The sequence below is a fragment of the Bicyclus anynana genome, chromosome 16 (assembly GCF_947172395.1).
Source record: "Bicyclus anynana chromosome 16, ilBicAnyn1.1, whole genome shotgun sequence".
NCBI classification, from domain to species: domain Eukaryota; kingdom Metazoa; phylum Arthropoda; class Insecta; order Lepidoptera; family Nymphalidae; genus Bicyclus; species Bicyclus anynana.
This window is the reverse complement of record NC_069098.1, coordinates 8778616-8922794: the sequence shown is the minus strand read 5'-3', so window position 1 is coordinate 8922794 and position 144179 is coordinate 8778616. Positions and strand designations below refer to the sequence as shown.

Sequence of the window (144179 nt, the reverse complement as noted above, 5' to 3'; positions counted from 1 at the left end):
CATGAGCTGGTTCTTGCATCGCGGCACGATCCAAACTGAACTAGTCGGGCATACTCCGACGTAATATCACGTGAGTTTTAGCCGTGTTTCATAATCAATTAAAATTGTTATGTTTGTGTAATCTTTATGTTTTTATTATGATTAAAAGTTTGGAAGATATACTGATATATTTCCTCAGGGATATATATTTAGTTCTAACTATTGTCGTACTTACTAATAAGACAATATAATTATAGCTAACAATTTTCTACCAAAAAAATCTATTTTTCTATATAAAAAAAAGTGTATGTAAGCTCCGACGCACGAATGGAGTTTACTCATCATCATCCCTTACCATCAGGTGAGATTGTAGTTAAGGGCTACCTTGTATTGAACAAAAAAAAATTGCAGCTTACACTATGCACGTCCCAATACTAACGCCTGAAAAGTGAAAAGTGCGCATAATAGGTTGAGCACAAAAAACGTAACGCTGTCATTCGTTAATCAAATTTTACTGCCCATATTTATGTCTTATCGGGGGCTAAATATGAAAAATCGATTTATTAATTTTGGGACTATGGTTACACAGAAAGACACAGATACACAAACAAATGTACACAGATATACGATAAACATAGCACACAACCCTTTATAGTCAGGGGTCAAAAACATTTCAAGCAGGTTTGATCAACCTGGACGGTGTAACTATACCCTAACTTTACGATTGGAGTATAAATCAGCCGCAGTGTTTCAACAATAATTGCAACTATAAAGTTCACGGTTGACATGTAAAAAGTAATAAAAACGCGTTGCGGCTTTAGCACCATCGTATCCCCGACTGTATAAAACCTACATTACTGCCTGTCAGGGTTACATTGTATAAATAAAACGAGAGAATGAAAAACTACGTGATATTACTGTAATTAAAACTGACATATTTAAACGTAAAAGCGCAGCAACAACAAGCAACGCGGGATCAATTTTATAAAAAAATAAAAGATAAAAGAAATATATTACTAGCAGCTTTCATAACAGTTAAACATTTAGATTAGCTCTGTACACCTAGTATTGAAGGGGACACTGTAATATTTGTAGTTCTATGGACTTAAACATAAAGTAGAGAAACCCAATCTATGAGGACCTTCACCCATCTGTATAATGGATGAAAAGTTTTTTATATCAAATTAAATATGCCAATGGCGTGCCTGAAAAATCAGTCTAGAATATGATTAATTTATTCAAATTTTTGGAGTTTACTCCTTAATATCGATTCGTAGTTCTCGTTCCGAGAATACTAGTAGGTACGACACTCACAAATAATAAGACTGTCTGTAAAAGAAATTCAAAATCAGTTCCATAGATACAGAGATTACCTCTACAATGCCACAAACTTGGATTTACAAGATGGAGGTCCTGGGTTCTATCACCGGCTGGACCGATTGAGGTTTTCTTAATTGACCCAGGTCTGGCTAGTGGGAGGCTTCGTCAGTCGCTAGTTACCACCCTACCGGCAAAGACGTACCGCCAAGCGATTTAGCGATGCCGTGTAGAAACCCAATGGAGTGTCGATTTTCATCCTCCTCCTAACATGTTAGTTGTAGTCAAGAACAAACTTTATCTCTGTATAATATTAGTGGGTATAGACTATAGATAATATAGATTATAACAGTAGTATATCTTTGAACTCAGAATACCAATTAAATCATAATGCCCACACAGCAGCCCCGAAATTGAAATTCTTTAAAAAATTTATAGCTAGCAAACATGCTACCAAAAGCGCTTCAATTTATGCCTTACGTTGCTCCATTCTATATTGCGCGATACACGCAGCCTAAATTACCGGCAGCACCAGGCCAGGAAGGAACATAACTCACACTCCAGCGTTATTAAAGCCTCCCGTTCTCTTTCAATTTACAAACATTTTTGTCTCATTTTCCAAAAGGGTTTTTGTTTCATTTACTCTATATGGAATGTAGGTCCTATCCATTGTTGACTCACCGCATTGTTATACCTAGGGTGACTGTCGACGAGCTATTTTCATTCACCATTATGCGCTTTTATTATTCTCATTGTGTGACACTTACATTTAGTCTTATTAACGCCCTAATGCATCAGAATAGCACAATAGGGGACACGTTAAAGTTGCGCTTTGAAATTGTGTGCGGTTCAAAGCCTTTGTGTACTAATAAAGTGGTTTCAGTTGTTGTCTCATCTTTATATAACTCTGTTCAATGTTGAAATTATATGCTTCAAACATCAACCTCCTTTGTTATCATTATTATAAAGAACTGGCCGTACCACGCGCTAATATGAACTAACACAAAAGACACATACACTACTTAGCCCCAAAGTAAGTGTAATACCCTGTGTTATTGCATTATTAGTTACTTGGCTGGGAGCCAACACAAGCGAAGAAGGGGAGCGTTAACATGTTGTAAAGGGGCCCCTCAACCCAACTGGAATCGGTTGCAAGTCCGAGATCCGCTGGTGGCTGACTCCTTGCCATACGCTTGTTAATCTTGGCGATGTTATATCCCATTCCTGTTAAAATATAAAATCGAGAAAGGTATTTATATTATATTTCGCTTAGATGGTTTGTGCATGTAGAGAGAATGAGTGGAAGAAGAATAACAAATGGGAAGGGAAAGGCCTTTACAAACATAATATTAATAAACAAACATAATATTGCCTTGCCATATCTAATGAACGTTTGTTTTAGACCGGTTAAAAGAACCACATACTCATAGAAATCCAAAACAAAAGAAAATATATTGAATATGTTCTCTGAAAATACGTAGCGAACCATGTCTTCCTTTCATTATTGCATTTCACGTTTTCATCGGCTGCCAAAACTGCATTCACCATTACAAGTACAACGAATGCCAAAAACTTTTCACAAATTATATCTTCCGAGCGTATTTGTACACGAACAATCGTATCGACTGATATATTTGATCATCGTTGCCAGTACTATACCATTAATAAACATAGAAAGAAAAATTTATTATTAGGTATAAATTACCTTTAGCATTATTTTACCTGAGAAAAGAAAATCTCTTGCAGCTATTCTTGCAAATTTCATCAAATAAGCAACAAAAAAGTATTGTAAAAAATTTAGCGTATCGTAATGGAGATCTTCTCAAGAGCGAACTGTAAAAAAAATTGAATTCAACCCTTTTTTTAATATGTTAACTAGTTATGTATACGAGTACTAACTGGATTATAACTACCTACCATTGTCGATTTATTATTGTAGACCTAAACAAAATGAATTTCGTAGATTGAAACCCCTATCCTATTTATTTTTTGGGATTTTATAATATAATCGCCTCCTTCACTTCAGACGTGACAATAGCCGAAGTCTCAATATAATTGTAGGGATAAGATCCCGCTTATTATTTCAAAAAGTTATTTTCCCCATCGTTAGTGGGGCGACACCCCCAGGTGCCGCAGTTCATTAATCTTATTCCCTCTCGCGGAACTCGAAGAATCTTAATTTGAAGTTTCGACGCTCTTCTTTATTAGAACTATTCGAAAAGAATCCACCAATGGGGATTCATTAAAACGGTTACGGGATCGATCTAAATTCGCAGCCATTGTTCGAATCTCGTTTGAGGGTTCCCGTTTTAATTGTTGGCCATTATTTGACGATCACGAAGTTTCTTATTAGTATGCAGAATATATTTAGGGACGGAAATGAGAATTCATAATCAGGAATGTTTGCAAATTATTTTGTTAGATCTTTTAGCTTTTTATTCAATAGTAGTGGATGCCTGTGACTTCGTTCGCGTGAAATTCAGTTTTTAACAAATCACGCGGGAACCATGACATTTTCGGAATAAAAAAGTTGCCTTTATGTAGCTCCCTATAAAACTGTTCAGGTCGTCTAGTGATTAAATGTTTTTTTAAAAGTTGGTCAGTAATTCTGTATCGTTAATTAAGCATTACATTGCAAACTGTAAGCATTTAAGAAAACACAGTTGTTTTTAAAAGCCACTTCAGTTTCATTTATATGCATTGATGACTCTATTTCCGATGTTCAAACTCTTTTTTATATTTATAAGTACTTTTTCGGCAATGTATTGTCTATTTTGATTGTATTTTCTTATAATTAGTAATATTGTTTTGTAATGACTGTTTTTGCCAAAAAAAATAAAAATAAAAAAAAAAATAAAAAAAAAAAAAATAAAAATGACTCGCTGTTAGAACTCGCACTGTGTAATGTTAATTTAATGATAGTTAATTGGACGGATTTACTAGACGGAGTTGCTGGGTTTGATCCCCGGCTGGGCTGATTGAGGTTTTCTTAATTGGTCTGGCTGGTGAAGGGCTTCGGCCGTGGCTACCTACTGTCAAAGACAAATCGCCAAGCGATTTAGCGTTCCAGTACGATGTCGTGTAAAAACCGAAAGGGGTGAGGATTTTCATCCTCCTAATAAGTTAGCCCGCTTCCATTTAAGATTACGTCATGACTTACCATCAGGTGAGATTGTAGTCAAGGGCTAACTTGTACAGAATTAAAAAAAGAATTATGCGTAAATTAATTTATTCTCCTCCTATCACAGTATACCCTGGTTTATAATAAGTATGTCTTTTTTTTATTCTTTACAAGTTAGCCCTTGACTACAATCTCACCTGATGGTAAGTGATGATGCAATCTAAGGTGAAATCGGGCTAACATTTTAGGAGGAACGCTAAATCGCTTGGCGGTACGTCTTTGTCGTTAGGGTGGTAACTAGCCACGGCCAAAGCCTCTCACCAGCCAGACCTGGACAAATTAAGAAAATCTCAATCGGTCCAGCCGGGGATCGAAACCAGAATCTCCGTCTTGTAAGTCCACTGCGCATACCACTGCGCCACGGAGGCCGTCAAATGTCTGCATATAACCAAGATATTAAACTTAGAGTATCGATCTGTATAAGGTTAAGGCTATGAAGTACCCACTTGAGCATGTTGAAAGACCCAACTTTGTCCAGTACTCGTGGTTTCTTAATGAAGTTTTGGAGTTCCCTCGTATTGTTCCACGCCAGACTCGAATGTTCTTGTACTCCCGTCCATTATGCTGCTTTGATAGGTTTAAGTGGAGTTATACCAACTAATAAGTCATGCGTATACTTGAGTGACGTGACAGTCCAGTGGATAGAACCTCTGCATTCGATTCGGAGGGCATAGGTTCGAAGCCGGTCCAGTGCATGCACCTCCAAGTTGTCAAATGTGCATTATAAGACATTAAATATCACGTGTCTCAAACGGTGAAGGAAAATCATCGTGAGGAATGCTTAACAGAGACTTTTTTTTTATTCTTTACAAGTTAGCCCTTGACTACAATCTCACCTGATGGTAAGTGATGATGCAGTCTAAGATGGAAGCGGGCTAACTTGTTAGGAGGAGGATGAAAATCTACACCCCTTTCGGTTTCTACACGGCATCGTACCGGAACGCTAAATCACTTGGCGGTACGTGTTTGTCGGTAGGGTGGTAAGTAGCCACGGCCGAAGCCTCCACCTGCCAGACCTGGACAAATTAAGAAAATCTCAATCTGCCCAGCCGGGGATCGAACCCAGGACCTTCGTTTTGTAAATCCACCGCGCATACCACTGCGCCACGGAGGTCGTCAAAAATAAGCAGCTGTTCTTAATTCTTTACGTGTATGAATTCTGTCAATAAGCATTTGGTCAGCGTGGTGAACTAAGGTCTAACCCCTCTCATTCTGAGAGGAGACTCGTGCTCAACAATGAGCCGAATACGGGTTGATAATGATGATACTTGTCTATCTTGTTGGTTCAGTCATCATCGTTTGTGTCTTCGGCTCACAACGTCCGGGTTCAAATGTGGTATTTTCTTAAAAAAAACTTTCAGTTATATTTTTCAGCAGTTAAAAAAATTTGTAGTAATACACCATGCCTCGGAGAGGACCTACGGTGAGTCGTCGATCCCGGTTATTATCATTAACATTCTGATAATGGTCATCATCATCATCATCATCATATCAGCCGATGGACGTCCACTGCAGGTCTAAGGCCTTAGGTAGGTTTTATCGAGCGAGTATAGGATTCAGCAAATCCCTGCGACCAAGTTGATGTCGTCAGTCTATCTAGTGGAGGGTCAACCAACACTGCGCTTTCTAGTGCGGGGTCACTATTCCCCCTTGGGACCCCATGGTCTATCAGCGCTATGTGGTCGATAATAAATATTTAACATCAGCCTAACCTCGCCAACCCTCATTGGAGCAGTGTGGTGGTTTTAAGCTCCCTTTACCTTCTTCAATAAGGTAGAATGGCCAGATCCTGTAATGGGACGTCATAGGCTGATAATGATGAAATAAAAAAAAAACTCGTTGGTGGTGGTTGGCTGGCTTAATATGCTGGTATAAATGGTTTAAAAAACATTAGAAAGTCAACGTACAAATATAAAAGTACCCACAATTTTATTAAGCCTGAAATAAATAACAATCATACGCCCTAAAGCCCCATTCCCGTTCCATTACCACATTATAGAGTAATGCTAAATTTTTATTGTCCCCACTTATAGTAATGCGATATTTACGGCGGAGAAAAAGGGCCCATTTTATTGTTCATGCTCGGGCGGCGACGATGAATTAAACATAGCAATTTATACTTGATATAAAACTAACCAGAACATAAAATGGCGTCGTTGAATAAGTGAGAATTACTCCAGAGCTTCACCTGCGTAAACGAGTTTTGCTCCAGGAATTACCTGTATTTACCCGCCAGATGTAGAGCTGTCCCAGTTTTAGCAAATCATCTTTTTTGTAAAACCATCCATCCATGTACCGGGTTTAGTTGTATTTTCAAATCATCCAGAGACCCACTTAAACATACACACAAAATTTTATCCAAATCGGCCCAACCGTTTTGGTGTTAGGTGACAAATACACCTATAGATTCAAAGACGACCAAATGAAATTGTCATTGTCCAAAATACGGAATTGGACCTCTTACAGTTTTATTATATTGCATCCAACTTTCCAGTTGTGTGCATTTAAGAAACTAAATATGACGTGTCTTAAACGGTAAAGGAAAACATCGTGAGGAAACCTGCATACCAGAGAATTTTCTTAATTCACTGCGTGTGTGAAGTCTGCCAATCCGCATTGGGCCAGCGTGGTGGACTATTGGCCTAACCCCTCTCATTATGAGAGGCGTCTCGAGCTCAGCAGTGAGCCAAATATGAGTTGATAACGAACGAAACAGAAATCCCATTCTATTATTAAATGCATAAAGTTAGAGCCGAAAACAGTCCCAAACAAAACAGAACACGGCGTGCCCTTGAATGTTTTAGACAACGGCTGTTTACGCGCTAGGGGCATCATTGAATTACAAAGAAAAGCAACATTTTTGCGAGCTAGGATCAGCGAAGCCCCTACGAGCTTCGTTCATATTAACTTGCTCCCTGTTTGATGAAAGCCGGAAATGAACGAGTCGCGTGAATAATTTCGCTTATTTTATATTTCATAAGCATTACAAACTGTAATGCTTCTGTAATTGTTTATATATTATTCAGATAAAACAGTGCATCATTTACTTACCTATTCATTACAGCGTACGTATTGGAAATTGAAATGAATAAAATAATTGCAAGCCGTGCAAGCAAGAGTGCCGTGATAGCTCAGTGGAAATGACATCTGCCTCCGATTCCGGAGGGTGTAGGTTCGAATCTGGTCCAGGATATGCCAAAATGCACACAAAAGATAAAGGTATCTTTAAATGCACACAAAAGATAAAGGTATCTTTTGTGTGCATTAAAAAAATAATACATATGACGTGTCTCAAACGGTGAAGGAAAAACATCGTGAGGAAACCTGCATACCAGACAATTTTCTTAATTCTCTGCGTGTGTGAAGTTTGCCAATCTGCATTGGTCCACCGTGGTGGACTATTGGCTTAACACCTCTAATTCTGAGAGGAGACTTAAGCTCAGCAGTGAGCCGAATATGGGTTGATAATGATGATGATGCGACCCATACTGAAACGTTTGCCTAAATATGTATATCCAATCATAGCTTAAAATATCCAAATTATAGGTGGCAGATAAAGCTTCAGCTTTTTCGATGATCTGTATCTTATTATCTTAAGTATCGTAAGCTGAAAAGGCACAACAGATCTTAACAGTGGGTATGTGAAATAAGGAACAAACAAAAAACAAACATTAAATCAAGGGATATTGACTACATAGCGTATAACTTATCTGTGATGCCTAATAGAACGGTGAAAAGGGAACACGATTTCCGGTTCCTGAGAATACTACCCGGAATATATCTTTAAGAACACCGACAGACTGGCAACCTTTCGGCGATTCTCCAAACTTTGTTTTGTTTCGTTGATTCAGAAATCCAAAGATAACTGTCCTGCCACAGTTTTCTCTGGCGTCTCAATGGTCCACAAAGAGATTTTTCACAGATTGTGCGCTCGCTCGGTGTTAAATTGCATGAATTCCGCATTTTTGTCCGTTACTATTACATTTGAGTTCTGAACTTGCTATATCCGAAGCTTAGTAGAAAATACGACTTGCATGTGAATACTTATGTGACGAGATAAGAAAATAATGTTGCACAGTATAAAATAGAGCTGAGAAAAACGAGTTAAAATTGTTAGAACTATAAATATTAGATACTTAAGATTTAATTTATTAAATAATACTATATAATGTTGAAAATTAAAAAAGTTACTCGTAATAACTAAAATGGCGATTTATTATATATATGAAGTTATTTATTACGTACTAGCAGACGCCCGCGACTTTGTGCGCCCTTAGATCTCTTTGATCCAGCCCTTACAGTAGTATTGTTGTAAAAATGGAGTAACTTCTCCCGTTTTCCCAATATTTCCCTTCACTGCTCTGCTCCTATTGATTGTAGCGTGATTTAAAGTATACTATAACCTGCCCAGGAGTATGAAGAATAATTGTACCAAGTTTCGTTAAAATCCGTCGAATAGTTTTTGTTTCCATAACGAACATACAGACAGACAGAAATTTTACTGATTGCATTTTTGGCATCAGTATCAGCCCTGATAGTTATTTTGGAAATAAATATTTTCATGTACAGAATTGACCTCTCTACAGATTTATTATAAGTATAGATAATAGGTACGTACATTAAAGTACAGTTATGCAATACCATATAAACAGTTTAACAAAATTAAGGTATTGCAAAACTTAAAAAAAGGCTATAAAGTAAATTATTTTTACGACGAGGAAGAATGAACTCAAAATTGTCTTATTCACGTAACATCGGTTAAGTGCCAAAAATGTATGTATGTTAGAACGATATTTATTAGTAGTTGTTCCCAAGTTGTCAGAAAAAGTTTTGTTTTTAAAATGGCACGTAATTCTAGTAGGCGAAATCGGGTCAGATATTGCTGCAGAGTGCTTTTATACTCTCCAAGTTATAAGATTTAAGCTGCTTTATATAAATTTCTATTAATTCTCGCAATATGATACAAAAAAACTAACTAAAGGGCTAACTTGTACCTAAAGAATTAAAAAAATACATATTTCGAAATAATCAGGTACCTATTTATCAAATGCATATTACTATTTTTTATAAACTGACACTGGGCCGATAAATGTGAAAATTCTGTTGCCTGAAAGAACATTTATATACTGGTACACTGGTTTACAGTCCACTACGGTCTACAGATTCGGCCTCTAAGCTGAGGTCCGAGTTCATGCCCCATCGGGTAATGCATCTGCGCTCGCCCTAAGCCCCCCCCCTAAACGCCATTCAGGGGCCTACGACACTTACACAATCAGAAATAAAAATAATGATATTCTGGGTCGGGTTTATATTTAACTTTAATTCTTCTAGAGCTCACGTTAAGTCATTATTCCCGCTAGAGAATTATACATTAGTTATAGTAGGAATTCAAAGATCGCTTAAGCTTATAAGTTAAAGCAAACGCCAATCGCAAACTGTTAAGCCAATGATACAACAGGTTGCCGCTTTCATTCTAGCTGGGGATGTGCAGCGACGGGTCTACGCGGGGCTCGTTTGATCGCAATATGCAATAATAGTATGCGTGATGTCGTAGTACTTTTAAGTCATAAATCGCTTAAGCTTATATGTTAAAGCTAACACCAACCGCAAACTATTAAGCCAATGTTACAACAGATTGCCGCTTTCATTCTAGCTGGGGATATGCAGCAACGGGTCTACGCGGGGCTCGTTTGATCGCAATATGCAATAATAGTATGCGTGATGTCGTAGTACTTTTAAGTCATAAATCGCTTAAGCTTACATGTTAAAGCAAACACCAATCGCAAACTGTTAAGCCAATGTTACAACAGATTGCCGCTTTCATTCTAGCTGGGGATGTGCAGCGACGGGTCTACGCGGGGCTCGTTTGATCGCAATATGCAATAATAGTATGCGTGTGAGAACGGCAACACCGAGCTAAGCCCCGCGGTAGAAGCAATTTTCGTACCAGGCTGCATAGAACAATCCCAGTGTTTAAGCTCTGTTTAATATTCTAACAGATTCACAGAACTGTGAAGTTTTTAAAGGGTGTTAGTTACAAGCCAACACTCTCTTTTGTAGATATTGTGCGCTTTACTATTTAATATTGAAAAGTACATATTTTATTTGCTTTAAGTGTAAAGTTTAGTAATAATTTTATGCTTTAAATTGTAAATTGAATCGCGTATCATTATCATCCTCGATATCATCCATATCAAAAATTTAACAAAAATATTCGTTTTCTCATGAATTAGTGTGCAAACATGAAATCTTTATTAGTTTTTAACTATGTTTTCTTATTTTTTTCTTTAAAGACAAATCTTAGCTTTATATTTTTTATAACATGAAAAATTAAAAGTTAAGAGCAAGTTTGTGTTAGAATGTGTTTAAGTGCTATGATGCTACAGACAGACACACATAGCGGTCAAATATATTATTCGTACATCCCTCTTTTTTTGCTTTAGGGCAGAAGTAAAAGTAATATAAGAGCAATTATAAAAATAAAACAAAATTTTAACCTACTAACGTTATACATAGCATATAACAAGTAACTTATCAATATTTACTAGTAACGTGATAAAAAATAAGATACCTAAATCTTTGTTTGACTTTAAGCATTAAAAACAAGTGACCTCAGTAACTTTAACAAGCTATCCCGGATGGTATAAGTTTAGTGCAATAAAACGCCTCTATCGTTAAGACTTTGTTAAGGAAAACAAGTACATAGTTTAGAAATGGCGGATTTACTGCCCAAGTTTATTATTCTGATGTGTCCCAAGCAACTAAAGCAGCGTATAAAATCCACACGAAAGTGAGACACAAAGGAATCGTTAAGAGGGATGAGTTCGCGACAACAAAATACAAGTTTGGTTTTCATACAAGATGGCGATTTACTGCAGCCCCCCTAGCCAAGTGGTATGTCGATTCTCTTTCTACGATCGAAAACTTGGATCTTTCTTGGATAGTTCTCTGTAGAGTCTGCATAGCCTGGGTATTATAGAGTGGTGGCCGAGGTTTGATTTACAAAATTTGTGTATAAGTAGAAGGATCGGGTACCGCGGTATACGACGGGGTAGGTATACTGAAAGTTACCTGGCCCAGCAACTCTGCATCGTCTATGGTCCCATTTAATAGTTTTATATAGCAAAGACTACGCCACAGGTAGACAATACACCCTTTTTAAAGAACAACCTACATAGCCGAAACGCTAAACTTTGCTTTCACAGCGTCACATTGTATGGAGTTAAAACGGCAAAAATGTCACGCTTCCGGACAAAGGACTAAAAGCGGGCGTCACGAAGCGTTAGTCCGTAACAGATCGTTAACTGCAGCTCCGATGCAAGAGTTACTGAAAGCCGCTGTGTGTTCATTGTACAATGTATATACAAAATAAAAATAAAATAACTATACTTAATATACTATTAAGTTATGGTCCTCGGGAACCATGGATTTTTCCGGGATAAAAAGTAGCCTATGTGTTAATCCATGCTGTAATATAATTATCTCAATACCAAATTTCAGCTAATTCGGTTAAGTAGTCGAGGCGTGAAAGAGTAACAAACATTCATATCATTAATATCATCAATTTTCGCAAATCTCGGGAAACCATGGATTTTTTCGGGATAAAAGTAGCCTATGTGTTAATCATCATCATCAGAGTAAAATCCATTTCCATTCCAAATTTTAGCCAAATCGCTTCAGTAGTAGCGGCGTTAAAGAGTAACAAACATCCAAACATCCATATGCGTTTATAATATTAATAGTAGGATAGGAAGTAAGATTTTGTATAGTGTATTTTCATTAAAGGTTTTGAAGTAAAAGTTACGCACACTTGACTTGGGGAGTAAACTTAATCCGTTACGAAAAGTGTAATCGGGTGAGACGAACGCTTCTTCAGTCGTGTGTTCTATTGTTGATGGTTGCTTATAATAAAAGAGCTAGTTTCGTAAAAAATATATAAAAATTATATAATACCAAATGATTTTTTACAACAACCCTGCCACCCTGTTAAAACTTGCGAACACCCCGCGGTATCACCCGCGCGCGTTTTCGTGGGAAAATTTATTAAATTACCATCTTCCTGTGAAAATCCCAGTCAAAATCAGTCCAGCCGTTTAATAAATTAATAGTCAGACAGACAAAAATTTTGAAAAATATAATAATTGATTTTTTGAGCAATCTTTTGTAGGGCTTTGTGACCTGAATGCCTGGGTTTCATTAGCTGTAGAAACTTTCATCATTCCAGTATAAATTAGTATCTACTACAAGTAGCACTAATTTCAAATATTTTTTTACAAATATCTAAATAGATAAGAAATAGCACTATATTTTAAGAGCACTATAATAATAATAAATTAATAAATATACTTAAACAATACACATCACTATCTAGCCCCAAAGTAAGCATACAGAGTAGCTTGTGTTATGGGTGCTATGATAGTTGTTATTATAATATTAATATACAATTAAATACTACATATAAATACTTATATAATGTATAAATATACAGACACTGGAAAACACCCATGCTCATCACACAAATATTTTCCAGTTGTGGGAATCGAACCCACGGCCGTGGATGCAGAAAGCAGGGTCACTACCCACTGCGCCACGCGGCCGTCAAAATTCTCATACACATGTTATACCCTCAGAATACAGAAAAACACCAGAAGGGGTGATAGCGCAAAGAAGTGAAGCCATTTAAACTACTCATTTTATGAGTTAGTACACGACCAAGCGATTACTCACTCTGTGTTTGTCGTGTTGTTTGACGTGCTATACAGGTGACAAATTAAATTAAATTAAGCCGTCTTGTGCTATTCCTTCGTGTAAAAATGCCGTTGGTAAAAAAAAGAAACTGGATAGGATCACATTTCACATGTAAGTAGCACAAATTAATATTCTTATGATAAATAATGAATAATTTTTACGTAAATTTCGTTGTCATAGAAACCGATGACTCCATTTTGTAAGTGTTGCCAATGTAATGGTTTTGATTTTCCCTACTTTTAATTTCTAATCAAGGATTTATTATTTAAGTAAAATATTAATCAACTAAATAGGTAGGCATAGGTTCCGGCAAGTAAGTTGAAATAAAAGTGCGGTAATCAGCGCAGATAAAGAAAGTGTAAAATAATCTTAAAGCTTTAAAATTTTACAAAGAACAATGGCTTACTATATTATAATAAGTTCGTTCGTTCTTATCTGTTTGCACATTTGTTTGTTTGTCGGTTGTCATTCAATTTTAATAAGCGATACTAAAATATCTATTTAAAAAAAATCGGTCCTATAATACCTAAATAAAATCAAAATTGCGCCCATTTTTTAAATTTGGGCAGTAACATTAAGCGGTTGTCATTCAATTTTGCAAATAAGGTATAGATAAATAAAAATTATATTAATTTTCCAAGCAAGAGTTCATTTTCTTGCTGAGTCTTAGCAATCACTAGAAAACCGGTCCCACTGTTTTTTTTTTATTTACCGTATAAGTTAACATTGAATGTGATGAACTGTACACTTATTGTTTTCCTTCTAACAGTATAAACCTTTACCACAAAAAAAATTAACAGCGCCATGTACTAGCAACATTACGCGGGTGGGAAGTGCAAAGAGTGCGGGATGTTGCTACAATTTTTGGACACACTGCGCGCTATGTAATGACATCTAAACGTGACTTCTGGTGTTTTTCTGTATTCTGAGGTTATACCGTGCGATTAGAGAATTCTTTTACAAAAAAACTGTCCCTCGATTTTTTCTACATTTATAAAGTTTTATAGATAAAAAGAGCGACCCCATTTCGTACAAATAAGTGACATTCATTCAAATCTCATATTACGAGTGCGATATTCAACTAAAGTTGCAGCCTGAATTCAGTAAAGGAAACGGGTCAAGGGTCGATTCACTTTTACGTAATTTTTTAGGGTTCCACACAGCGTTACTTACAGAAAAACGAACCTCTATATACCAACTTTGGCTTATATTACTTATCTGATTTATGCCAAAATAGTTGACGCCCGCGAATTCATCCGCGCGTGGATGCAACCATGGATTTTTTCCGGGATGAAAAGTAGCCTATGTGTTAATCGCTGTTCAAGACAATAGACAAAGAGTTTTGTAAAATTTTTAACTTTAAACGTATTAATGTTACTCAAAAATTAAAGTTTAGCGAATGGGCTACTGTAGGCATTTACAAAAGTAGAGACAGATTGTACGAGTTGTACGAGGAGAAACAGTATAATCAAACGCGAACATATTTAGAACATGTAAAAAACTATTCAAAAATTTTCAAACGTGTTTGTATTCTTGCAAAATCATTACACATCAAAGATAGAATAATAAAATCTGAAAACAAGGTACAAACAACCTGGAACTTAATTAATAAAGAATCAGGCAAAATTAGACCACGTGATATGAGTTTTGAATTAATTGTCAATGATAAAAAGATAAACACCGATAACGAGGTTGTTAATGCCTTTGAAGACTTTTTCCAGAATGTTCCTATCTTGTTAACAGATTCACTGGACTCTTCTGCTACGGAAGCCCAGAGGATATTAAAAGGCCATGTTAAAGAGTGCAACGTTCTTTTTGAATTTCATCATATAACTGTATCAGACATTAAAAAAACTTTTAAACTGTTAAAATTAAAAAGAACTGGAGACATGTGGGGCATGTCAGTGAAAGTAATATCTAACATCATTGATGTCATTGCTCCCCACTTAGCTATTATTTTTAATGAATGCGTGGATTTGGGTATCTTTCCGAACCTAATGAAACATGGCAAACTGTTACCACTTTTTAAATCAGGTGACAAAACTGATGTTAATAATTATAGACCAATTACAATACTGCCAACACTTAGTAAGGTTTTTGAAAAAATCATTTTAAATCAACTTTTAAGTCATTTTAATTTAAATAATTTATTTCACCCTGAACAGTATGGTTTTACTAAAGGTCGCAGTACAACTGATGCAGGTGCTAAACTTTTAAAACATATATATGATGCATGGGAAAATGCTAAGAATGCTATTGGTGTATTTTGTGATTTGTCCAAAGCATTCGATTGTGTTGACCATAACATTCTTTTACTTAAGTTAAGCCACTATGGCATAAAAAGTGTTGCACTCGATCTCATCGCCTCTTATCTTAGTGATAGAACACAAAAGGTATGCAAATGCAGAATTCCACAGTTTTCCTGGGAGTGACCTTGGATTCTAAACTTCAGTGGGGTGCTCATATAGAAAAACTGTCAGGTAAACTCAGCTCAGCTGCTTTTGCAGTGAGAAAAATAAGACAGTTTACTGATGTTGATACAGCTAGACTTGTTTATTTTGCGTACTTTCACAGCGTAATGTCTTACGGTATTTTGTTGTGGGGCAAGGCTGCTGATATACATTCTATATTTGTACTTCAAAAAAGAGCAATTCGAGCAATATATCAACTAAAATCACGCGAGTCCCTTCGTCAAAAGTTTAAAGAAATAGGCATTTTAACAGTAGCCTGTCAGTATATATATAACAGTATAGTTTATGTGAGACAAAATATTAATTTGTACAAACGAAAAGGAGATCTAAACCCACGTCTTACTAGACACGGGCATAAGTTAGTTATTTCTGCATATCGTCTCCAAAGAGTTAAAAAATCTTTTGTGGGTTTGGGTGTACTCTTCTATAACAAGATCCCCAAGACTGTGATGGACTTGCCAATGCACAACTTTAAGCAATGTGTTAAAAAACATTTACTTAGTCAAGGTTACTACACTATTGATGAGTTCCTTAACGACAAAGGTGCTTGGAGGCCATTGGATCAGCTTCCACCTTCACACAGGAAATAAAACTATAAGAAATTGTAATTTAATTGTTATCAAATGTAAATTGTAATACTGTATGACTTTTTCAAAAGAGCAACTGTTGAGTTTCTTGCCGGTATCTTCTCAGCAGAACCTGCCTTCCGAACCGGTGGTAGAATCTTTACAAATAGTCAACTGACGTGTCAAAAGTGCTTGTAAACTGAGCCTACTTGAAATAAATGAATTTTGAATTTTGAATTTTGAATTTAATCCAGAGTAAAATCTATTTCCATTCCGAATTGCAGCCAAATCGCTTCAGAAGCCGCAGCGTAAAAGAGGAACAAACATGCACACACACACACACACAAACTTTTGCCTTTATAGTTTTATGCTTTATGGTTTACAGTTACTGTTTATTAAAACAAGTAACTATTTTGATTGAGACTATAGAAAAACTTACCATTTTAGCCCCACTTTGGTATGGTTATCTGAATAAAAAAAAATCAGTCAAAAAAATATTTAAAAAAAAATACAAAGACTAACTCTTTGGGTAAAATAAATTGTTTTAGACTATTTTTAAGGTGAAGTCTTTAGGTGTAGTTTGTGAGAAAGTTGAAGAGGTAAATATCACTATGGTACGGAGTACGGATATCGGTCATGTGATGCGGAGAGATGAAGGCATACCTATTACAAGAAAAATTTGCATGGGAGAGCAAGACATTTGCTATCGACAGATCAAGATCTGTCATTCCCATACATCTTTCTAGTTTTCGAAGCGTTAGCGATCGTAGTAAGAGTATCGACGTGCTACTTGGCTAGGGAGGCAGGGATATAATGGTGAAGCCAAATTTACTATTTCGAAATATAATTTATCTCTGTACTAAATTTCATTCGGATCGATTTACACGTTGACCCGTAATTAATTATTATTATTGAAATACATATATCCATCACAAGTTCCACATTTATAATATTAATAAGTAGCTTATTTTAAAATTGCCTTTTTCGTGAAAATGAGGTATACCCTTGACGAAAAATGTAAATTTTAACGGTACAATAATAGAGACGCGACAGCCCAGTGGACCTCCTATGCCTTCCGAGGGCGTAGGTTCAAAGTCCAGGGCATGGACCTCCAACTTTTCAGTTGTGTTTCATTTTAAGCAATTCACTAGGTATTACGTGTCACAAATAGTGAAGGAAAACATCGTGAGGAAACCTGCGTACCTGAGAATTTTCTCAATTTTCTAGGTGTGTGAAGTCTGCCAATCCACATTGGGTCAGCGAGGTGGACTAAGGCCTAACCCCTCTCATCCTGAGAGGAGACTCGTGCTCAACAGTGAGCCGAATATGGGTTGTTAATGATGATGATGATGATAAACCACAATATTATGCTTTTCGTACAAAATATAATATTGGAATTCCTCCCAGAGACATAACTTGCAGCAATGGTATTTTTCGATATATATTGGAATGCGAATGCATAAATAAGATATTGCATTATACAGTACCCACTGATAATGCATTCCATAGGGGAGGGGTCAATAAACGATAGGGGACTGTACAGAGTAATGAACGAGTGAGTAAATAAACCGAGATCACAATTTCTTTTAAATAAACAACCTGATATACCCTTCCTTTTGACAGATCCCCGAGACGGACTGACAAATTTATTGCTTCACAGTCAAGGATCGAGTGGCTAGAGCATTAATTTGGCTAAAGTATAGACAGGTGTCTGAGATTTTATGCCTCAAGTGCTTATTACTTCAACAATGGAAAGCTACATTATCAGCGAGTAAACAACAACAACAACAACGAGCGCAGAATAATCGCTGGATGACTCTCTAAAGACTTCTACAACTCGTCCTCTGAGACTCGGGTCTCGTCGTTCTGGAACGGTATTTTGACCTACAGATATACCTGTAGGTCATGTATCTCGGTATACCATTCAAAAATGAGTCACTACAAACGTTTTTCATCATATTTTTATTCATGCAATTATCTAACATCGTATTTTCAACAAATGGCATAAGAAGGTATCTTGATTTTACGTAATGTGGCAGTAATATAAAAGTGGTAGTAGCAAGTAGTAAGGTTATTTGAACGAAAAATCGCTTTTTACGTAATTTCGTTGAAATAAGATGTCGTTAGTTTTTTGTAAAACAAAAAAATTATGCCATTTGATGTAAAATGCCGTATATAATGATTTATTTATTTTGCTATCATCCGCGAAAATTCGGCGAACCCATGCGACAACGTCACCCAGGTCCGACAAAATACTCTCTACGTACATTTCACCCCGAAACCGGAGCATCCTCAGGAGATGTTGACTCTACAACGTGCAATTGCAAAGTCTTTGCAATTGCACGTTGTAGAGTCAAGTTCGCGGATGATAGCAAAATAAATAAATCATTATATAATCATGATGAACTTCCGCAAAGTAACGCCTGCTTCTATCCAATATGTAAAATGACGTAGTCAAGATCATTTCGTTGAAATAACTATGATCACAAAATACGATGAAAAACGATGTAGTGACTTGTTATTTGAATGGTCCACCGAGTTACCCTGCTGAGTGATACATCGCACTCTGTCAATTCATTGCTCTATGACACGGTGTTTTCGAGCCCTTACCACTGTCAACGAAATAACCCCCGCGTCAACTAGGGTTAAGAAGTTATTCGCTCAGCGGCGGAAAGTAATAAACGAGTTTGCATTTACGGTTCGATTTAGGCGTGAAAGTTTGGGTTATTGATTGTCGACGCCAGTTTGGTTTGCACATAAAAAGTTGGCGAAGTGCTTCTGACGTGGCAACTTACATAGCTTTACATCGATTTACTGCTTTATTACTATTACGTTTTCGCAGATAAGCGTTATATTCTGTGTGCCTAGTGGGAGTTTTCAATATTTTTATACTGTTACTATCGCGTTGAGAGCATACGTCAATCGGGAACGGACATAGGTGCTGATGATCCTCAGCTTCAGTGGTAGGCGGGATGTTAGGACCTGGTACAGCATCGACTTGGCCGCCGCAGCCTGATACACGGTGTAATTAACCATGTGGGCCATTGTCAGGTTGGCATCAATGGTGCATCCCAGGTAGCGGACTGAGGTCTGCCATCCTATGTCCTGTCCCCGTAGTTACGTTGTAGTACGCGAGTATATATAAAATTAAAACAGTTGTGCATTAGTGCCACTAGATGGCGCTGTTCCAATTCCTTAGAAATTCGCGTTTACGTTAACGCCGTAATAACAGTATCAAACTGCGACTAGCTCCTCTGTTAATGCGGGAGTAAAGCAAAACTCTTACTCTGTAATTTACTGTTTAAATCTCTTCTATTTTTCTTTGGGTTTATGAAACCCTTAAAATATATTAGCGGACGTTTGCGACTTCATCTGCGTGGAAACTTTTTAAGTGGAACAATTGCATCATACATTATTTTTGCGTAATTTTAACAATTTACTCTCAACTCTGCAGGTAACAGAAAGCTCTGGTTAGAAAATTATGGTATTATGTTATTATAGTCTATAGAGCCTTCTTTGAATGAACTATCCAACAATAATCTGATTTTTTCAATTATAATTCGAATAAATAGTTCCTGTGATATGCACGTAAAATCAAACAACCAAACAAACACATCATATTCATACATACTACGTCTTTTTAGTAGCTACTGGTATATACTCGTGTTACGAAGATGGGCAACTACCATAGAACATAGAAAACGCTAAAGCTAGCGCTTAATTCCATGGTAAGCGTGGTTTGTTATGGATATCATGTTTATCATATCTCAAAAACTAGAGAGCAGAATGTTTTTACCAGTATATAGAAATGATTAATGAGGAAGGTTCCAAGACTTGGTCGCTAACTTTGAGCCTCATAAGAAGGCTCAGAGTCACACAGCGGGCGATGGAACGAGCTACATTAGGAGTATCTTCGCGTGATCGAATCAGAAATGAGGAGATCCGCAGAAGAACTAAAGTCACCGACATAGCTCAACGAAGTTGCGAAGCTGAAGTGGCAATGGGCGGGGCACATAGTTCGAAGGCCGATGGGCGTTGGGGTCCCAAAGTGCTGGAATGGCGACCCCGCACTAATAAGCGCATTGTTGGTCGAAACCCCCCCAGGTGGACTGCCGACATCAAGCGAGTCGGCTCAGTATCGTGGTGTTTGGAAGTCCCTACAAAAGGCCTATGTCCTGCAGGACGTCCATCGGCTGATATGATGATGATGATGAATAAGGAAGGTTATGTAGCGAAAATATATTCGATATTAATTTAGTAAACATAGATGTGTTGTACTCAAATTGCAGCCAATTTTAAGAACATTACTATTCATAATTATAATTATTAAGGCTACTCAGTTTTAAGATTTCAATTGGCGTCCAATTACGTACAATTACCGCTACGGCGGAGTGCGCCAAGGCGCGGTAGCTGGTAGCTTGTTAATTGTGGAACAGAGGCTATTGCCGCTTCATAAATCTCCGTCGACTTAACGTCGGCACTGTGAAATATTAACCGCACGCCGGTTTTGACGCCCGGCCCAACTCCATCCAGCCTAGGCGAATAAACAGTGAAATGCTACTAGAAGGACTTGCAATCCATCTTATGTACACTGCAATAAATTATATAAATTCACTAACATGTGAAGAGAAATGTCGAGAAATGTGTGGAAATGATATCTTTTCACTTTATTTAGTTGTGTGCATTTTAAGAAATTAAATATCCCGTGTCTCAAACGGTGAAGGAAAACATCGTGAGGAAACCTGCATGCCAGGGAATTATCTTAATTCTCTGCGTGTGTGAAGTCTGCTAAACCGCATTGGGCCAGCGTGGTGGACTATTTGCCTAACCCCTCTCATTCTAACTCGAGCTCAGCAGTGAGCCGAATATGGGTTGATGACGACGATATCTGAAGAGAAATAGACAAAATATCGACAAAGAGGCCAGAAGGATTATTCACTGTCTTTGACGTATGCTAGTTGACATATACGAAATTGAGATTTTAAGTACAAATGTCATCCGGTGTTTATTGGTCGATGTCATACAGTAGGTAAATGACATTTTGTCAATTGATTTGAGGTCTATTATAATAGGTTGATAGAAAGACTAAATTAGTGAATAGACCAGTTGCAGATTCATTCACTATCTTTGACGTCTCAGATGAAACTTTTTTATGAAGTATCTCGTGACATTCACCAACATCCCTATAACCCGACTAAAAAACAGGTTTTCTATACTTAAGTATCACTTCCAGCGTATTTTGACAAAGCTCTATGTTAGCAAATATGTCTACTGTGCATACTGTCTCTGCGTAGGAAGGGTGCTTTCACATCAATCAAGGAATTAGAGACCTAATCTCATTTTGTCCTATTACAACTCAGCCCCTGGCGTTAAGGCGTAAGCATGAACCATCACAATACACAATATACATCTGTGATTTCTTTGTTATTAGCTCACATAAAGCTTTACTAGTATTAATAATAATTATATAGATCAATATATATTTTCTTTCTTTTTCTTTTTCTTTTTCTTACTATTTTTATTATGCCCGCTGTAATGTTTTTGTAACTCTATGGTAAATTTATCCTAATTGACAATTTATATTATATATATCGAAAAATAACACGTTAAATTGTAATCAGTATTTTCAGTTCACAATATGACGGCAGATTATAATATCACGAGTGAGATTATAAACTAACGTATTTTACAATCTAACGGTGACATAACTAATACGTTATCCACCCATATTCGGCTCACTGCTGAGCTCGAGTCTCTTCTCAGAATGAGAGGGGTTAGGGCCTAATAGTCCACCACGCTGGCCCAATGCGGATTGGCAGATTTCACACACGCAGAGAATTAAGAAAATTCTTTGGTATGCAGGTTTCCTCACGATCCTTTCCTTCACCGTTAGAGACACGTGATATGTAATTTCTTAAAATGCACACAAATGAAAAGTTGGAGGTTCATGCTCCGGACCCGATTCGAACCCACACCCTCCGGAATCGGAGGCAGGGGTCATATCTACTGGGCTATTACGGCTCAATATAATATAAATATTATTATAATTTATATATCCGTTATTTATTAGTGATAAAAGGAAACCATGAATTATCAATAACTGATGAGGGTATATAAATAACACAAGTCAACTGTATAATTTTACTGTGAAAGCAGAAAACCTTTACTTTTTCAATTATTTTGGGTATATAACTGTTATCGCCGCGTTGCAACGACCAGTGGTACGGACGGCTTCAGTATGCTCGTGGCGTTCGAGCCGTTGACATCTCTTGTTGTGTAATTCTTTATGGGTTACTTGGTATAGGCGGGGAGAGTGACTTGAGTGGAAAAGGGGAGTGTAACAGTCAGGTACCTTTAACTCTACACACAACGTTCACAAGTGCGTGACTTCACTCAAGGTCATTCTGGCTGCATACTCGAAAAAAGATGACGTCACGTAAAATATTCTGGTCTATGAAGATTATTAAACAGTATTTAAAAACAACGAACATTTTCTTTTGAAAAATGCAACCATTCCATCAGTATTTCCTTATGACATTGTCACGTTCAACATGGTTAGTAAACAGACTTTTTAACACAAGTAGGTCCGAAACTAACTACCTACGTCCCAAAATTCGAAACGAGCCTACCTCATTGCGAATTCGCGCGTCTGCAGATATGTTTATCGCCGCCCGTACATTGCGTTTGCTAACTGAAGTAACGTCGTCTGCCAAAATCACACACTGTATAAATTAAGCAGCGCCGACTGAACCGACTCTTGACCCGTTTCGTTACTCGTGAATTCTGACTACAACCTCTGAATACGCCATTTAAATGAATGTCACATACAGTGACACAGGTTTGGTTAAAGCTCTGTGAATTTTAGTACGTACACTGCTCGCTACGATGTTTTTTTTTTAAATATGAAAGCCTGTTCTTTGTTAACGTCAAAATTCGGCCAAGTGTGTATCGTACCACGCGCAGTGTCGGGTTCTTTAGATTACAGTTAGTTTCATGTTTGGTTCGATGGTGCGGTTGACAGTTCGTTTCACTCTTGGAAGTTTGCCGCGATTTACGTATTATGAACGTCATAAAGACGAAAAGTGTTGCATCACTTTAAACCCTTATAATACAAAAACACCGATAGTGATACATACTATCACTATCACTAACTATGGGATAGATGAGAATTCATCCTCATTTTACATGTAGGGGAGATACTCTATAAAATACTTTTCAAGATTTTATTTTACGGCTTTGTCGTAATTTTTAATGTATATAAAATTTATAATTTTTAAAACACAAAAGGTACTATATCTGCTAATATATAGAAGATAGATATATGGTGTCGCGGACTTTTTTGTAGAACTTTTAAAGATACATAAAGCCTCCATACATTAATTTCAATTTTACACAATGGTTAAGGCAGCGCATGCGAATAAGTCTGCTTAAGAGGATTTTCGGTCCAACCTGTATGACAAAAACTGTGTTAACTCGGCGAATATATATCATACTAATATAAAATATAAGCAAAAAAGCCTGACCTAAAGCACTCCCCGATAATGTAGCATTCTACTGGTGAAAGAATTTTTGAAATCAGACCAGTAGTTCCGAAATTTACCCCATTTAAAAAATGTGACAAACTTACAAACTTTACCTCTTTATAATATTAGTATAGATAATTCGAATATTATGCGCCTGCTCGTTGATGATCCTGATTCCGATAACATTACTATTTCTGTCTGTAACACTACTACCACATCTGGTGAAAATTCTATTCCGACGATTCGATGACCTCCTAGACTATAAGTTACAATGCAGTTACAGTTTCTTTTATAATCATGCTAAATGACAGGTTTCTAGTGGTAATAGTCTCTGCGCTAAACCGCAGACAGACAAACAGATATACATGGCGAAACTATAAATATTCCTTGTCACTACGGAACTCTAAAAACAATGGAGTTTATTCATCAATAAGGAGCAAAACCTTACCTAGCATAATGTTAAAAAGACACAACAATAGAAAATGTAGGTCGAGAAAATATGTCGTGTTCAAAATTTGTTAATCTTTTTTCACATTATTACAATATCAGAGGGAACAAAAAAAATCAGAGGACAAAATGTCGACCAATAGCGACATAGCAGTCCCAGTCCAACTTCTTTCGTCCCAACGCAAGGAAACAATTAGCGATATTTCCGGTTACGTTGCTACGTTGCTATTTCCGGTTACGTTGCTATTGTTATGTTGTCTTCACGAGATACGTAGTTTGGTGGCATGTTACCTACTCAAACTCAAAACCTCGTGATCCGAAAACACATAAGCTAACTTAACCAATGAGCCATTAAGTGTGGCTGGACCTAATTGTAATCGCGATTTCAAAAAACAAACGCTTTGACGACATCTGTCCCGCAATTGGTATAGTGTGGTTCTCAAAATGACGAAATTGAACGAACGAACAAAATTCAAAATTCATTTATTTCAATTAGGCTTAGTTTACAAGCAGTTTTGAAATGTCATAATTTAATTTAAAAGTAGAAAATAATAATAGTCGAAAACTTAAAATTAAAGTTACGAGGGTTCCAAACGCGACTTAGTCCAAGAAGTGCCCACTACAAACTCAGCCAAGGTTTATTTTTTTTGTTTACCACCATTTTACAAACTTATTTACAACTAAGCACACAGTCGTATAATGTAGTTTAACACCTAGCTTATTTATCATTTATATATTAACACTATAATAAGACTTTCCTAAAAGCGTTTAATAAATACTTTGAACTTTTTAAGAGACATTCCAGTGGCTTCATGTGGTAGTTTATTATAACTAACGAACGACGATACGATGAAAAATGTGTGACTGATTATTTGAATGGTACATTTTACATAATAAACCCGGCAGATGAGATGGCAGTCAAGGGCTAAATTGTCACAGAATAAAAAAAAACACATACACAATGCATTGCATAACAAACTATAAACGAGCCCTAACGTCGGCCAAAGTGCCTTTAAAGTGTTTTGTTGAAACTTGGCGCTGACTTGCATTCTATGCTCGTTACAAGCCGGCAGCCTCGCTGTGTGCCAACTAACTCCGGTTTATGCGATGAAGCGTTCACAGTAACATCTTGTTGGTGTTTCCAAACGTCTACGTACTGTGCATGTCATATTGTTGTATTGTAAGACAACCCACGAGGTTACTTGTTCATCTGAATTATCAGAATTGTTTGTTGGAAAGTTTGTCCGGAGAAGTAACATCCATACCTACACCATTATGCTATAAGTTCGCTGCTAAAGTGTTTTTCAGGTAGCATGGGTACGGTGACAGTCGGCTGTATGACGTTCATAATACGTACTATTATCATAAATCGCAGCAAACTTTCAAGATTAAAACGAATAGAGGGCCTAGTGGCAGTTTGATACTATTACTATCGCGTTAACGTAAACGCGAATTTCTAAGGAATTGAAACAGCGCCATCTAGTGGCACTACTGCACAACTGTCTCTATTCCATATAAATTTGCGTAAACGTCAACGTGATAGTAACAGTATGGAAATATTGAAAACTCCCACTAGGCACACAGAGGGCAATTTGATACTGTTACTATCGCGTTAACGTAAACGCGATTGAAACAGCGCCATCTAGTGGCACTACTGCACAACTGTTTGTTCCATATAAATTCGCGTTTACGTCAACGCGATAGTAACAGTATGAAACTATTAAAAACTCCCACTAGGCACACCATCCTACACGAAATGGACTGAAATCTAAATCGCTTGGAGGTACGTCTTTGTCGGTATACGTCAAGTTTATGAGGAGGAAAAATTAAGAAAACCTCAATCGGCCCAGCCGGGGATCGAACCTAGGACCTCCGTCTTGTAAATCCGTCAATAAACTATACCAGATATTTTTAATACAATGTCTCATCTTTCGCTTACTGAAAGTTTTATTAGTCCCAACTACGGCATTAAAACATTATCTCTAGCTTTTTCTATGTTGAGTGGTCCGAACTCAAGACAAGCCAAGGTTGTAGGTGACAATGTGACAATTTGGCAATGGTGCCAAAATTGTCACATCAATTAGTATCCGCGGGACATTGGGGTCACATTGTTACGTATCCCTTGGACACGTAAGACGTTTGCTTCCTTGTTAAACTACACAAGACACCGCCAGTATAAGCAAAGCCAAGATCTGGAATGACGTTCGTAAAACAACGCCTCGTCGTCATCAACCCATATTCGGCTCACTACTGAGCTCGAGTCTCCTCTCAGAATGAGAGGGGTTAGGCCAATAGTCCACCACGCTGGCCCAATGCGGATTGGCAGACTTCACACACGCGGAGAATCAAGATAATTCTCTGGTATGCAGGTTTCCTCACGATGTTTTCCTTCACCGTTTGAGACACGTGATATTTAATTTCTTAAAATGCACACAACTGAAAAGTTGGAGGTGCATGCCCCGGACCGAATTCGAACCCACACCCTCCGGAATCGGAGGCAGAGGTCATATCCACTGGGCTATCACGGCCTTAACTGGACTATCACGTTAAAACAACGCTTATACCTAAAATGTATTTTGAGAAAGCCGGGAATCTGAAGCTGCATCATAATCGTAGCTCACCATCTAGTTTCACTTAAATAATAATTAAAAGTTATTTATTTTACAAGTTTTTAAGAAAATTTGCCATAGCAACTCGGTTGGTTTTTATTACGAATAAAATCAACTTCGACTTATAATTGAGGTTGATCATGTCGGTAACTTTATTAAAAAGTATATTTGTCATATCTTTTAAATATAACCAATATTCCCATCCCCCTTCAACTAATCGGAAAGACTCTGCTAGGTGCTAGTGGGTACGACAATATTACAACGAGCGGTGACCGAACCACCACCTCTCAGTGATGAGTCCTTGGTCTTTCTACCGTTAAGCTATTGGGGTTTTTAATTCATTAATTAAGACCTAAACAGGTACATAATAACCGAGTAAGATTGTATACATTAATGCCAATAGAACTATCCAAATGGAAAAGTAAGTACATAGGTTACCTTTTCACGATTCAGCCGCTAAACCGATTTATATGAATACAGCGATAAAATAACGTTGGAGCACCTGCCTCATCATCATCGTATTATCAGCCGATGGACGTCCACTGCAGGACATGGGCCTTTTGTAGGGACTTCCTAACATCACGATCCTGAGCCGCCTCCATATAGCAAATCCCTGCGACTCGCTTGATGTCGTCAGTCGATCTGCTGGCGTTCAACCAACACAGCGCATTCCTTAGGACTCCAACGTCCATTGGCTCTTCGAGTTTCATTGAGCTATGTCGGTGACTTTGATTCTTCTACGGATCTCCTAATTTCTGATTCGATAACGCAGAGACACTCCGAGCATAGCTCATTCCATCGCCCGCTGTGTGACTCTAAGCCTTATTATACATGCCTACCTGTGGGATTTATAAAACAAAGAATATCACGCGAACGAATGTAGAGCGTCTATAAGTATAATATAAAAAATAAAATAGTAGCATCCACAAGATTTATTCACACTTGTTCCATTTGGAAACCCGTGTTTTGATTTAGAATAAGTTTTAACGCGTGCCGCGAACCGTTTAAGGATAAATGGGGTGTCAGGTACAATGTTCATAACTTTAACTTTGCCATATACAGTTGTAGTGTTCCGGATAGGGTATAAGCCTATTAACTCGAATTCGGCCTGGTCCATAAACTTGGTGAACAAATGCACTAAGCGCGCTGGGTTTCAGAACGCGTGAACACTATTTCGACGTGCTCCTAGCCATAACTTTCGGGTAATATATGATTGTATTGTGATACGGTACACCACGCGCCGTTCGAACATAACGGGCTTGGAGATAGTAACGATTTTTGGAGCATGTAACTAACTACAGGGTGTTGAAAATTGTGGCAAGTTTCATAATTTGAAAAGATATAGAAGCATAACAACTTCTATGTTTTCGTCCTCTGTCTAGTTAAATAAAAATATTAAATATACATATGCTGACTTCGGAGAGATCACATCTCCCTGACACACTCCAGGATTGGCCCCGTAGTCTGATCCTGAATACGGACTGACATATTGGCGTTTTCGTACAAGAACTTCAGCGCTTTGATATACCTGTAGTCAATTTCGCATCTCTGCAATGACCTTAGCACAGCCTAAACCAAAGTAAGTGTATAGCTTGTGTTATGGGTGCTAAGATAGCTGATTTCACTTTATGTGTATAATAACACCTGATTCTCATAATAAAAGAGTCAACATTTCCTAGCCTCAACAACCCCCATTGATTCAGCGTGATGAGCTTAAGCTACAAATCTTCTTTTCTATATGGAGTGAGTTTCTATCGTGAGCCATGAAAACAAACACAAATGATAGTTTCTCCATCCAAAGTAGGTACATTTGAATACATTATGTTCTTCAGAAATTCTGCCTATAAAGGGTCAGGAAGTCGGCACGTTACAATCATAAAGTTAAACTGAAACAAGCTTAAAACCTTTAAAATAAAGATAATCATTAGAATTCAGGTTTAGGTTAGCAAGAGGTTTAGATAAGACAGAGATATTGGCTGACATTGTCATAAAATTTAACGTTAAAACGTTAAATTGATAACGCTTAAGGCTGAGGCCACACTACGGTTTTTTTCAGCAATAAACCGCTTATGACGCACACGTCCTTTCCGATCCTGACGATTACATAACGAACGACAATGCTTTCCAGGCAACACAAACACAAGCTACGCGGCGTTCACCGGCGAAGACGAGGTCCCCGATATCTAACGTCACCCAGACGTAGGCTTTTTAACTCACGATCTCGGGGGCGCCCGGACTGATAGACTCAGACCAAAACACCCTTCCCGAACGGACGGATGATGCAATCTAAGCCGAGATCCAAGTCTCAGAGGAGACGCCCTTAGAGAGTCGTTCCGGCCATCTACTCTGCTTCTGCCTTCGGGCCCCATCAAGCGATGCTTCTGCGCTCGCCCAAACCCCCCGGTGATGCCGCTGAGGTCGCATAGGACACCCTACGACACTTACACGATCAGAAAAAAAAATTGAGACGCACACACCACGATTAAAAATAGCGAAATGACCCGCAGTTTGAGATGGTTTTCAAGGTAGGTGTAGGTTTTTTTTTCTCTCAGCCTCCGACCGATCCGAGATATGATCCAAATATTATTTACTACGTGTTGAAACACTTCCTCCCAAAGTTTATTTTTGATATTTCTATCGCTATTTTGACGCAAAGTAGTGTCGTATAAAGCTTGTCTTTTCTGTACTTCCACGATGATTTTTTGAGATAAACTTTCATATTCTGGTATATAAAACAGACTCCGACTCGGTGGATGACATGGTTGAAATTGCTCGTCAACGCTCTGCTCTGCAAGACAGACTGCCCAATACTAACAAAAAACCGCCCGCGGTTAACGCCAGTGCATGCGCCTCAACTAAGTTCCATAGATTACAAAATTATGCCGCGGTTTTTACCCGCGAACATTTTGTAGCAAATCACGTTTTTAAAATCAGTCGCGGGAAAAAACCGCAGGTGCGGCTGCTTTACTTTCGTGGAGTGACAAATTCACGCGATTAAAAACCTCAGCGGTTTAACCTTAGTGCGGCCCAGGCCTAATATATAACTAGAATAGGCAAGGGTGACCTATATTATGAAAATCTTTTATATCACACAATTTTTAAATGGAATTTCACCCGCGAGGTTAAATGGGTAATTTCTTAGAGGGGTAACTTTAAGAAATTACAGTGGATAATGCGAAAGCACTTACATAAATAAAATGTTAGTGCTTGCTCTTACGTCTAAAGAAAGCCACGACCGCCACAGCTTTTAATTCAAAAAAAGCTCTTTACCCGATTGCCTTCTATATCCCGGCCTTGTAGTTTTATTATACAAAAGGCTAGCGTACAATGTACAAAACCTTGCTATTTTCTATCGTTTGACTGATGTACAAAAATTATTATGATCTGAATAATAGAACGCAGTTTTGAGATGACCAAACTTTTATCTATACTAATATTATAAAGCTGAAGAGTTTGTTTGTTTGATTGATTGAACGCGCTAATCTCAGGAACTACTGGTCCAATTTGAAAAATTCTTTCAGTGTTAGATAGCCCATTTATCGAGGAAGGCTGTAGGCTATATATTATCCCTGTGTTATTACGGGTACGGGAACCATGCGAGTGAAACCGCGCGGCGTCAGCTAGATAGATTAGTGGATAGGACTTTCATTCATTCGTGGTTTGGACATTGGTATGCACCTCCTACTTATTAGTTAAGTGCACTTTAAGAAGTTAAATATCACGTGCCTAAATCGGTGAAGGAAAAGCCATGGTAAATATATGAAAATAAACGACAATGCTGCGTTGTGTTTTTGGTTTATAATAGAATAATAAAATAATAGGTTCTACAAAACATAGTAGGTATACAAACGACGTAGCTACAATACAAATCGTTGAGGTAAAACCAAGATCGTATTCATTCTTTGACCTTAGATTGATAATTATCTACTGAGCAATCACCAAATAATTTACCGACGATGCCATTAACAGCTGATATTTGGTAATAAAATGTAGACAAATATTGTTATCAGGTCAATTTGTAGTAAGGCTTGGTATGCACCCACTTTAAACGTGTATTACTAATAACTCGCGGTGTGCCATCAGCCGCGTTGCATTTTATAAAAGTGCAAGGCACATTCCATACACGTGACAACGATTTAGTTAGGAGATACATCGTACTTTCCACAGGCTTAAACGTGTTTTATTGATATCCTGCGAAACCCACGAGAGCCCCGAGGGCTCATCTCAAAGTCAGTTACAGATGAAAATTTTGCTAAAATCAATTGATCTAATAGTTTCGTTTCGATCAATTGTACTAATAATTGTATACCCCTACAGTATTTTTTTTTATTATTTACAAGTTATCCCTTGATTACAATCTCACCTGATGGTAAGTGATGATGCAATCTAAGATGGAAGCGGGCTAACTTGTTAGGAGGAGGATGAAAATCCACACCCCTTTCGGTTTCTACACGACATCGAACCGGAACGCTTAATAGCTTGGCGGTACGTATTTGTCGGTAGGGCCAAAGCCCCCCACCAGCCAGACCTGGACCAATTAAGAAAACCTCAATCGGCCCAGCTGGGGATCGAACCCAGGACCTCCGACTTGTAAATCCACCGCCCACAGCAATGCGCTACGGAGGCCGTCAAAAACTATACAAAGTATACTGTTAATAACAGTAGATACATAGCGTAGCCTAATGTGAGTGTTGAAGTCACGTATGTACTCTACCGTGACACTAAAACATAGACGTGTATAAACAACAATATTCGTCAAATAAAACATAATAAGCTTATAAAACCGCTATATAATCGCGAAGGGTCCCCGCCCGAATCCCTCTGGAACCATTCTACATTGCTCGCCCCGAAAATTACTCGACCAACGTAATTTTGAGGTTTTCTTTGTTATTCTTTCAGGCCTCCGAGGATTGCGACGTTATGATCTCATTTTGAGTTATGAGAAAAATCTCTAAGGAGGTCCCCGCTGGCGGAATGATTGTCCCCAAAATTAGGTGCTTACCGAGAATTATGGTTATATCATTTGTACTCCAAAATTTTTGTGCGTTCTTCAACGAAAACTTTTGAAGCAATGTTTTTATTAAACTGCCTCTGAGTTTCTGAATAAAGAACGGAGCTTAGACCTTCGAAACTTTCACAAAAACGGAGGTTGAATACATAAATCCTTACAAAAATAATCTCAAAGTCACCGTCCGTGATCACTATTTCTTATGTTTCCTAAACCAAGTCTTAAAGCACGGAAAAATCCGCCAAGAACAAAAATCACTAGAGTTGAAAATTACATTTTTCCATTAACGTAACCTTTGAATAATTGAGTACTGAAACATGAAATCCGAAAGGTCGTCACCTGGAAAATTATCGTATTCACTCCAGCAGGGATTCACGCTTATTTGAAGGGTAGAAGGAATATTAGTTACAGTCCCTCTCGTTATAATTTGATTTAACTGTGATAATAATCGTTATCCCAAAGTGGAAAATTACTCAATCTTAGGTATGTGTGAACACGAGCTCACTTCATTTTCAGAAATAGGAGGGGTATTCTGTAACGATGTTTTGTATAGATAACTCGCAATGTGCGAGTTTCGAATTCACCTTTATCTTTCTCTTTCTGTAGTATCGTGTCAGACTGAGAGAGATTTAGGTGAATTAGAAACTCGCACTTAAGAGCTATGGATCAAGAGTCGGATACAGAAAGCTGTGATTCTTGAGACGAGGCGTATTTTGAGGAGGTTCCTCACTCTGGAGGCCTAACCACCGGTTGTTTGGGCAATTAAATGTCCCGCACCGGGAAGGTTTTTTTTTATAAATTTTTAATAGAGTTTTGTATTATATTTTTATATTAACATTGTTAAAAATTAAAAAGATAATTAAATATAGGAGTACAACCAATAGACCCGTGGTAGCCCAGTGGATATGACCTCCGCCTCCGATTCCGGAGGGTGTGGGTTCGAATTCGGTCCAGTGCATGCACCTTCAACTTTTTAGTTGTGTGCATTTTAAGAAATTAAATATCACGTGTCTCAAACGGTGAAGGAAAACATCGTGAGGAAACCTGCATACCAAAGAATTTTCATAATTCTCTGCGTGTTCGAAGTCTACCAATCCGCATTGGGCCAGCGTGGTGGACCATTGGCCTAACCCCTCTCATCCTGAGAGGAGACTTGACCTCAGTAGTGAGCCGAATATGGGCAGGTAACATACACACAAAAAAACATACTCGAATTGAGAACCTCTTCCTTTTTTGAAGTCGGTTTAAAAGTGTTCGTTTAACACACAATATCTCGGGTTTTTATACAAATATACACACACCTACAAATGTACCTACACACAGGTTGAAAATCTAACTTCTGGTTGTCGCAACGCTATTTCGATTTTCTTTCCCCAATACGATACCTTTGGGTCACATTTTCGTGTTGGTTTTATATGTCGTTCTGGCTGTTTGGGGCAGGGGCGAGTAATAAACTTTAGCACTTATTTTTAGCTATGTTCATTACTTTTAGAAAGCTGTTTAAATACCATGAAGCCGAAGAGGGTACTTTTGTAGTTACTATACTTTATTATACTTTGCACATTGTTGAGAATTATTATTCTTTACATGATAGCCCTTGACTACAATCTTACCTGATGGTAAGTGATGATGCAGTGTAAGATGGAAGCGGGATAACTTGTTTAGGAGAATGAAAATCCACACCTCTATCGGTTTCTACACGTCGTACCGGAACACTAAATCGCTAAACGGTGGTAACTAGCCACGGCCGATACTTACTATCGGACCAGATCTGAGCCAATTTAGAAAATTTATATAGATACTAACGGCCCGCCCGCGACTTCGTCCGCGTGGAATTTAGTTTTTCACAAATCCCTCGGGAACCATATATTTTTTCCGGAATAAAAAGTAGCCTATGTGTTGATTCATGCTATAATATATCTCAATACCAAATTTCAGCTAATTCGGTTAAGTAGTCGAGGCGTGAAAGAGTAACAAACATTCATATCATTAAAATCATCAGTTTTCGCAAATCTCGGGAAACCATGGATTTTTTCGGGATAAAAAGTAGCCTATGTGTTTAGCCACAGTAAAATCCATTTCCATTCCAAATTTTAGCCAAATCGCTTCAGTAGTAGCGGCGCTAAAGAGTAACATACATCCAAACAACCATACAAACTTTCACATTTATAATATTAGTAGGATAAGGGACACAATTTAGGATCTATTTACAAAAGAAAAAAGTTTTTACTCCGAAAATATTCATTTTAGAACACATGTTTCTTGGACATTTTAATTAATTTTTCTTTAAGAATATAACCCCTAGAGTTACGGAAAATACTCCCGAGCACTCTGTATTCGCCAGTATTCGAAGATTACAATTTAATTGTTCTCTAATGTGAGACTCAGTGCAACGATAGCCCAGTGGATATGGCCTCCGGCTCCGATTCCGGAGGGTGTGGGTTCGAATCCGGTCCGGGGCATGCACCTCCAACTTGTCAGTTGCGTGCATTTTAAGAAATTAAATATCACGTGTCTCAAACAGTGAAGGAAAAACATCGTGAGGAAACCTGCATACAAGAGAATGTTCTTAATTCTCTGCCTATGGGAAGTCTGGCAATCCGCATTAAGCCAGCGTGGTGGACTATTGGCCTAACTCCTCTCATTCTGAGAGGAGACGAGCTCAGCAGTGAGTCGAAAATGGGTTGATAATGATGATGAATGATGATGACATCCGCGGTTTCTCCCGCGTATTTCCCGTTCCCGTGGGAATCTATACTAATATAATAAAGCTGAAGAGTTTGTTTGTTTGTTTGTTTGTTTGATTGAACGCACTAATCTCTGGAACTACTGGTCCGATTTGAAAAATTCTTTCAGTGTTAGATAGTCCATTTATCGAGGAAGGCTATAGGCTATATATTATCCCTGTATTCCTACGGGAACGGTAACCACGCGGGTGAAACCGCGCAGCGTCAGCTAGTACGAGGATAAACCAGAACACTCACAAATAACATGCCTTTCTATTGGTAAAAGAATTTTCAAACTCGGTCCAATATATCCAGAGATTCCACTATAATACCTCAAACTTTACCTCTTTATAATATTAGTGTATATCTACACAATACAAAATGTATTCCCCAACTAATCTTAGTTTTAGATAGCTTCAGAACTAAAATGTGAAAGCAGTGGACAAAAATGCGGATATCCGCGCAATTTTACACCGAGCGAGCTCACAATCTGTGAAGAATCTCTTTGTGTGCCATTCCATGTTGAGACTTTGTGGAGGAAAGCTGCCACCGGCCCGTTATCTTCGGATTTGTCGTCCCACTACGTACATTGGCATTAAATAAATGTAAAGCGAATTCCGAATACATCCCCGCCTAGTAAGCTAATTTCTTTTATAGACATTCTTTAGTATTGGAAGACGATTTGGCTTTTTTTTAATCCTCGAAGCAAAAAAAGGGGTCCGTCTGTCAGTATGTCTGTGGCACCGAAGCTCTCGAACGGATAAAGCGATTTAAATTTGATTTTTTTTTTTGTATTAAAGGTGACTTATATGCGAGTGTTCTTAGACATGTTTGATGAATAACGGTTGAGCTGTTTAAAAGTTGTGGATAAGTGGATAAGAATAACCGAATGTCTGCAAATATACTCGAGTGGGGTCTCAAATGAAAGCGCACTGAAAGAGAATATTGATGACTTGATCGTGAGTGTAATTAATAATTTCACCACCTTCGGGAGTTTTTCAAAACATACTGTAACATTTCATACTGTTACTATCGCGTTAACGTAAACGCAAATGTATATGGAATTGAAACAGTTGTGCAGTAGTGCCACTAGTTGGCGCTGTTTCAATTCCTTAGAAATTTGCGTTTACGTTAACGCGATCGTCACGGTATCAATCTGCCACTCGGCCCTCTGATGTTAAATGACGATGTACTCTAGGATGGAAACGTTCTACCCACACCTCTGACGGTGTCTGGTTTCTATGCGGCATCGTACGGGAACGCTAAATAGCTTGGCGGAACGTCTTTACCGTTACGGTGGCAACTATAGCCACGGCCATGCCTACCAGACCAAATCCAATTTAGACATATTTAAATCCTAAACTAAGCCGAACTAAAAATCGAACCTAGGACCTCTTTATTGAGAACCACTGAACTGCTTGACTCTAGGATGGCTGTAGTTTGTCCGCCCATGCTTTTTATCAGGGATAGGCTAATAGTTCACCAAGTTCAATACGGATTGGTTGATGATGATGACGTCACACAGTTTCTCAGATATGCAGGTTATCTTATGATGTATTTTCTTCACACACACATAACAGAAAAGTTGGGGATGCATGCCCCGGAAAGGATTCGAACCTACGCCCTCGGAATCGAAGGCAAATCATATCCACTGGGCTATCACAGCACTCTGTAACGGCAGTTATTAATTTATCAGAGTCATTCATCATCATTTTATCAATACTCGACTCACTGCTGAGCCCGAGTTGCGTTTCAGAATGAGAAGGGTTAGGCCAATAGTCCCCCACGCTGGCTCAATGCAGATTGGCAGACTTCACACACGCAGAGAATTAAGAAAATTCTCTGGTATGCAGGTTTCCTCACAATTTTTTCCTTCACCGTTTGAGACAGAGGTCATATCACGGCTCACCTTTATCAGAGTACTTACCATAATATTCACGGATCGTGTCTTATAACAAATTATTCCTACGACTTCCATACTTCTTAGAACTAGGATACCCCGAGTTAATATGTATGAGTGTTGGGAGTAGGCGCCTCGCGGATCCTTGTTCGCCGAAATGTCGTCTTTATAATTCAACGACACCTACCGTGTTCAGACAGACGTCGTCTAAAACATGCAAGGGCGTCATATGTTTTATGCTTCGTATCCCGTTGATTCGTCTTGCGTTATCAACTACTAGCTGACGCCGCGTGGTTTCACCCGCGTGGTTCCCGTTCCCGTAGGAATATGGGGATAATATATAGCTTATAGCCTTCCTCGATGTATGGGTTATCTAACACTGAAAGAATTTTTCAAATCTGATCAGTAGTTCCTGAGTTTAACGCGTTCAAACAAACTCTTCAGCTTTATAATATTAGTATAGATATGTATATTTTGATTTATTTATTCAATATTATTCCTTTAAATTCTTTAATTTTCGAAGCGTTTGCTATTGTAGAAATAGAATCGACTTGTTACATGGCTACAGGTCCTGGACGTCTAGCTACGAGTATGTTACGTATCAATTACGAATATCTTTCTACGAACGAAAACTAAAAAACTTAGGTATGGAAATGACATCAACTTATCAATCGGATATGTCATTCCAATTAATTTTTTTTTAATATTAGCGTTAGCAATTTTTTTTTTTCTACAAGTTAGCCCTTGACTACAATCTCACCTACGTGATGGTACGTGATGATGCAATAAGATGGAAGCGGGTTGACTTGTTAGGAGTAGGAAGAAATCTACACTCGTTTCGGTTTCTACACGACATCGTACCAGAACACTAAATCGCTTGGCGGTACGTCTTTGTCGGTAGGGTGGTAACTAGCCACAGCCGAAACCTCCCACCAACCATTTGAAAATCGATAAAGGTAAAATAGCTAGAGGGTAGAGGCCTTGATTTCTGTCTAAGATGGTAGCGCGAATACTTGATAAAGTTTAACGTTTTAATTTACCCATATTTCTGTCGGGTTTTACGTGGCATCATAATATAACGCTATCGCTTGGCAGTACGTCTTTGCCGGTAGGGTGGTAACTAGCCACGATCGAAGCTTATCACCAGAACAAAACCTGAGCTAATTTAGAGAACCTAAAATCGTAATTTGACAGGCCTTTATTTTGAAAACCGAAATTTAATTCCTGCGGAATTTGAGAAAAACTGGTGAGTCCTCATTTAGTTAGAAATAAATACACACCCTAGCCCGATCATCATATCAATCAGATATCAGTTTTTCGAATAAAATTTCAATCGGTAAATGAAATAATTCGTATAATTTAAAGCATGTTAAAACAAAAAGTAGCTACGTGTTCCAAGATCAACGTAGCAACGTTTAGCCCTAAAGGTATCCCTACTCCCTACAGCACAGCGCTCGTGAATAAATTCAACCAATTCCGACATACTTTTACGACCTGAATGAAGTATGAAGTACGTGCGGAAAGCTCGTTTTACTACGTCGAAAATAAAACTCCTAATGAACCGAGTTTATCGGCCCTAATAAAAAGGTAAGGCTAGTTAAGAGTTCGGCCCGGACTTTGCGCCTTGAATTTCGCCAGTTTATGTCGTTAGCTTAGCATATTACACTCCAGGGAGAATCAGAAATACAGTTAGTATTAAAATTTGATTTGAAATCAATTATTATCATCATATCAGTCCACTGCAGGCCTTTTGTAGGGACTTCCAAATATCACGATCCTGAGCCACCTGCATCCAGCGAATCTATACGACTCGCTTGATGTCTTCAGTCCACCTGGTGGGGTCGACCAACACTGCGCTTTCTAGTGCGGGTTTGCCATTCCAGCACCTTGGGACCCCAACGTATCTTCGAACTATATGCCCCGCCCATGGCCACTTCAGCTTCGCGACTCGTTGACTTGTCGGTGACTTTGGTTATTTTGCGGATCTCCTCATTTCTGATTCGATCACGCAGAGATACTCTGAGCATAGCTCGTTCCATTGCTTGCTGTGTGACTCTGAGCCTTCTTATAAGGCCCATAATTAACGACCAAGTCTCAGTATCCTAGGTCATTACTGGCAACATGCACTGTTCGATGATTTTTGTGTTCAGACAGTAACTTCGTCTGAAATTCCTCAGTGAATAAAAATAGTAACTGAAAACTAATTAATGTATAATGTGAAACTGTATTTTACACTATAAATATAAGTTGATTTTAAACACCCAAGGCAAGTTCATGTAAATGACACATTATGATCTCCCCTGTTTCTTCAATATTACGTACAAATGGTTTATTGTAACTTTTGCTGCTGCTTTGCGTATTTAATTATTATTAATTTATTGATTGCCGTGCCGTGGACTAAGACCTACCGTCAATGACTTAGTAGGTCCCTACAATCTACATACGATCAATATCTCGTAATATATTGATCGTATTATAATTATTTCAGTTTTTGTTATTTACAAATTATTATCACCATTATCTAATAATATTATTATGAGTATTTAAAGTTTCGAAACTGCTTTGTTTGACTTTGACTTTATAAATTGTTTTAAATTAAATAAATCCTTTGTAAACAAACATAAATTGGTAGCAGTTTTTGAAAATATTTTTTATAGACGCCTAACAGTCACTCGCTAATAATATTGGTGCAGTGGTTAAGGCGTGAAAGCGTAAAAACAAACTCACATTCGAATTCCTAATGGTTAGGAATATCAGTTATATCAGTTTTGTGTCCACAATTCATTCTTTCCGTCCGTACAGTAGAAGCGTCGAGGGCGAGCTCGAAGACAGATCGTCGAATAAATCTCCCTCGCGTCTAATTGACGGCAGGAACTCCGGCTATCCTACCTATCCTGATTCACTAACTTCGGAAAAAGTCTATAAGTTACACTGGCTTTAGTAGTTAGACTTCCATTGTGCGTTTTGTCTTGTGGAAATGTTTATGTACTTTATTTTTAATCTATTTGTATAGATTTGATTTAATTAAACCTATTGATTAATACACTCGAGTTGAAGGTATATTTTAGTGATACAAATTGCAGTTGCATTTTGATAAAATGTTACAAGATCCTCGATGACAGGTGGTATTAACATTAATTATTTATGTTATTGTAGAGGGGAGGTATCAGTGTATAAATAAGAGAGTATATGATGACTTTAACTCAGTTGTTTGTTAGGCAGCGTAGACACCGTCACGCTGCTAGTCGCTAGAGATTTTGTACAATAATATTTTGTGTGTATAAATATAAATTGTTTAGTGTGGGCATGGAGAACATGTCAGGCAGGGAAGGTGAGTGTTTTTGCATTCTAAAAGGATCCTTTAAACCTCCAAAGGTCACAAGTCCTGGGACCTGCTCGAGGTGTTTCCTCTGCCACAAAATAATGGTACAATCACTGTCGCTCCCACCTGTCACGTCACAAAGAGTCTCTTGTGTTTAAAAGTATCGACTGAAAAGACTCCCCAAAGACCCAGAATTCCGAAATTACTAGACTACAGACCAGAAGAAAACTGACTGCTTCTAGACGCCGGTGGCGCAAAGCAAGCAAGCACCCGAATGACGGTGTTACACATTTCAGATTTAAGATAAATCATAATATCCTTAGCATCAAAACACTTGAGCAATCGAAAAGTAGCGTTAGCAATAATGATCATCAATAATACATTTACAAAAAGTGTCTGTCTTTATTTCAAAATAACTGTGGTTTGAAAGTTATGGCTATTTACAAGATATTAAAATAAAGCCAACCTTTTGTCTGTCTTTCTGTCTGGACTAACCTCTGGATTTTAATGAGTATGAATGAAATGAAATGAGTAATCACTGGCAGATAGATTGGGTTTTGGGGTAATATATCTATATGCTACTTTTTATGCTGAAAAAATACATGGTTACCGCGGTATTAGCGAATAACAGCATTTCACGCGTAAATGTATCTTGCCAATTTGCATGCGAAATTGGCAAGATAAATTTACCACCTACATCTACCGACCACCTGTATATATAATGCATGTATCTGCAAATAAATAAATTGATTTATTGATTGATTGAAGTCACAGGCGTCCACTAGTCTTTAATAATCCGGTTCAATCATTTGGTTTCGAACGATCGAACCAATACGTTAGCGGTACAATCGCACCGACGGCCCGAAGCGCGCTCACAAAGTCACATCTCAAGACTGGTACGAAGCTCGAAATAATAAGCCTTGTAATTAGGATTTATGGGCCCTTTGCGATGATTAAATGGCGACCGCCGTCATTAAAGCCGAGACGTATGGCCTCAGAAACGTCGCTATTACAGATGGGGTACGTAATCACAAATGATCTAGTCAGTAGTTCTCTTTGTTTTTATTTTATTTACGGTAGTTAGACTGATAGTCCTTGGTACTAGGAACAGTTTATTCATGACTAGCGGACACCCGCGAGTTCGTCCGCGTGGAAATCAATGTAAACTTTCAAGCCCTATTTCACCACTTTAGAGTTTAAATTTTAAAAATTTTAAAAATATTTCGTATATTTTCATGGTTTACAACTGAAACGCTAAAAATGAAGGACTTTCCATACAAACTTTCAAGCCCTTCTTATTTTATTTTCGCAATAAAAAGTATTCTATAATGTTCTCCGTATTATGGTCATAACCGTGCCAAGTTTCTTTTAAATTGATTCAGTAGTTTCAGCGTGATGCCCGAAAAACAAAAAACACGGACATAATTCATATTATAAGTATAGCTTCTAGATGGCGCTGACCGTGTCCGCGATGCCACGGTAACGTTTGGTGTTACAAATGGTATAAGTAACAATCTCAAATTGCGAATAAATGTATATAATTCGACCAGTTTAATTATAAGTATAGATATAGACACAGATCATGCTAATTGATTATGAAACACGGCTAAAACTCACGTGATATTAGGTCGGAGTATGCCCGACTAGTTTCGAACCCATACGGGGCCCTTAATCATGGTTCAGCAATAGCCGAGCATGTTCTAGCTTCGGGTACGACTCATTATATCCGTTTTGATAAGGCTTCTGTATTGTCAAGGGAAAAGTTTCTAGTACCTCGTAAGATACGTGAAGCGATAGAAATTGGTCGTCACCCGAATTTTAATCGGGATCATGGATGGTTGCTGCCCACAGCGTGGAAACCGCTTTTTCTTTCATGTCACATACATCAAACTTGGAACAAGATAGCGTTAGTTCAGTTTGCTTACAAGAAGACGAGTCTAATGAAGATGACATTAATGAACCATCGGAGAGTGTAACGGAACCTTCACTCCCCACCACTCAACCCCTCTCCCAGCGCGCAATGCGTGCAGCGGCGCGTCGCGCAGCCGCTTCGTAGTTTGGATCGTGCCGCGATGCAAGAACCAGCTCATGACTAAGGGCCCCGTATGAGTTCGATACTAGTCGGGCATACTCCGACCTAATATCACGTGACTTTTAGCCGTGTTTCATAATCAATTAATATGAATAACACTCACGATAGTTTTAATTCTAAAATAGATCATGCTACTCGTAATTTGTACATGTGAATTATGATATTCATTGGACAAAATTATGAACGACCCATGTTGGAACTTGGGGGTGTTTTCCTTCCAAGCCATCTTCCAAACTTCGGTTTAGTACAAACATGCCTCCTGAAAAGTGCACGATAAGCTTACTTACTTGCTCTAATTGATTTTAAATATCGTTCTTTATATCGTTCTGAATCTGCTCATATTTTAATCTATAAATGACCTAATGACCACGGCTCTACCGTGACCACTTTTGCTCCTATGTATTTCCCTATTTCAAACTGAAATATTTTCTTGTGTCGTTCTTTTTAAACACCTTTTTACGTAGTCGGATTTTAGTTTTTAAACTTTATTTTTTGTTTAATACTTTTCCATTTTCCGATTGGACCGAGAGGACTTTACGATCGCTGTTTAAAGATATATTTTAAATTCCGTCATATATTTGTTTTATAAAATTTATATAGCCTATGTCTCAATTTGTATTAATACAAATATTTTGACACCTCAATTAAAATCGGTTCAGTAGTTTAGGCACTACAGTGAAACATACATAAATACATACATACATAGACTGCAAAAATCATTAACCTTCCTTTTGACTTCGCAGTAATTCCATTATATATTTATGTATATACCTATAGTTTTCTAAACACACAACTTGACATTGTAGACGATATTTAGGTATTATTCGTTTAAATAAAGTTCGTTATTTAAATAAGCAACTAAATGAAATGAAGTCAATTTTCCACATTTCTCTCTCTCATTCTAGAGCCCCATCTCTAGCTTAAAATATCATTGGTCATAAATGCATAAAACTATATTAAGTGTGTACTTCACTGTTAAACAACTTGGTCGTAAATACTACATTTGTATCAACGCCAAACAAAGTTTGTTTGAGACGGCTACGCTTCCGTCCCTTCGTTTTCCTCCAGAGCTCCTCATTAGGAGTAAATGAAGTTAAAGAGTCTGGAACTACATAAATCCTAGCCGACGACATCTGGGAATAGTCTACAAAAACCCGCAAAGGCACAGATATTCCTTCCTGCGACTATCGGAAATAAATTGTCAACGATACACGATATGGTTCACGGCACGTAGGTTCCGTATAAATAAACTTGTTTTATTTCAATTTACTCCTTTTCCTCAACGTTTTTCTATAGATAACTTAACTCAAATCAAAATCAATGAACAGAAATCATCTTAATTAATGAATCCGCTCCGTCTTTTACTAGCTCGGTAGTATTACAAACAAAATCGACAATATCTATTTCACCTGACTTAACTAAGTCCTCATAAGAAGGATCGGAGTCACACAGCGGGCGATGGAACGAGCTATGCTAGGAGTATCTCTGCGTGATCGAATCAGAAATAAAGAGATCCGCAGAAAAACCAAAATCACCGACATAGCTCAACGTGTCGCGCAGCTGAAGTGGCAATGTGCGGGGCAAATAGTTCGAAGAGCCGATGGCCGTTGGGGTCCCAAGGTGCGGGAATTGCGGCCCCGCACCAGAAAGCGCAGTGTGGTCGACCCCCCACCAGGTGGACTGACGACATCAAGCGAGTCGCAGGTATTCGCTGGATGCATTCGGCTCAGTATCGTGATGTTTGGAAGTCCCTACAAAAGGCCTATGTCCTGCAGTGGACGTCCATCGGCTGATATGATGATGATGATAACTAAACTATGATTAAATAATTTCTATAAAAATATAATTATGTTTTATTTTCCATAACCAAATTAAATTCAATCAGTATCTATTAGAAATAAGGTTATCGTTCATAGTACTTTTTATACATTTTCTTCTATTTTCTCAATAACTAAGACTCGACACAGACCGGCAAATAGAGAATGAAAATCGTATATCATGAATACCACTTTAACAACCTTTTAAGTAAGTACTCGTATCACTTTCTCCAATTTATGGAGCTATAAAGGAAGGCTCACTCATTACACGCGGGAACCTTAAAAATCGGTATTCGATATTCCCGCAAGAAACCGCACTGATTGCACAAAGGCCCCCGGGGGGCCGAATTATCGTCACGTACCGGACCCCACTTCGTTAGTCCACTGATGACGTGTGCTCAACACCCCAATATTTTCATTCCGTACACATAACTTTTCCCCGCGCATGTTTATATTGTAAAACGTGCAGTAATTTACAGTCTGTAAAGTTTCAATTTATTCCGAATATTTCGAGAGCGTCAGTCACTACGACTGCGTAGCTAGGCTTTTATTCTCTGCGTGCCTCATATGTGAGTGTCATAGGTTATATTTTATCCAAAAACCCCCACAGGAAGGAGAACAAAGCGGGTGAGACTTCGGGGTGTCTGGTAGTAATCAATAAAATTATGACAATAATTAAATTTCCGAATTATTTCAAAGCGGCTAATTTTCAGCGGAAGTTTCAAGGCTGGCTCTTATTTCTTCGAAAAGGATCAGCATTACTGTTTTAAACAGAAATACAACTAGTATTCTTGACAGGAATTGGGATGATGACAGTTTTTTAAATTGTAAATAAATTAAGAGTATGCTAATAGTAAAGCAATTTTGTAAAAGGAACAGGGTATCTGCGATCATTACTTTCGGAGCTACAGGGATTTAAAGGGTCAGATTTGTGGCACTGCCGCGGATCCCTGAAAAACGCCCCATACAAAATGGCACGAACTAATGACGTCGTAGGCAATGTAATGATCGTTAGATTTGTATGGACGTTTATGTTTATAGTTCATCTATTAAAAAATGTAACATTTAATGTAAGCTAAAACTGTATGAATTTTCATCTAATTACGATAAAAGATTTTGAAATTTTTATAATCTCATTTATTTTGCAAATATCCAGACAATCTTTGCTTTTTATGTATAAATTAGTTAACATTGACCTATTTACCCGAATGTATCATACAAATCAAAATATTCAAACCTAGTCATCATCCCCATTATGGCATGATTTGTATATCTAATATGATACGTTAACTTAAATTTCATATAACAAAATTGCACCTATCGTCTAATAGGTATAAGAGAAATGTTGTCTTTCTATGCGTAACTAAAAAGTAAGTATTTTAGGACCTTTGAAGAAACCTAGTATTTTATTATATGTAGCTGATTGACTCTGCAAACTTTGTTCTGCCATATAAAACTAAAATCTTAGCAACACTGAAGTATTGAAAAGTATGGCTATCCAACGTTAGACGGGTAGCATTATAACTGAAAACTTTCCACATTTCTGACTCCGCGGCAATCGATAACGGATTGCCTTGTAGACATCGGCGTAGGTAGGTACATAAAACTATTACCTACGCATAAAAATGTAGCCAGAAACAGATACATTGTCTTTTTAAAGTCTGTGTAATGTAACTGCAATAGGCAATAACTAGACATCTCTACCTATTGACAGAACAGGCAGATATACATTGAAGGTATAACAATATCTATCCGAAGGTGTTCTTTAGTTTAGCCGATGGACGTTGGGGTTCCAAAAGTAAAAAGCAGTAGAAAGCGCAGTGTAGATCGACCCCCCACCAGGTGGACTGACGACATCAAGCGAGTCGCTGAATGCAGGCGGCTCAGGATCGTGATGTTTGGAAGTCCCTACAAAAGGGCTATGTCCTGCAGTGGACGTCCATCGGCTGATATGATGATGATGATGCTGATGATTCTTTAGTTCATAAAGCTTGTTAGAAACAGGTTACTACTACTTTTTATGAGATTTAGGCAGTAAGTTACTAATAGTAACTAACCCCTTATCGAGTGGTTGTAGCGTTGACAAAACAACTATATTTGTCTACTATCTTGCGTACAAACCTAAAACTTTTACCGATATCGATACCATAGTCACAGCACTACTTTAATTTATAGGTTAACCAAGTGTCATTGTTATATAATTGAGCGTTGTTATCGATAATGAGGTTTGGCTATTGGTTCAGTGAGCTTTAGGTACGTACCTAGTGCCTTGAAGTGCCTTGAGCGTATTTAATCTTAATGAGTTTACTCTTGAACTTTCTTTTCTTATTCCCTTTGAGATCATGTAAACAACTAAGACGCTTTTAAATTCATTTTCTGGACTGATTTTTTTACTCTCCAACTTTGATAGCAGAAAATAGTGTTGCTAGTTTTACCTAGATATCGACATTAGTAATATTTTTTTTTAATTCATTTTCTGGAATGTTTTTTTTACTCGCTAACTTTGATAGCAGAAAATAGTCTAGCTTCTTATACCTACATATCGACAATAATTAATTGTTTAAATCTTTCTTTTTCATACCTACTTTATTTCCAATAAAATCATTTTGTAAGAAGGAAGGTATTTATAATATGCCCCTATGATCCAGTGGTTAGTTTATTTGGCTTCGGATCACGAGGTCCTAAGTTCGAGTCCTGGGCCGGGCTATAAAATACTGAGCGTTTCTCTCTTCTAATACCTCGTGAAGGCTTTGGTTCTGGGCATTGCCAGTAACATCTGATAGAGGTAGGTAGCCCGCCTGCATTAGAGTAACGTGATCGGACCATAACTCCATAACCTCCTCCCCTTCCTATGAGGAGGGAGGCCTGGCCCTATAGTAGGCCGTTAAAAGTAAGTAGTCCATTGAAACCTTAGCTACTGGCTTAATGAAAAAATGTTTTTATTTATGGTTCTACGATAAAAAGTTACTAAACCAAAATTGTAGAGAATTTAATTTATTTATTATTTACTTATTTATAATTTTATTTATTTATTTACAACAAAAGATATTAACAATTTTTTTTTATCAGACAAATAGTGTAAGAGATATATCGTAAAAAACATTTTAACCTCTATTTTCAAAATGGCGGACGTGAGACAAGGGTGGCGACCCCACAAAATTGGTTTTAGCTTTCCACTGACCCCCTCTACATATCAAAAAAATAAAATTAAACCCCTAATGTACCTAATGTAGATTTTCAATGGACTACAGGCCGTTCAATAATAAGCCATATTAGTATCCACTTAAATAGGTAGATACTTAATGTAGCCAAGTCTATACAAAATCCATTAAAAGCACTCTTCATTTCTGAACAATCCCTTACATCATGTAAAGGATTTGTGAACATCCTCATATGTATTAATCAAGTTTACAGCGTGGAACGGTTTCTGTAGTACACAAAAGCGCACCTACGTTATTACACGAATAATCCATATTAAAACACGCGAATTCATATCTTGTGCCCCTACAAATACGATCTAAAATTACGTGAACCATTAATATCTTGGCGCCCTGTATACATATTAATCTTGAAATTTCTAGACACATAGACGTGCAATAACGATATAGATTGTTTGCAAGCCGACCACAAAGTACAAAGGGTGTTTGGAGACAAGCCCATTTCGATTGACGAAATTAGTGTATCTATAGGTGTTTGGCCCGTTCTATATAGAACACCGGCAAGTAAGTAGAACCAAAATGGCGGTCATCTGCGCAGGTACAATTTAAAACTAAAGTGTTAAACGCGTGCTCCGTAGTTGTCCATATTAACGAATGTAGCGTTCAGGAAACTTCGCGACATCTTTACGTCTTTTCCAAAATTACTCAGTGCCTTAGGACGAAAGCTTTCGAGCTTTCGACAGCTTTAGTGCGTGTTGCCAGTGATGACTTTCGGATCCTAAACTTGGTCGCTTTGTGGCCTTCATAAAAAGGCTCAAAGTCATTCAGCGGGCGATTGAGTCAGCTATGCTTGGAATTTCTCTGCGTGATCGAATCAGAAATGAGGAGATGCGCAGAAGAACCAAAATTTACTGACATAGCTCGGCGAGTCGCAAAGATGAAGTGGCAATGGGCACATAGTTCGAAGAGCCAATTGACGTTGGGATCCCAAAGTGCTGGAATGGCGACCCCGCACCGGAAAGCGCAGTGTTGGGCGACCCCCTAGCTGGACTGAGTATATCAAGCGGGTTGCAGGGAGCCGCTGGATGTTGGCGGTTCAAGACCGTTTTGTTTAGAAGTCCATGCAAGAGGCCTATGTCGAGCATGACGTCCATAGCAATTAATGATGATGATGATGATGATGATGATGATGATGATGATGATGATGATGTTGATGATGATGATGAAAAATGTCGATATAATGATAACTGAAAATTTTGTACGCGATTGTAACGTTGTCAAGGTGTTGCTATGGTTATTCGTCCATACATCGCTAATATCTGCGCATAGGTCTACTTATAGGCCGCGTACTATATCTATTTACCTACTTAGATGTAGGTACTTAGAGAGAAACAGATCAATCACCTGAATCTCGATAATTGAATGGCCACGGGCTATTAAGTGATTAATGAATGCCTACAATTAATTGCCAACTCTGATTTGGAAACAGAATGTAATATCATAGTATCCGGGCGACTGAGCTTTGCTCAAAGCATTCTGTTTGTGAGACTGCATTTTTTTCTTGACGATGTTAATCTCATCATCATCTTTAACAACCCATTGTCGGCTCACGGTTGAGCAAGAGTATCCTCTCAGAATGAGAGGGATTAGGCTAATAGTGTACTACGCTGGCCCAATTTATTGCAGACTTCGTACACTTAGAAGAATTAAGAAAATTCTCAGGGTAGGTTACCTTACAATGTTTTTCCTTCACTGTTTGAGACTCGTGATATTTAATTTCAATAAACTAAACTTACTAAATCTTATTCAAAATAAGTTAATCTCATAAGAGATCGTGGTGTACCTACTTCTGGACTTCACCTGGCTTAGCTTGAAAAATTGTTATATAAATAAAGAGCTTGATAGATAATATTAATAGCATTGTTTCTACTTGTCAGTTTTAAATTATTTATTTGTAACAAAACTTGAAACTATCAGTCCTGCTCCTTTATTAAAATTATGTCCATTAGCGATAAGTTATTAGCAATGATAAACATTGTACTGATTAGGTACCTAGAAATAATCTAGTCTCAAGATCTAACTGTAATTTAAATTATCTACGACTTTAATAACAGCTTTAATAACATTGTAAAAGAAAATATTTTTAATTATTTTTTATTTCAGCAATCGTAAATGTAGATAACATTTACTATGCTTGGAATTTCTCTGCGTGATCATCAGAAATGAGGAGATGGCAGAACAGAACCGTAAATGTATATAACATTTACTGTTGCTTACTTAAAATAATCCTACGTTCCAAATTTCCAAAAAGTTTTCTTAAAAATAAATACATCTCGATTACTTGCTTACCGTTTGTTTGTTTGACAACGACAAACGGTGGATTGACGACATCATTAAAACTGCCGAGAAGGAGTGGATGAGAACAGCAAAGGAAAGGGAATCATGGAAAATAATGGAGGAGGCCTTTACCCGAGAAGGGGCTCTAATCTCATAGATATTGTTAACATACTCACCAACTAACATTAATTAAGTATATATATATTTTTTTCATACTAACAATACTAACAAAAATTAAACGTGAAGAGATTTGAGAATAAATGGCTTTTTTATTTTTATTATTTATTTATTTATTATAACTTGCTTAAAGACCTTGGCCTCACTAGAACGGCAGCAAGTTCTATATTAGAAAGGGTATTCAAAGATGCTCTAGTAGGATCTTACCAAAGTTGGCTAGGCAGGGAGAACAACACGAGCGGAGAAGGGGAGTGTTAGTTAACTGTCAAGGACTTTCTTAACCCTACAACATCGGTCACAAGTCCGGGAATCTGTTCGGGGGTTTTCTCCCTGCCACACGATGGATCCGGCACCCGCACGGTGAATCTATGGAAATACTAAGATATTCCGTCTCTTTAAAAATAAATTAATAATAAACTTAAGGGTGCATATTTACAGCACTACGAATATCACAGGGAAGCGCAAAATAGCTAACTAAACGGACAAAATTATACATTTCCTCTCGGTTCAAACATATAACACTGATGGTAACTGCTGCCAAGGACACCAGTAAATCGTGGTTCGTAGTTATATATCAAATAGGCGTTTTCTTCGGCTGCATTTTCAAAAAAGTGTTGACTCTTCCGACACTCGTTGACGAAGAAATCCATGAAGTATCGGTTTGCTCGCACGGCATCGAACGAGTGTGCGTAGTTCTTTGATAATTTCCATTCAAATGAACTCTTCTCTGGGTGAAATTGAACTCCGTAGAACGGATACCTGGAACAACCAAATGTAAGGGTATTATTCTACATTTAAGATACTTATATTCTCATCGTCTTTGGAATCCTTCAGTTGTAAATTTCGTCATAAATTCATACGAATTTTAACAAGGAAAGATATCCCTTAGTACAGAAAAGTAGCATTTCAATCAACCTTTTTTTTTATAATTACCAAACAAAAAACAGATTTTGAAGTTTTAGTAATTTTAATTATTTGTAGTCCATTATAACTTTAATGTAATCATCTTATTAATTAATTAATTGTATAATAAATTAATGAGAAAAAAGTTTTTTAAACAGTATCTACCTATTTATTTCAGGTTTAAAATAATTGCTACAAGTTATTATATAATTTTATTCATTTTGAAAAATGCTACTTTTTCCGAAATCAATACAATGTTTTAGAAATATCGTCAGCACTGTGATGTTCTGTGTTCGTTATGTATTGGAAGTACTTATTACAAGACATTTAATGAACTTTTAATAAAATAAAGAATAGATCACCTTTTATTTTCAATGCTCGCAATGAATCTGACGCCATGTTCATCATAGCTGTAAGAAGTTGCGCGCCAGTCTTTAGTCAGATTATGAGACCTCAGGCTCTGAAATTATGATGAAAATCTGGTTTTGATGTGAATTGGATAATCCGACAAATTGTCCAAAATCATTCTATAAATCCGTAAAGCCGTGATAGCCCAGGCAATATGACCTCTGCCTAGTTAATAATAGTTTGGTCAGGAAATTTTTAGGCAACCTTCGCACAATATATTTTTTAACGTACGAAAGATATAAAAACACTTTTTATCCAATGAACAGATGGGTGAAGTTCGTTGAAGATGCTCTACTATAAAATCCATTTTAAATAAACGAATTTGAATTTTAACGAAACCAGATAAGTAGATTTATATAATTTCATTCTTACATTATCATCCCATATTCTCTCCTCCTCTCAGAATGAGAGGGGTTAGACCTATAGTTTATCTCCTCCTCTTTTCAGAAGGAGAGGGGCTAGGCCTATAGTTTACCACGCTGGCCCAATCCGACTTCACACAAGTAGAGATTAACAATATTCTCAGGTATGCAGGTTTCCTCACGATGTTTTTCCTTCACCGTTTGAGACACTATATAATTTCTTAAAATGCACATAACTGAAAAGTTGGAGGTGCATGCTCCGGACCGGATTCGAACCTACGCCTTCCGGAATCGAAGGTAGAGGTCATTTCCACTGGGCTATCACGACTCTCTCGTATTAGGTACTTTACAATAAATATACTTACTTCATCAACTACACAGAACTGATGAACATTTACTGTGATGTCCTTGTTCTTCAACATATCAATAATATATTGTGGTGTTTCACCAAACATTTTGCTTTCGCGAAAATCTGTGGCATAAAAGATCTGATTTCAGAAGTAAACTAATTTCAATAATACTAAAATTTCAAAATTCGGCTAGGAATTCGGCTATAAAGGTATTTAAAGAGTCTCAAAAGCCCAACAGTAAGAGCGGTCGGACTCATCACCGAGGGGTGGTGGTTCGATTCCGGCCCCATTGGGCTATTGTCGTACCCACTCCTAATACAGCCTTTACTTTACTTCTCTTATTCAAAAGATATGGCAAATATGATTTAAAAAAAAAAGCAAAAAAAACGAGGTACAGTTTGCGGTAGGTATTGTATGGATCTATTTAACCGATTTTGAAAATTGTTTTATCACTAAAGAGCTACGTAATAAATTATTTTGAAACAGTATAAATTTACACCATAATGTAGGTACTTTAAATACTATTATTAGAAATACGAGATTACCGCCACGAGTAATATTGAATCAGTTCAATTTCTGTTCCGATAGACATTTCAGTCAATATCTCATCTCTTTAACTAACATCTTAGCAGATTGGTGGTTTTTGATAACTTTAAGTTTGACATAACTTAAAATTACCAAATTAGGTTTGATTGTCCGGTATCCGTAGAACATTTTTTACAGCTGATTATTATCAAGCTTCATTAGTTTAGATTAGTTTGAGTTTAGTAATCATATGTCTGCGTTACTTCGTCATTAGCAACTCATTTTTAGCTCACTGTTAGGCATGGGTCTCCTCTAAGAATGCGAGGGGTTAGGCCAATAGTCCACCATGTTAGCAAAATGCGGATTGGCAGACTTCACACACGTAGAGAATTAAGAAAATTCTTAGATATGCAGGTTTATCTACTTACGATGTTTTTCCTTCACCGTTTGAGTCACATGATAATTAATTTCTTATAATGCACACAACTGAAAAGTTGGAGATGCATGTCCCGGACTGGATTCAAACGTACGCCCTCCAAATCGAAGGCAAATGTCATATCCACTGGGCTATCACGGCTCGAGCCTTACTTACCCTTTATAAAATTAAGCGGCAAATTTTCATACGACCGACAACTGATTCGATTCTCTTTCGGTCCTCGGCCCGATGCAAGTATGACGAGCAGTTGAAATCCTAAACATGTTCCGAAAATGGGAAAGTAATCTCCAGCGTCGTTCAGTTCTTGTGCAAGTTCGTAGATATGTTGGGCGGCGTCGGCGTAACCGTTGGACTGGTTCAAATACGTAGCACCGCCCGGGAAGAGCACTCTGAGAGGAAAGTATTATACATGGGTGTAGTTCCCAGTAAGTAAGTTGAATCACTGCACGGGAAAGCGCAGTGTTGGTCGACCCCTCGACTGATTGGTCCAGGTCTAGCTGGTGGGTTGCTTTGGCCGTGGCTAGTTACCACCCTACCGACAAAGACGTACCGCCAAGCGATTTAGCGTTCCGGTACGATGTCGTGTAGAAACCGAAAGGGGTGTAGATTTTCATCCTCCTCCTAACAAGTTAGCCCGCTTCCATCTTAGATAGCCCGCTTCCATCTTAGATAGCCTGCTTCCATCAGGTGAGATTGTAATCAAGGGCTAACTTGTAAAGAATTGAAAAAAAAAAAAAAAAGAAAGAAACCCCCGGATGCTGGCGGTTCAAGACCGTTTTCTTTGGAAGCCCATGCAAAAGGCCTATGTCCAACAGTGGACGTCCATAGGCTGGATTCCTCACGAAATAAAACTCGTGACAATGAAACTTTTACATTACATTTACAAATAAGTTACATTAATGTCTGTCTGGTCTGTAGGTAGGCATCGGCCGTGGCTAGTTAGCACACCTACCGCCAAGGGTTTTAACATACCGATATGACAGAGGTATTTGTAAATAAACTAGTTGTTCCAAGTAGAGTTGCCAGGTGTCCGGATAAACCCGGACATAGTTAGGCTTTTCTATTCCGCGTCCGGCCGAAATAAACGGTGTCCGGTTTGTCCGGCTTTTGTTACGTTTTACATTTCGCAAACGAGCGAATGATGACTGTGTTTGGGACCAAAATTTACGGTAATAATCTTGAATGCTTGATTTTACATAAAAAATTGTTGTACCTATTAATACTGATGTACACAAAATCCTCAATAATGTAGGCTACCCGGCCTTTTTACCCAACTATCAGGCCAAACTGGCTGGAGTGTCCGGCTTTTAATTTCGGCGACCTGGCAACCCTATTTCCAAGTATGTGCACTATCACCGTGGACTGCATTATCACTAATTAGCAGGTGATAATGCAGTCAAGGATAATGCAAGCAAAAAAGACAAAGGTATTTTTTAAAATAATGACAGGTTAGTCATCTGTCATTATTTAAAAAAAAACTGTATTTTAAACGAATAACTAGGTATCAAACATTTCATCGATTTCGTTAGGTACATGTAAAGTAATTTTGGTTTTACCCGTTAATCTTTCCCATGATATTTCTGTAGTAGGAGCGATCTTTGCCGATTCTGAAATAGACGAAATAATGTTTTGAATATTAATTATTCAGTAATTCTGTGTAAGCAACAAATAACGAAAAAATCTAAATTGGCTCAAATATGAACTATACAATCGCCTTTCTAGAAGCCGAATGTATTTATATATTATGATATTTTTTCTATGCTAGATATTAAATAATGTTTACATTACAAGTAAGGAAACTTAACAAAGAAGTTGTATTAAAAGTTTCCTTCAGAGTTACCGTTAGCTTTCAGCGATGTTTGTTCTGTGGTTACATCTATCATACTAATAAGAATCTGACTTTAATACTGGTGGTAAAATCACCAGACACTAACTCTGAACCTACTCTTAAATCTATGAAACACTTGATATTGTTTAAAGGGTGTTTAAATAATAAAGCGAACTTGTAAAAATATTTATTTTTAAATTGCTGACATCGCGTGGTTCCCGTACTAGTAAGAATATGGGAATAATATATAGCCTGTAACCTTCCTCGATAAATCTATCTAACACTGAAATAACTTTTCAAATCGGACCAGTTCTTAAGATTAGCGCGTTCAAGCAAAACACGAACTCTTCAGCTTTATAATATTAGTAACAGCATATTAAATTATACTTATTACTTACAGAATCGGCACAACTCTTGCACCGGATTTTTCCACATCTTTCACATATGAAGACGCTATGTAGCTCGTATAGTTTTCTTCGGGAAACTTTGTGTGTAGATACCACGATTGCTCCTGTGACAAGACACCAAGGATGGGGCGTTCGTTGAGGACATCTTTACGGATCACCACAGCAGCTTCACAGTGGAAAAAGTACGCAGCAATTAGCAGTAGTAAGCCCACCGCCATGGCTAGTTCGAAACAATATTGAGTGATATTTACCTGGTGAATAAAAATGAGATTTTTATCTAACTTATCAGCAAGGTACACTTTACACGTCCAATCGGTACGTTTTTATCGCAACAAACAACGATATTTAACAATCCATTACGTATATACCTACTGTATTCGACATCATTAAAGCGCCAAAAAGACAGAAATATTATAAAAGGTTATTTTTCACTACTCTTGCTCAAAAATACTTTCATATTACCACTCCACAGCGGGGCTAAACAAGCAAGCATTTAGCCTCTAGGGGCTAAAGTAATTTTGTTTTTTTAATTCTTGTCTATTACGAGTACTATAGTATGCGCGTTATCATCTGAGTCGTCCGGTCATAAAAGTCAAAAAAGATAGGAATGTGCAGCGCGCCTACCTGCGCACCCTAATTATCGATAAACGGCTACCTGCGCACGTGCTAATGATGAGTCAATAATGATTTGGACGATTCTGATTGGTCGATTTCTAATGTAATTGCATTGCGTATTTTTTTTGCTATAAATGTGTTTACTGCAATTAAATAAATACATTCATGTGTTACTCGTTGCGCACTATGGATACTTTATTTTCTAACGTTGATCTGAAGAAATTACATGGCGATATTAGCCCTCAAGCTCGAACACTGATTCACAACGTATTCCTGTTTCTCAATGAATTGAAAAGTGATCCGAATAAAGTGGCTTCTCTAAATTTCAACAAACCACGTGAAATGGCCGCATTTGTTTGTGGTGTGAGCAGAGCGACAGTGGACCGAATCAAGACGGAAGTATCACAATCAGGCAGTACCTGTATACCAAGAACAAATTTTAAGAAACCACAAACCGTCACTAATATTGACGATTTTGATAAAAGTGTGTTGAAGCGAACTGTAGCTTCATTTTATGAGAATGGAGAGTATCCATCCGTGGCGAAAATTTTAGAAAAATTCCGTGAACAATTACCCGATTTTAAATGCGGCAACACTTCAATGAGAATACTACTGAAGGAGGTTGGGTTCCAGTATAAGAAAAATAGCGAAGGACGTAAATATTTAATGGAAAGAACTGATATTGTTTGTGCTAGAATGGACTTTTTAAGGAAATTGGATTTACTTAGAAGAACTAACGATCAGCGACCACGTTTCTATCTAGACGAAACATGGATTAATCAAAACCATGCAAGAAAGAGGATGTGGCTTGGAAGCAACGATGAAGGAGGTTTCAAGAATCAGCCTGTGGGAAAAGGCCAAAGATTAATAGTTTGCCATGCGGGTTCTGCAAGGACTGGCTTCGTTCCAGATGCGAAGCTAATATTTAAAGCGGTGAAATCAAAGGATGCTGATTACCACACAGAAATGGATGGCGAAACATATATGGCATGGTTTTCCGAATTCCTGAATCTACTTGAAGAGCCCTCAGTTATAATTGTCGATAACGCAAGCTATCATTCGATACAGTTGGAAAAGATACCCACAAGAAACACGAGGAAAGCTGAAATTCAAGAATGGTTGACAAAGAAAAAGATTCCATATTCCAGCAACGAAATTATTGAAGAATTAATAAGAAAAGTAAAAGCCAGTAACCCGCAGAAGGTCTACGCTTTAGACCATCTGGCAAATGAACGAGGTCATGAAGTAATAAGGCTCCCTCCATATCACTGTCAATATAACCCAATAGAATTAATTTGGGCACAAGTAAAGGGAGAAGTTGCGAAGAATAATAATACCTTCAAGATAGCAGATGTCGAAAATCACCTCCACCGAGCCATAGAAAATGTCACACGAGAAGACTGGGCCAAATGTGTTAGGCATGCCGAAGAACTTCAAAACAAAGATTTACAAAAAGCTCTAATTAGAGATCACGCGCCGCTTATAATAAATTTGGCAGAAGACGAAGATTCTGATGATGAAGACTCAGATGAAGATTAATTTTATTTAGTTAATAATTATATAATTCCTCCCCCCTCTCATTCTGAGAGGAGACTCGAGCTCAGCAGTGAGCCGAATATGGGTTGACGACGTATATAATATGAAATATGTATTATATTAAATCAAATATTGTTAATTTTTTTAATTTTGTGAACAAGATACGATAATAAACTTTACTTATCGATAATATGTCTTTCATTGTTACACCCTTCACTAGACGGCTCCATAAGACCCATAAGTGCAAGCGAGATAGATATAGAGAAATGATTTATGGCCCTAAGACTCAGTTGTTAACGCGCGTACTATAGCCAAGAACTAGCCTACTATAAAACGGAGGAGGTTTTATTTGAAAATAGAATCATTATAGGTAAGGCATTGATTGTTTTGAAAAATAAATAAAAAACTTTAAATTGGAATGAAATGCAGCGTTTTTGTCTGTGGAATGCGTTTATTTTTTTATTTAATTTTTATTGAGTTGCGAATAGAGCAAGATTTGAAGACATGGGATATCCTTTACGGAGTCATACCTTTGCCTCTTTCTCATGTTGTTTTTTAAATTCACGCTCTTTAATTTTATTTTTTTCTCATGTGAAAAAAATAAAATTACAGAGCGAGAATTTAAAAAACAATTGGCGTGAATACACATATACACACATATACACACTTAATTTTTTTCAGAAATTCATTGTCAATTTGTGACCGTAACTTACATATTTTTCAACAATAATTGTTATTATTGTCTTTATCTAGTGAGAATGGTGATCCTAATTTGGAGATGGATGAAATTTTCAATCTGTTACCATCAAAGTCGAGACGCATTTACTTAAATAGGTACTTACCTACGAAAAATTTTATAAGTGGAGAAAACAACAACGAATGGATTCACTTACGAAAGGAGTTTTTTAAACTATTATCTCCCACGTTTGTCTTACATACTTATTATTCATCTTCACAGTAGTCGGAAATTATGTTACTGAGTAAAAGCATCTCCCTTAATATCCAATATTGTAGACTTTGTTTATTTAATTTTCAATTAAAATAAATCATTGAATATTGTACTAAACTATTTTATTTTCTCGCAATCGTAGTGAAAAGCAGAGTGTAACACGTGGGGCTAAACCCATTATAAACTCGGTTTCTATTTAGGCGGCCCTCGCCTTCCTAAAAATACCTCGTATATAATGGGTCTTTTTAGCCCCTTGTATAACAATCTACTATTGTTCAGTTTCAATAATTGCACTTGTAGGTGTAGCAGACACTTCTGTACTAGATATCTTTGACAACAAATATGTTATTGAAATAGGTAAACTATTCAACTCACGTGAATTTGTCGGAATATATATGCCATTAAAAACCTATCCCCCTAACTCATGACATGAGTCATCAAACACAGCCTAAGGCTCTACTATAATAATATTATAGAAAACATTCATGGTAGCTAAATTCTAAAGTAATTGAAATATATAACCTTACAGTTGAATAACGTCAATATCTCCATTCTCCATGGTAAAAGTTCAAAAGAAGCTTGACTCAGCAACCAGAGGTCATGGCTTCGCTTCCCATACCCACTCTTAACACAGTATTTAGAACTAATTGTAGAGAGAGGAGAGTAGGTATTGATCACACTTAAAAAAATAATTAAGGCTAAAAAATAAATGTTTTGGTAAAATGACAAACAGACGGGCATGACTTTTTAAATATAAAACTACTTGAAATAAATGAAAAGAGATCGATTATTTTATAAGGACTTGTAAACAAAAGGTACTTACAACGTACTCGCGAAGCACATATCTATTTACAATATAAAGAAAATAAGTGGACGTGTTTTAATGAATATGTATTACTACTAAGCAGTGTCTCGGTCTTTCGTTGTACGGCTGTTTTAATACGACTAAGTCTAAAATTAAAACGCGTAAACATTTGTCTAAAAATAAGATCGTAGAGTGAAACGAAAACAGCGCTATCGTTGTTCTGCAACAAATACATGTAAATCTAATAAAACCGTACAAGTGAGTGTTGCAACAATTTACAACAAACAAGTTACAACAATTTACATCATCACCATCATCATATCAGCCGATGGACGTCCACTGCAGGACATAGGCCTTTTGTAGGGACTTCCAAACATCACGATACTGAGCCACCTGCATCCAGCGAATCCCTGCGACTCGCTTGACTCGCTAATAAGAAGGCTCAGAGTCACACAGCGGGCGATGGAACGAGCTATGTTAGGAGTATCTCTGCGTGATCGAATCAAAATGAGGAGATCCGCAGAAGAACCAAAGTCACCGACATAGATTTACATACTTTGATAATATTATTATGAACATAGTTTTTACATTAATAAAGGAGAAAGTTATAATATAACCAGTAATATCGTCTTTTACTACAAGTATAGGGAAAAGTTTAAAAACTATAAGTATTTTATTTACATCAATATGTTTTCAAGAATATCTTGAAATCAGTATATCCGAACGATGCTAAACTCAATTAAAGTATCATATTTGTCATTATCTTATTTGGGTTAATTTTTGGGGTTCCGAACCTCAAAATGAAAAAAAAAACGGAAGCTATATATAAATATAGGATCACTTTGTGATCCGTCAGTCTGTCTGTCAAGACCTTTTATTTCGGGATTCCATGGTATCAAGCTGAAAATCTTACTTAGAGCTGTGAAAAAATCGAACATCTAAGTTTACGTTAAAAACGATTCGGCTGCTTATTTAGCAAAAACGCGCATTTCGACACTCTCAAAGGATTCAATACTTTGTAATTTGGCAAGTAACATCGTTATATACCACAAGTATAAGAAAAAGTTTCTGAACTATACATATGTAATTAAAACTTAAAATTCAGGGGGTCTGAAATTCGAAAAAAGCTCAGCAAAAACTGGGCAATACGATTTCTAAATCAAAACTATTTATAATGATCCTATGTACAGAGCTCTCAGTGAGTCCGATTCGCACTTGTCAGGTTTTTGTTTCGTTAAACATTTATCTACAAACAAAACGTATATATACATAATATTTTGTTTATCATGGTATATAACGACGAAATGTAATTCAAATTATCTACAAAACAAACACAATCAAAAAAATAATAATTATATATTAAATGTTGATATTGGAATATTAATTTTACTAATATAATACGGTTGCTTACTTAAAATAATCCTTAAATTGGTAAGATTTACAATGTTGATTCTATTATAATGAAATCTGGAACGTGGAATTTTACAAAATGAAAGTTTACTTAAAAATTAATTTAAAGAATAGGTACATAGACTTAGAGGTGCATATTTACAGCTTTATGAGCACAGGAAAGCGCATAAATGTGTAACTAAAAGCAACGAACAAAACTATGATTAAACATTTCCTCTCGGCTCAAACATGTAACACTGAAAATAACTGCTGCCCATGGCACCGGTAAATTTTGGTGCGTAATTGTAAATCAAATAGGCGTTTTCTTCGGCTGCATTGGCGAAAAAGTGCTGACTCTTCCGACACTCGTTGACGAAGAAATCCACGAAGTAACGGTTTGTTCTCACAGCAACGAACGAGTGTGTGTAATGCTTTGATGATTTCCAGTCGAATGAAGCCTTCTCGGGATGGAATTGAACTCCGTAGAATGGGTACCTGGAATCACATCACACTAATATTATAAAGGCGAAAGTTTGTGTAAAGTATCTAAGTATGTTTGTTCCTCCTTTACGCTGCGGTTACTGAAGCGATTTGGCTGAAAGGAGTCCAAAATTGTATGGAGCCCAGGATCAGCCATTGTACCCTAGCGGAAATAAAAGAAGATATTTTTTTTAACTAGTTTTGATTATACAAATCTACAAATTTACTTTAATTCTTTCGAAATAATATTTTTTATCTCCCAAGAAATGCAACATTATTAACACGTTCAGTGCGGCATCGGGTTGAAAATACCTGATGCATAACTCTTTTAAAGTGCGGGCGCATAAATCTATTACTTTCTCACGGGACGGGATAGATAAAACCTCGAATTTTTGCAGTGGGAAAGAGACGAATATATTCATTAGTCTTATTTCATCAAATTCTAGCCATAGAAACGATAAAAGTCTATCGGGTCGTTAAGACCTGATACGGCCTGCAAGGAAATTTTATCCTCTAGGTGCGTTTGGCAGGTGTTAAAGACCCGATGCCCGATGACCTGATATCCGCACCTGAATTGCATGTCAGTACGTTAGTGTTGTGCTTGGTTACAGCGCGTGGATAATAATTACGTTAACCTACCCTGGTGACGAAAGGGATCTATCAATTGACTAAAGGGAGTGAAATGAAGCGTTCAAGGAGAATGTTGCTAATGTGTCCCAGTGAAAGTGAACGAGCTGAAAAACCCTCTGAAGAAAAGGGTGCGAAATCACCAGAACACTGGCGGAAAATTTTAGTACGTCAGAACGTGGGTCCTTCAATTTTCGTTAGTCCATCAACTAGACATACCAACGACCAAATGTCCTCTTACTATACTACTCTAAAAAAAGGCCTCAAATGCTATAGGAAAGTGATGATGGAGATGATTTTCGGGATCGCTTTCGTAAATGCATGGATCGTTTATAATATAAACAACGAGACTAAAATTAGCAAGCTTGACTTTACAGAAAAAGTTATAGAAAAACTTATAAGTCCTGTTACAGCACATGCTAACACTCAATCAGACATGCAATCATCTCATCGCTTAGAAAAAGCAAATAAAAAGCGAAACTGCGTTGGATGCTACAACACACTGCGAAAAACACTAAGTAGCAAAGAGGCTGCGAAAAAAGTAAAAAAAGTCATGACCTCAAAAAACGTACTGCCAGGCTTGTTATAATGAAGCACATTTGATGTTTAAAAATAAAATAAATAAATAATTGATTTACTATCTATCGATGTTTTACTGACAACACTAGAATTTTATCGACATAATTATCCTTCTGTGCTGATATCGGGTGTTTACGACCCTAAACTTTGTATTGGTTTTTTAAATATGCAAGAAGATCTGAATATTAGGACTAATGTAATTTTTGATTGTAAATATTCAATCTAAACACATATCAGGCACATATTCAATGTAAAGTCCAATAATTTCAGATATTTTTTACTTTAAAGGTAAAATACTGAAAAGGTCGCTTAAACCCGATAACGCACATCAGCAAAGTTTATCATAGGGCCCATTAGACCCTATACAGCACTTTTTAGAAGTAAGAGCAGTAGTCTAACGCACTGAACGTGTTAAGGGTAATAATGGCGGATAGACGTTTTCAATGCAGTAATCGAGTTGACGTTTGCTGTCAATTGTCATGTCATAGTTGCTCTATGGGCGCCATCTTGATATAACTCAAAATTTTGGGTTTTTATTTTATTTAGTTAGATTTATTCACTTTAATAAATTTTAATGAAATCCTTGTATTTTTTAAATTTTAATGATACGGGGTACAAGAGTGGACCTGAAATGGACCATCTCCTTTGGAATGGATATAGATTTTACTCTGGATTAACATATAGGCTACTTTTCATTACGGAAAATGGTCCAAGGTTTTGGAAAACTCAATTCCACGCGGACGAAGTTGCGGGCGTCCGCCGTCTGCTAGTAATAAAATAAATTCAATCCTTCAGTTGTAAATTTCGTTTCGTTACAAATTCATATGAACTATATCAAGCAATGATATCTCATATCAGAAACGTAGACTTTCTCAACCTACGTTTTAGTATACTTAACTGATTTTGTAAAGTGTTAGGTAGTTTTAGTTATTTGATAATTTCCATTCGAATGAAGTCTTCTCTAGATGGAACTGCCCAAGTGGCAAGTCGATTCTCTTTCTACAATCGCTAACGCTTCGAAAACTAGAAAGATGTATGGTTTCGGACCCTAGCCCTCATTTGAACTTAGTCTTACGAACAGTGTTGCATTTTCAACTTTGGGCGATGAAAATAGACCTTCATTTAACTTCATATATTTGAACGCGTTTTAACTTCCGTCAAAAAAACTCTCATGCGAATGAGGGTTTATTCCATTTAGTACTCGAAATGAATATTGTTTATATAAAATTATTAATATATATAATATAGTCTATTGCCTCGTTTTTTGACTCTCTCTCTCTCATGTTACATCGCCGACCTGTCAGTAACGCAATCCCTGAGCGGCCGGACTTTAATTGTATAAGTAAAAAAATAAATTAAATAAAATATTAATAAAAAAGAACAGCTCACCTTTTATGTTCGATACTCGCAATGAATCTGACGCCATATTCATCATTGCTGTAAGAAGTTGGGCGCCAGTATTTAGTCAGATTATGATACTTCAGGCTCTGAAATGATAGTTTAATAGATTATAGTGACAAAACATCCAAAATCATTTTGTAAAATATTTTTTATTATTATTAGCTATATTTCATAATCCAACATGAAACTCGGCCTTTCCACCATTCCCTTGTTATTAAGGAATTCATCAATCGTAACCTAACCTAACCTCGAATTAATTCTACTAATATTATAAACGAGAAAGTTTGTATGTATGTATGCTTGTTTGGATGTTTGTTTATCTTTGACATCGCTACTTCTGAAGCGATTTGGCTGAAATTTGAAATGGAAATAGATTTTACTCTGGATTAACACATGGGCTATGGTTCCCGCGTGATTTGTAAAAGCTGAATCCCTCACGGACGGGCGTCCTCAAGTAAACAATATACATGTACAGACATGTATCATCTGAAAGATTTTGAGATCCATTAACATAATATAAATATATTCACATATCCATACGAATACAACATTATATCGTTTATACCATTATAATCACTAAAAGTAAATCACACTTGGTGACTAAAAAATACTTTGTGATTAAAAAATACTGTTTTGGTTATTAAAGTTTTTCGTCGTGCACTGTAAATCTTTAAGTATTCTCTAGGTTGGCGGCAAAGCCCAAAAAAGTGCTTTATTATATGACCCTACCTACTCTCTACGTACAGAGTAAAATTTTACATTCTTAATTTAACATTCTACACTACATGTAATAAAACATTTAAACAACAACAATGAATGTACCTAAATTTCTAACTTTCAAAGCAAATATTTTTCTTTTTACTTCTACTCATGTCACATCTCAGGTTGATTTAAATATTTTGATCTGAAATTTATAACGAAATATTTCAAGTATTCTGTGGCGAATGAGATGTGGTAAACTAATATTAATAACAAAACAAAATCGTGATATCGATTTACAATAAATATACTTACTTCATCAACTATACAAAACCCATGCGAATTTACTGTGACGTCCTTGTTCTTCAAAATACGAATAATATCTTTTGGTGCTTCGTGAAACATTCTGCTTTTGCGAAAATCTGCAACATTAAAACCTTGATTTTCGTTTTCTTTTAAGTTATTTAACTAATTTCAATAAAACTAACATTTCGAGAGAATTCGTGCTAAATTCGTCTAAGAGTGACAACAACTATTTTTTTTGAAAAAGTATCAAAATGAAAATGCAAAAATATTTGTAAGTCCTTGATTATTTATTAACGAGATTACCGCCATGCAGAATATTAAATCAATTCAATTTATCATTCCGATAGTCGTTTTAGTTAATAGTCCTAATAATTGTCTCATCTTCTTTTTAAATTGACGTCTGTTGGATCAGAAGATGGTTACAGAATAGGGATGATGACAGTTTTTTTAAATTGTATATAAATTAAGAGTACGCTAATAGTAAAGCAATTTTGTAAAGTAACAAGGTATCTGCGATCATTACTTTCGGAGCTACAGGGTTTTAAAGGGTCAGATTTGCGGCGCTGCCGCGGATCCGCCCCATACAAAATGGTACGAACTTATGACGTCGTAGGCAATTAATGATCGTTAGATTTGTATGGGCGATTAAACAAAATTACTAATATCTTTGTTATTTCTGCATTTATGTTTATAGTTTAAATATTAAAAAATGTCACATTTAATGTAAGGAAGCTAAAACTGTATGAATTTTCATCTAATTACGATAAAATATTTTTAGTAGATTTTGAAATTTTATAATCTTATTTATTTTTCAAATATCCAGTCAATCTTTGCTTTTTATGTATAAATTAGTTAACATTGACCTTATTTACTCGAATGTATCATAAAAACCAATATATTCAAACCTAGTCATCATCCCCATTATATAGATTTTTGATGTGGCGGGTATATCCTGGCGTACGTTGGAGAACCCGTTTTTGTTTCTAATAACTTGAAAGAAGATTTAGGTAAACTTTTAAAATTGTAATATTTTTCTTAACTTAAGTAAGCTAAGCTATGTCATAACAGTCAAGCCAGCCATTTCAAACAAACCTTTTCCTGTGGTCTGAGATAATTTTTAAAACAGCCCCTCGCCCGCGAGCGTGTCAAAAACGTTTTTAATCAACAAGTTCATATTACGTAAATATACATTCGCATATCACGAAAACGATTCTTTCTTTGAGATTTTCAGTTGGTTTACTATAAGCCCCCACTCGCACGAGCACTTTTAACTGACATTAAAAAAGCGTTTAAAAAGAACAAATGCATTCCCAAGTTATTGTTCCCACGTCAGCGTTTTAAAAACGCGACGCTTTTTATCGAGCTGTGTTGCATTTTAAATATTGGATATTGGATATAGCACTTTAACTTCATACTATGTTTGAACGCTTTTTAAACGGCTGATAAAAAACGCTCGTATTAATGGGAGCGTAATGATAAAGTTAGGCGGCCCGCCCTGTCCCACTGGTTTTTGAGACATTTTGAGTTTCACATGGCTGAGTTAAGAGATAATATATTATTGCTGCGTTACATAACTTACCCTGCGTAAAATTAAGCGGCAAGTTTTCATACGAGCGACATTTGATTCGAATCGCTTCTGGTCCTCTGCCCGATGTAAGTACGACGAGGAATTGAAATCCTAAACAAGTCCCGAAAATGGGGAAGTAATCACCAGCGTCGTTCAGTTCTTGTGCCAGTTCATAGATGTGTTTGGCGGCGTCGGCATAGCCGTTGGTATTGTTGAATTTCGAAACACCACCCGGGAAGATAACTCTATAAGGAAAATACTACAAGCATTATACATAGTAACTTAATAGTGAATTATTTTGGAACACATTTTGTGGTGATTTTGTATTGGCACGTAACGTATAAAAATAAAATTAATTTCCAGTACATAAATACAATTTAGTGGAATTACCTACTTTTAAAAAAAAAATGTATGTAGCTATTTTTATGGTATTCAATAAAAAAAACTATATTTTACTGGAAACCCCTCAGGTAAAGGCCTCCTCCAAAGATTTCCATTCTTCTCGGTCTTTAGCGATTTGTAGCCATTGTGGGCCTGCAATTTTTTTAACGTAACGTAACGTAACGTATATTTTTGTATAAAATCAGGCAGACAGGGCAAAATAAGCACGCCCGATATACCCAGGGTAACAAGACATAAAATAGTATAAATATTGTGATTCATTAGTGTTGTAAATGTTATCTAATTAGAATACTTTAAGTAAATAATAAAGTAATTATTGGTTTTACCCATTAATCTTTCGTAATATATTTCTGTAGTAGGAACGATCTCTGCCGATTCTGAAATAGACAAAATAATTGTTTAGAAGTTTTTATTATTACAGTAATCAATACACTGTGGCCTATTTATATTACTTTAAAAGTTATCTATCAAAACTTTTATTTTAATAATAAATAATGTTAAATGAACAGGAGTTCAGTCCTCCAGGAATTAGTAAATTGAGAAAAAAATTTAGAAGCCTATAATTATATATATATTTTTTTTTATTCTTTACAAGTTAGCCCTTGACTACAATCTCACCTGATGGTAAGTGATAATGCAGTCTAAGATGGAAACTTGTTAGAAGGAGGATGAAAATCCACACTCCTTTCGGTTTCTATAAATCTCTCATTATTTAAACTCTTTGTCAAACAATATCCTAATCTATGTATCTAAGATCCTATTTGTGTATCTAACATAACCTTTAATATAGAACCTATCTATATCAATATGAACAACAATTCACCAGTCTCGAAGAGTGAAATGGTAATTAAAAAAAGGCAAATTTTTCAGGAAAAGCAAAAAACCCATTTTTCATACTATTTAGTGGTCTATAGATGTCCACTATGATAATATATTCGTATATTCTATAAGGATCTTACTATAACCAAAATAAAATTAATAAAATCTTTTTAACAAAAAAATTGAACCGACTTCAAAATCACAAAAATAAACTAAAAAAAAAACTTTTATTTTTCTGTTTTAGTGTGTCCTAGCATTTAATTTTCATAAAAATCAGTTCAGTAATTTTGTGTTAAAACAACAAGTAAGTATGTAACAAAATGAAAAAAAAACACTCGTCGAATTGAGAACCTCCTCCTTTTTTTGATGTAGGTTAAAATGATCAAGTACAACGAAAGTTCACACCGACTTTCTCGCGGACAAAGTTGCGGGCGTCCGCTAGTTTAAATATAAATGACAGCCTAGTCGAAATACTTGACCAGCTGGAGGAGGATAAAGTGACGAAGTTCTACACGATAGCAGGAATGGCCACCAACAGAAGCCGGTGAGAGGTATGGACCCGCAGGAGGTTGAGATCTTACCATGATCTTCTGTAACTGCAGAGAGAGAGAGAGAGAGTCAAAATACTTACAGAATCGGGACAACTCTTGCGCCGGATTTCTCAACATCTTTCACAAACGAGGCCGATATGTAACTCGTATAGTTTTCTTTAGGAAACATTGAGTGTACACGCAACGATAGTTCTTGCGATAAGATACCAACGATCGGGCGCTCGTTGAGGACGTCTCCTTGTACTACAGCAAAAGCTTCACAGTGATAAAAGTACGCAGCAATCACCAGTAGTGACCCAATCGCCATGGTTTATATTAAAATACCTGTCAAATTAAAGATATTGTGGTACCCATTCCTAACCATTGAGTTACTATTTACTACATAGCAGTAGTGAAAACTGAAATTTTGTAATTGGTAACCCGATCATCAGTGGCGTGCAATTCATAGATGCAAAAATGCACTGCCTACCCTAAAGACTCAATACAAACCTACGCTGGACCGCAGAATTCATAGTTGGACATGAAATTTTCCAATTTTTACTTACAGTGCACACAGTTTTTAAAAACCTTATGAACGCCACTGAAGATCATGTGTTTTTTTAATCATACGCGCAGGCGTTTTTTGTAAACATTGCAGAAATGCTGTAGTAATATTTATATACCTATTTGGAGCGTATTAAATAAATTATAATTAAGGATATGTACGAGCATATAATATGGTTTTTAAAAAGGTAATCCGCAAGGAATCGGGTTGTTGAGAGTCCTCGCTGCTGCACATAGATATATACATATAGTAACTCAATGTTCCTAGCACACTATAAAACATTAGATTAGAAAAACAGTAGTTATAATTAAAAAAATGAGGCTAAAACTTAAAAAAAATATGCAAGCATATAAAATATAACAATATTTGGCGATATAGCAACGACAAACAAACAGGCTTGCCTTTTTTAAATTGCTTGTATTAATCAACATCATCATCATCATTGTCAACCCATATTCGGCTCACTGCTGAGCTCGAGTCTCTTCTCAGAATGAGAGGGGTTAGGCCAATAGTCCACCACGCTGGCCCAATGCAGATTGGCAGAATTCACACACGCAGAGAATTAAGAAAATTCTCAGGTATGCAGGATGTTTTTCCTTCACCGTTTGAGACTCGTGTTATTTAATTTCATAAAATGAACATAACTGAAAAACTTTCCATGCGTGCGTTTTCCGGATGAAAAATTCCGGATTCGGATTCGAATCTACACCGTCCGGAATTGGAGGCAGAGGTCATATCCACATAAAAGGACTGGTAAACAAAAGGTCACAAGGTACTCACGAGTTATATTCTTCAGAGATTCTACACTTTACATATGTATAATTACAATATAAAGTAAAATAAGTGCACGTGATATAAGGAAAATGTATTAAAAATGACCTATCTGTGTTTCAGTCTGTAACTGTACAGTGGTTTTAGTAAGACTAAGTCTAAAATTACTCGTAAAACACGTAATAAGTCTAAAAATAAAATTTTAGAATGAAACGGCATGATAGTGCCATCAATGTTATGCTAGAAGTAGATAAATCTAAAAAATTCTACTGAAATGTTAATCATATTATAAAATGAAAAACATTATTATATTTTTAAAAGCATTAAACTGACAGAAAATCAAGTTAGTGTGATAATTATGTTAATTCATAGTTAATTAATAATATTAGAATCAAGTGGAAGATATACGTCGTCACTAAATTATCTAAAACGAATTGAAACAAAAATATACTATAAATTCAAAAGTAGGGTGACCAAGTGTTATAATATTTCTTTCAAAATTATTTCTATCTCAAATTATTTTTTCAGTACTTAATGAGAGTTTTAAGATTTGATTTATTTTTAAGGAAGGTAGGGATTAGAATGTCATTGAATTATGATACCATTTTTTTGTTTGTATCGAAAAATTATAAATAAATATATTTTTTTTAATAATAATTATATCATTATAACGAGCGGAATAAAAACTCTTATAAAAATGTATGACATCAATGTTTCCCATACTAATTGGTATCTCCTCATCGTGAATGCCGATGATGCTGGCAAAAATATACCCAATCCGGCAGGTACTGTATGTTCGAAACAAGAAAAAAATTTAACGTGTTGTGTATAAGCCGAAATGTAAATGAATATCTGGACATTATCACATTCTGATAATAAATGAATTTGAATTTGAACTGTCTCCTTGTTTCACTGCTTACTTCGTACAGTAGTAGATTCGGATAACTTTGGCTAGTTTCCACTAGCCGAAGTTATCTTAGACTTCGGTGGTGGCTAGTTGCCACCCGGCAAAGACGTACCGCGTCCTGGCTTATTTTATTGAACTTTTATTTCGTCCGAGAAGAAATCATCAGCAATAGCAACCGATAGACAACCACGCCTGGATATACGCCTCTTGCATACTTCCAACCACAACGGTCTAGATGCACCACCGTCCAGAGGCTCCCTGCATCCCGCTTGATGTCTTCATTCGCCATAGTGGGAGGTCGACCAACACTGCGCTTTACGATGCAGGGCAGGGCAGGCAGCACCATTCCAGTACCTTGGGACCCCAACCTCAATCGGCTCTTTGAACTCTATGCCCTGCCCATTGCCGCTTCAGTTTCGCTGAGCTATGTCAATGACATTAGTTCTTCTACGGATATCCTCATTTCTGATTCGATCACGCAAAGAAACTCCAAGCATAGCTCGCTCCATCGCCCGCTGACTGACTTTGAGCCTTATTATGAGGCCTATAGTTAGCTACCCAGTCATGAATCCGTAAGTCATCGCTGGCAACGCACTGTTTGAAGACTTTGTCTTCAGGCACTGAGGAATTTTGGACGTAAAGATGTCATCAGTAATTGTTACAGAGATTCAAACATTATCTAATCTCCCTTATACAACCCGCAGTGGACTAGACTGATGAGCTTAATCTCCATATCCCTTAAGAAGGGAGGTCCCTGTCAGAGGAAAATAATAATATACTGATGAAAATTAAAATCGGTGAACGTCCGTTCAGATTAATTAAATTTCGAATTACAAACATCCATCGCGTTTAATATTAATTAAATATATAGACGAATTAATCACGCTAAAAGCTAAGAAAACGAAAATCAAGGACAATCCCAAAAATCAGCAAAAAAAATGTGTTTTTCTTCTTTTTAAATCCTTTAATTTCCACAGGTTCAGTGAAATAGGTCACTCATTTATATTCCCGAAACAGTTTTTATACCGATGCTCTTGTCCAATTAGAGGGCCGCTCCATCAATCACGACATTGACGGGGGCTGTTTAAAAAGTTAACTGGGGATTTGGGAAAACTCTAATTTATTGATACTTGCGAATGAAGGATTAACCGGCATTCCCTCTTTCACTGAAGCCATAAATCACGTTTCTATTTTTAAATTAGGCCTTCCATAACGAAATCTAAGTAGTTATAGACTCCGTGTTGGGATATTCTCTAACTTTAACATCATTATTAATAATAATAATATGTTGCCGACCGACTTTTCGGTCACGGCGGCTAATCTTATGGTGAGATTAACCAATTACGCAGGAGATATTATAGTGCACAAGTGTGTGCGCAAGCACAGGTGCACTTTCTCTTCCCTCACTCTCGAAATCCGATGGGACACGGCAGACCGACATGACCGGTGAGAGACCAGGCGCAGGACCGACAGCTTTACGTGTTTTCACGTATTCACGTATAACTTCCCCTTAATATTTGACTTTTTATATAATTTAATTTTCGAACCCTTATTATTACAGTGTACAGTGCTTCGTTGATCTTATTCTCTTTATAACGAGAAATTCTGCTATTTTACGTTACAGAGGGCACAGTACATATTTAATAGCTCTACTAAATTATGTTCAGTCAAATGTATATTTTCACTGTATATAATTACAGGCTTGGTGTAACACGGTTAGAGCGCTTGTGTACTGCATCGGATATAAATCCGATGTAATACGAATTAGCTGAACTATGAGGACTAAAATCCTAAAAAAAGTAAATACTGTAAAAATATTTTAGCAACAAAACAACAATTTCTAATTATAAATTATTAAGAGTGGGTAACATTCTCCTTAATTCTAATTAACTTGGTTTTAATAATAATATTTAGGGCCCTAATTATACAAATAATATTTACCATGTTCTGCCACAAAAGTGCAAAAATATAATTATGATTTCATGACATTTTAAGTAACAACCCGGAGTTCGGAAGTGACGTTACACTTTTGTGCCTCGGAGTGTAAGTTGTTGCCTATCATTATCATTAACTGTGATAACAAACGAAACAAGTCAAAAATTATCATATTAACTAACATACCCGCATTGCAAACTTATGTCTCAACTCCGAATAGGGTAGTTGACTCATTTAATATAAACAATATTAATTTCGCATAGTACATGGAAGGGACTGTACTATAACGGATTTGTTATAGTGATGTCAGAGTCAGACCATCATGGCGGACAGGCGTTTTGGCTCGTATTGTCAAAAATATATTTAAAATCTAAAATTTTCATGTAATTACGTCTCAAAAAATATGATTTCTTTTTATTATGATAATGAACTTATTTAAGACCATTTAAAAAAAGTGTCTACTATTCGTCTCTCCTATGGAAGCTTGTGTCCAGTTGAAAGGTCACTAAAACAAAATATGATTATTGGATAGAAGCATAGGTTACTTTGCGGAAGTTCATCATGATTATTTAATGATTTATTTATTTTGCTAGATATTGACTCTACAACGCAATTACACGTTGTAGAGTCAACATCTCCTGAGGATGCTCCGGTTTCGGGGTGAAACGTACGTAGAAAGTATTTTGTCGGACCTGGGTAACGTTGTCGCATGGGTTCGTCGGCTTTTCGCGGAGAATAGCAATATAAATAAATCATTATATAAATATGATGATGATGATGACTCAAAAATATTTAATATTTGCATGGATGCCATCTTTTGTCGGATTCGCATCGAAAGCAGAGCACAAGCACTCATAGGCGGGTTCGGAACGCCTTACATGAATATGGAGAGCCGCGGTTGTCGCTCTATGTTAATATGCATGAACTGCTAACTTACTAATTCACTACACAACTATGGCGCCATGGGAATTCACTTACAGCGCCGCCAGCCGCGCTCAGTTTACTTTACCATTTGCCTGTTGACAGTGAAACAGTCTACGAGCACAACGACGAACAATGCGCGCTTTGTCGATCGCTATGAAAGCCTCCGGATGAATGGCGCCCAGTTCGCAGCTCGTATCTATTGAAAAACTTTGTCTTTGATTCACTGATGTACTGCCTTCATGCTCTGATTTTTATAGTGTCCGCTGTAGCTTGGCAAGTTCGTTCGTAACACTCCCGATGGTCAGCGCGGGCTGTAGGGCGTGTAGCGATGAATGAAAAACCCACGCATGATTTCACACCCGCGCAGTCTTTCCCGTCAACTTTCGCTCGAGAACCAACGCCATGTTGTGCTGCTGCGAATTCTGACGTTTCTCAATGTTTCCATATAAAAAATAGTTTCCATAAAAAAACATTACAACTACGACAAATATAAATAAAACAAATTGTTGTTTGGATTCTATAGATGAAATCTATTAGAGGCTTGAGGTTTTTCTTTTCTTCTTTTGTTAGTGCTATAAAAATTAAACACACTTTTTCCTTTTATCATCCATTCTGTGAATATTGAAAATATTAACCATCATATAATATAGTAGGCATCTACGATATCAGCTTAATAATAAGGTATTAAGCCTTATAAATAAAGGATAAGACATCTCGTCTTAAAAAAATTAAAATTCTTGATGGAAAATTACATGAATTCGTAATAAAACTGTATTAAATTACATTATTGCCTTCACTAATGTTTAGCAATATTCGTTATAAACCCATATTCGGCTCACTGCTGAGCTCGAGTCTCCTCTCAGAATGAGAGGGGTTAGGCCAATTTAGTCCACAACGCTGGCTCAATGCGGATTGGCAGACTTCACACACGCAGAGAATTAAGAAAATTCTCTGGTATGCAGGTTTCCTCACGATGTTTTCCTACACTGTTTGAGACACGTGATATTTAATTTCTTAAAATGCACACAACTGAAAAGATCAAAGTGCATGCCCCGGACCAGATTTACAACCTCCGGAATCGGAGGCAGAGGTCATATCATATCGCTGTGGCATTGTGCTGAGGTGGATACCTGTTTTGTCCACGACCAGATATTTGTATGTTCTGTTTGTTTATTTTATTTTATTTTATTACTCGTGTGTGGACAAATAAAGATATATTCTATTCTATTCTATATCACGGCTCCGTTTAGAAATATTAGTTAGCTTTATTATTTATTGAACAAATTACAGTGTTCTCTCTAGCAGTAGGCTCGCTATATTTTTTCTAAGAAAACTAGAAGCCGCTGGCTGTCAGCGAGCCAACAGTGGCTGTCACAAAGTTTAAATGAAATCTGGGCTATGTCTGTGTAATTACAAACAACCCGGCGTCATAAGGTCGGAGTCGGCGCCATCAAGCGTGTAATGGACTTTTCAAGTATTCGTAACTTGAAAAGTTTCAGTTCGGCCGACTTGGAACGTCACCGACAATGTGCTTAACGATGTTTTTAACTACTCCATTCATTCGCGATTGCAGGTTTAATTAATTTATTTGCATTCCTCTCGAGTGCTAAAACTCGTTGGAAAGGTTCGCTTTGATATTATTTCATGCTGTTATAGACTGATGAAATGTTATTAGTACTAGGTACGTTTAGGTTTTAAATTAAGAGCGTTATAATCGCCGAGATGCCTAAGGATATAAATCCATACTAATATTATAAATATTTTATTTATTATAACAGCCAGTGGGCATGACCTCTGCCTTCAATTAAGAGGGCGTAGATAGTAGGTTTAGCTATGTGCATTATAAGAAATTAAATATCACGTGTCTCATACGGTGAAGGAAAACCTTCATGAGGAATCCTGCATACCTGAGAATTTTCTTAATTTCTACCAGTGTACAGTCTGCCAATCCGCATTGGGCCAACGTGTATACAAAGTAGCCTACCCTCTTATTCTGAGAGAAGACTTATGCTCAACATTGAGCCAAATGTGGGTTGTTAATGATGGTGATGAATATTATAAATGGGAAAGTAAGTCTGTCTGTTACTTGTTCACGGCTGAATCACTAACCCGATTTGGATGAAATTTGATATGAAGATAAATTGTACCTTTACTTGTACATATGTTTTCAGTGCCTTAGGTCAGGTAACTTTTGACCTGGGAACAATCGTTGATTCAGGCGGAATTTAAAAATCGAAATTTTACGAAAACGGAGCGCGAGAACGCTTCCACCAATGTATCACAAGTGGCGTCCACTCCACTTTTGACGACATCCCTGGCGCAGTGGTATGCGCGCGTCGCGAAGCTGAAGTGGCAATAGACATCGGCTGTTAATGATGATGATGGGTGAAGGGTGATGGATGATGGTGATGATAATGATGATAATGATGATGATGATAATAATAAAAAAGAGGCCTAAACCTCCAGTATACCGTTAGACATAGGCTGACAATAGACATTGAGTAAATGAGTGAAATCTATAAATAGCAATATTTAAATACCTCAACGAAAAGCTAAAATCCAAGAGGGAAGATACAGTACTCGTATTGATCGCGTCTCATTATAGAAAAAATAAAACAATAAACAAAACCAACCAACGGCGGAGCGTGTCATTTTGCGAGGCTATCAAAATTCGCTCCTCTGTTATTAAGAAGCGCTCAAAGAACACAATTGCAGCGATAACGAAATGAGAGGGATCGGGGGATCTTTGTGCAATCAGCGCGATTTGTTCCCGGCGACGTGCGACGCCCGGACATTTCTTGACCGGGTAATTGTGATGACAGAATCGTAAGCTCTTTTAATACGTGCTAAGAATAGAAAGAAAGAAAGAAAGAAAAATGCGTTTATTTCTAAATTATGCCACACATCACCAATATCTCCAGCATACCAGGACATCCAGGACAATACCCTGCGATGTGTGGCATAACCCAGAAAAAGCCCCCAGCTCAGCATAATGCTACATTACCATTTGAATTTGGCCACGTAGCGCTGATTTTTAGTTGGAACCACAGATTGGGTAACGCCACGAACACAGCCAACACAACCTTATAATCTAAACTAATACCTACACTGATATTAAACTGAATAATAAAAATTTTAATAAAATATTTTAATAAATTAATTTTAATAAATATTTAGGGTAGGGGTAGGGTAGGGGTAGGGTAGGGTAGGGTAGGGATAGGGTAGGGTAGGGTAGGGGTAGGGTAGGGGTAGGGTAGGGTAGGGTAGGGATAGGGTAGGGTAGGGTAGGGGTAGGGCAGAGGTAGGGCAGGGGTAGGGCAAGGGTAGGGCAGGGGTACGGCAGGGGTAGGGCAGGGGTAGGGCAGGGGTAGGGCAGGGGTAGGGCAAGGGTAGGGCAGGGGTAGGGCAGGGGAGGGCAGGGGTAGGGCAGGGGTAGGGCAGGGGTAGGGCAGGGGTAGGGCAGGGGTAGGGCAGGGGTAGGGCAGGGGTAGGGCAGGGGTAGGGCAGGGGTAGGGCAGGGGTAGGGCAGGGGTAGGGCAGGGGTAGGGTAGGGGTAGGGTAGGGTAGGGGTAATTGAAAGTTTACATCGAGTTTCACGCGGACGAAGTCGTGGGTGTCCGCTAGTCGTTTCTAATTTAGACATACACTTTGTTTTTTTTTCTCTGTCTCATCATCGCCATCATTACAACTCATATTCGGCTCATTGTAGAGTACGAGTCTCCTCTCAAAATAAGAGGGGTTGGGCCACTAGTCTACCAGACACCTAGACTTCACACATCTAGACTTCACACACCTAGAGAATTAAAATATACTTAGGTACCTATGTAGGTTTCCTTACGATGTTTTCCTTCACACAACAAACTTCCTTCAAAACGCACACAACTGAAAGGTTGAAGGTGCATGCCCCTGTCTTTTTCTATCTATCTTTTATCTATTTCTCTTTTAATTTTCTTTGTCTGGATAAAATGATTTTCAGGATAGATATTAACCTCGGCAAGTAAATTGAAACAATATGGCGATTATCTGCGCAGATATCCAAACGAAAGGTATTAAACCACAGTGTTAACTCGTACTCCGTGATTGCGCAGTAAATTAAATATGTCAAACAATTGACGTACGCGTCTGTGACGTAGTCAAGGTGTTACTAAGGTAACTCGTCAACAGGTATGTCACTAACACCTAAAAATGTGTGTCTGAGCATACGAGTAGGTCAACTTATAGGCCGCGTACTATACACATTTAAGGGCTCATCATCATATCTGCCAATGGACGTCCACTGCAGGCCTTTTGTAGGGAATTGCAAACATCACGATAGTGAGCCACCTGCATCCAGCGATTCCCTGCGACTCGCTTGATGTCGTGAGTCCACCTGGTGGGGGGTCGGCCAGCACTGCGCTTATTAGTGCGGGGTCGCCATTCCAGCACTTTGGGACCCCAACGTCCATCGGCTCTTCGAACTATTTGCCCCGCCCTTTGCCACTTCAGCTTCGCAACTCGTTGAGCTATGTCGGTGACTTTGGTTCTTCTGCGGATCTCCTCATTTCTGATTCGATCACGCAGAGATACTCATAACATAGCTCGTTCCATCGCCCGCTGTGTGACTCTGAGCCTTCTTATGAGGCCCATAGTTAGCGACCAACTCTCGGAACTTGTTGTCATCACTGGCAACACGCAATGTTCGAAGACTTTTGTCTTTTAAGGGCTCACGCAAACGTAAACAGTTCATCCGCTCTTTCATTCTTTGTATGTGAATGAAATGCCGCTCTATTTTTTTAAAAAATCTATCCATCGATATCCCACTTCTATGGGATGAAATAAAAAAATATGTCCACTAGTACAATAGACCTACTAAAAACAGACCGGCGAAAAAAACTATAAAGGTTCCTTGTTGATTACGGAACCCTAAAGAACTTGTACATGTCAAAACAGACGCGAAAGACGAAGGTTGACGTGATTAAATATTGTAGAGCCGTGATAGCCCAGTGGATATGACCTCTGCCTCCGATTACGGAGGGTGTGGGTTCGAATCCGGTCCGGGGCATGCACCTCCAACTTTTCAGTTGTGTGCATTTTAAGAAATTAAATATCACGTGTCTCAATCGGTGAAGGAAAACATCGTGAGGAAACCTGCATACCAGAGAATTTCTTAATTCTCTGCGTATGTGAAGTCTGCCAATCCGCATTGGGCCAGCGTGGTGGACTATTGGCCTAACCCCTCTCATTCTGAGAGGAGACTTGAGCTCAGCAGTGAGCCGTATATGGGTTGATAACGAAATTAAATTAAGGTATTTACCTCTTGTATGTATAGATTTTTAACAGAAATGTGTATACCAATTTGACGATGAATTCATTTCATTTGTATTAAGTTGATTCACCCTAAACAAAAACGATAATCGTCCCGGATATGACAAGGAAATTGCTTCATTTACGTAACTTGCTTTTTTACTTGACATCCGTGCGTTTATGATGGGGAACGAACGAAAGTAAAACAGGTTATTTTCTGGAACACAAGTTAAAAAAAAATCAAATTTGGCTAAAATTTTGTATGAACTCTGTAAATAGCTTTGACTCTGCTCTTAACCCTATTTCAACTAGGTTAAGTAAAAGTACCCACCTACCTGAAAACACGGCAGGTTTTTAACAATTTTAAAGCTTGTATGTGTTTTCGTTTAATTGAAAACCGCATAAAATGTGTGGTGTTGCTTGCTGCAGCAGCAGCGTGGTTTCTGTAATAAAAAAATATTTCTTACCGAAAGTGGAATTCTATACTATAAACGTTATTTTTTTACGTTATTATTTTGTAATGTACTCGTTTAATGCCATGGGTAGCAGCGACTGGGTTACACCATCATCTTATGGTAGAGGAAACATCTCGAGCAGGTCCCAGGACCTTGTGACCTTGGGTTTAGGTTTAAAAGGATCCTTTTATAATGCATCAATACTCACCATCTGCTGACAGACATATTCTTCATGCCCACACTAAGCAATTTATTATCAATTATACCACAAAACAACATGAAGAGCAGCGTGACGGTGTTCACGTTGCTGAACAAAAAACTGACAATTGGTACATAAAATATCAATTTCGTATTATGTCTACTAACATACATCAAAGTTAGTCAATTAACTTGTAGAACTATATAAGTATCTACCGTATTATGTATTTTATGTTGGTACGACATTATAACCAATTTGAAAAAATAGGTTTTCAATTCGGAGCCTATGTCCTGTATTTGTTATTCAAAAAGCTTACGTCAAAAACTTGTCTCTAGAAAAATTAGTCCCAATTAAAATTTTCCGCCGTGAAGTACGGTGGCAGGGCTGACTACGGTGAACCTACATTATAATTGCTAAGCCCAGAGTGAATGAATTAAAGCCAATACACACGAGCGGAACTAGACTAACGCCGGATGTATGACTGCCAAAGACGAGGCCATCGAATTCGTACGTTATCCTTATTTAACGGTGATACCAATATTCTTATGAGATCCATTGTTTTTATTCATAGTACCCCATCAGCTCCTCATCCTCATCATGATGTAATGCCACACAGTACCGTGTTGACTCTCAAGACTCTGAAAAAAAAAACCCCATCAGCCAGAATCCTTTTAAGCCGATGGCAGAGATTCTGCTCAATACTGTGGCCAGTGGTTTCCATATAGTTTTACTATATAATCCTATAGTAAAACCCGAGCATTAAAACCTAACGGGTGAGGCCTATCCGCTTGATCCGCGGCAAGCCGACCAACACATAAGAATGTCATCTCGACTGCAAACAGCTAGCATCAGCGCCTTTGCTTTGTTTATGGCAACGTACGATCGTGTGTACGAGCCCTTAGGCATTCAAATTCACATACCGGGGGTGTTTTAGCTCAAATAGTGCACCTCTCATGTTTAATTGGCTAAAAAGAGTAGCAAAAACAAGTAAAACACGTTTAAGGGGCCATAATTATTGAGTTTGTGCACGAATTTGATGAACGTGATGCAGATTTTTTGTTTTATTAATGTGCACGGTTTTCTGAAATTTTGTTTTTTTATTTTTATTGAACTTTTTAAATAGCAAAAATATGAAAGCCTTAAATAATATGTAGTTTTTAATAATACATATTTAGGGCCCAGTCCACGCCTGGTGGGTGGCGTGAAGGTAAAATTTTGGGGTTAGGTAAATATTCTTGCTGAATAGCTCTTCTCTTCTTTCTCCTCTCCTCTCTTTCCTTTCGTTTCCTTTTCTTGCCTTTCTGTCTGTTCTATCTTTTGTTTTCTTTTCTTGCCTTTTCTCTATTATCTCTTTTCTTTTCTTGCCTTTTCTTTCTTTCTGTCCACTATTTTCTTTTTTTCTGTTCTTTCTTTTCTTTTTTTAAGTTTACTTTTCTTTATCTCTGTTCTTTTTTTTTCTTTCTCTCTGTTCTCTTTTTTGAAGTTCTCTTCGCGGTTATAGGTACATTAACTATTGTTAAAACGTAAAATGTAATGATAAATAAATGGGGATGAAAGCTTACACTAATAATAACTAGCAGATAAAGTCGCGGGCGTCTACTAGTATATAATACATGCGAATGTAAGTTTGTTTCTTTGTTAAGCTATCACGCCTAAATAACTTTATTTTATTAGTGGAAAGCTATATTATCAGGGAATAATGTAGGCTATATTTTATGCCCCTGTACCCACGGGTGAAATTGCTGAAGTGTTCGCTAGTTAGGTACTTTATAAAAAAGTTTATCGGCAAATATCTAGATAATAAATTAGGGTTCTCTAAAATTCCCGGCTGACTTTTAAAACAGCAGACTTTCAATACCGTGATTGATGGAGCCGCCATCTAATTGGACAAGGACGTCTGTATAAAAACTCCTCCGGGAGTTTTAAATGGCCGACCTAATTGCTAAGCCAGTGTCATTTGTTTTTTAAAGAAAAATACAGAAGCTACTGATCAGTTTGAAGGCGGTGCTAACCCGGTGATGTATTAATGCGTTAAATATATTGTCGTGTCTACCTCTGATGACAGTAATACCTATCTAGGTGGAAGGTCTCGTCAATAGAAATTAATCAAGCTCAATAACAAGGTTGCTACTGTAAACCGTTGAGGAGTTCCATTACCTGTCATTCGTCTTCAACATCAGACCCCTTAATGATAGTCACAACCCATATAAGTGCAAAATCCACATCAATAAATTTCAAAATTCGTAATTCATTTATTTTAATTAGGCTTAATAGTTTACAAGCACTTTTGAAAGGTCAGGTATATGTCAAAATTTAATTTATCTAATGGTGGTTATAATAGACAAAAACTTAAAATTACGAGGGTTCCAAACACGCCTTGGTCCGATAAGAGAAGAATACAAGTTGAATATGCCCGATCACAGGGTAGGTACTGTAAACAATTACGGAATTCCATTAACTGACATTTTCATTTACAGACCCCCTAATGAAAGTAAAATAAAAGTTCTCATCAATAAAAAATAATCAATGTTGCTACTTTTGCAAGGTTGTTGAGGAGTTCCATTACCTGTCATTCGTCTGCATCATCAACCCCTAATGACAGTCACAACCTATCTAGGTGGAAAGTCCTTAGCTACCTTGTGATTCGTCGTTATCAACCCATATACGGCTCACTGCTGAGCTCGAGTCTCCTCTCAGAATGAGAGGGGTTAGGCCAATAGTCCACCACGCTGGCCCAATGCGGATTGGCAGACGTCACACACGCAGAGAATTAAGAAATGTTCCTCACTGGTGTGATGTTTTCCTTCACCGTTTGAGACACGTGATATTTAATTTCTTAAAATGCACACAACTGAAAAGTTGGAGGTGCATGCCCCGGACCGGATTCGAACCCACACCCTCCGGAATCGGAGGCAGAGGTCATATCCACTGGGCTATACCTTACCCATCCTTACCTTGTGATTAGAGAAACCCAATCACAAAGTAGCTACTGTAAACCGTTGAAGAGTTCCCTCGTCAATTTTACTGCTCCATCATCAGATCGACTCCAAACCTTCATTGTATTGTATTGTATTGTAAATGTAGTGCTTTAAAGTCCTTAATGAAAAACTAAAGAAACGCTGTAGTTGATCTCGATTACTCTAGGATTCCATATGGTGACAATGGGACCACCCTAGACCGATTTGACAAATAAAATTCTCAAATCGGTCTATTACTAGATTTTTTTGTTGGATTGAAAGAGTATACTCTTAGGGTGGTCCCATTGTCATTGTCATGGTGGAATCCTAGAGAAATCGAGGGCAACTATAGCGTTTCTTTAGTTTTTCATGAACTTGGCAACTCGAAAACTACTAAGTAGTAATCTAGTAACACACATACAAAAAAAATATGGATGCGAATTAAGGACTTCCTCCTTTTTTTGAAGTCGGTTAAAAAATAATGTTAAAACCCTTTCCGCGTGATATCTAAAACAGCACACTAATTAATACATATTGTGGGTGTCCTCATATTTAGGTTAACTGCACTGCCTTAACTCTCCCACTTAACTCGGAGCATCATCACATAATCTCATTAATGATAGGTTATGATACTTTATGGTCAGCCCATAAACATAATTACGCATTCAAATTACGCTCTAAACGTCCCTGCAGATTATCACCTTTGGTGTGAATAGCTTATAATGACGTGAAATTAATGCTAATTTTGATAATACAATATAGCTGTTAATCATTTCGTGATTATTTGGCACAGTTTGGAATACATTGTTTGGTAACAGAATGTTCCTAGGTTTGATACTCTTTTAGAATCTAATTGGGTTACAAACCCTAAAAAGTTCTTGTTGAAGAAGTTGTCTTGTAGAAGAAGCTGAAGTGCCAATGGGCAAGCCACATAGTTCGAAGTGCCGATGTACGTTGGGCTCCTAATGTGCTGGAATGGCGACCCCGCACCGGAAAGCGCAGTGTTGGCCGACCCCCCACTAGGTGGACCGAGGTTATCAAGGGGGTTGCAGGGAACCGCTGGATGCTGGCGGCTCGAGACCGTTGTGCTTGGAGGTCCATGCAAGAGGCCTATGTCCAGCTGTGGACGTCTATCGGCTGACATGGTAAGGTAAGGTAAGGTATATGAGTAAAACGGGATCCTATCCTAAGACTCTGCTATCCGTCCGTCCGTCTAGCCATTCAATTTACAGCGATACGACCGGTCGTATCCTTAGCTGCTTTTGTGCGTGACTATCGCGTCCCAGGCATGACGTCCGGACGTATGCTCTCTCCATCGATTTACAATATAAGGAGGAAGCCTGGAACTGGTGCCAGTGACTAAATAGTTGTGGAGTAAAATGTTAGCTTGCTTTGGACCTACGAGTACAATGCTGTCAAGGGCTTACTAGTATAGTCTGCGTCTCATGAACCGCGATAATTAGATAGTTAAAATTTTCACACATTATGTATTTGTTTTATTTGTATGTATATGTATAATGTATATTATTAAATATCACGTGTCTCAGACGGTGAAGGAAAAAATCGCGAGGAAACCTGCATACCAGAGAATTTTCACAATTCTCTGCGTGTGTAAAGTCTGCCAATCCGCATTGGGCCAGCGTGGTGGACTATGGGCCTAACCCTTCTCATTGTGAGAGGAGACTCGAGGGTTGATGATATTATTGAATGAATATTATTATTAGGTACACACCACCTACAGATTAATGTCCTGATGTTCCTAAGCCTAAGGTTGCCTGGTAGAGATCGCTACTAAGCGATAAGGCCGCCTTTTGTATTCTACTTCTTTTTACCCGACTACGTCAGAAGGAGGGTAATATTTTTATGTTTCTGTTTTATTTGTTTTCTAATTGTGGTGTACCTACAAAAAAAATAACAATAATTAATTGCAAAGTACCTAAATCCAATAGGTAGAGTAGGCACTAACCTTACTCAGCAAACGCCAGATGCATTTAAGAGCCGAAAGCAGGTGCCTAGATGTACTGTTTAAACGGCTTTGGCTACATTAAAATGATGTATGGAACCTATTGCTGCCAACAGTTTAAAATTTAAATAACATTTTGGCAATGCATAATAATTCTTATACCCATTAATCCTAAACCTACCTTTGATAACAAATCGGTGTCCACAGGCTCGTTGGCGCAGTGATTAGCTTGTCCAGCTAAAGATCATGAGGTTCAAAGTTCGAGCCTTTGGTGGGGTAAACATTTATTCGGAGAAATGTAGTAAAACATTTATTCGTTGTGAAATTGATAGCTGGAAAGTACGTGGAAGCTCAGCTAGCCCGCTATCCTTTTCGATGGGGGCTAAAAAATTCAAATATTCAGCGGCGCGTCGCGCAGTCGCTTCGTAGTTTGGATACACTGTAATCTTTGGTTTGGATGGCGCCGCGATGCAAGAACCAGCTCATGACTAAGGACACCGTATGGGTTCGTAACTTGTCGGGCATACTCCGACCTAATATCACGTGAGTTTTAGCCGTGTTTCATAATCAATTAATACTAAATTAACTCATTTGAAATGGCTATCCGTTTCCTCATGTTTGTTTCTAGTGAACCTATAGAAGGAGAGTATATTTCTATTCGTTAAAAAGATAAAAGTTTACGAGTACCTACGTGCATCAAGGCTTTTTTTCCCTTCGCAGTTTGCCCATAAAGGAGGGCTGTCAGCGGTCGCCATTGAAATCGGTCTCTTTTAATTTTAATGCCAATAAATTTCGTAATCCGCCAACGGAATTTATATCGGCTATTTAATGTCAATAAAAGCAAGACGCCATTGGTTTTTGCCTCACCGCGGATAAATGTCTCACGGCTCATTTTACATACAAAGGTAATGTGGCAATGATCGTATTATGAGAGGATGAATAGCCAAAGCCTTTGAAAGGGTATCCACTACAACATTATATCGAGAATAATCGTCAGCTAGGATTGCAAATCAGTCGGTGATATCTATAGGATTATAGTATCGATGTATATGTGCTATGAGACGTGATAGCCCAGTGGATATGACCTCTGTCTCCGATTCCGGAGGGTATGGGTTCAATCCTGTCCGGGGCATGCAACTCCAACTTTTCAGTTGTGTGCATTTTAAGAAATTAAATATCACGTGTCTCAAACGGTGAAGGAAAACATCGTGAGGAAACCTGCATACCGGAGAATTATCTTAATTCTCTGTGTGTGTGAAGTCTGCCAATCCGCATTGGGCCAGCGTGGTGGACTATTGGCCTTACCCCTCTCATTCTGAAAGGAGACTCGAGCTCAGCTCATCATGGGTTGATGACGACGATTTAAAACCCGGACGAAGCCAGGGCAGGCCGCTAGTAAAAACTGAAACACACGTATTACAAACGTATATACAAACGTATTTGAACTGAATCTACCTATAGATAGTCGAGGTTAATATCACCGGAGACACGATATGAAACTTTCAAGAATAAAAGGGTATGATCTTTTTTGAACTGAAACGCTAAATGGCATTTCTATTGAGCAAATGGGGACATCGTGCCGCTTTGTAGTCAGTTCGCTGCAGTGAAAGAGCTGGATTCGATATCGAATGAAGCAGCTAACTGCGATGAATGCGTTATGAGCAGATACTTACCTAGCCTTTTATGAAGCGAGAATATACCTATACCTACTTATTGGAGAGTTTCCAGTGTATTGCCTTTGTTTGGGCATTAAAGTTTAAAGAAATAGGTATACTAACAGTAGCCTGTCAATATATTTAAAACAGCATAATTTATGTAAGACAAAATATTAATTTGTACAAACGAAAAGGAGATTTAAACCCACGTCTTAATAGACACATAAGTTACTTATTTCTGCATATCGTCTCCAAAGAGTAAAAAAATCTTTTGTAGGTTTGGGTGTACTTTTCTATAAAAATATCCCCAAGCCCTTGATGGACCTGCCAATGCATAGCTTTAAGCAATGTATTAAAAAATATTTACTTAATCGAGGGTTACTACACCATTGATGAGTTCCTTAATGATAAAGATGCTTGGAGGCCGTTGCACCTTCACACAGGAAGTAAAACTATAAGAAATTGTAATGTTGTCATCAACAAATTGTAAAAATTAACTACTTATAGAAACTTATACAACACGTACAACATACATACCTACCCACTTTTTTTTACTCTACAAGTTAACCCCATGATTGCCAACGTGTCTGATAGTATGTGTTGTAAGATGGTAGGATTAACGTTAAATGTTTTTTACAAGCTTCCCACCAGACTAGACCGGCGTCAATTAAAAAAATATAAAATCTGTAATTGATCCAAGCTTCGAATCAAACCCAGGACTTGTCAGTTGAAAGTCCAAGCACTACCTATTAACAAGACTTAGGTACCAAAGTCTCATATCTATGAGGATCTGTAATAGTAGGACATCCGGCTTGAGAAATATATAGGTACACTTATCTGTTATTTAATTGGGATAAGAAATAAATGATAGAAAATATCCACATCGACAAATTGCGCATAGGTTGCCTAGTTAAATTGCAGCCGAACAGTACCAGTGCGGTAGTTAAATGATTTTTTTTAATCTCCTTGCCTCATTGGTTAGTTAAAAATACTTATTATACTTAATTAAACACCAGTATACAGGGGGCTCGGGAGTATTTCCCATAACTTCAAAGTATTAACGATACCACTTATAGGAACCAAACAGCATAACAAATATTTTATTGAGTACAAAAAATAAAAAAAAAGATATGTTTTCATACAAAGTAATTCAAATAATATTAACTATCCAGTGACACACAACTTAAAGTAACAAAGTGACAACGTTGCATTTTAAAATATAAATGCGTCATTGGTTTAAGTATGCGTTTAAGGGACACATTTAAAGATCTGTTTTCAAAAGAAGTATTATTTACCCCGAAGATATTCATTTTAGAATGTTCCACGTTCCTTAGACATTTTTAATTAATTTTCCGTAAAGAATATAACCCTAGAGTTATGGGAAATACTCCCGAGCACCCTGTAGAATATACTCAAAGAATTGAAAAAGTAAAGGTTGCCTGCTTTCACATTGCAACTGCGGGGTTGCCAGATACAAAACAAAAAAGTATTTACATAGGTACACTCATCAGTTATTTAGTCGTCTAATATTGCATGTGAAAGCTTATTTTATGCTTAATTTAACTGTAGGTATTAGGTTGCCTTTGATCGAGTCCATGGTTTCCTAGATTTTGTATGCAAAATGTGTTAAGCCTAAATTTAACTAGGCAACCTACTTGCAATGTGTCACTGTGAACGTTATCTATCATTTATTACATAGCACTAATGTATAACAGATGATGATTCATTCATTCATATATGTATAAGTATTTCTAATGCCGGATCATAGACCATAAGCATTATATAGTTTCCCCGCCTGCTGGACTATTGTATACAACGACATTATATTGTACCTAATTGTATAGCAACTTCGTTCGTAACACTCCCGATGTTGCGCGCGGGCCGGGGGGCGTTTAGCGATGAATGAAAAACCCACGACTGATGCACGTCACTTCCCTGTACGCACGATTTCACACCCACGCAGTCTTTTCCCTTGTCGCCCGCATATCATGGGAGTGTTATCATCGAACCTGCCAGACTCATTTATCCAAATGACCTTTGTATAAAACAATATCCAAAAAAGATCCATTTAAAAATTGTATAAAAAAAAATAATGACGGATATCAAATACACGACGTAAAAATGTCAATAGATTTAATGTAATTTCGTCTAATCTCGTAATACCTACCTAAACAAAAAATATCAAAATTCCTGTGAATATCAGAACATAAATTTATACATACCTCATACCAACGTTCGGAAAATGAAATTTCGATGTGGCGATTGCTTCAAACCGGACGTGCAGAGACTTGGCCAATTTAAACCGATAGATGACTATGGATGTTATTCTGAAAGCTACGTGAAGTGCTTTTGGGGTCTATGTGACCAACAGAAAAGCAGTCAAACATTCATTACTAAATCGAAAGACATAGGTAACGTTTTTCAGTCCTGTGTTAGTCCTGTACTGATTTTAGTCACTTTTGAATCAATGCAAACTCTGTTTGCCTTTTAAAGACTCTATATTCAGTGGCGTGCACAAGGTCTTTAAATAGGGTAAGCACTATATTAAAAATTGTACGAACCGTGAATTTCTTCTCCAATCCAGGTTTGCAATGAGCAGTCAGAGTTGGTATAGGTAGGTGCATTTTTGCATTTATGAAGTGCACACTACTGACTACAAGTATGTTATGATAATGTGTCTAACTGTCAGGTATTATTAATAATAAGTAATAAGTAATAAATTATGTATCTTCTGTATGATTTGAAACATGAAGTGACAGTGAATTTTCGTTGTAACGATCATTTAGCATGGTTATTTCAATCAAATGACATTTGGTAACGTCATTGGTTAAGTAAAACTTGGCTAAAAGGCGCTGTTGAATTTGAGAGCATTCACTTGTAATGAGCATTTGTGCGAATGTTACATCACAGAAAAACACGAGAACATTTTAACGAGCATTCTATCAAACATTCTGGCGATTTGCTTAAAATGGAAAAATCTAATAGAGCTAGATAGAGAGTTCACGAGAATTATCAAGAGGTTTGTAGCAATAATTTTCTCTATGCTTAGCTCGACTCATTGTTCAGTTTGACAAATATAAAAATGCTCAGTGTTCTGTTACAATTGAATGCTCAAGTCTATCAGCACCTTTAAACATCTTTTACAGTTCTCACCAAAAACTCATCTCTTAACATGTATAAACATAGCCGGACTATTATCTGCACAGTTCAGCATGTTGCAGCTGCAAAGACAACTATTTATTAGACGAAAACTTTGCAGAATGTAATTATATTTTTTTTACAGTGATAACAAACCAACCAATCAGACACAAGTTCATAACACCAGCAGCGATTAACAACGTGATTTTAACTGTGAAATGAAACCAATTGTACAATTCCTCATCATGTATTACTGTTACTATCAAGCAAACTTTTCTGATTCTGTTTCAACACCTGTCTAACATTAATATTTATTCTTGACTCTTCAACATAACTATTAAACTTGCTCCATTCTTTATCTTCTATATTTTTTTTCATTCCTAATATTAGCTCGGTTTCATCTACAAACTTAAAATTGACTCCTTTCTCTATAATACTTGTTGAGCCTTCATTCCACGGTTGTTTGGATGCTGGTAATATTTTTGGTACTGCATGATAGCATAGCCTAGTTTCTTTGGACATAACCAGTATGTCTCCACTGTTGAGCAGGATGGCTGATGGTTTTATTGACTTGTTGTGACCGCCTACTAGAAATATTGCAGATTGGCCAAAGCTGAAATGACAAGAGATATTTGTTTAGCCAAATTGTACTAAGATATCTTATTATTTATATTTCCTATAATTATTAAAATTTGAATATATTTTTTAAAATAAATCAGTTACAAACCGAAACCGAAACCAAAGCCCCTGGATACTCGAAACTGTTTTGTTTGGAAGTTATGTAATGTAATGTTTATAAAACGAATAAATTTCATTTTCAATTCATTTTCATTTTTCAAGTTTCAATTTCAATTCATTTTCATTTTCAAGCAAGAGCCCTATGTTCAGCAGTGGATGTCCTTGGGTGTTAATGATGATGATGATGAAACCAAAACATTTTAACTTTTATTTAAATACTTAATATGCATTTCATTGGTTGTCCTATGGCATCCTTATACTAGCTGATGCCGCACGGTCGACCAACAGTGTGCTTTCTAGTGCTAGTTAAAATACATACCTAAATGAAAACAATGGTGCCTCCAAATCACATTCTGAGTAATCTATGTGTGCCGACAGAGTGGAGCCCATATGATAATAATTAACTATGGCAGCTTCTGATCTGAAGTCTCTGTAGCCAAGACGGTTTGCTACAACATCACATAGCTCAGAGAGCTCTGAAGGAAAAGCATTTTTATTTTCTTCATTGTACACCTGTAAAATAATATTATTTACAATGTTTAGTGTAGCAAGGAAAATTGCAGTATTTGCAAAGGATTTGTTCCTTAATTTTATTACACACACATAATACATTTTTTGTAATTCCTGTGCTTACATTGTACTCAATACTACGTAGATATATTTATATATTATTCCACTTTATAATATAGATTACGATTTATTATATATTCATGAAGACAATACTTAAATAGGCTTATTATAAAAATATATTAAACTTATTTTTTGTAATATTTTATATTATTTTATGGATGTTCACAACTTTTAAGATAGCCAAAGATTTTTAAAATTTTCCTATTTCAATGAAGCTAAAACCTTATGTTGATGGAAGTTGGGGTCCCAAGGTGCTGGAATGGCAACCCCGCGCCAGAAAGCGCCGTGTTTATCAATTCCCCACCAGGTGGACCGAGGATATCAAGTGGGTTGCAGGGAGCCGCTGATGCTGGTGGCTCGAGACTGTTGTACTTGAAGGTCCATGCAAGAGGCCTATGTTATCGGCTGATGATGATGATTATGGATGATGATGAAAACTCATCGACAAACTCAACTCAATCTGTCTAATTTAGATTTTAGAATTGAATAATAAATTACTTTGACGAAAACATTGTTTTGAAACATTGACATTTTACTTTTGTATCCCAGTTGTGGTGATAGCCCAGTGTTGTCCAACGCAACTTTTTCTGCAGTTTCTTATCACACTGATTACCTTCCAAACATTCCTGCCACCAATCCTCGATATGCCTTTCTATATCGATATTAGTTTTATTGGGTTTTCTTGGATATTCTTCTAAACAATTCCTGATCCAATATTTTTGCCCTGAGCTTGTGAATGGGTCTCTTATTAATATTAATCCAGGATGTCTCTTGAACTCAAACATCTTCCATGTTTTCGTGTTCTGTAAACCCAAATTACTTGCTCTAGCATCCTCAGACGTATTTTGGTTTGGCATCATGCTAACCTCATCATTACATTCAGACTGTAAAACTTGTTCGAGAGAGGGTTGAGGTTTATTTGATTTGTAGTATTTAAATATTGTCATAAAACTGTCTTCTTCATCCTGGGGAAAGTTTCTCTTCATTGTAAAATGTAATCTGTATACAATTAAAAATGTAAAATGTAAATCACGTCAAAGTAAAATCTTAAATTCCTAAAAAAATAATGTAATTTGATTTGACAATGACAAACAGTAGTGCACAGATCACTATAGACTAGAAACGGTAGTGTCATAAGTCAGTTGTCAATGTCAGTTGTCAATGTCATTCTGTCAATGTTACTTGTTGCACAATAATTGTCACATTCAGTGTGACACACTACACAGACATAATTAACATTAAAATTACTGAAAGTAACGTGGACAGACGTGGACTCTATACTACTTATTGAAATTACCTAAAAATTAAATTTTAACAAATTAAGAATTAAAAGAATAACAAAATCTAAATTTTAAATAAATAAAGTACAAACACTAAAATACGAGATAATTCTTTTGGTACCTATCGTCATAGATGTAATAAGAAGTCCAGACACCTAAACTAAAAAGTGACGCACCCCAATTCTGCCAGTTCGCTTATACGTACCTAAACACCGAAACGCACACAGGTGCACTTATGAAGACAGACCGACCGCTAACAATTTTTCTTATCTGATACACTTCATACACATATATATGTATGCAGTGTGTTACGGTACTTCAGTTGTTTGACAAAAAGATCTTTTGTTCTGATTGTGGTGCCGTAGGCTCATTAGGACCTCAGCGGCGTCACCAGGGTTTTGTTTACGTAGTATCATAATATAAATCTGTGGTTTTGGGTAAGCGCAGAAACATTGCCTCATCGCCTACAGATGGACCCGAGCGCAGAAGTAAATGGGCAGAACGAATCTCTTAGGACATTTGCTATTAGATTCGAACATAATAAAGAGCTATTCTAGAAGGGTGTTTTGGCCTAAACCCACGTCCGGGTGACGTCAGATATCGCGGACCTCGTCTTCTCTGTGTAGTATGTGTTTGTGTAGCCTGCGAATTGTTGTCGGTCGCTATAGGTACCGTCTACCTATTTTATAAGTCTATGTTTGAAACGGCCATAGAACGGGCAGTCAATAAGTTCTTTGGTATAATCTGTGTTATGTCACAGATATCAAATCGGAAACCTACCACAGAGACATCCTTATAGACGTCCAACAGCTGATGACAGTCAGGCCCTCCCAACCGTAGAACAAAAAATGAGAATCCTCCATCCTTTACTAACAAAAGAGAGAGATATCTCCATCCTTCTCCTTGTTATGGGCTGTAGTAGGTGGTGGCCATGCCTATCTCTTTCACCTGTACACTTAAATAAACTTGCACACTGTTACAATTCTAAGTATCGAAAAACTGATGTGATTGGTCAAATTTACACAAAGAAAAATAATAGCTTTTATGAATGAAAGAGAAATGTGTTTATACCACGTGTGTAAGATTGTTTTGAATTTGTTGCCTCGTGCCTGCGCCGCCATTGTAATTTTACTGCGAAAGATTGGTTTTGACTTTTCAATAATTGAAATCATTGAAATTCGCATGAGCGCCGCTGGAATTACTAATAATAAGGATAAATCTTTCTTGTTAATTAATTATCTTCACTATTTAAATAAATTTTGATTAATAAAAAGATATACAATGTAGTTCGATTCGTGCTTGGTTATTGATAAAAGTAATTTTGTTTTAAATGTGTTATTCCCAAGTGTAAAACGCGATCAAATTACGTGCTGTACCTTTTACTGATAGTGATAACACTAGATGGGAGGCATGGTTCATCAATTGTCCAATATTACGGAAATATACTCGTAGGCAGTTAGAAAACGTTAAAATTTGTGAAAACCACTTTCTACCCAGGTATGTAATTATCATAGATTGACAAAGGATGCTATTCCTACTTTAAATTTAGAAATTACACTATCTACTCCTAATCAACCCCTTCAATGTGATCCAAATACTATTTCACCACCATCTGTAATTTCAAAATTTCTAGATTTTTTTCCATTCATTGTAATGAATTCCTGTACAAAAGTTGACCATATTCCATCTACTTTTACATTACATACAGACAGACATCTTAAAACCCATTAAATTTCAGAGAGTCAGTCTGACAGTGGTAAAGAACAGTTTTCAATATTGTCTCCGGTCAATGTTATTGAAAATTCCAATTTACAAACTGATGTTGAGTCTACTTTACAGACTTCAACTGCGAGTCAAGCTGATTCCATACCTGCTAATTGTGAGTCTGCTTTAGAAAACATACCAGTGCACGTTAGGTCATATAACAGACTCAAGTCATGTAGAAAGCTAGATTTTGTTCATAGAGTTCCGGAAGATAAGTTTGAAACTCTTCGTAAGAAAAATTCACGTCAAGCAAATCAAAGTATCCCCTGTTAAGTCATTTTGAAAAGGTATTAGTAGACTCACAATTAAGATTATCTGGTGTTAAATTCAGAGGTGCTAGATATATCTACCAATGATGAAAAAATTTTTGCACTTTCCTTATCTAGAATTAGTCCAAAATGTTATACTTTCATACAGGTGTTATTCAAGGTTTTGAGGATATAGGAGGTGGTGTCAGAACAAATAATGTTGCTGATTAAGTTTTAGTTTTTATGCAGTGTGGGATATTTTCTTCTTGGAAACTACCTTTAGCTTTTTATTTTGCCGAGATGGAATTAAAACTTTAAATTTAAAAAATATTCTTAAAGAACTTCTTGATGCCATATTTAAATCAGGATATGGAGTGAGATGTACTGTCTCAGATCAAGGGTCTGCTAATGTTGCAGCAATAAATTCATTAATATCTGAGATTTACTTATTAACCGTAATAATAGTAATGATCCTGATAATGTCTTTTATTATATATATAATAATAATAAAATATATCACATGTATGATGTACCACTGTACGTACAACGGCCAAACCTTAGTGGCCAAGTGCGGATAAGGCCCAGGAAGAAAAGAAAGAAAAAGAAAGTACCACATTTATTAAAATGTTATCGAAACAATTTTCAGAAAAAAGACCTACTTATTGGTAATCAACGTGCACAGTGGTCCATCATTGAGGAGCTCTATGCTACAGATGGTGAAGCCGGACGTGCAAGAACCACAACCCTGACGGATAAACACATTAGACCAACTTCTTATGACAAGATGAAGGCAAGTTATTTTAATCCCTTTTTAATACCTTTAAACAAGCATTCCTTGTGTATATACAAGCTGAATCTCTGAAAAAGTTCCAACAATTTAAATGAAATTTAATATGCAGGGGTTTCGGAGGTTTACTGTTAGTAGGTGCGCCAAAAAAAATTTGAACAAAGCTCACAGAGATATTCATAAAATGCACAAGTATGAGACAAATATTTTAGCATTCCATGGATTCATGGTGATCCTCTCGCACCTTCTATGGTGTACAGATACAGACTAACTACATAGCCATTTTTAGTCAATTCATTTGTTATACTACAGCCTTTCTTAATGAGTACTGTTTACCAACAAATAAATTAGAAATGAATGTAGATAACACATGTCTTTTTATAACTTATTTATTTTAAATTATGTATGGTTTGTTTATAAAATGTTATATAAAATATATTTACCATATCTGATTGTTCTATGGTAATTAATCAAATTTATTTTCATTAATTTAAGAGCAAGTTAATTATAATTATTACTAGCGGACACCCGCAACTTCGTCCGTGTGAAAATCGAAACACACTTTCAACCCTTTCGCCACTTCTATGTATATTTTCATATGTTTTATATTACACCATCACACTTCACGAAGACTTTGTGTGTAAGTGTGTAAGTATGTTGTTGTATGATGATGAAGATTAAGGACAGTTAATGGAATTCCTCAACAGTTTTAAGTAGCTACTTTGTGATTGGGTTTGATTAATTTGTATTGATGAGGAGTTTTCACCTAGATGGGTTGTGACTGTCATTAGGGGTCTGGTTAGGAATACGAAAGACACTTAACGGAACTCTTCAACGATTTACAGTAGCTACCTTTTGTTAGGAATTTAAGTTGTGTAATCATGTCATCTCTTTTTATTTTTATTTATTTATTTTATAACAATATTTATATTAGATATAATAACATCACCATTAGGTAATGACCAGGATTTCTCTCTGGGGCACGCAGGTCTGAGTCTGACACCACCAAGTGTCTCCTGCTACTAAAATTTCTCTTAACAAGTTCAGTGCCACATCACACGACGTCGCGTGAAACGGCCTTTTACGCTGAGGCCGGTAACGCGACGTCGCGTGTCAAACTTGATATTCGTGTTTCTACACCTACTAAAATTGTCAGTTCACCAGAAAACATGTAGAAGTACGTCATTTTATTTGGACGGTGTTAAGCTGTTATGAAACGGCCTTTTACGCTGAGGCCGGTAACGCGACGTCGCGTGTCAAACTTGATATTCGTGTTTCTACACCTACTAAAATTGTCAGTTTACCAGGAAACATGTTGAAGTACGTCATTTTATTTGGACGGTGTTAAGCTGTTATGTATCAAGCCACAAAATGTGTGAAATTGAACTTTGAATGCAGTTTAGTTCAAAATTTCATAAAGAGCACCACCGTATTATTATAATAATATTGTCATCTATACTTGTTCATATTTTGGTTACATTGGTACATTATTGCAATCTAATCAGATGGTTATATAATTCACAATCAAACTATTGTATTTAGCGTTTATGTGATATACTGCATTGGGTGTAAAGGAAAATAATCTATTGCGCTATTCCTATTTTTGCCTTAATGTATTATCCCTCCTTGATACCTACACATAATTTGTTTTTAAATACAACCGACTTTAAAACTTTAACGTACCCACGCAACTAAAAAGGGAAAAATAACATTATAATAATTTCTACCTATTGATCACTTTGAAGTCGGTGTCAAGCCTGTGATCTATTAATTCAAGGATTTAAAGTAAAGATTTTTGTCTCAGACATTCTTTTTGTCATTCATGTGGTTTTTTCATAAACGAAAAAAACGAACGAAGTGATTCATAGGTAGAAAATATTATAATGTTATTTTTCAGTTTCGTGGGAACGTTAAAGTTTTGAAGTCGAATCTACTCAGCATTAGAATTAAAATCTATGAGTTAAATCAAGATCAATAAATACTCTGTGAATCTTTACTTTCTAAACATACTAATATTATACAGGTAAAGTTTGTGGGATTGTAAGGGTTAATCTCTGGATCTACTTAACCGATATTCAAAATTCTTTTAACACTATAAAGCCTCGTTATTTGTGAGTGTTAAATGCTATAATTTATCTCCGTATTCTCACGGGAACGGGAATTACGCGGGTGAAACCGCGGGGCTAGTCTATACTAATATTGTAAAAAGGTAAAATTTGTGAGGTTTAAGAGGGTAGACTCTGGATCTACTGAACTGAATTTAAATATTCTGTTAATAATAGAAAACTACATTATTTATTAGTATTATAAGCTATATTTTATCCCCATACCCCGAGGAGAAAACCGCAGAGCGTCTGCTAAAAAATGTTTGAGGAATTGTAAGGGGTTATCTCTGGATCTACTAAACCGATTTTGAATATTTTTTTACCAATAAAAAGCTACGTCATTTGCGAGTGTCGTAGGCTATTCTATCCACATATTCTCTCGGAAACGGGAACTACGCGAGTAAAACCGCGGGGCGTCTTTTAAAATATTATAATGAGGTAAAGGTATTGTAGGGGTAATCTCTGGATGTACAGCACCGATTTTGAAAAATTTTTATACCACTAGAAAGCCACGTTATCTGTGAGTGCCTTAAACTATATATTCTCCTCATACTCTTAAGGAAACGGGCATTACATGACTGAAACCGCGGGGCCTCTACTAAAATACTATAAAAAGGTAAAGTTTTGGGTATTGTAGGGGGTAATCGCTTGATCTACTACACCGATTATGAAAATTATTTTAACATACTAGAAAGCTCCATTATTTGTTAGTTTTACAGGCTTCATATTCCCACGGAAAAGAGAATTACGCGGGTGAACCTGCGAGACGTCGGCTAATGATGAATATATCACCCCTATTTTCTCACCCTTAGGGTAGTAACTTTTTTTTTAAACTAATATGAGACTAATTTTGAAGTCATATCTTATAAAAGAAAAAATATTAAAATCTGACTATAATATAAAAAGTTATTTGTGGGTTTACTTTACAATAAATGGGTAGGTATACATTCAATTAAGGTTAGATTTTTTTTCGTATTTGAAATTTATATGGGACCTAATTCGAAATATATTTTTTTTCATTATATTTCCTTTCTAACAACAAAATTATCAAAACGGACTGCTCAGGATTGTGATGTTTGGAAGTCCCTACAAAAGGCCTATGTCCTACAGTGGACGTCCATCGGCTGATATGATGATGACGATAATGATAAATTTGGAAAAAAATCCAACTCTATGGTTAGGAAAACAGGGGATGATTGAGTGTATACCCATTAATTGTAAAGTAAAACTACGCAGAACTTTCTTATAGTGAAGTAGATTTTGATTTTTGATTTGGCTAGGCATTTCACCCAAGCACATAAAACGCGCTGCCTTGGCCCACGCGCCTAATTATACCCCGGCCTTCGGCCGGGGGTTTGTGGTAGGGCCTCCGACCGTGGCCGCCGCATTATACCCAAGCACATAAAAAGCGCAAAATCCAGCCGCGCACCGAATAGCTCAAAGCAAAAGCGGGACCGGAGCGGAAAAATAGCTCACAACGCGTTCTGGTCACAATAAAACATCAAATGTCGGTCTGTCTGTCTGTCTGTGTGTATGATCGTTATAGGAACAAAAACTGCTCAACGGATTTTAACGAAACTTGGTACAATTATTCTTCATACTCCTGGATATAGTATACTTTTCATCACACTACGATCAATAGGAGCAGAGTAGTGAAGGGTAAACGTATGTAGGGAAAACGGGAGAAGTTACTCCCGTTTTCGTAAGAAGAGGTTTAAGGGCGGACGAAGTCGCGGCCATCCGCTAGTCTTCTAAAATAGTAGATTGTTATACAAGGGGCTAAAAAGACCCATTATATACGAGGTATTTTTAGGGCCCGAGACGTAAGGCGAGGTCCGCCTAAGTAGAAACCGAGTTTATAATGGGTTTAGCCCCATGTGTTACACTCTGCTTTTCACTACGATTGCGAGAAAATAAAATAGTACATGTTCAATGATTTATTTTAATTGAAAATTAAATGTACAAAGTCTACAATTTTGGATATTAAGGACAATGCTTTTACCCGGTAACATAATTTCCGACTACTGTGAAGATGATTCGACTTTGATGGTAACAGATTGAAGATTTCATCCATCTCCAAATTAAGATCACCATTCTCACTAGATGAAAACAACAATAACAATTATTGTTGAAAAATATGTAAGTTACGGTCACAAATTTACAATGAATTTCTGTAAAAAATCAAGTGTGTATTATTCACGCCAATTGTTTTTTAAATTCCCGCTTTTTAATTTTATTTTTTTCACATGAGAAAAAGGCAAAGGTATTACACCGTAAAGGATGTCCCATGTCTTCAAATCTCGCTATATTCGCAACTCAATAAAAATGAAATAAAAAAATAAACGCAGTCCACAGACAAGAACGGTGCATTTTATTCCAATTTAAAGTTTTTTATTTATTTTTCAAAACAATCGGGGCCTTACCTATAATGAATATTATATTTTCGAATAAAACCTCCTCCGTTTTAAAGTAGGCTAGTACTTAGCTAGTACTCGTAACAGACAAGAATTAAAAAATCAAAATTACTTTAGCCCCTAGAGGCTAATATGCTTGTTTAGCCCCGCTGTGGAGTGGTAATATGACAGTGTTTTTGAGCAAGAGTAGTGAAAAATACTTTATTAAAGTTTATTTTTTACTAATAGTAATGTGGCAATACGTTAAAAACACGAATCACGCGTCTTCGCGTGATGAATATATATTTAAAAATGTATAACCTTATGTATTATTTTACCGAAGATTCAATATAAAAGTATTATTAGAACAAAAAAATGCAAATTAACGGCTTTTTAAGCAACTTAAAAAAAAGGAGGAGGTTCTCAATTCGACACTTGTTTTTTCTTAACCAATTTTAAAAATTCTTTTTTGTTAAAAGATTATAGTTCCAGATTGGTTCCATTAAATTTTTATGACAATCGGTTCAGTAATTTTGTGTTGAAATGAAAATAACGAATTTTCCCGTACTGTGGCGCTTTCGTTCACTATGCTAAGACACACTAAAGACAGAAAAATAAAATCTTTGTAACAAAAAACTTTAACCGACTAAAAATAAAAACGCGTTGGTATAATTAGGCGCGTGGGCCAAGGCAGCGCGTTTTATGTGCTTGGGTGAAATGCCTAGCCAAATCAAAAATCAAAATCTACTTCACTATAAGAAAGTTCTGCGTAGTTTTACTTTACAATTAATGGGTATACACTCAATCATCCCCTGTTTTCCTAACCATAGAGTTGGATTTTTTTCCAAATTTATCATCATCGTCATCATCATATCAGCCGATGGAATCAGAAACGATGCTAGTGGCAGTTTGATACCGTGACGGTCGCGTTAGCGTAAATGCGAATTTATGAGGAATTGAAACAGCGCCATCTATAGGTACTACTGCACTGTTTCAATTCCATATAAATTAGCATTTACGTTATCATTTTGAAGGCAGTACCAACACAGTAATTCAGTAACTTAAGCCGATTAAATCATATCAATCAAGTTTTAGGATTTAAAAGAAACGGCTTTGATTATTATGTCACTCACTTGCCACCGCCTTCAAAGTAATCTGAAGGTAGCACATACTATGTTATTTTTCGCTTTTAAGTTTTTTTTTGTTATTTTGAAGTCGTTTTGTTAAAAAGATTTTATTAATTTAATTAATGTTGGCCATTTAGGTAATTCCAAGATTTTGGTTTGGCAATGAGGCAGAACTTGAACCTAGTACCTCGTGATCCGCACGGGCTAAGCACTGGACCAACGAGACAATAACTATTATGTTATTCATACTATTGTACAGTGTTAAATGTTCAATTTTTAACCAAATTTCATTTTACATTACAGGTCAACCATGCAGAAGTATTCAGCAACACAGTCTACATCTCTCTATCGATGTATTTGATGACATGCGAACGATTTAGAATGGACCATAATTATAGTGTCCCACCTATTAACATTGATAATGGCTTTTTCACTGCTGAAATAATATTATTCATGAACAATTTGTTTGATAGCCTTAATGGTGGTGGTCATAAAAGTACCAGTTTACGTAATGCTTTATCTTTAGAATCAGATCACTTTCAGTTTTGGAATGAAGCAGTGAAAAAACTACAATCAATGAAATTTGATGCTAGAGGCTCAAGAAAAATGAGGCCAATTTCATTACGTAACTTTTGTCACGATATAAAAACCGTAAAGATTTTAAAAACATTTCAGGCGTTAACTTCTTGAGTCTTCAGCAATTAAACCAGGATCCCCTGGAATTTTTTTCACAAATCAGAGGTCATGGTGGCTCTAATACACACCCAGATTGTCACAATTTTATTTCGTCATTTAAGACATTGTTAATTAATGATATGACATCTGATAGTTCTATATATGCAAATTGTTCTCGCGATAAAGATAAAATGCTTGGTTCTCTCAGGAGTTTAATTAATAGACCAAAAATAGATATTCAATGTATTGATTACACATCTCAACATCAAAATTTAGATTTCATAGATACTTATATTCCTTCCGAAAACGTTTTTCAAATTCAAGGTGTGTTTTTGCAGGTGCAATTTGCAGATATTTATTTTCAAAACTAGATAGTGCAGACTGCCAAAGTTGTAAAAATGCACTATTGTCTGATGTAAATGAACCATTTCACTCTTTAATTGAATCCAGAGAATATAATGCAAGTACCAGAATTTTTTATCATCCGTCTCGTAATCTTTTGAGTCTTGTATGACAATGTATTTATTTAATTGAAGAAATATAGCCAAAAATTTGTAACGTTTACATTTACACAGATTTAATTAACGTATTTAAAAGTCGGCTCGATACTTCTTTCTTATCTTGTGACAAGCATAAATTGGATTTTTTTAACGCTTTTTGGTTGTTTGTCATTAGAATGCAAGTCAGACAATGGTGTATTAATTTTAATAGGAAGATGCACAATGTAGATACTAGAAAGAAAGGAAAGGAAATGGAAGATATGCTTAAAAATAAAGTAAGTTAAGGTGCTAGCTATAGATCTACACACCACCAAAGTCAGTAATTTTTTCATACCGTATGTTTATATTCATATTTTCTTAACTTGGAATTTAAATTAAAGATTATTTTTCATGCTATTTATCAGTCTTTCAAATTTCCATTTTGAATTCTTTCAAACTATTACTTTTGTAAGAGTAAGTTATTAGGTATTTGTATTCTATTATTATATTTATTTTTTGATAGACTATTATTATAGATTTTTGTTTGTTAAGAGTTAACTCAAAAACTTACACTACTGATTTTAGAAATCCACTCTTTACTAGAAAGCTACATCTGTAACATATACAGGTTGCTCGGGAGTATTTCCCATAACTTCAAGGTGTCGACGAGTCCACATAAAGGAACCGAACTGCATAACTAATATTTTTTTAACTAATAAATAAAATCTTTTTATATCTTCAAACATTAAAATACGTAAAACTTGGCTACGTCATAATTATAAATATGTATTAATGTACGTCATTATATAAATTTATTATTATGTATTAATTTTCGTTAAAGAGTAACCCCAGAGTTATAGGAAATACTGCCAAGCACCCATTATAATCAAAACTACTATTCCGGTAAAACCATGGTCAAGTCTGCTAGTAATATACATATAATTAAGTATAAGTCCTAACAAATCTGTGCCTCCTGTGATATCCTGTCCTTGTTGTACTTTTAATTAGAAATCTTGCCCTTTGTATTACATTCTAATGTATATTGTAAAAAAATTGCTAAATTTGTAAAAAAAATGTTTAATACTGAAACAATGTGGGATTTCACAGTATTGTACGTGCTTTGTGTTTTTATTGTTTTTAAAACTATAATTTTGCAAAACTCACAATCTTTGTTTTGTATGACAATAAATTACATAATTTTAATTAGGTTTTTAGGTAACCTTACTTACACTTACTTATTTTTATTATAATGGTCTCTGATCCGGCATTAGAAATATATACCCTCATATGTTTTTAGTGATGATAAATAATATTTACAGAGACCCATTAAAAAGAGGTTGCTATTATACTTAAGTTAAAATGATTTATAATTAATAATTTACAAGGTCAAGTAAAAAAAAAATAGTAAAGAACTAAGAATATTATGTTGATTCTGTTACACTGTTCTATCTCAAATTTATTTGTTTATTGAATCCTCATAATGTTATAGAAAAACAATATGTAATTGATTTTCCACCAGCCTAAAATTTGTATGTACACAATATTTGTAATTTTGGGGATTGTGAATGATAATTACAATTGTAAATAATGTTTTTTTTAAAGAGCAACCACTGAGTTTCTTGCCGGCTCTTCTGCCTTCCGAACCGGTGGTAGAGTCACTACACAATTAACAGACAATAACAAAATAAATAGATTTAAATATATTAAAGGCTTTTCTTTTCCTTAAAATCTAACAAGTAAATATAAATTTAGGTGCACTAGTAGTGTAAGAGAAAACCGGAAATTTCTAAAATCGGTATATTAAAAAATCTTCAACAAGTGTGTGTGTTCAGCACTAATTTCTCTAATTACGATTTTTGCACATCCCTAATTTTACTACGATTTATATGCATGTGTTGAATTAGAAAGAGATAGGACTTTCCCCCCACATTTAATTTTTTCCCAAGTGTAAAAGAGAGGTCCGAGATATTTATGAATGACATTTTTATACACACATACAAAATTTCTAACCAGCACAAAGCTTTGTTCTGAGTCAGAGGTCTGCTTCATTTGTGGTCTGTGATGACAGTTAAAACTTCAAAAAATAAATCTTTCAAAAATAAACATACTGAAATTTCAAATTCAATTAAGAATTTATAAAATTATATTTATGCTAAAACAAACCATCGTTACTTATCTATTAAATAGTTCTTTAAATTACGTTGACTAACTCTTAGCTTTGACACATATTTATTACAAAGATTGTGTGTGTGTGATTTACAAAGTTATGTGAAATTCTGTAAAAATATTTGGTATTGAAAATGCAAATTGCTTGAAAATAAAACTAATTCTAACTGGTGTATAGCATTGGTAAGTTCAAGAATATTTGTCTGAGGCTATTAGTTAGTATTGTTGCCATTTGATTTGGAGCTCAAGCTCTTCCCATACATGACACCACACTAGAGAATCTGTGTTAACTCCCATGGTCCTTCATATATCTGCTCTGATTAGCTAGTTATATTTAACTAGCTTTATGGACACTGAAGTTCAGTTGTAAATTATAATACTGTATGACTTTTTCAAAAGAGAAACTGTTGAGTTTCTTGCCGGTATCTTCTCAGCAGAACCTGCCTTCCGAACAGGTGGTAGAATCTTTACAAATAGTCAACTGACGTGTCAAAAGTGCTTGTAAACTGAGCCTACTTGAAATAAATGATTTTTGATTTGATTTGATTTTATTACTATTTATGCTATTCAAACCTTAAGTAGGTAAAGAACCCATTCATCGCCACATTATGGGCAGCTGATATAGGCTTACTCATATTTAAAGGATTCAAGATGCTTTCAATAGTTTGAATACCTAATTAAATATGAGGTGGTAGAAACTAAAAACTTAAACACTTTGTTGTTTGTTTGATATTATTCAACCCTCCAAAATATTTCTATAAACAATGAAGGTGTGTTGTACCTTGCATGTACACCTTCAAAGCTTCACAAATCATATTCAAAGTTTATTTGTGAGGAGGTTTGTTTAGGTTTAAGCATTAAAAAAGTGAATAATATGAAGACATTTTTTTTTTCGTGTTGAGTAAGTGCCGATGGCTCCATGTGGGACCACTACGTTACCGGGGGGTTTGGGTGAGCGCAGAAGCATCGCCTGATGAGACCAGAAGGCTGAAATAAAGATAGAGGACGGAACGGCTCTCTAAGGGCGTCTCCTATGAGACTCAGACCTCGGCTTAGAGAGCCATTCAGGAAGTGGTTATGAAGACAACTATAACTGTTTTATATTGAAATGTGCTTTTTATTATTAATTTTTATTGTAATGGTATTATTGCTTCAGGTCAAGACAACCATTATTAAACTACATAAACATCACTGAATAAAAAAAACATTACCTGAGAATGAGTGAATCAAGTGTAAAAGTTATAGAAGACAGTAAAGTAAGTGATCATTTACTCTACCAATTATTTATACTAAAAACTTTTGTTGTTGCAATAAAGATATTTAAATATAAAATGAAAAACAAATATGTTGCAATTAGATGAAAAGTTCAACTTATTTATAGATGAAATTATTTTGTTTTCTCTTTGTGCATCTTAATCCTATAGTCTATTGAACTTGACACAACAACAAATAACTTGGAACACAGAAAACCAATAGGTTTAAAATTTACCTTGGAAACTTGTTGGACTCAGACTCTACTCAATAGATCTATATTGGATAAGTATAAGAGGATAAAAATGTCCTGAATAACATTTAGCCATAAAGGCAAATTTATTTGTTTAACCTTACCATATTGTGATCATTATCAGCCAATGGCTCTCTACAGGGCCATACCTTCCTTTTTATAAGAGCAGGGTTATGGAGCTAAGCACACTGCTCTGCGAGGTAACAGGTTTCTTTTTTCACTTTTCAGCTTATTGAAGAACTAGACGGCAAAGCAAAGTTGAGAAAATGGCTGAATATGAATTTCAGAATAGAAATGACTGATGGCAGAGTACTTATAGGAATATTCTTGTGTACAGATCGCGATGCTAATGTTATATTAGGTATGTTCAATATCAATAATTTAGTTTACAAATTGTCCTGAATAGGCTTCAATTATCTTTAAAATACAAATATCTTAAACTACTTTAACTCAAAATGGTAGTATCATTGTGATATATCTTTTAAGATTTAGCAGTAACCTGTATATTAGCTGTAAAAAAACTGTCGAATTTGACTTTGATCTCTTAAAACAAGAGATCAATCAGGTTTATGTTAAACATATTATGTTCCTGAATTTCCACTAGCTATTTATGGTAACTTGTGCACCAACTAGGTAGCCATCAAGGCTAATTGAAAGGTTTGGTTTTGCTGTGTTATATTTTGGCTGGACAAGTTTTCTTTAATTAAACTAAGCAATAAGTAAATTAAAATGTGTAATAATAACAGAACATAAATTGAAATAATTAAATCTCTCCTATTGAAAAATGGATGCACAATCAGCGACCAAAAAACATCCCCACTCAATGAGTGCACTCGATTCACATAGTCGCATTTGCAAATTCAACCTTAAACTCAATTCTCAAGGTTGAATTTGCTCTGAATTTAGGATTTTATTGAATATCGGACTATATTAAAGGCCTTTAGGTATAATTTTCTTAACCAATAATTCTAAAACTGCTAATTAAAAAATTGCCCAGTTTTTAAGTGACATTTTCTACATGATTGTACTTTTATTGTGTCTTTTATTATAAGAGGTCAATGGAAATAATATATCAATCCATCTTCAAAAGTTCTAGCTTAATTGTGTTAATTTTATATTGACCACTTAATAAATCACCAGTTAATACAAAACCTCAACAATAATAAATTAATTCCATAGATTTTAATTAAAATTATTTTAATTTTTCAGGTGCCTGTTCTGAACATCAGAAAAGTATTGATGGAGAAACAGAGGAGCCAAGAGTATTAGGACTAGTCATGGTACCTGGACGTCATATAGTGTCCATACAATTAGATGACACTACACCACCATCCAAGTATTACTATGACGAATGACATAAATTGAAACAGTCAAAATAATAATTCAAACATAGTCATAATATATCATATTCATATAAGAAATAATATAATAAAAAATTCTTAATTTCCAAAACCATTTTATTCATTTTCATCAGTTAAACTCATCAATAATTGCTTTACTGTATTAATTTCGAGATAGATATTTTTTGAATCGTTAGCAAATGGATTCAATTTGTCAGATTTACTATTACTGAAACAATCTATAAAATCTAACAAATCTTTACAAATACTTTGAATACTTGTTATCGAGTCATTGAATTGTGCACACAAAAATTTTTTCTTTAGTATTTTATTTAAACAAACAAACGAATGTTTGGCCACATTTTGATGTGTTAGTATTTTGTAAAACATTACACTCAAGTCCCTTATGTCTTCGTCTTCATCTTGGAGAAGTATCACAGCAGATTTAACAGCATTTATTTTAATGTCATCACTACAACTGGCGAATGTATTTGCAAGCTCATTGTTCGCTATTGCAGCTGTATATCTCATATCAATATCATTATTTTCAGGGTTACACATCAGAAATATATTTTCTGAGCACAGTAATAAATTTGCATTATTCCCTTGTGCTGCAAAGGTCCTTGTAGCATAAGGAACCAAATACCTTGTATTGTATGAAACATTATAGCTTAAATGATCTTGTAAGTAGCAACTTGGTATTTGTATATTGGAATGTATTTTGAGAGATATGTAATATAGTGTTTTCCATATCACAGAAGTTTTGTTCTTTGTGTTTGAAGATAACAAAACATCACTTGCATGTACAAGGACCTTTTCTGGTACAATATCACAATTTTTTAACCTGTGTAGTATTATTTTAATGTAAATTTCAAAATCCTGAGTATTCATTAGTAATGACATAACTTCTGGTAGAATGCTCCATGGCATGTTTTGTAAACATTTTTCAATTTTTTGATTCATCCACAGAAAAGCACCAGGTTCATAACATTTAGTTGTACCTTCAGTTAAAATATTTTTAATTACATCAATGGTTATTTCTGGGATATTTTCAGAAAACAATTTTTCCAAACTCCATTGACACAAACAAGAAGGAGTTCTTTTTGATAAAATTTTACAATACTCATTTCTCACGGAATCCAGTTGATTTTTATGTAATTCCTCATTGGAGTAAAGATCATAACAATTTCCAATTACCATAAGAATTCCATGAAGATAATTTTCTGAAGCGATCGTTACCTTTTTGATATTATTCAATATTATTTCAAATGAGTATATATTTAGAATAGCTTTTGCCGTTAGCCTTCTTACTGTATATATCGGACTACCCAAAAGAGTCAAAATGTTTGGTAGCAAATTCATATCTGAATCAATTTGATCATCCAAATCATAAGAAAAGTTGTATCTTTGTGCAAAGTTTGCCAAAGTATTCAATATTGGCACTAAATTGGAGTGTGCATTAATAACATCTTTGTGTGTATCGGTTTTTAATTGTTGGATTATAAAATTCCATAGTTTTATAGAATGTGTTCTAAACTCGTCACAAGCCACAGATGATAATATTTCATCTGTCCCAGTTGGCTTTTTTTGACCAATCAGTTTTGGAATCAGAGCGCCATACAACTGCAATGCTGCGTTCCTAAAATACATTAATATTTAAATTATATGTAAATATAACATAATCAAACTTACGGCTTAACCAAGAATCATTTATTTCATGGTTTTAGCATAACAAACAGACAAAATCCCAATTTGCATTTACTTGTTTGTTTTATGATGCCTCGTTATTATACCTTCACAGCCTTCTATCATTATCTCTATCATAATTGGCTTATAATTCTAGTGTATCCGTTTTTTTTTATGACAAGTAACCGCTTGACTGCAATCTCGTCTGATGTTAAGTGACAATGTAGTCTAAGATAGAAGCAATTAAGTTTTTACGCGGCATCGTACCGGAACGCTAAATCGCTTGGCGGCATGTCCTTGCTAGTAGGCTAACCACGGCCGATCCTTACCACCAGATCTGACCTGAGCCAATTTATGACATAAAATAAACTGCCTCAAGCTCAGAATCGTACTCAAGACCTCTGTTGAGATCCACATCACTTCAACTGCGCCAGAAGTCGTTAAATTATGATGGTATAATAAGGTAAACCCACCTTATTTGCCACTGCGGATTAGTAAGATTATTAAATGCAAGTTCAACCAATTCAGCGGAGTAGTACATCATGTCCGAAGCTAAACTACTGTCCATAACAATTCTCGTTAAGAAATGTATATAAATTGCTTTTGGCAAATCTTTCTCTGCATTACTTTCTTCAATACAAGTCTCTTGTGCGTTGTTGCAAGTGATAAGTATTGTTTTCATGAAATAATGAAACAAAGGCTGGAAAACAGTAAGATATATCAGGGATTACAATATGGCTTAATCTTTTTAACATGAAAATTAAACCGACTTCAAAGACTTATTTCAGTTATTATGATTTTAATACAAGAACTTCCTCTTTTTTTGAAGTCGGTTAAAAATTAACTAACATAAGATGGCCAAATGGAGGGTAGACTTAGGAGAACCATCTCAGGTGTGCATTTATCTAAAGTGCTTGTTTAACGATCAAAATAGATCAGAATAGTTAGATCAAATAGCACTAGTGTCAGGCTATGAACGCAAAAAAAGACACAAAAGTAAAGAACACTGAATTCCTCAATAATTCATTTAACTATCATCATCATCTTCATATCAGTTGATTGACGTCCACTGCAGGACATAGGCCTTTTATAGGGACTCCCAAACATCACGATGCTGTGCCGCCTGCATCCAGCGACTCCCTGCGACTCACTTGATGTTGTCAGTCCACCTGGTGGGGGGTCTTCATTTAACTATGGGGGATAGATTTTTGATTATAAGTGACATAATTTATATTGAAAATAAAAATCAGAAAGAGATGATAAGTAGATATATAATGTATATATGAGATGAGATACTCTACCCTGTATTTAGCTATAATGATAAATAAAACAACATACTTTTCCTTTTTTAACATCATTGCTAACTATTCTGTGAATCATTATAGATAGACCCGCGCCTCGTCTAGTAACAGATGACATCTTAGTCGTTTCAAGTAGGAGTTCATCTAATTTTCTTTTTAGTAAAGACAAAGGCAATTCAGACACATTAAATTCGACTTCTGAAGCTGTTAGATATCGAATGCCTTGACCTGTTGAACAGAAAGTAAACTAAATTGAACAAAACAAACCATATAAAGGTCAAATATATGGCATTAACTAACTTACTTACGTTAACTTGCGATTTCTTATTATATTTTAATAACAAATATTATATGAACAATATCATGTGTCTCAAACGGTGAAGGAAAAACATTGTAAGGAAACCAGCAGACCAGAAAATTTTCTTGATTTTCTGTGTGTGTAACCCCTCTCATTCAAGAGAGGAGATCCAAGCTCAGGAGTGAGCTGAATATGGGTTGATAATCATGAACAAATATTAGCTAATATTATTTTTAGTTGGATGCAATCTTTATGACGTTTCCGAACGTCGTCTGCAATACAAGATTTTAGGTATCACCGGTCACGTAAGGGCGCGGCGGCATCACTCAGCGCGCCTTGAACTCATCCGAAGTCGCCTTACGTGTTTTGATTTTACCGTACTTTATGTATGACCTAAACCTAGGGACGTCATAGATTAATAGGAGATAATATTTTGGAGTATACTATATTATAATCTGAATATTCATATATTTACCAAGTGCAGTACCAGCTGCCTCTATTGCACCTTTATGTCTCGATGTTTCAAGAACATGTGCAATAATATTTAAACTTTCTTCACAAAGTTGTGCATCGTCTTTGTTATATTGAATTAAAATTGCTGCTAATTCACATGATGCCTAAAAATTGAAACATCTAAGATTAGATAAGGATCAGATTTAAAAACCAAAAACATTTTCTTTAATATTGTAGAATACCTTAACATTCAACCACAAGCAATTTAAAACAATTTGGTAAAAACCTGAAATCTTTATTTCATCGTTTGTATTTTTGCCGAAGTTAGATTTTTTAATTAAAGACAATATTTTGTCATTCATTTTGAGAAAATCTGAACTAGTATTTGTGTCTCCTTCCCAAGCAAACTCATTAGAAATACTTTTTATAATATTTAACATTATAATCATGGTATCACTCGGTATCTTCATTTTATAAGAATTTTTAATAATAACATCAAAAATTATGTACATTAGACTCAAAAATGAATGCATTTGCTTGCCACTTGCTATGGATTCAACTACATTTGTTTTGGCATTGTATTCTGTATTAATTTCATTATATGCAAACTTGAAAACATCTTCAATATTTCTAAACTCAGCTACAACAGACTTTTTCTGTATTAGAACGTTAATAATAAGTTTAAATATATTTAACCCACAACTGATTTCAAAGAAAAATTTACTTTTCATGCATTTGAAACTCTCTTCTATTAAATGGTTCATTGTATTTGTGTCACTTATATCTGGCAAATAAAAGTCTAACAACAGTTGAAGAGTACAATCATGTATATCAGAAGCAGGATCTTTTAATAAACTTATAAGTTTCATGATATAATCTGTTGAATTCAGCAACCAATGATCGTTTTCTTTCAAATAACCAATTAAACATTTGCTAGCGTCTCTAGTTTGTTTCTGCTTCTTTCTTGGAACTTCATTAAAATGTTTTAACATTAAGTGTGCGATTTTCACAGTTGTGATTTTCCGTTGATAATTACCATTCAGATTTAAAGATTCGATAATAAACATCTGCAACTTTTTGCAAAAGTTTAGTAAACCATGAAGCTCTTCTCCGTTTTTATAATAATTTATAAATGAAGTATGTAATGTTATAAAGAAGTTTGCTAAGTTATTTAATGTACTTAACCTTAGTACCGTGCAATCTGAATTTACATTATTGTGTAAAAACTTTAACACTTCCTGAAATTCAATGTCAGGTGGCAATCCTTTTTTGTGGGATACACAAACAATTTCAAAAGCTAACATCCTCACTGATGTATTAGAGTGTTCCAAACAAGAAATCACCATTTCGCCATTTTCATCTGACCATGTTCTATCAATTAATGCCAATTTATTAGCTTGTTTTGTTAGAGAAATCCAGCTATGAAGCTTAAATAAGCTTAAATCAGTGTCATTTACAATTTTTAGTTCCCCAATAAGAATGTGTGCCAATGTTGGGAATTTCTTAAAGGTTGTTAAGCACCAATAGTTAGTAAAGTTTTCAATAGCTTTAACTGATTTTCCAGTTAATATTTCCATAATATTACTTAGAAATAGTTTTATCCAACTATTTTCTGAAATTAGTTTTTTCAAAATTGAATAATACATATCAGCACCAGCCGAAACCAATCCAGGATTACCCAAACTTTTCACCAAACCATGAATCCAGTGGTTTCTTACAACTAAATCTTCAATGTTACTGTTATCATGTTCAATAATCTCAGTAAGCATAAGATATTTAGCTTTGTTCCAATAAAATCCATTAATTTCAATTAATACTTTTTCATACATATCTTTATCAAGTACTAGTAACACCATTTGAAATATAATTCGATTTAAATTTCTCACACCAGTTATGGGATTTTCCCAGTTGTGATTAACTACATTGAGCAGTTTTATTTTCCTTTCTGTGGTAAATAATATTTCTTGGAATGGAGTGTTGATTGCTTTTTTAAATGCAGTCATAATTTTAAAAACAATAAATGTGTATTGAGAATAATCATATGCCATTAACGTCATTAACTCAAATGTTGCGTTTAACAGACTTTCTACTTCCTTTAGAGGTTTATCTCTATGATGTGTAAGATATGAAGACTGAAACATACCATAGCATAATGATACTGCTATGGAAGTATTACTTTTTTCATCACTTTTTAATTGTTTCAAAAATATTTCTTGATTTATTATCTGCAACGCTTTATTCAAATACCACTCCTGTGTTTTAGAATTGCTAAGTGCTGAATAAAAACAAGTACAGCAAAGCAATTGATCATCAAATTGATCGAGTTCAGAAGTCAAATGGTGCCATAGTTTTGCTAAAATTTTTGTGCAACTTTCATCTAATTGCTCATTCATAATAGTTGCAGTTTTCTTAACAATCTGCATAACATCCTGCAAATTAAGAATGTTAACACTACAATACAAGATACTCAATTGATTTTATTCAGCATTTACATGATTTTTAGTGAGTTTTAGTGGGACTAGCAAGAAACAATAAATTTTATAAATAGTGCTATAAACTCTGCCAATTTAATAATCCTCAGGTTCAGGAATTAAATATTCATTAATGACCATACTTTCAATATTTTTCAAATTTTGGAAGTGATGGTCAACAGTGAGTGTAATGTGGCCGTACAATCATGGCTTGTTATGTCACATAGGTACACAAAGTTTGATTATCATAAAAAAATATTTTGTTCCTCGATCCAAAGACTATTGCTATTTCAATCTCCTTGTTTTTTCCTTGTATTCTATTGAAACTCGAGGCAAGCTAACAGGTTTTTTGATACAAACTAGTTAAGAATGTTTAAAATCATTAATGCAAAACTATTTGCACTTCAACTAACATGAATGTTTTGTTATTTTAATGTACTTAGAGAAAGTCATTCTGCCCCTCTCCGCCGCATGCTACTGAGGTTGCCCTATGGAGCCTGAGGCACATACACAATTAAAAAAAAGAATCTTTGTTGGCAAGGAAAGGCATATTTACCTGTAAATCTTCAGTTTTTATTTGTTTAGTGTGCACATCAAGTTTTACAATAACATTATTCCACAGGTCCATATTAAGTGATCTCTGTAAATAATCATAATTAAGTATTAAATGTACTTTCAAACACAAAATATACATTCAGGAAAAGTTGTATAATACCTTTTTACAATGAGATGTTATTACACAAGAGTGAAGTCTAAGCAACTGATGTTTTCCACAGATATTCTCTCCAGTATCCAGATATCCTCAATTGGATGTAAGCTTGAAATCATCTATCTCAGACAACAAGAATCATGTCAATTATAATTTATCATGGTAATGTAAAATAATGTTTATTTTAAAGTTACATCCTACTTTTTGAGTATTCTGAGTGAATATTAGATAAATCCAACAGGATATCTACCTTTAGAGTAATAACATCTCACTGCCTTTTTAAGTGAACTTTCAAATAATCTACACTCAGATATTTAATGAAATATGTATAAATAAAAGCCAATTTGAAAGAAAAATGATTTACTTCACTAAATAAAATAAACTATATTTACAATAACATTGAAATAGATTAATGTTCTATGAGCCACTGTCTTTTATAGGTTCAAAACCCTCTTTTTGCATTTTTTGTTTAAATAAGTCGTAATCTCTCTTCCTATCAAAATGGGTCACCCATTTAGCCGGACACGACTTTTCGAATATTCTCCTAAGCTCAGCGCACACTTTTGGCTTTAATGAACTGTCTTTTATGTTTTCATCGTCTAAGCACTCCCAGTAACGGTCTCTAGAGTCCCAACAAGTTTTTCGTTGTTGTTTATCAGGGAAAGACATCTTTGATAGCTATGCACCTAAAACGGAAATACGATTTATGTAATTGAACTTCACTTTCTTTGATTCCTGTATATTATAATTGATAATTCGGCTAATTAAAGCCTCTAATCTGCAACTATGAAAAGTGTACAACAGAACCCAATAAAATTCGTGTATCACGCTTATTCTTAATATTTTGAGATAAATATTAACAAAACTACTTACTTTTATACAAAAAACAAATTTTGATTAAGGTGGTGATTTAAATAATTGAATTAGTCTTTTTTTCTTGTAGGAGCAAATTATAACCTCGCTAAAAAAATCTGAAGGGCCGACCGCCGATAATTTTGCTTATTATGTCAATGTCATCACTGGCAACTGTCAGCTGTCAATCACAGACTAACAATTTTGCGGATACTAAGAGCAATTTAATTCACTGTCTATTCTTTATTTTCGGTCATAGAATTCGTCCGAGATAAAGTTTAATATATAAAATAATGAATTGCTGTTAATTTGTTTCGCTGAAACTTGAGAACAGCTGGGCCAATTTAGCTGATTTTGGTTTTGAAATGTTTGTCGTAGTCCCGGGAAGGTCTAAAGTCTAAACGTTGAGAAAATTTTGACAAAAGTAGTGATATGGCAGGGGTAGAGTGGTGAGGTAGTGGTAGAGTAGGGAATATGGGTAGGTTACTGATAGAGTAGAAGTATCGTAGGGGTTTAGAGATTAGAGATATGGTAGAAGTAGGATAGTGATTTTTGATTATTCTACCAATGATAATTATTTTATACTATAGATCGGTTACGTCCCTACATAATCACCGAAAAAGTGATCCAATTATCAGGCTACAAAATGTATAATATAGATTTTACACTTCCTAAACTCGACATTGTAGACGATATTTATGTATTATTTGTTTAAATATCGTCCGTTGCTGACCACAACTAACATTGAGATGTGGAAATTTTCTCTTTTGAGCGCCGCAAGGCAAGGCAAAACAACGTTTGCCGTTTCTACTCTTCTCTTCTCTTCTCGTTCTCGATAGGTACGTAATAAATCTAATGAGAAGAGTAGGTATATTAGGTACATCTATGAAAGAAAGCGATTCCTTTCTTAAAACGTAATGGATATATTTCAAATGAAAAGAAGTTTCTTTATTTTAATTTTTAATTTATTTACTTAGCAAGTTTATCAAGGTGGTTATTCTAGACATTTTATTCAAAGTAAAGAAATGAAAATGCCTTATATCAAGTCGCAGAATGATTTGGTTAACTAACCCGACGACTATTTCAATTCCTGATTGATTATTCAGATTTCTTATGATATCTTCTGTGATGTGAACTTTACACAATCTTACAAAACCTTCTAATTCAGTTTGCGTTTCAAACGGAAATACACCCGGAATCACTGGCACGTTTATGCCAGCTTCTTTACAGCCGGTAACAAATTGTATTAATTCATCGCACTCGAAAAATGCCTGAGTTAATATAAAGTCAGCCCCAGAGTCTGTTTTTTCTTTCAATTGCAAAATATTTCCTTCGCGACCAGGAAAACCAGCAACACCTATGCAAAAATAATCTCCAGTGCGTTGCCTTATGTAAGTGATCATAGCTTTGCTGCCTTCGAAGTCAGAATGGCTGGAATCAAATTTTTCTGAAATTAAAACAAAATTGTTGTCAGTTGCAAGAACCAGTTCATGACTAAGAGCCTCGTATGGGATCGAAACTAGTCGGGCATACTCCGACTATGAATCACGTGTGTTTTATAATAAAATTTCAATATGAATATTACGATACATACCTAGTTTAATTTCGAAATTACAACAAAGTTAAAGTTTAGAAAATAAACATTAGGTACACTAACCTCCTAAAATGATAAAAAGGTTACAAATTCCCATTTCTTTGAGTAGTACCAATAGTTTATCTATATAATCCTTTTTCACGTTAGCACAAGAAATGTGCAGTAGTACATTTTTCTTTTTACTTCTTAAATATTTTGCTAATTTTAAAGGTTCTATGTCGAAGTCTTTGCATCCATGCGCATACGCATGCCATGTTATAGAAAAGAAAGTTGGTTCCAAATTCAAATTTTCCAATTCTTCTTCCTTTACACCTGGCGTTATTTCTAACGAATACGTGAATTTTTCCTTTCTTCCATCGTTATTAAATATTTCAGTAATTCTATCCGACATTTTATTTATCACTTTATTAATGCTAGTAAGCGACTATTAGTTTATTTTTGTCAATACGTCAAGGTTACGAAGTATTTGATTATAACTTACTGGTTACGCATTTGATTATAACTTAGGTACTGTGTAACGAGGCCGATAAGATTAATGCATTATGGTCAACAAAACATAGATATCTTTATTACCTACAAGGTATAATTTAGAGAGTTAAAATTGAGTGTCTGTACTTTAAGTAAAATTATCAATCAAAGAAGAGTAACAATAAAACCCTAAAACCAATTAAGTAGGTAATCAAAGTCTGTAGGAACACCGTACCTAAGTCCGGTGCAAAATTCAGACTTTGGCTCAAATCAGACGTGTAAAAAAATATCTATATAAAATGCTGAATTTGATGCGCAAGGAAATCGCATCATATCAATAGTTATAAAAATTTGCAACATATAGAACCACATTATTTGCTTCATTGGGTAGATATCTAAGATAATTATTATCTACCTACTGATTGATAATCTATGGCTAATATCCATAGCTGGGCACCGTTAATCAAATAGTTAACTTCGTTAATCGTTAATCCGCTACAAAAAAAGTTAGCTTCGTTAAACGTTAAAGCGTTACATTCCGGAAGAATTAACGCAAGTTAACGTTAATCGTTAATCCGTTAATATGACTGGTAAATATTGCATTTTTATATCATTGTGAGAGATCCCCATTGGAAAAATAAGGGTGAGCACTGGGAAAAAGTGCCATAATTTGTTTTTTAGTCGATTTTATCTATAATTTTGACATAAATATAGTAATTTGTTGATTTCTTTGAAAAAAAAATCTTTCATCATTTCTTTACTTGTCTAAACCTGTTAATCGCGTCGCGCGGTAAATAGTAGGCATTGGATTAACGATTAACGGACTTCTGCATATTAACGGAAGTTAACGGGTTCGTTAACATTTTTAAAAGTTAACTTAAAAGTTAATCCGTTAATCAAAATGTTAACTTCGTTAATTAACGATTAACGGATTAACGAGTTAATGCCCAGCTATGCTAATATCTCATCATAATCATCAGCTTTTGGCAATACATCCATGCGCTAATTTAAATAAAAAACAAAAAATATACGTACCAACTGGTATAATGAAATCTTGGTACAAGTCACAATAATTCTTACTTTATTTTTGAGCGTGTCAAGCAAACTGCCTTATTAGTTGGTCAAGTAGTAAGCCCATGTGACTTTTTATCACAAGGACTTGGTTTTGCGACCCCGAGGTCCGAGTCTCAGAGGAGACGCCGTTAGAGAGTCGTTTCGTCCATCTACTCTGCTTCTGCCTTCGGACCCCATCAGGCGATGCTTCTTCGCTCACCTAAACCTTCCGGTGACGCCGCTGAGGTCCCTTGTGGAGCCTACGGCACTATTACACAATCGGGAAAAAAAATGGCGACCAGAAGGCTATGATATATTAAGCATTTTTTCATTAAAATACGGCCGCTCAGAGATTGCGTTTCTGACCGATCGTGATCGAATTTTCGATGTAATATCGAACTGGCGTACAAGGTTGTTGAACTACGCTGTTTCAAGGTTATGCCAACTGTTTGTCTTTGTAGTGATGAGACAAAAAAAACTAGGCACATTCGATCACGACCTGTCAAAAACGCAATCTCTGAGCGGCCGGACATTAACTCTTTCTGTTGTTGCTTGTAGTAGTACGTGCTGTGTAAATATTGTACCAAACGTTTACGTCAGATTTTAGTCAACCATTGTGCACTTTAGCTTAAATTTTAATTTTAATTCTAGTTTTTTCTACTACTTAGGTACTCATACGTACTAGAATTCATTTAAACTATGTATAAATTTTGACCTTCATACATTTTGCAGAGCATATCTTTTTTTGTAAGTAGGTACATATTATTAATTTTTGTTTTCCCAGAGCAGTAGCCAGTGGTTGATTTTGGGTGGGTTCGTAAAATACGGACTTACCTAATGTTGTACTGAGGTAGTCTGAGTAAAATAAAAGACAGAATTCGTGAAGTATTGTATTATTGAAATTCCTATAGTATATTTAAATTGTTACAAACATTTTAGTCGTTCACGGCAGTATCACAACCGAAACGGCGATTAACGGTAAAATCTAGTTGAAAACTAGGTTTAGGTGCAGAGATTGACTATGCTGCTTGAAAGAAGTAATTGTACCTAAATACAAAAAATATAATTAAATAATCATGACAGTCCATAAAAGTATAGTCACTTATGACTCCAGTACTAGGAAAATACCACGCTCCTCAATTGACTAAAAGTAACTCTCGACTGATCGACCGCTCCTGGGGGTTCGATAGATACTGTAATTTCCAGTATTAAAAATTACCGAATATTTTTAAGGTTCTGCACCAAACCTACTTTTAAAAACCAAAATTTTAATATTTTTGAATACGTTGTGGCGTAATACTAAACCAGCACACTCAGGCCCGCAATCTATTGTATAAATACCAACAATGTTACTTAATTCTTACTATAGAAATAGGTACTTCTAGATCTTTTAGAAGCAGAGTGTGATAAGGCCCTTATGAAGTATATATTATTATATAAAATTAGCTACAGATCTATGTATCTATAAATAAACACGATTAACATGAAGTTTAATTTTAATATTGACGGAATATCATACAGTGGCATTATTTCTATTTGTGTAAAAGCTTCCAAACACCTATACTACGTCCGCCTATATAAGTAATCATTATTTTAAACCTACTAAATTGTTACATTCTTCTTACGTATGTAAGTTATTGTTTTTGTTCGATAAAGCTTCGTACACCATTAACGGTTGTGAATTATAGCTACTGAGACTGATAAGAACTAGAATTAGCTTTAAAGAAAGACTAACTTCAAAGATACAACGTGTATTGATCTTGAATGCATGAAAAATACTTAAGAGGTAGAGCCGAACTAAGCGACTACCAGAACAGGTAATTTTAAAAAGTAATTACCTATATTATTGGATCCGAGAAACAATAATAATAATTTGGTGGGTAGGTATATAGATAGTAAATAGTTACAGAATCTCATGTTGTGTAATATGGCTATTTCACTGACATTAATATAAAAATTAAGTCTGACAAAAAACAGTCCAAACAAAGAAAATTATAATCGAATCCAATTATCAGAAATTTATTTGACTTCTAAATTGGCCTAGATTAGTTAATTATTATAATGAGCGCGTAATGTTGTAACATTTCTACATACAATGTACCTACGCTGTGATTCGAAGATAAACTTAGGTTAGGTACTTTCTACGTTAAAACTACTTATGATTTGCTGTAGGTAGGTATATAAACACACAAGGGCGTCGCCAAGGGAAGGCAGGGAGTGACAACTGCCCTCCGTAAAAATACATCTTAATGCAATGCAAACTAACGTCCTATGGCAGTTTTGTTTACATGCTTTGAAATATGTTTATACGTATGTTTATACTCTTTATTATTAGACTTTCATATTTTTTATCCTCCATAATCCACTTTCCCTCTCTAGGTTAGTCTGGCGACGCCCTTTTCAATACATTATGTCGATTATTTAACTTAACATTACCTTAACACAATAACACTTAAACAAATTTGATATGTTCATGTAATCAATTTCAAAACAAGGGATTGAAATGGCAACGTTTATGGAATACCACAGAGTACTACATGGGCACGATGCAGCTCACATCATCCTTACGTATTCCCAGAGTATGGGCAATGGGCATACGTGAGGACATTATGCACATTCGTACCTAATTAAAATAGGTAAGATCACTTGAGAATTCGCGGCGAATTCACTTAACATAAAAAAAAACCTTTGGAGTAGTATATTCAAAGATGATATATGTATAAGAAATAATTAATATGTTGATGTTTTAGTTATGCCTGAGAAAAAAATGTATTGCTTGTTGCCACTGAGCTGAATTGACACTGAATTCAGTCTTGTTTTACACAAAATATATAAATTACGAGGTAGGTTTATATACAAGGTGTGCGATAGTGACTTAAGTGATAAATTCGTATTCTATAGTTGTCACTTTATCATATCAAAGTCATATACATATACATATAAAAAAAAAACTTTTTTACCTAGGAATTATAAAATATATTGTTTGCGATAAAATTCACAACGATAAGTTTGTAAAGTAAATAATCTGATATTATATTTAGTGATAAAATATTTTTTGATCAACCGTTAAAAGTATAGATAGGAGATGACATATTAAAGTACATTTGCAGAATAAACTTTAATAAAATAAACTTTTAGAAACCAACTGAAGATATTATGTGATTCCAAACGAAGAATACTATCTTGATGTTGTTAAAACCTGATAAGTTTTTATAACAAACAGTATACTAACATCAGATTTCAATTTTAAAAGCCACTATCGCATATTCATAGTTATAATTGAGTAATATTTCGATTATGCGTAACACTTTAACCTATTTTCATATTGTCACATTGCTTATCACTATTAGATCAATCAATTTAACAATTCTTTAGGAATCTTTAATTTATTGGCGAATTTCACAATAATAAGTACCTACTAGGTACATTCGCTCTCTAAATACGGTATATTTTATAAAGTGCTTGAAATGTTTAAATGTAAGTATATAATAAAAGAACACAGCAGGACATAATTCGACGTTTGATTATTTCTTTATAATTCTAACACAACGGTAACCTCCCTGGCCTACCTGCCTCCCTCCCTGGCAACGGCCCTGAGTCTGCTATAAATAATAATAAAACAATACCTTCCTAGGTATTTTAACTTAAATAAAATGCTTATCGAAATAAAGAATAAAATAATTGTTTAGTTAAATCTAAAATCTGAAAAATACAGCAAATAATGGTGTGTTCATATTAGCTACAGTTCCTTAAAAATTTCCATTTCCATTTCCGTAAAATACAAGTGATCAGGGTGCCGTGTTTATATGCCTCGTCTACACACAAACATTAATGGATCAATTACAGATATTTACTTCATTTGAGAGAGTAGGTGAAGGGAAATATTCTAGGTAATAGTAGATTAGGAAACGGTTGAATATTAGTGAATTACGCATTAGTCAGCACGAGAGAGTTTTAATACCTTTCGGTTTTTTCCATTTAGATAATCATGCATCTATAGATTGCCACCGTTTTACTTTATTTTTTGTTCTATTATGTTATTTGTTTTCTACTCTTCTTTACTATTAATAAGTCTTGTTGCCAACTCCCTAATTGTGTATGTACGATCTTTCCATGGAAACTTAATTGGCTTAAGTGTTTCTAAAATGTGTAAATTATTGTTTTTATGTTAATGCTGTTTGTTTCCTAAATAAATGAAAAAAAAAAAAAAAAAAAAATGCCATGATGGCAAGCTTCGATTTTCTTGATTTTATATCATCCGCCTAATTATCGTCCCGCTGCTTTGTATACCTCCTCTTTCGTATGAGACGGAATGTAGAGCTTCGGACAATGCTACTTTTATACAGACTTATTAGTTTGTGTATATCCCTAAGACAGTCATCAACATTTGTAGCTGTCAGCCACTGACGATCAAATATGCCTGCAGCGTTAACGGCTTGACGAATGTGGCATCAGGCATGTGATATTACTTGATCGTCAGTGGCTTACATAACAATTTCATATAATAACGATATTTTGCGACATGAAAGCGAAACCAAACTGCGTCTTGCAATATTTAATGCATCATTTATTTACCGGATACCAATTTACTTTGGAACAATACTTATAGATAAAAATATTTGGGTAGGTAGATGCGATAGTTGGTTTGGTTTACACTATAGAGAATACTTCTTCAACATTACACATACCAACTCATGTTTTGCAGATAGGTAGGTATATATTCCAACCCATTATGGTGTGTTTAAGTTCGACCCAAAAATACCAAGGTCAGGGTTTTTCAAAATACATATAGTGCGACATTAAAGATTAGAAGTTATTAAAAATGGAACTAAAAAACTTGCTGTATGGCAACACCACATTTACTGTCATTCCATACTACAACGCCCTCCAGTGTTACCAACCCAACGACAGTGTTTTAACAGTAGATTTGCTGTTTAATAAAAAAATACTTCAGGCGTGTAACGCTAACGTTAAATACAGAATATATAAATCACAAAAAATTAAACCAAAAACTGAAAACGATAACACCTAGATACTACCAGGGTTTTTTGAGGCTGGCCGTGATTTATGAGGGTACCTTTGAAAAAAATTATATTGCGCGATTATTCAAAATGAGCCAAGGCGACTTATATGGACTCCATCTGTTCTGTCAGCTCCAGAATAGGGCTCTCGCTCAATGGCAGCATGTTGGTAGTTGGCGGCAGACTGTGACCTTGCCAGCTGGACTGAAATGGACAAAATAAACGTAATCAGATAGGTATCATTATTATATCTATTCATTAACAGTCTATTTTAAAGGCCCAAAAAAGGGCAATATGCGACTAACGAGAAAATCTCGTGAATAGAAATAGCCAAAGTCAACAAATTAGGTACGCCTCTACCAGAAACATCGCTATCTCTTTCATTGCGTTGGGAAATAAAGAGATTGGTTGAAACGCCGCCATTGGTTGAAATTTCGTCATGATTCGCACGTTAGCACCACAGGCCTCCCTTTTTATAAAGAGGAATGTGAAGCTTAGATAAACCCACCAAGCTACTTCAATGTGGGTTGGCGGGCTATTATATCATAGCATATTACCTATGTCTTTGAATATTAGGTAATTTATTAGTGTAATGAAGTTAAGTATAATTGATTGGTTTATTTTTCTTTCTGAGTATTTTATATCCGTTATCTTATTTATTTTGGTGCATACTTACCTTTTGTTTGAGTGTTTATATCAAAGAACGTATTTTAACTCTCTCGATGTTTTTTTTTTCATTTTCACGTGATCAAGTCCACACGTCTTGCCATGGACGCAAATCGCGTGTTACTTTTACAAAAAACACGTAAAATCAGTGTGGGAATACGCTGAGGGTTGCCAGATTAAAATAATTAGCTCCATATTTTTAAAAGTTTTACCCATTATTTTTTGTTAATAATTATTCTGTATGACAATTAAATACTCTTCTGTTTCATTAGTTCAATTGCCAACTAACGTTGTTCAATGTTGTTATTTGTTTAATCTCATACTGAATACTTGCATCCTCTTGTATCCTAATTCTGCAACTTTCAACAACGTTATTAAGATTTTAAAGCTCAAATCAAAGTAGTTTGTCGTACCTACTCTACAAATGTATAAATAATTCCTATTCAGATCCTCCGCCTCCGGAGTAGTAGAGAATAATAAAAACAAAGTCATTTTTGACGGCCTCCGTAGCTCAGTGGTATGCGCGGTGGATTTACAAGACGGAGGTCCTGGGTTCAATCCCCGGCTGGGCAGATTGAGATCTTCTTAATTGGTCCAGGTCTAGCTGGTGGGAGGCATAAGCCGTGGCTAGTTACCACCCTACCTATTTAAAGCGATTTAGCGTTCCAGTACGATGTCGTTGTAGAAACCGAAAGGGGTGTGGATTTTCAACCTCCTCCTAACAAGTTAGCCCACTTTCATCTTAGATTGCATCATCACTTACCATCAGGTGAGATTGTAGCCAAAGAATAACTTGTAAAAATAATAAAAAAAGCTGTGACTCGTATTTTTTTTAATTTAGGTAAAACCTATAAATCGAGCTATAACTTGTAATGTTGCTAGCACATATACATATAGTGTTTTTCAGATAGCATGAGTACAGTGACTGTTCGTTTCACTCTTGAAAGTTTGCCGCGATTCACAATAATAGTACGCATTATGAACGTCATAAGGCAACTGTCACCATACGCATGCTATCTGAAAAACACTTTAATTACGAATACATGCCGTGTCATCTACACGATCTAAAAAGCCAAAAATTATAAATAAGGTGATAAAATAAAACAATAAAACTATTATAAATTTTACATTTACTTACATTTTAAATAAAACTTGCTTCTAAGTAAAGCTATCACATCTTACATAGAATATTACATTATAACTACTTACTTAGTTAGCAATTAATTATAATAATCAACCTGTACAATACAGACTTTTACAAAGTAAACTAGTTTCAAACGATATTAGATTGCTACTTATAATAGTAATCATAAATAGTTACTTATATGAAAGCATAATATATTAATCGAAAATAATATGTATCCCTAGATACCGTTGGGCTGAATATTAAATAAATAATAATATATAGGAACATAATTCAGTGATGTAATACAAATTTAAAATGCAATTAAATTAAATCACTTATTCTTGAGTTGATTGGTTATACACAAACCCTAATACTGTATACTAAATTCATTAAAATTAAAGATTATTGGAAACTAAAGCAGTCAATTACTAAAGATTAATTTAGTTGAGTATAGGGTTTGTGTACAACGCTATCTATGGTCTAAGTCTTAGGAGCTTATATGACCTTTGTCATTTATAAAAGCTGTAAGTTTTTCAACTCATGGCATCGATCGCCTATTAAAAAGTGAATGCGCAATCAGCGACCAAAAAACGTCCCCAATGAGTGCCAAACAAAACTTCTTGGCACTCAATTCAAGTAGTCGCATTTGCAAACTCAACCTTAAACTCAATTGTTAAGGTTGAATTTGCTCTTAATTTGGGATTTTATTGCAATATATTTAAAGGCCTTTAGGTATAATTTTCTTTACCAATAACTCTAAAATTGTCAAAGCAAAATTGGCCAATTTTTAAGTGAAATTTTCTACATGGTTGTGCGTCCTTTTATTATAATAGGTCAATGACTCCTGGTAATAGTTGAAAGTGACTATTTTCACATAAACCGTACGAATTGGTTTATAACAATTATGAAAAATAATTGTCAAACATTATATCCGTATGAATAAGTAAGGTTTACGTACGAGTAGGGAAAGATTGCTTAGGACGTCAAGTTTCATTAATCTGGCACTGGGTTTTTTGATATTTCCTACTGGATAGGTATCACGAGAAATCATCAGTGAGATGACCTAGTGGATATGACCCCTGCCTTTCGGTTTTGATTCAGAGGGCGTAGGTTCCAATCCGGTCCGGGACATGTACCTCCAAATTTTCATTTAATAAAATTAAATATCACTTGTCTCAAACGGTGAAGAAAAGACATTGTGAGAAAACCTGAACACCTGAGAATTTATTTCTCTATGTGTGTGAAGTTTGCCAATCCGCATTGGGCCAGCTTGGTGGACTAAGGCCTAACACCTCTCATTCTGAGAGGAGACTCGTGCTCAATAGTGAGCTGAATATGGATTGTTAATGATGATGATAATAATCATGAGAAATCATTACCCCAACCGCCAGACACTTAGCCTAGTGGCAACCCTTCGCAAGATAGTTATAGTTTTATCTTTAACTGTTTTGAAATGTTGCCACGAGCTGGCAACTTGTGATAATATGATTTCTGATTATGCTCAGGAAAACACAAAAAATAACTTTATACTTGGACGATAGTGGGTTAAAACCTGCTGCCTCGCAAAGCAATCTCGGTTCAAAAGTAATTGCTGATCGTAGTTATCTGCGGTAAGAGCATGGGCAGAAAAACTTCCAGCTTTTATAAAATCAAGAAGGCTGTCAAAGCTCTCAATCTACATTATTATTTTATTATATTACAATATTTGGCAAGTTAATTTAAAGTATTTTTTTATCCTGGTATCCCAAACACATAATGCTTGTATAGTCTCTTATTATAGACATGAAGCGTATCATAACCACGTACACACTACACGAGCAATGTGTGTATGCATGTACGTATCAGGTTAAAAAAATAATCTATTGGAATTAGTAAAACAAAAATAGAGATACGTCAGTATAACCAACAGGAATGAACGTTGCGATATAAATTGCTAAAATCGAGTACAAATTGAACATCATCGGATAATTAAAATCATAATTATCGACCTACTGTAAATATTGTTATAAAAATTGTTATTGAAAGGCAATTTGATATAATAATTGCTGACTTAACCACGAGCTATTTGTTTTTAAAGCACTATTATTGTCATGCACTCTACAGTTCATATCATGCCTTTCAGCTTTATAACATCAGTACCATCTACGTTACAATATAAACGAATACGTAAGATTACAATGAGACCAAAGTTCCATCTAGTAGCGGCCCTATAATGCCTAGTTCGAACTACTTCAGTAGTTTAGTCTAGTACGTACGATTTTTGGGCAACAAATCCAAAAATTGTTTGTACTTGACTAAAATACTAAAATAGCCTACGGCTTTTAAGCTCGGCCTCATGACAAGTCCAATCCACGCAACAACGTTCCTAAATAGAATATAGCCTTTATAATGTGATATTATAAAATAAATATAAGAATGAAGTTACCAGCGGTGTATGTAATTGTTGACTCTGAAAAGGCACCCACCTCTAAAAATGTCAAATCGCAACTAATCAGATAAAGTTAAATTGATATCCTTAACATATTATCATGTGCCTGTTAACTGCATCAAGTTTAGGGGATATTTACGCCACTAGATGTACGCCAACGTTCGTCGTTGATTCTGCGACAGATCTTCGTAACGTCCTTTTCTGTAAGTATCAGCTGCATCAACAATTTTCACATCGTACAAGGCTAGGGAATAAAAGTCTACGTGTCGTGGAGCGGGCTACATATCGCGTGCAACAATCGCCACTACCATATCTACGACTATCCTACGTGGAGATCTACTAGTTGATCTGTTGAAATACCTGGAAGCAGGCCTGCGGCTGGAACAGCGACGTGTTCCACTGGCCCGGCCACAGCGGCGCCTCCACGGCGTGCGCGCCCTCCGTCTCCCCTTCCCGCCGGCTCATCTCGGAGATCTGACACGCGCTTTGTAGACTCGACGGCAAGTTGGACCAATTTTCGTTCCCTAATCTATCCTTGTGTATACTAATGTCCATTGACCCTTGATACGCGAATTTCGCTTCCTCGTGGCTCTCGTCGCTTTTGCTCTTTAGCCTATTTGGATCTTCAACTATCGCCTGGAATGCGAGCAAGTCCCTATTCTCGGACTCCGTTAAAGGCAAGGGCGGCAGAATTTGCTGCTGTTGTGCTATTTTGTAGCTCTGCTGCCGGAGCATTTGCCGTCTGCTTAGGCCGACTTGAAGACTATGCAGGGCTCCCATATCGTGCACTGGTAAGTTCGGGGGAGTCATTTGTTTCTGAAGCAGTTGTCGCTTTTGTTGAAACAGTCTATGTTGCATTAGCTGCTGCTGAAGGGGTGGTTTGCTGACTGAGGACAGAGACGCTCCGTGCGCTAGATCCGAAGTATCCTGAAGCGCGGCGACCATTTTGGGACTCGCCGGCATCGGTGGGGAAGTGCTCGAGTAATTAAAGTTCTCCGGGAGACTTATCCGCTTTGGAGTAGGATTTTTTGTATCTAAATAGTGTGGAGTGAAACTAGCTGCGAACTGGTTGTGCTGAATTTGTCTCTGGGTCATTTCCTCTGCAGGCAGCGAAGACTGGTATTGAGTTTTTAACTGTTGCGCTTCTTTTTGAACGAGGTGAAGTTCTAAAACGCCCTTCGCTTTACAGTTTTCGTTTAATCTTTGGCTATTAAAGGCTAGGGTATTCTTTTGAGTTTCATTCGTTTGAGCGGCTTGTTGCGCGACGAGGCCGTCGCTAGCGCGGCGTCCTTCTCTGAAATCCACGGGGCTCCGAGTGATGGATCGCTGGCAGTTCTTATTGGCGGATTGATAGTTTATCGGATTGTGCCTTGCGATAAAACCAGTACCAGGAGTTTTATTATTATACGAAGAAATATAAACACAAGGATGCATTGGACTAGTATTAACGAGTGAAGTTGTTTCATAAGCTAGCTTATCTTCATTGGTCGTGCAACTAGGTAGACTGCTAGTCAATTCGCTTGAGCAATCTGACAACTGGTAATCGATGCTTTCGAACGCGGAAAAATTGCTCTGTGACGAATCGCAACTGAGGTTCTGACTGAGGCTTTTGTTGTTAAAAAAAGTCACTACTCCACTACTGGAACTGGAACTCGCATACGAACTTAACCTGTTTTGTACTCCGCTGGGCATGTTTGCGACGTCTTCCATATCGGTCTCACAACCTTCGTCTGTTGACGACGAATACTGTTGTTGAAATTTTGCTGGCTCAGTAGTATTATTTGAAAGCATCGGAGCGTAAGATTGACCAGTGGTATATCTATTTAATGAAAATTTACTATCCGGTCTGTATAGCGTACTCGGAAATAAATCATTGGAAGTGGACGTTACGGAATAATTGGCTTCGGACGATGCGGGCGGTAGGGCAGTGTTTTGTAGATACGAATAACTCGGAAGGTGATTCATGTAATCCTTAAAAGGAGGTGTACTTGTTTGCAGTCGACTTAGATCCTGCTGCTGAGCCTGAGATACTAATCTAGTAGATTCGAGTGGCTTCGGTTGTTCTAGAACACTACTAAGTTTAGTGTCTGTGAATTGCGAAGGTATAGGGCTAGTGCTGAGATTTATTGCGCCCTTCAAAGGTAGTGGCGATTGTTGCAACGTATTCATAAGTTTGGCTGCTTCCGAACACATTGTAAACGTCGTGGAACTCGGTAATTTAATTGTTTCCACGTTAAAATTAGTCGCCGAAGCAGAATTTTGAAGAAAAGTTGCTATTGCGCTATGGTCTGTCGATGAAGCCCCTCTGCCTCCATCGATAGCACATTTTGAATCGAAACTAGACGAGGTCAACAGGCGCGTGCCATCAGTATTGGGTTTATTTGTTTCCGGACCTACAGTGGTGGATTGTTGCAATAACCGTCTGCAGTCTTCACTGGATTGTTTTAGAATGTTTTGTTGTTGTTCATACGTGGAAGTGAGAAGTCTATGAGTTGGAACTGTGGTGTCGCTCAGTTTGGAGCCTAGCCTTTGATTGGATTGGGAGACGTCGATGTTGCGCATGGACAGGAGCCTCGTGGACTCCATTTCATGGTTTCTCGCTGCGTCTAGGTTCGCGACTAGGAAACTCCGGTGTGTGTCCGAAGGGTCAGAACTTCGCTGGAGAAGCCGTTGTTCGGTCATGTTCACACCCGCAAGCGACAGCAAGCGCTGCGTCTCCGCCGACGAGGAATCGGCCGGAGCAGCTGATATCGCTGTCGCTCTGTTGTAATCCCTCGATTGATCGCCCGTGTGCAGTAATCTGGAACGTAAAATGTAATTTATCAGATTTATTACTTCGTGATAAAATATCTATATAGCAACGACGATTGTTAATCTTTTTTTATTTGAAAACAACTACTAAGTACACACAAATTTCTATTTACAACGTCTGATACAAAAGGAGAGGAAGGCCATAGACGAGATGCTTTTAGATAGTAACAGAGGATAGGATACGTGTGTAAAGGAGTAGTTCATATGTTATGTATTCACGTAGTCGCTGGCGTCGACAAGTAAATAAGTAAGGAAGTAAATTTATGTAACTTGCCTGTTATGATGTTCCCGCCTGGCGTCGTGCGCCTCCCTGGCCAGCGCCTGGTCGGCGACGGACGAGGGCCGGCGGGTCGGCCTACGGCAGTCGCTCCCAGCCGCGCGCGCCCGCAGCCGCTCCAGCAGCAACAGGTAGATCGCCGCGTGGTGGTCGTAACTGTTCGAGCGAAGACTCTGGTGGTGAAAGAAATTGTGTTGTGATACTCCAGGTATTCTGGAGTCGTGTTTCTAATGGGACCCTTGGGTGACTTGTGGGAAATGGTATAAATTATATGGATATCTATAGTCTAAAAACGCAGTGTTTGGAGAGAAGATGGTAAAAGAAATTGTGTTGTGATACACCAGGTATTCTGGAGTCGTGTTTCTAATGGGAACCTTGGATGACTTGTGGGAAATGGAATAAATTATATGGATATCTATAGTCTAAAACAGCAGTGTTTAGAGAGAAGATGTTAAAAGAAATTGTGTTGTGATACTCCAGGTATTTTGGAGTCGTGTTTCTAATGGGACCCTTGGATGACTTGTGAGAAATGAAATAAACTATATGGATATATAATTATAGTCTAAACCAAGTTTCTATATGATGTTTGTTACTGTTCGAGTGAAGACTTTAGTGGTAAAAGAAATTGTTGTGATACTCCAGGTATTTTGGAGTCGTGTTGGTGGGGCCGTTTGATAACTTGTGGGAAATGGAATAAATTATATGCATAGCTAAGTTTATTCTAAAAAAATTTTAATAAAAAAAATTCAACCGACTTCCAACTCAAAAAAATACTTTAACTAAAAAGCAAAAAATAACATCCTACCTATGTGCTACCTTCTGATCAGTTTGAAGGCGGTGCCAAGCCAGTGATGTTTTAATTAAATACGTTTAAACTACAAAATTTCTGTGGTTATTCCAGAAACAGCTTTAATTAAAACACGACACTGGCTTGGCACCGCCTTCAAACTGATCAGAAGGTAGCACATAGGTAGGATGTTATTTTTTGCTTTTTAGTTAAAGTATTTTTTTGAGTTGGAAGTCGGTTGAATTTTTTTTATTAAAATTTTTATTTTTTTATTTTTAGTATTAGCATACCTACTGCGTGTGTACAGTCACAATCTATCTAAGTGGAAAGTACTTATCAATACAAAATTATCAAGTCCAAACACAAGGTAGCTACTATGAGCCGTCGAGGAGTTCTCTTCACTGTGCTTCGTCTTCGTCACCAGACCCTTAATACAGTCACAATCCATCTAGGTGAAAAGTTCTCATCAATACAAATTTATCAAGTCCAAACACAAGGTAGCTACTGTGAACCGTCGAGGAGTTCTCTTCACTGTCCCTCGTCTTCATCATCAGACCCTTAATACAGTCACAATCCATCTAGGTGGTAAGTTCTCATCAATACAAATTGATCAAGTCCAAACACAAGGTAGCTACTGTGAACCGTCGAGGAGTTCTCTTCACTGTACCTCGTCTTCATCACCAGACCCTTAATACAGTCACAACCCATATAGGTGGAAAGTTCTCATCAATACAAATTTATCAAGTCCAAACACAAGGTAGCTACTGTGAACCGTCGAGGAGTTCTCTTCACTGTCCCTCGTCTTCATCATCAGACCCTTAATACAGTCACAATCCATCTAGGTGGTAAGTTCTCATCAATACAAATTGATCAAGTCCAAACACAAGGTAGCTACTGTGAACCGTCGAGGAGTTCTCTTCACTGTCCTCGTCTTCATCACCAGACCCTTAATACAGTCACAACCCATATAGGTGGAAAGTACTCATCAATACAAATTAATCAAGCCCAAACAAAAGGTGACTGCTGTAAATCCTTGACGAGTTCCATCGTCTGTGTTTCGGCTCCATCATCAGACAAACTCCAAACCTTCATAAAATTGTAGTGGTTTAAAATACCTTATGGAAACACTAACAAACGTACTAGCCGTCTCTACAAATTTTGAAAGTTCTCCTCAATTTCTCCAGGATACCATCATCAGATCCTGACATGAAAAAAATGGGACCACCCTGGAAGTAAACCCTTCAAAACAAAAAAAGAATTTTCAAAATCGGTCCATAATTGACAGAATTATCGCTGGACATACATAAAAAAAAAAAAAAAAAAAAAAAAAAAAAAAAAACATACATACAGCCGAACGTAGAACCTCCTCCTTTTTGGAAGTCGGTTAAAAACCAATGTTTGCTTGGTTATGACTGGTGGGACATGGAATAAGTTTTATACCTACATGTCTATATAGTTCTAAATCGCAGTTTTCATGTTACGGTTGTAACTGTTCGAGCGAAAACTCTGAACGTAAAAGACATTGTGTTGAGATACCAAAGGTATTCTGGAGTAGTGTTGCTGGAACCGTGCTTGCGGTTAGTGGAGTAAATGGCATACTTACTTAAAAGCAGATTTTAATAGGTGTGAAATTATGTGACAATAGGTTTTTACGACAAAACACTAATTGTGGTATTTACCTACTTGAATAGCTAACTACTACGTGAATATGGTACCAAATAAGACAAAAACATTAACATGGAATATTTCCACATGTGTATTGTAGATTTTTTTGGGAAGATTAGATGGCTTACCTAAAATATGCCTAATCACTCTTATTTTACAGATACCCTAGTTATAACAATCATCGAAACACAGAATTGGGAAAGGTATTCCAAACCCTAGCCGTGCGAATGAGAAAAGAATGATTTTTAAATGGTTAAGTTTCTCTCTCTCTATTGTAAATTTTCAAAATCTAAGTGTAGGTTCTGGTTCTTGTCTGGTTATAGACATAATAATATTTCGTGTAAATATGATACCTACTTTGGTATTCGTGTATAAAATTAGTGTAATTATAAATTTTTCAGCAATACTCACTTCTTTGGTTTTAACTGGATCGATGCCCAAGCTCTGCATCAACCTGAGCACTTGCTCATTGGGCTCCTGTGTGTGGTGTGTGACATGCGCGGGGCTCCGCATAGGGTCGGCGGAGAGCGGCGGCACGGTGTAGGGCTCCACCGACATCCAGCGGTGTTTCTTGATTTGGTCTATGGTGTACCGTTTCATCGGCTCCAGGACTAGCATCTTGCGGATCAGGGACTCGCAGTCTGAAAAGATTATAGACATCTAGTCACAAAGAAGTTCCAATAATAAATTACTTATTGAAAACCAACTTATTCGATATTAGCAGACTTCGTGCTCCCTTAGACCTTCTTAATCCGGCCCTCTTGCAAAATTCGTTCTTAGCGGACGTCTACTAACTACCTCTCTGCCAAATTTCATCTTTGTACGTCAACTGATTATCGATATTTCGTTATAACCATTCGCATTTAAATATTAAGACGGGGGAATAGTTTATTCGTTATATACAAAATATAATTTATCCTTCCTCTTTCTCCTCCTTCGCGTAAACAGTGTCTACGCATAAGGGAGGGGAAAGTGTCTACTAAACATTGTCTTTAGTACATATACATTAGAAAGTGAAATCTAACTATTGTATATTTTAATATTGCTTATATTATAAGTAGGTTGGATTCTAATAATAATTTATAGACTCAGAACTTTCTATTCCCAAAACTGCTTATCTCTCCCTTATAAGTCAATGGATCACTTTCACAACACCATAGACGTTTCAGAGTTATTAAAACTAATACATCATTTGTACAAGGAGTTCCCCCACGCAGTTCGTGTTGATTCAATATTTAAAGTCTAATATCGCGTTAAAACGAGCATGTCGCTGAAATGTAACACAATTTGACGTCACACAAGCGAGGCAGTGTTGGCCCCATTGAAAAGGTCAGAGGACGCTGTATGACGGAAATGGCGCTTTGGCAGAGCCATCGAACCGTAAAAATTGAGCGTTTGCAATGAAATTTTCGACTAAAACGAATAGGTTAAGTTAAATATAACCTAGTATTATAATTGCTTTTGGTGGGAAATCCCAAAGCTAAAGGCTATAAGTTCGGTTACAATTAAAACCAATTTATCATCATCAACCTATTTAATAGGCGCACTACAAGGCCAAATCTCACTCGGTATAGGAGAGGAGATATGGGCCCACAATGCTACTGCAATGCGACTTGGCGGGCTTTGGACTCTTGGCCACGACTAACGTGAGTTTCGAGTGATTTATAGAAGTCCACTGAGCTTTTCTTTCTTAGAAGAAAGTAAAACTGAGCACCTACTTCACAGCCCGACCTAGGACACGAACCCAGGACCACGTCATTCGAAGCCACATAAACTTACCACTGGAACAACGAGACCAAGAAAAACAATTGGTTGACGTTAAATAAGTAACTAAATATAAGGAAACTATGTAAAATGAGTACCTACACCTACCTAGGAACGTGAGAAGTCAACATTTACGTGTCTACGTCAGCGGGAAGCCCTTTAGGTGTAACTACGTCTGTGACGTCATCATTAAAACCAAAATGGTCCTTGCGTAGTTTGTTACGGAACTATATAGTGCTTAATGAACCATTAACCGCGTAGCGTGGTCGATACAAACCAAAACAATAGCACAAACGCATTGAAATTTTATAATTAGGTACCTACTTGTCGTGCCTAATTATTAATTAAACTAGTCACAAACAAGTCATTAATTTGATAAGCAAAATTAATTTAGCGAAACACTTGCAATTGGTACGTAGCAAATAGGTAATTGTTAGCTAGGTCATGTTCACAAACACCTGATTAAAGTAATGTATAATAAATACACATAATAACCGGAGTTCATTGCTATTGGCAAGGTAGTTATTAAAGATGATGACGACGCTTTAAACTTAAAGAATTGTAATGGCCTGATACAGTCTTTGTTGTAATAACGATCATGTCATGAGTTCAGACCTAATGTCATTGCTGAAGATTACTCAAACCTTTAGCAATGACATAAGGATGGAATTTGGTGTAGTTGAGTGTGCGATTATCAATGTAGAGCCAGGCAGGATAGTGGGCTCCGAGAATATATTTATTTCAGAAACTGTCATTCTCTGATCACTTCGTGAAGGCGAGACCTATAAATACCTTGAAATGGATGAAGCACTTAGTATCGATGCAAGGAATATGAAACAGATAGTGAAGGAACGCTTCTATGACCGTCTGAAAAAGTCCTGAAAAGAATTTGTCTATTATACAGGTCTATGTATAATAGGTAAGTAGGTATAACATGACTACTGCCGTACCCAGTCCTAACACGTCATACAAGGTTAATTAATGGAACAGGAATATTGGTAACATTCAGAAAGATGTTGGATAATATTCTTTTAAATTAAGAAAAGAAAATGGCCAATAAAAAATAAATGAACAAACTAAAAGAAAAGAAGTTTGTTTAATCAGTGAGATAATCTTTGAAACAACAAGATTTCAGTTAAGATTTCGCAACGATTTGCTCATACTTATATTTACTTGAGCCTCCACTGTAAATATTTATCAATCGTCAAGTGTCTACTTATGATTATATTGACTTTCCTACATAAATACATAATACACACAAGTATCTACATACTACCTACACGGAATATTGACAAAAACGATAAGTGATTATCAAATACATACCCAGTCAATACAATCATGTATTTATAAGACGCCTACTGCAAAAATCAGATATCTAAACATGACTAAGCCACAAATCAATAGTTCACCGGTGTATGGGTGGATGTCAAACAGAATGGTCGTAGGTTGAATTTGAAACTTCGCCCAAAATTGTTATGCTAAATGAACTTACAATGAATTTTCTTTACAATCTTTTTGTATTAGGTAGACTTTTGTGTTAACAATAGCGTAAGTTGTTGAGTGCGAAAGATTTGCATGACAATAGAGCTCCGGGGTAGAGGAGATTGACATACGAAATGCCATGCTGATGGTTGGATAAGGTTTGAGACCCAAGTAATATTTCTGCAATTTGCTTTAAGTACCTAAGTATAGCCAAAATGAAATCAAAATAGTTATACAAATGGCAAAGCACGGCTATTATAATGTCAGACTTCAGGGGCCTAACCTTAACTCTTAAATCCGTTGCGATTCCACACTGTTTCGACATTTTGTACCCTGAGCGCCTAATAGAAAGCTTATCCCAGGATTGTTTCGTCTTATGATTTTGGATATCATCGAGCATTTCATTAATTTGTACCACTTACTAAGGTAACATGATTTACGTCCTTAAAAAAGATGGACAGATATCATGATGGTTTAATAAACGGTTGTCCCCAGAGTAGAAACTTGCATGACGCGAACAATGAACGCGAAACGTTAATGGATGTCATGTCCGGAACTTTTTGGTCTTCCAAAGACAGTACCAAAACAGCGAAGTAGTTAGATTTCGTTTATTTATCAATTTTCAAAAATCTGATGTCGCTTTCAGTACAATTTTCTGCAAAAAAATATTTATGGAAACCACTGCTAATAAAAATGCGTATTCGTAACGTGAAATATCGGTGAGCCATTTTCAGACTGTCTGTTTTAAAATTTTGAAACATGGAATATATTACTTGATATGTAAATACGAGGCCAGGATCGTACAGTGATGTCATATTTTCATTGTATATTCTCGAGATGGTAGGAAAGCGAGATTTATCAGTTCTATTCTGAATACGATTGCCGATACGATAAGAATGCTATACTATAGTTTTTACATATGGTTATATAATTACGCTTATTATTATTGCAGACGTCTTCCTTTAAGTTTTTCACGTGGCTCGTACGACAACGACACTCGTATGACAACGTTCGTAGACGACGATGCATTTCAAGTTGTGCTCTAGGTTTATTTCATTTTATACATCCCAATAGGTTCTCTCTCACGCAATAGGTATACGAGTATAGGTATCTGATGGAGATGTGTGATTGCATGTCTTCATTCAGCATTTCATTTATGGGTTCATTATACCGATAGTGAAATTTAAAATGACTATGATATGCTTCTTCTATCATGGCTAAACTAGGCTAGTAGAACTATTTGTGAGTATGTGACAGATCTTGTCCGAAGAAGTACTGATTACTACATGACTATTCCTGCCACCAAACTGCAATACTGTGCCTCCGTCGGGCACTAAGCAGCGCATTGTAGGCAACGACATTCTTGGTGCTATTTCTTGTATACCCTGCAAACATTACTAAGTATACTTATTAAAAAAAAATCTTTAATAATCCACTTATTGGGGTCACAGCCCGCATCGCTGTATTTCAAAGCTTGTCAAGGTCATTTCCCTCATAATATTTATTTCACAAAAATACATTTCACAAAATACCTAAGCGTATCTTCGTAAATTGACATTCAGAAAATATTCAAATGCGTCATTCAAACTAAAATATGGGTAAATTGCTTTCACATGCTGAAAGGGAGTGACGCCCGTCGAGGCTTAAATAAATCCCATGCCCACCGAAAATAATCTTATGTAAATATATCATCCGTGGCGAGCTCTTTACTTAGCACAAACAAAACACTACGACTCGAGTGACGAATCCGATTATAAATATAATACGTTTTGTTTTAGCCCATTCGGAAATAGACCGCGCGTCCAAATCCTGCACTCTGGGCAAACAAAACACCACGCACCAGCCTGGAGTATATTCCTACTATTTACTTGCGGGTACTTCTAAAATAAAACAGATGACTAGTCAAGTTTTCGCCAGGCGGTGCTATTAATAAATCGCTCAGACGCAAATATCGCGTGCTCTGCCTGAGCATTGACGCAATCGTTTGAAAAATGTGCGGGTGTTATTTAATAAAACTTTGGAAATCCAGTGGGCGCCGGCAGCCATGTTGTGCCATGAACTTGGTGCAGTTTACGAGCCGCCGCCGCCGCGCGACCTTCCGTCACCGACCGCCGATGCTTGCCAGCAACTAATCGTTACCCATAAAATACATGTAAACACGTCATTTATGACGCACATGTCGTATAAACAAATTTATGGCGCGACATAAATTTGGTGAAAGTTACATTAACTAATAGATTCTTCCGTTCATCATATTTGGCGGTCCTTTGGCGTTTATCGGACTTCTGTACTCTTTCAATGCATCTTATCTTTTATCACCAAAAGAGTCACGAATGTTAGATACATAAGAGTTAATCTCCGACGTAAATATTATTTATTTATTTCAGTACAAATCACTGAGCTTATCTGAGCGAACCAACACAAACGCAATACCTAATAATGCCAATATTAATGACAATAAGTAGCTACTTACTATACAGGGTTAGGTTTTTCCTAAGTAAAACCTCATATTGCCGGTGTACCATAAAGGCCATGATATACGTCTATTGGCCTTACCCATATAAGCGCGTATGCGGAGACACTTTTCTACAATTAACGCCTAACAACGGGCTTAAAACAAAATGAATTATTGAAATACTAGTAGACGCCGCGCGGTTTCAGCCGCGTGGTTCCCGTTCTCGTGGGAATACGAGGATATAATATAGCCTATAGCCTCCCTCGATAAATGGGCTATCTAACACTAAAAGAGCTTTTCAAATCGGACCAGTAGTTCCTGAGATTATCGCGTTTAAACAAACAAACTCTTCAGCTTTATAATATTTATATAGAATATAGATATAACCCCCCACCAGAGGATTTATAGATATCTAGAGATAGAGATGTTACCAAAATGTTAGTCTGTTTTCTTTATTCAGTCGTCGAATTATATAAAGATCCATAACAAAGGAATTTGAAAACTGCATGACGCAAGTGGGACGCCACCCCAACTTGAAATAAAAAAAATAAACCCAACGACCTCCTTTTTTGCAGCGTGACAAGAATCCGTGCATAAATCTTGCACAATTTTCCATTAAAAAAAATAACTTGTTCGTCTTTCAGTTCTTGCCGCGCCTTTTGATTTACATTTCGTGACATGATTTGCAAATTGCCATCCTTACAGGGTTCTTCCGTATACCTACTGTAGACTAGGAACATTCATGGTTTCTACCTGTTATCTGTGTGACAATATTTCATATCCATTATATTCCAATTCTTACCGACGCCCCGCGATTTCACACGTGTAGATCCCGTTTCCTTGGGAATACTGGGAGAAAATATAGCCTATAGCACTCGAAAAAAACGGGCTTTCTGTCTGTAACCTTTTCACGACTAAACGGCTGAACCGATCAAGATGAATTTTGGTATAAAAGTAAATGAGACCCTGGAGCAAAACATAGGGTACTTTTTGAACCTAAAATAAAAATAAAAGAGGGTAAATTGGGGTTGAAAGTTTACATTGATTTTCACGCGGGCGTTTGCTAGTCACAAATAAGACGATGATTTTTATATATACACATTTTTGAGTCATTTATACTGCTAGCTAGAATATCTATATTTCATATTGTCATGATACAGTGTTTTTCAGATAGCATGGGTACGGTGACAATTCATTTCACTCTTGAAAATTTTGCCGCGATTCACGATAGTAGTACGTATTATGAACGTCATAAGGCAACTGTCACCGTACCCATTTTTATTTATTTATTTTTCTTTAATACTCTTTATTTGTACACCACAAAAAATAAAAGAAAACAAGCAAAACAGAAACATAAGAAAAGGTAGAATACAAAAGGCGGCCTTATCGCTTAGTAGCGATCTCTTCCAGGCAACCCATGCTGTCTGCAAAACACTTTTTCTAGTTTAGTAGAGTAAGGCAATAGTTTCGTCACAGTTGTAAAAAACGGCTAACATTACGCTTAATTGGAACCAGCAATGGAACAAAACTAAGTCATTAGGCACTTTTGTAGTCGACTGGTTATCCAGAGCATCGCGTGTTAATAGCTGGCATAACACACGACAACAGTTTTCTCATTCCAATGTTAGGCTATATTTTCTTTTTGTAAAGATAATTAATATCAAATCATGTGTTTAAATTGTCAACTATTTTCTTACATGATTTCTTTATTTAAAACCTTCTCGTTTACTGAGTAGTAATTTAGTTATGGAGGTAGGTAATATTGGGTATTTCTTATTACAAGAAACTTTTCAGTATTAGGTAACCCCGAATCGGGCAGTTTGATTCTTATAAGGTTAACATCCTTACTTTCCAAACATAACAATACTATACTAATATTTCAAGCGCGTACATTTGTATGGATGTTTATTACTCTTTAAGATCGCGACTATTGAACCGATTTAGCTGAAATTTACACTGGAGATAGATTATGTGTTAATCCATAACACATAGATAGGAAAGTGTCTCGAAAGAAACCATGATTCTTGCGAGATTTGCGAAATACTGATTATAATTATGGTATGAACCCTTTCACGCAAAAACTACTGGATTTGGCTGTTATTTGGAAACCCTAATTTCACGGACGAAGTCGCAGGTATCAGCTAGTGTTATCCTAAACCCGCCCACCCGTATAGCAGCAATATGGTGGGTCTAAGCTCCAAACATCTAGAACTATAGAAAGAGTGCCATTTTTATTAGCTCTGTAAGTAAAGAGCCATTAAAAATAGACCCATAATAAACACATTTACTTTATTTCGAGAATAAGTTTTATGAATTGGGACACAAAGTTAGTAGAGTTCGTTGGGTTAGAACTTCGTTAACTCGCTGCATGTTCTTTCAAATTATCGAAACTTCCAACTTTCGGAGAAATTTCCAGGCGTGAACTTACGAAAATAAAAGTTATGCCACAAATTACCTTATTTGCTCGAGTTAGGATAAGCTGATTAAAAAGTTGGAATAGCTAAAAGAATACCCAAAAGAAATTCATAAGGGATTTTTGAGAAACTCATGAGTGAAAGTACCTAAGAAAAGTGTATTTTTAGTATTTTCCTATCAAGATAATAAATGTTGAAGTGTGTATGTTTGTTACACAAGCATGATCAAACGTAGGTATCTCCGTTCGAAGTTCAGTGGTTCGGTAGGAAATTATTATAATGAGTCATCAAATCATTCATTCCTGTCTGCTGAGTTGGTAAGTGATTAACATACGGTACATCGATCATTATCATTAATTTCTGATACTGATCGTACCAAAGCCAGACATTATTACCGCCAACCCGCATTGGTAGAGCGTGGTGGGTCTAAGGCCATATCCTTTCTCCTATAAGGATGGAGGCATTTGGATAATAACAATGATGAATCATTCATAAACATTACAAACAAGCAAAAAAACCACTACCCTAACATAAAGTATCACAACCAGTCACATAAAGGCAACGTTGCTACTATATTTACACTGCTCTGCCCATCTTCAAAGAATCCTCGGGAAAAAGAAATTCCAACAGCACATTATACAAAGGCTTCACACTTTTTTTCTTGTTACATAACCTTTTTCCCGCTCTCATTAAGGGTTAATGGAATTAGTTCAATTCTTTTATAATTAAAAGAAGCAAGAACTAAAAGAAACAAGTAAAGTACTTGACTACTCGAAATGAGTAATCCCTTCGTTAGCTTCGAATGAAAAAGACCGAATTAAAAAAGGACTTCAGGGTTTTTGCATAAAAAGCACATCTGCTGCAGAATTACATTCACAATTGCTGAAGATAAAAAGTGACACACTTTTATTTAATTTCAGACGACTTTTCATTTGTTTTAATTAATAACGAAATTTTACTTAATTCAATATCTAATCGAATCGAAAATTTAGGAGGATTTATGATTGAGTACTATGTGTGTTACCTACTTTTTTGCAACATATGCTGTTTTGATGAAACTTTTTAGTGCACTATAAATTGTTAAAAGTTCAATGATTTTTTACAATATTATATTACTAACTACTACTATTTCGATGTTTAGACAAAATTACTCCCAGCGTATATTGTAAATGTATTTTTTTATATTTGTTCACAAATAAAATTTTAGGATAGTCGTACGTACAATTTTTCCAATAATAATAAAAAAGAAAAGTGTTTTTGTGCAAAATAACGTCTTTAAATATGGTTGTACCAATTCAAGTCACGTATTCCATAAGGCCCTTTTGGACTCAGTAGTTCCAATATCAGTCGTCCAAGGCTAGCTCTCTAGAGACCTTTACATACTGAATACTACCTACTGAATAAACTAGTAGATACCCCTGCAGTTGTTGGAAAGCATTTTATATATTTACCTATTCTAGGTTAGAGCAAATCTAATTTACGTCAGCCAAGCGCTAGCCTATACCACGTAAAAAAAACAAAATTCAGAGAACAAAGCATAAATAACAACATAATAAGAACAATTATAATTTTGTCCTTATATGGAGTATATTAGAACACTTAGGTTTTAGGTAGGTTAGTTCTACAGATTATTTTTCATAACTCCTTAAGTTTAGAAAAATAACGCACAATTTCTATGTCTTTTTAACATACGTCATGTAAATCTATACTAATATTATAAAGCTGAAGAGTTTGTTTGTTTGTTTGTTTGATTGAACGCGCTAATCTCAGGAACTACTGGTCCGATTTGAAAAATTCTTTCAGTGTAAGATAGCCCATTTATCGAGGAAGGCTATAGGCTATATAATATCCCCGTATCCCTACAGGAACGGGAACCACGCGGGTGAAACCGCGCGGCGTCAGCTAGTATTACAATATAATGTGTTCTGTTTTCTGTTCTCCTTTAGTATATTTCAGATTGTGCATTGTTCTAAGATTTAGTGTTTATATGAAAAGCTTAACATTTCTTGCGTCAAAGTAAATCTATAGTCTGAGAGACTATCCTACATAAACTTGATGTTTCAAACAAAACATAGCTTAAAAATAATGCAGGCAAGAGCGGGGATACCTGATATAAAGACGAATATAACATCAATTTAATGTTAAAGTTCATTTATTTCATGTAGGCTTAGTTTAGAAGCACTTTTGAAACAATTTTGAAACGTCAAGTTTGACTATTTGTAAATACTCTACCGGTTCGTAAGGCAGGTTTGCTAAAAGCCGGCGATAAACTCAACAGTTGCTCTTTTATAAAAATCAATTAAGCAAGCTCACATTGATCCCGAATGTACGTACGTGATTTCATTATTCACAACGCTAACTTTACGCCAGTACATTCAAAGCTGTTCTCGTGTTACACATGTAGCAGTTGATCAAGAGTCAAGACAATGCCAGGTAAGCTTATTATTGACTTAATCTCAATGAAATGCTCAGTAAGTATAGAAAAATAGCAAACTGTATAAAGCTGGCTCACAGTCAATTGACTTTACAGGTGTGGATGCACCAAGGCCAGCACTATGGTCCAACTACTATTAACATTGGTAAGTTTTATATTGTAAAGTTAAAAATATAAAAAAAAAACACTTCATTCCCCTCGTGGATAAGTAGGTATTAATTTTTAATTTAATTTAAACACCGGCAATGACAAATAATATTAACATCACAGAACATTGTCTATTTCTATCAGTTACATAGTAACAAACGCATAATTCAACGCAGGTAATCCGTAAATCTCATTAGGAAAAAGGAGGTCTGAGGCCAGAGATAGCTGATACAAAATAGCACAGCAATTAAAATGATTATTTATAAAAATCTAAAGTTGAATGATGATCTATAAAAATCTCAAGTTAGAAATATTGGAAGGGGAAGGAAAAGGCGAACATTTCTGGACGAAATGCAGGACATTCTCAATAAAAGCCAGGTCAAGTCCTACCATTATAAGGAATAGTATATACCATTATACCAAATATGTAGACGGGATTCATGACAATGGAAGAAGCCACGGATATGCAAGGATCGATTAAGTCCAAGGAAGTCTCTGTTTATCCCTATGGGATTAAGGAGTTATGGTTGGAGATTTGGTACGTATGCATGGATGTAATGTTAGTTTTCCCACGAAGTTTATATAGATCATTTCTGTAAAGACTATTCTCGCAATTGGCTCTTTACCTACAATGTTAGACGTTAGAGAGAACTTGCGTCAAATGTTCGACGTTGAGTACCGACGTAGAAGGCGTCAATAACACTATTTCTGGCTTGGACGTCAGCATAAAGTCAGGTGTTTATTGAATGAACATTAGCTAATTCACCTTAAACGTTGCAGTCTGTTAAAGTAGATACATACTCGTATTTCCAATTAAAATTGAACGCGATTTACCTATATTAATATGAGTTAAGTAGCAAAGTTGGGGTAGGTCGTTCAATTTATTTCAACCGGCTGATGGATACGGAGAATTTGTCACCCTCTGGAGAGAAGTGCTCGAGTTGTTCGAAAGAGCATCGGGAACGCTTTCAGTGCTTTCAACAACAGAAGAGAGCCTGATGTATGGGCGCTGGCTGGGTTGCAGTAGCTTACGGAACGTTCCCGTAGCCCAGTCATCAAGCAACAAGGAACATCGTGGAGTTTTAGCCGGTTGAAGTCCGACATAACCTTCTTACCATGTGGCCATGAGGATTTTCCCACGTAAAAAAGGAGAAAAAAAGAAGATACTTTTCCTTTACAGCAAAAGCTGCGAACGGTTTTAGGAGCATAAGATATTATTGCAGCATATCTATTTTCCGATGAAATTACGCAACACAACAGGTAGGTACTTTGTTTTAATCAGGAAAGTGAGGAACTTGTTTTTGTTAAGAAATTTCTTTAACCAGAATAGATCATGTTACTTCCTCATCGTGCACTGCAATAACTAACGTTGCAATTTGATCTTGATGAACTTTAATAATTACATTCAGCGTGCAGTAGCAAACAATATATACATAGATAGATCTAGATCTAGTAAATTTCTGCGACCTAATGATCTACTAAGACAGTATAATGTCGAATCGTAAAAGGTACGCACGGATTTTCAATAAATATTAAGTGCCTACAACTTTTTTTATATCCAATCCAATCGAATCCTATTTAATCCTCTTTATTATCATATCCCAATAGAGTAGAAGATCTATCAACTGATATTTTTACAGAAATCCTTAACTACATTGGATTAATAAGTTTGATATTATGTTTGAAAAAGAGTTGTTTTAGATACTTATTGGACATACCATTACAGCCTTTACAGTAAACACGAAATCGATAGCGATTCATCGATAAATGGCCGGCTCACGGCAATAAAATAGGTGCAGCTGTAAGAGTTATGACATCAGATTTATTTATTGTGATCCTATCTTGATCAAGGAAGGAAGAGCGAATATTCGCTTAAGTTCCTTCAATACAGTGATAAGATCCAACTTCGATATAAACGGTACAAGTTTTATTGGGATGCAGCTTGGATAGTATTCCGTTGTCTGTATTCGTAGACTAATTTGACAGTTGACATTTTCATTTTGCCGAGTGGGTACTCTGAGTTTACTTAGCAGTTCGCTGTTCATGTTCGCAAATGGGCTATCTACGTCAATATTTATTAAATTTTCAGATGTGGTTTGCTGTAACAGATTTCCCTTGAATAGTCCTCGTGTTTCCAGAGGAAAATCCTCTTTCAGCTTATTAATTTCATACTTATAAATTGTATCTATATCAACTTATATAGCTTTAATATCAGAAAGCTTTAAAAAATATTAGATATCTGTATCATTATTAAAAAATTTGACAATATACACAATAATTAATTGAGGATTTTAATATAACCTCATCTTCAATCTAAACAAGTAAAATCATTTAAACTTGCCCGTACATTACCATAACCGTCTGATGTTTTCTATTGTATTGATCGTCCAGTGTAAGTTGCTTGCGGCTCTTTCGACAATGCGCTATCAACTTTAACGTAACAGAATATAATGCAATAAAAGGTATGCGTGTATAGAATTTCACAATAATACGCTAATGGGCGGCAAGGTGCACAGAGCCCAATAAAA

General features: G+C 36.2%; 7 protein-coding genes and 2 long non-coding RNA genes across 13 annotated transcripts in view; 3 read left to right on the top strand and 6 right to left on the bottom strand.

Annotated features, from left to right (window-relative positions):
• Positions 1 to 49450: 49450 nt before the first annotated feature.
• Positions 49451 to 58663, bottom strand: LOC112055583 (gamma-glutamyl hydrolase A-like). 3 transcript variants are annotated; one of them, XM_024095764.2, is made up of 7 exons: positions 58521 to 58663; positions 54589 to 54848; positions 53919 to 53969; positions 52519 to 52751; positions 51417 to 51523; positions 50644 to 50741; positions 49451 to 50137 (listed from the first exon to the last, which is right to left on the bottom strand). In XM_024095764.2, exons 2-7 carry the CDS (start codon positions 54813 to 54815, stop codon positions 49867 to 49869), a joined length of 987 nt encoding a protein of 328 aa, XP_023951532.2. In that variant the 5' UTR covers positions 54816 to 54848; positions 58521 to 58663; the 3' UTR covers positions 49451 to 49866. The 3 variants fall into 3 exon arrangements, with proteins under 3 accessions (XP_023951532.2, XP_052742129.1, XP_023951533.2); XM_052886169.1 differs by lacking the exon at positions 58521 to 58663 and adding an exon at positions 58220 to 58419; XM_024095765.2 differs by lacking the exon at positions 58521 to 58663 and adding an exon at positions 58225 to 58416.
• Positions 58664 to 58789: 126 nt separating this feature from the next.
• Positions 58790 to 68778, bottom strand: LOC112044054 (gamma-glutamyl hydrolase A). Its single transcript, XM_052886170.1, has 7 exons — positions 68647 to 68778; positions 67403 to 67646; positions 66279 to 66329; positions 65563 to 65795; positions 63993 to 64099; positions 62967 to 63064; positions 58790 to 60386 (listed from the first exon to the last, which is right to left on the bottom strand). Exons 2-7 carry the CDS (start codon positions 67627 to 67629, stop codon positions 60116 to 60118), a joined length of 987 nt encoding a protein of 328 aa, XP_052742130.1. The 5' UTR covers positions 67630 to 67646; positions 68647 to 68778; the 3' UTR covers positions 58790 to 60115.
• An 18333-nt stretch (positions 68779 to 87111) lies between these two features.
• LOC128198845 (uncharacterized) lies at positions 87112 to 88409 on the top strand. The gene is made up of 2 exons (XR_008251561.1): positions 87112 to 87326; positions 88199 to 88409. It is a non-coding gene; the product is annotated as an uncharacterized LOC128198845 (long non-coding RNA).
• On the bottom strand, positions 88282 to 90511 carry LOC112044022 (nucleic acid dioxygenase ALKBH1). The gene is made up of 3 exons (XM_024079739.2): positions 89958 to 90511; positions 89111 to 89304; positions 88282 to 88666 (listed from the first exon to the last, which is right to left on the bottom strand). Exons 1-3 carry the CDS (start codon positions 90405 to 90407, stop codon positions 88297 to 88299), a joined length of 1014 nt encoding a protein of 337 aa, XP_023935507.2. The 5' UTR covers positions 90408 to 90511; the 3' UTR covers positions 88282 to 88296.
• Positions 90512 to 91524: 1013 nt separating this feature from the next.
• LOC112053627 (uncharacterized) lies at positions 91525 to 93502 on the top strand. Its single transcript, XR_008251560.1, has 2 exons — positions 91525 to 92198; positions 93360 to 93502. It is a non-coding gene; the product is annotated as an uncharacterized LOC112053627 (long non-coding RNA).
• An 8832-nt stretch (positions 93503 to 102334) lies between these two features.
• On the top strand, positions 102335 to 105401 carry LOC112044028 (N-alpha-acetyltransferase 38-B, NatC auxiliary subunit). The gene is made up of 4 exons (XM_024079748.2): positions 102335 to 102628; positions 103602 to 103701; positions 104178 to 104310; positions 105159 to 105401. Exons 2-4 carry the CDS (start codon positions 103663 to 103665, stop codon positions 105302 to 105304), a joined length of 318 nt encoding a protein of 105 aa, XP_023935516.1. The 5' UTR covers positions 102335 to 102628; positions 103602 to 103662; the 3' UTR covers positions 105305 to 105401.
• LOC112044026 (cytochrome c oxidase assembly factor 6 homolog) lies at positions 105386 to 113218 on the bottom strand. Of its 3 annotated transcripts, XM_052886167.1 has the most exons (9): positions 113081 to 113186; positions 112458 to 112893; positions 112214 to 112326; positions 112055 to 112138; positions 109270 to 111456; positions 109050 to 109191; positions 108314 to 108504; positions 107449 to 107675; positions 105386 to 106928 (listed from the first exon to the last, which is right to left on the bottom strand). In XM_052886167.1, exons 4-9 carry the CDS (start codon positions 112124 to 112126, stop codon positions 105407 to 105409), a joined length of 4341 nt encoding a protein of 1446 aa, XP_052742127.1. In that variant the 5' UTR covers positions 112127 to 112138; positions 112214 to 112326; positions 112458 to 112893; positions 113081 to 113186; the 3' UTR covers positions 105386 to 105406. The 3 variants fall into 3 exon arrangements, with proteins under 3 accessions (XP_052742127.1, XP_052742126.1, XP_052742128.1); XM_052886166.1 differs by lacking the exons at positions 112214 to 112326; positions 112458 to 112893 and having other exon boundaries at positions 113081 to 113205; XM_052886168.1 differs by lacking the exons at positions 105386 to 106928; positions 107449 to 107675; positions 108314 to 108504; ... (2 more) ...; positions 112055 to 112138; positions 112214 to 112326 and having other exon boundaries at positions 112551 to 112893; positions 113081 to 113218.
• Positions 113219 to 114024: 806 nt separating this feature from the next.
• LOC112044027 (uncharacterized) lies at positions 114025 to 115492 on the bottom strand. The gene is made up of 2 exons (XM_024079746.2): positions 114717 to 115492; positions 114025 to 114506 (listed from the first exon to the last, which is right to left on the bottom strand). The coding sequence occupies exons 1-2, from the start codon at positions 115042 to 115044 to the stop codon at positions 114025 to 114027; spliced, it is 810 nt and encodes a 269-aa protein (XP_023935514.2). The 5' UTR covers positions 115045 to 115492.
• A 1559-nt stretch (positions 115493 to 117051) lies between these two features.
• Positions 117052 to 144179, bottom strand: part of LOC112044029 (serine/threonine-protein kinase SIK2) — a 113196-nt gene continuing 86068 nt past the window's right edge. The window contains exons 7-10 of the mRNA XM_024079749.2: positions 131367 to 131596; positions 128501 to 128676; positions 125776 to 128215; positions 117052 to 121399 (exon numbers count right to left, since the gene is read on the bottom strand). Coding sequence (XP_023935517.2) covers positions 121301 to 121399; positions 125776 to 128215; positions 128501 to 128676; positions 131367 to 131596 — 2945 coding nt within the window. The 3' untranslated portion in view covers positions 117052 to 121300. The remainder of the gene's footprint in view (positions 121400 to 125775; positions 128216 to 128500; positions 128677 to 131366; positions 131597 to 144179) is intronic.

Coding starts and splice junctions, on each gene's coding strand:
- LOC112044054 (XM_052886170.1), bottom strand. CDS start 67,629: ATGGCGATTGGGTCACTACTGGTGATTGCTGCGTACTTTTATCACTGT. Junction 63,065..63,992: donor GGTTTTGTATAGTTGATGAA/GTAAGTATATTT, acceptor CTATCATTTCAG/AGCCTGAAGTATCATAATCT. Junction 60,387..62,966: donor GCGAGTATCGAACATAAAAG/GTGAGCTGTTCT, acceptor ATGTGATTCCAG/GTACCCATTCTACGGAGTTC.
- LOC112044027 (XM_024079746.2), bottom strand. CDS start 115,044: ATGTCGGATAGAATTACTGAAATATTTAATAACGATGGAAGAAAGGAA. Junction 114,507..114,716: donor CCTTTTTATCATTTTAGGAG/GTTAGTGTACCT, acceptor TTTTAATTTCAG/AAAAATTTGATTCCAGCCAT.
- LOC112044022 (XM_024079739.2), bottom strand. CDS start 90,407: ATGAAGAGAAACTTTCCCCAGGATGAAGAAGACAGTTTTATGACAATA. Junction 89,305..89,957: donor ACCACAACTGGGATACAAAA/GTAAAATGTCAA, acceptor ATTATTTTACAG/GTGTACAATGAAGAAAATAA. Junction 88,667..89,110: donor GCACCATTGTTTTCATTTAG/GTATGTATTTTA, acceptor TTGTCATTTCAG/CTTTGGCCAATCTGCAATAT.
- LOC112044026 (XM_052886166.1), bottom strand. CDS start 112,126: ATGGACCTGTGGAATAATGTTATTGTAAAACTTGATGTGCACACTAAA. Junction 108,505..109,049: donor GGCAGCTGGTACTGCACTTG/GTAAATATATGA, acceptor TCTGTTCAACAG/GTCAAGGCATTCGATATCTA. Junction 106,929..107,448: donor AATCCGCAGTGGCAAATAAG/GTGGGTTTACCT, acceptor AATGTATTTTAG/GAACGCAGCATTGCAGTTGT.
- LOC112044028 (XM_024079748.2), top strand. CDS start 103,663: ATGAGTGAATCAAGTGTAAAAGTTATAGAAGACAGTAAA. Junction 103,702..104,177: donor AAGTTATAGAAGACAGTAAA/GTAAGTGATCAT, acceptor TTCACTTTTCAG/CTTATTGAAGAACTAGACGG. Junction 104,311..105,158: donor CGATGCTAATGTTATATTAG/GTATGTTCAATA, acceptor TTAATTTTTCAG/GTGCCTGTTCTGAACATCAG.
- LOC112055583 (XM_052886169.1), bottom strand. CDS start 58,249: ATGGAGATATTGACGTTATTCAACTGTAAG. Junction 54,849..58,219: donor TGACGTTATTCAACTGTAAG/GTTATATATTTC, acceptor TTTATTCACCAG/GTAAATATCACTCAATATTG. Junction 51,524..52,518: donor GCCGCTTAATTTTATAAAGG/GTAAGTAAGGCT, acceptor TTTATGCCACAG/ATTTTCGCGAAAGCAAAATG.